The 124,122-nt window shown below is 46.3% G+C and overlaps 1 protein-coding gene across 2 annotated transcripts; it reads right to left on the minus strand.

Moving 5' to 3' along the window:
* Nucleotides 1–735: 735 nt before the first annotated feature.
* LACTB (lactamase beta) lies at nucleotides 736–97,840 on the minus strand. Of its 2 annotated transcripts, XM_030188273.1 has the most exons (6): nucleotides 97,552–97,840; nucleotides 76,184–76,250; nucleotides 47,865–48,055; nucleotides 46,728–47,094; nucleotides 37,241–37,406; nucleotides 736–3,101 (listed from the first exon to the last, which is right to left on the minus strand). In XM_030188273.1, exons 1-6 carry the CDS (start codon nucleotides 97,819–97,821, stop codon nucleotides 2,570–2,572), a joined length of 1,593 nt encoding a protein of 530 aa, XP_030044133.1. In that variant the 5' UTR covers nucleotides 97,822–97,840; the 3' UTR covers nucleotides 736–2,569. The 2 variants fall into 2 exon arrangements, with proteins under 2 accessions (XP_030044133.1, XP_030044141.1); XM_030188281.1 differs by lacking the exons at nucleotides 47,865–48,055; nucleotides 76,184–76,250.
* Between the last annotated feature and the right edge of the window lie 26,282 nt (nucleotides 97,841–124,122).

Here is a 124,122-nt window from a genome sequence, read left to right on the forward strand (position 1 = left end):
TGGCTTGCAGAAAAACTACTTCCAATCTGCATGACTAACTCAAAGGTCCAGCTCATCTAGAACTGTTATTAGTAAGCAGGTCTAAAGTACATTCAAGACAAGGATAAACAAGTAAATGTGAGTTACATAATCTGAAGGTACTATTATTGATCTAAAATGATACATTTGTATAACTAGGAATTAATACTATTGCATCTCATGGCGACCCCACCTGGTTGTACTTTTACCCCCTGAAAGAACACAACTCCAATGGCAAGGCCTGTGGGCCAATGGCGGCCCCCACTGTTTTTCTAGTGTTCAGGACAGAAAGGGGAAAGTGGATTAGGGGGGTGGGGGAAGAGCCACATGCTCAACTAGCCCCCCCCAAATGAAGTTTGAGGATGGGCTGGTTGAGTAAATTCCACTGACACACACTGGTCAGCAGTGTTGTGACCCCACATGGGAATATATTTGATGGCTCTTCTTCAGCTCATTAAAACCCAAAGTGGCCCAGCTTAAAAATTAAAGAAGACCATTGCTTTACGCTATGACAAGCACTCCATGTAGGAGATTCACTACATTTCCTCTTTGCATATTGTTTTGCCAGACTCAAAATGGCAAGGGCAACAAAGGTTGTACCTTGAGAGGTAAAGAAAACATTACTAGCAAAGTTAAATAGATGCAGGATGTTACCATTAAACCAATTCACTGGTTACATGAATGTGAATGCTTACTTCTAATGTAAGAAGAATCAAGTTCTTTGCTATAAAGCGCTTTATTCCAGAACGGCAGTATAATTCTATGTCCATACCTGAGCATACCAATCTGTGCATACTTAAAAAAAAGGGTTCCTTGGACAGTATAATAACCATTTTTGACAGAAAAAAAAATAATTTCTTCAGAGGTTACTAGGCTTTCGAAACCAAAATATCCTACCACCAATCTTTGTCCTATACAAATCCATGGAGAAAACCTCAAGAAAGCTTTACTCTTGTGCTTGCAAGGTCAGTATCCAAAATAAATTTTGAAAAGAAGTTATCTATTTCTGTCTCACAGAATATTGATTCAATGAATCTTTTGTGCAGCAGTTTGAAGGACATTACTTTTTTATACTCAGTTTCTGAGCAGTATTGCCTGTTGTGAGGGAGGGGGTTTGGAGAAGCCAAGTACTGTTTGCTGTTGAAAATTTGATAAAAACCAGTGTACAAAAGGATGTTAATACAGTTTGCTACTGTGCAGTTTCCTCATATTGCTAAAAACAAAACCCAAACGCCTGCTGTTAAATAATTATTAGACCACACTCTCCTTGTGCTTAACCATCAAGAGAAATGGCTTACGGCAGAGTGCGCCAAGGCATCCCACGATAATTTGGGATGTGTGTGCACTACCCCTACGCTAATAAAGAAAACTAATTTTTTTAGCGCTAGGGGTGGGGCTGGGGGCAGAGTGGGCATGCTCTGCACTAATTGATTAGCAGGTGGGCATTGCTGCATGCTAACAAATTAGCACAGATTTAGTGCATGAGTCCCTACTGCCTATGAAACTGGTGGCAGTAGGGGCTCATGCACTAATGGGAAAATTTAAAAAATTGGTCGTTTTTCCCCCAGTGGTAAAACTGGTCTTAGCGAGTGGGAATGACCTAAGGATGCACTAAGGCCACGTTTTACCACAGTTTGGTAAAAGGGGCCCTTAATCTGTAAAGTTTTTATATGTAAAACTGTAAAGTACTGTGTAGTCCAAATGGTGCTACAGAAATGAAACTTAGTAGCATCAGCAATATAAAAATATTTGATAAAAATTCATTTTGCATTGATATCTGCTTAGATGAATCTTGTTTATAAGTACAATAAAATCTATTCAATATAAAATAAAATGCCTCCAAGTGTGTCTCCTCAGAGTTTCTCCTGTGTGGTATCTGCATAATGCAGAACTTTAAAACTGGCTCAGGTTTAATAGAGCTCATAGCTTTAAACGTTAAGAGAAGGTGGTCTAGGAGTTCAGTTCCTGGGATTTGGGCCAAAGGTTACATGTAGCTGATCCAGAATCAGCTTTATTTCCACCATATGCTTTGACCAGAACCCACCTCTTGCAGGGAAGGCCATTATTTACACTTAATTCAGCTTTTCAAATGACAGCCCCAGCAAAAGACAAAATACTGAACATATAGAAAAATTCTCTCACATTCTATTTTTCAGATACATGGTTTTGCACCATGTTTGACACGAGTACTTGCTGAGTTAATTTACCTTTGTGTTTCATTATATGAATGCACATACAATTCATCCTCAGCTAAGGGGAAACTATTACTTGCAGATTGAAGGAACAGCGGTTGTTGGGACTCTTCACAACATTAGTTCTACATCCCAGGTAAAATCCCTTTAAAAAGGTGTGTGCATTACATGTTTATAAACATGAGTCTGCATTCCCTGAGTCTAAAAGCACTAGATACATCAAAACAAGGTACTGCTGGCAAAACCCAAATGATAAATGCTGGCAAAAGGATCTTGCCATTCTTACAGGATTATCTTCCTAAAAAGGCTACATTGCATGTAGCTGCTGCTGTCACTCCCTTCCACGCCTGGACAACAGGTCACATCGCTTTGTCCTTCGCAAACTCCAGAGCAATGTTTCGGGCAGTGCTGTTGAGGCTAGTAGACTGCATATTGCAAATGATAGAAACCACCACACCCCTTGGTGGAAAGACAACTCCACTACTCGTATCCACAGATTCCAAGTCCTCAGGAAGAATAAGTAAGACACTGCTTGCACCCACTGCAGCCCCAGAATGGGACACATAATGTTGTTGAAGTCTGCACTGACCATATTCCTGCTTCTTTTCCACAATGCCCCATCCCATCCCATACTTGCCATCTTTGTTCGATGACATTTCAGTATTTGGAACTGGAAGCCACATCATCGTTGTCGTTTCTGGCTTGAGGTAACCTGGTAAGAGCTTGCCGTTTGAGTTTGAAAACTGCTGCAATTGGTAACTGTATAGTAAGGCATTTCCAAAGATAAGCAGGTCGCTCACTGTAGACAGGAAGCCTCCACCAGCCAACTTGTAGGAGTTATCCACATATGGTACATTTGCCAGGTGGCCTTTTTTATTGTAAACATAAAACCTGAAATCAAAGAAGGCAGAAGAAAAAACCTGATGAGAACTATCCTTAAAAACGCATTTAAAAAAAACACAACTCCACTTCTGATTTTTTGCAGCACAAGTTAAAACTGCAAGCACAGTACTTCAACATCCATTTTAAGAAATAGGATTTGCAAATGGTTAGCTGCCACCAGGTATTACAATTGTTAGGTTCCAACCACTCAAACCAAACTATGCACAACAGGAGTCTGAGAACTCACTAGAACCATCTATGATCTTGGATGCTGTGATTGACTGTTGTAATATTATCTCAAACACTCTCTCATATTAATTTCATAGATAGTCAATGCTACTGCGTTTCTACCTAAAGTATTCATTCATTACTGAGCCTTATTTGATAAATGGGGATCTTCAGAATTTTTGACAACCTCCACCATCCGGGAACTTTGTTCCAATATATTAATGGTGCTGTTCACATCATCAATGATCCACCCGTATAATTTTTTCCTATAATGATCTATTTTTTTCAACAATTTATAATTTACTTCTTCATAAAGTTCTCTTTGTGTGTCAACATCTTCCAAAAAATCTGTTACAAATTTAACACCAATTGTAATGGTATCACTTAGCTTTGAGCGGCTGTAAGCAGTGATTTTTCTCCCAATTCAAACCTCTGCCAACATGGCCAGGTTTCGAAATTCTTCATCAGGGAAGAGGTTTGCATCTATATACTTGCTTCCGCATATAGAAGAAAATGGCTGTGATTGACTGTTGTACTTGCTCATTCAGATATGTCATCCCACAGAGAGCAGAGATGCAAATTACTTACAACTCTCATGTCCAACAAGTGTTGCAGTTCTGTAACACTGTGTGTGTATTTGTACAGAAGTCAAATAGGCTGTCTACAGGGCTGACCCCCCCCCCCCCCCCATTTTATAAAATTTCCTTTAATATTAAAAAAAAAGTATAAATTATCACTATATTAAAAAAGTATAAATTATCACTGAGATTCATCAATATAAGTACAAACTCTGGGCAGACTTTTCAACAATGGTAGAGGGACAACCAGGCAGTGAACGAAGGGCCTGGTATTCTACAGCTTTTCTCCCATTCTGGTTTATAGGAGGACACCTATTAAAGCAGAACCTAAACCAGGTCACTGCATCAGACCACAAACTGATCCAGAAAGGAAACCCAAGATAGCAACATGCCCTCCAGGACATCAGCTGAGAAGGATCAGATCTATAGGTAAAATGACTTTGTGCCTTGATCTGCCTCCATGCTTATACCCATCATTTAAAACAGGAGGCCCCAGCCTTTTCAATCTGACACGCACTGAGCTATCTTTCTGATGATTAAGCGAATACCACTATATGTTTACAAATATTAGGAATAATCAAACTAATGATCTTAAGCATTGTACAGGAGCACTATCAGTCTGCCAAGTTATCACAGCAGTGATCGCAAGATATCTGCCTCTGTAGGGGTATCATGAAGTAGAAAGGACTAGTACCTAATGTATAGATATTCTTTTAGTGCCACATGAACTCGTGGCATAAATCTTTTCCCTAGCTTTTATGAATTCTTAGCTCTCCAGGGTATAATGACTAAAACATGACTCAATTATTTGTGACTGTTGGTTTCATCTGCATTATTTGTCATTTTTCGCTAGGGAGAATGCTATTTTTTTATTGTTAAATCTTAGTAGATGGATTGTTAGTTCAATTTTTGGATCTGAACGACTGTAAACTGTTTTGATTGGTCTGCTAGACTAGAAGGATAGTATATCAAAAACTGTAAGTAAATTAATTAATTAATTGTATTATTCAGTCAGCGTAATGGATTGGACCTAGTCAGTGCGGGAGCCTATAAAATCATGATATAGTCACAGACAAATCTCCAACAGAGCTTGGTAGAGTGGAAGAATAGCCTAATTGTTACAGCAGGTACCTACAAAGAGGATTTTAGGGAGGAAGGACAGAGGATAGATGAGGGGATCAGGAATGGGAGGAACAGCACAAAGGAAAAAAGGGACAGGGGAGAAGAGGGATTCATATATCTTTCCTATCAATGCCAAATTTCTTCACTTACAAACATACATCCCTTTAATTCCTTCACGTTCCCCTGTGCCCCAGCAGGATAATTACTTACATAGATAAGGAAAAATCATGTTTGTACAGTGCAAAGTAGCACTCAAAGGCCAGCTATACTAACCTATGTGTGAAGACCACCAGAGTACAGCACTGTTCGTTTATAAGAAAATCATTTTCAAATGAAAATATACAGAAGAGGGCAGCAGTGTTACAGCATTGGTTAAACCAAAGGCTGAACTCCCAACACATCCAAAGAACTCTGTCAAGCCCCTTTAGAGTAGAGAATGTTACTGTTACCATGGATTTATCATGGTAAACCATGGTAATGGTAACACTGCTTGAATTACCGCAGATGTGGAAACAACACTTTTTACTGCCCCATGGGAATGGCAAAAAGCCTTGCTCCTGATGGAAAAAAAAATTAATGGAAAATTTGCCCACTTTCAACCAGCCACCCATGATTTGGTGTCCTATGTTCCCTTCCCGTTCTCCTGACCGCAGGTCAGACATTTCCTTCTTTCCCAAATTAAAGAGATCGGGATGCAGCAGCAGGAAGGCCCCAGAGCTGGCCTGTGTGAATCGCTGCCGGGCCACAGGAAAGTTTAAGCTACAAGCAGCGGGGTAGGAGATGCCAGACCCACGGGCAAAAGGATGAGAAGGGAGAAAGGTGCTGGATCCACGGGGGAGACCTATGTCTAATTAGGTGTCACTATTCAGGGATGGACAAGCCTTCCTCCCCATTCCTCAGGGCTGCAATGCTACCTGGTTGTCCACAGGACTATGGCTTGCAACTGAGCCTCCTGGCTGGCCCCATGAATATTTTTTGTTATTTAAAGAAACAAAATAGTTTCCAGTAGGCAAGTCTTCAATCAATTTCACTTTACATTTTTCCCCCCTGGGCTATTTTCACTCCAGAGAAAAACAAAAGCACAATCAAAGAACACTATCCTAACAAAAACCAAATGCACAACATGCTTCTAAGCAGTTAGCAAAGAAAATGGTGCTTAACCTAAAGGAGAACCAAAAATCTTTCACTACCACATATCATCAAATTTCCAGCCCGAACTTCTTTCGGTACAAGAACTGCATGACTGGTTTCATAGAGGAAATATGCAGGCTTGGCCAAGCTTCACTAAACGATGGCATTCAAAAAGCAGAACAGTAAAATCATCAGACTCTCACCACCCTCTACAGCACTTTGTGTACAGGCAGCAAAATAACTTTCTTGCTATGGTTAATCTTTCACTATTGCTGCCTTTATTTTGGCTGGGCTCCAAAATTCATCCGCTCTTCTGACTGTCTGATTGAGGAGTAGCCTAGTGGTTAGTGCAGTGGACTTTGATCCTGGGGAACTGAGATTGATTCCCACTGCAGCTCCTTGTCACTTAACCCTCCATTGCCCCTGGTACAAAATAAGTACCTGAATATATGTAAACCGCTTTGAATGTAGTTGCAAAAACTTCAGGCAGTATATCAAGTCCCATTTCCCTTTCCATGCACAGTACAAAGAACTTTTTAAGGAGTGTTCCTGGCTTACAATAAAAAATCATTTTCATAATACTGCAGAGACAGAAAGAGCCAAATTATAGTAAAGCGAAAATACTTACTTGTAGCAGGTATTCTCCAAGGACAGCAGGCCTTATATTCTCACAAGTGGGTGACAACGACCCGTGTCACCTACTACTACTACTACTACTATTTAACACTTCTAAAGCGCTACTAGGGTTACGCAGCGCTGTACAATTTAACATAAAGGACAGTCCCTGCTCAAAGAGCTTACAATCTAAAGACAGTCAGTCCGATACGGGTATTCAAATTGGGGCAGTCTGGATTTCCTGAGAGGTGAGAGTTAGGTGCCGAAGGCAGCATTGAAGAGGTCGGCTTTGAGCAAAGACTTGAAGATGGGCAGGGAGGGGGCTTGGCGTAAGGACTCAGGAAGGTTGTTCCAGGCACAGGGTGAGGCGAGGCAGAATGAGCGAAGCCTGGAGTTGGCGGTGGTGGAGAAGGGTACCAAGAGGAGGGACTTGTCCTGTGAACGGAGGTTTCGGGCTGGAACGTAAGGGGAGATGAGGGTAGAGAGGTAGTGAGGTGCAGCAGACTGAGTGCATTTGTAGGTAAGGAGGAGAAGCTTGAACTGTATGCGGTATCTGATTGGAAGCCAGTGAAGTGACCTGAGGAGAGGGGTGATATGAGTAGATCGGTTCTGGCGGAATATAAGATGTGCAGCAGAGTTCTGGACAGATTGAAGGGGGGATAGATGGCTAAGTGGGAGGCCGGTGAGGAGTAGGTTGCAGTAGTCAAGGCGCGAGGTAATGAGAGCGTGGACGAGGGTTCGGGTGGTGTGTTCAGAGAGGAAAGGGCGAATTTTGCTGATGTTGAAGAGGAAGAAACGACAGGTCTTGGCTATCTGCTGGATATGCGTGGAAAAGGAGAGGGAGGAGTCGAAGATGACTCCGAGGTTGCGGGCAGATGAGACGGGGAGGATGAGGGTGTTATCAACTGAGATGGAAAGTGGAGGAAGAGGAGAAGTGGATTTTGGTGGAAAGACGATGAGCTCGGTCTTGGACATGTTCAGTTTCAGGTGGCGGTTGGACATCCAGGCAGCACTGTCGGATAGGCAGGCCGATATCTTTGCCTGGGTCTCCGCGGTGATGTTTGGTGTGGAGAGATACAGCTGGGTGTCATCAGCATAGAGGTGATACTGGAAGCCATGAGATGAGATCAGGGAGCCCAGGGAAGAGGTATAGATTGAGAAGAGAAGGGGTCCAAGGACAGATCCCTGGGGAACACCAACAGATAGCGGAATGGGGGTGGAGGAAGATCCATGAGAGTGAACTCTGAAGGTGCGGTGGGAGAGATAGGAGGAGAACCAGGAGAGGACAGAGCCTCGGAACCCAATTGAGGACAGTGTGGCAAGGAGTAAATCATGATTGACAGTGTCAAAAGCAGCGGATAGATCGAGGAGGATGAGGATGGAGTAGTGGCTTCTGGATTTGGCAAGGAATAGGTCATTACAGACTTTAGAGAGTGCTGTTTCTGTCGCGTGAAGGAGGCGAAAACCGGATTGAAGTGGATCGAGGATGACATGAGAGGAGAGAAAATCAATGCTGCGGCTGTGAACGGCACGCTCAAGTATTTTGGAGAGGAAGGGTAGGAGGGAGATGGGGCAATAGTTGGAGGGACAGGTAGGGTCAAGTGATGGTTTTTTGAGGAGGGGTGTGACTACGGTGTGCTTGAAGGTGTCAGGGACAGTTGCCGTGGAGAGAGAGAGAGGTTGAGGATATGACAGATGGAGGGGGTGACAGTATGAGAGATGGTGGTAAGTAAGTTGGTGGGGATGGGATCAGAGGAACAGGTGGTGCATTTTGAGGAGGAAAGAAGGCGAGCGGTTTCCTCCTCGGTGATGTCACGAAAAGAGGAGAAAGAGGTCTGGGATGGCTGGTTGAGGGAGAGGGTTGAAGGGTGAAGAGGCGGAGATGGCTTGCTAGTGAACTCAAGGTTGATCTTTTGCACCTTGTCGCGGAAGTAATCCAGTGATTGAGGAGAGAGCGGGGGGGGGGGGGGGGGAGGAGCGGGGGCACTTTGAGGAGGGAGTTAAGGGTGGCGAACAGACGACGGGGGTTGGAGCTGAGAGAGTTGGTCAATTGGGTGTAATAGTCCTGTTTGGCAAGGAATAGGGAGGAGTGGAAGGAGGATAGCATGAATTTGTAGTGAAGGAAATCTGAATGGGTGCGAGATTTCCTCCAGAGGCGTTCGGCAGATCGGGTGCAGGAACGAAGGTAGCGGATGCAAGGGGTCAGCCAAGGCTGAGGAATAGTTCGCTTTGTGGGACGGGAGGTGGATGGTGCGAGGGTGTCCAGAGCAGAGGAGAGAGTGGTATTGTAAGCAGAGACGGCCTTGTCGACAGACTCGGAGGACATGATGGAGGGGAGGAGATTAGAAATACTAGAGGATAAGGTGGGAGGGTCGATAGCCTGCAGATTCCTGGAGGTCGTGGTAATAGTTGGACGGGGCTGAGGGGGGGGGGGGGGTGAAGAAGGTGATCAGATGATGATCGGAGAGAGGAACAGCTGAAGCGTTGAAGTTGGAGGGAGAGCCGGAAGAGGAGAGGACGAGGTCAAGACAATGGCCGTCTCGGTGAGTAGGGGTGGTGGAGCATAGTTGGAGGTTGAAGGAGGATATTAGAGTGAGGAACTGGGAAGCGTGAGGGTCGGATAGGTCATCAACGTGTATGTTAAAGTCTCCGAGAATGAGGGACGGAGATGAGGGTTCAAGAAAAGCGGAAAGCCAGGCATCAAAGTCGGTGAGGAAGGAGGAGAGGGATTTATTAGGGGGGCGGTAAATGACTGCCACTCTGAGTGGCAATGGGTGGAATAGCCGGATGGAGTGTGCTTCAAAGGATGAGAAGCAGTGAGACTGCGATAGGAGGAGGGGTTGGAAACTACAGGAGGGCGAGAGTAGTAGCCCGACGCCTCCACCGCGGCCAACTGTGCGGGGAGTGTGGGAGAAGAGATAGCCTCCATGGCAAAGGGCCACGACTGAGGCAGAGTCGTCAGGGGAGAGCCAGGTTTCGGTTAGGGCGAGCAGTTGAAGGGAGCGAGAGATGAAGAGATCATGGGTGAGGGGCAGTTTGTTGCAGACTGAGTGGGCATTCCACAGGGCACATGAGAAGGGGAGAGAAGAGGGGGGAAGGAGGGGAATAGAGACGAGATTGGAGACCTCACAGAATCGTTTGCATGGATAGGAGGCCAGGTAAGGGGGGCCTGGATTAGGATTAATGTCTCCCACAGATAGCAAGAGGAGGAGTAAGAGAGTGCGAAGGAGGGTGGGGAAGGTCGGGCGACGAAGACGGGATGCACTTAGTAAGAACGGTGATGGGTTAATGGCAGGAAGGAAGTGTTGAAGGTTGAGAGCTAGGAAGGAGGAGGGGGACAAGAGAAATGGTGAGGTGGTGAGGGATGGGGTGAATAGGGTATTGCCGTAGCGAGCAAGACGGGAGGGGACATGGGTGGGCAATGAATTCCAGCGGTAGACAGCGGTGGGGGGAGGGGAAAAAAGATTAGGAAGGGACAGGGCAAGGAAGAGAATGTGGACAGGGGCCATAAATAGTGATTGAGGTGTAGCAGGTGTGTATGTAGTGACTGAGGTGTGAAACAGAGAGAAAGAGCTGGATTGGAGGTTTGGAATTGAAGGGATTGAGGGCTGGAGAGCAGGTAAGTCAATGGCTGACAAGTTAGCAGGCAGGCAAGTAAGTCAATGGCAGACAAGCTAGCAAGCAAGCAGGCAGGTTGGTTGATGGGTTAAACAGGCAGGCAGGACTTATGACTAGAATAAGTAGAGCTTGTGGAGACACGCTCCACTGCACATGCATGAGTGCCTTCCCGCCGGTCACGAGAGCAGAGTCTCCTCAGTTATATACTAGAAGCAAAAAAGTAAAAATAAGAAAGGAGACACCAGCAAGGGGAGGTGGGAGGGATTGTGAGAATATAAGGCCTCCTGTCCTCAGAGAATACTTGCTACAGGTAAATATCTTCGCTTTCTCAGAGGACAAGCAGGCCTATTTATTTTCACAAGTGGGGAATCCCTAGCATCCAGGCTCACTAAAAACAGCAAACACTGGTCAACTGGGCCTCGCAATGGCAAGGACATAACTCAGATTAATCTGAAACTATATACAAAACTGAGTTAGAGTGCAGCCTGGAACAGAATAAAATGGGCCTAGGGGGTTGGGGTTGGATTCTAGACCCCAAACAGATTTGGCAACACTGTCTGCCTGAACCGACTGTTGCGTCGGGTATCCTGCTCCAAGCAGTAATGAGATGTGAATGTGTGGACTGAAGACCAAGTCGCAGCCTTGCAAATGTCTTTAATGGAGGCTGACCACATGTGGACTTCCGATGGAGCCATGGCTCTGACATTATGAGCCGTGACATGGGTCAGCCCAGCCTGGGCATAAGTGAAGGAAATGAAATCTGCCAGCCAATTAGAGATGGTGCTTTTCCCAATGATGACCCCTATCCTGTTGGGATGAAAAGAAACAAAAAGCTGGGCGGACTCTCCATGGAGCCTGGTCCTCTCCATGTAATAGGACAATGCTCTCTTGCATTCCAAAGTGTGCAAGACGCTCTTGTCAAGATGGGCACAAGGTTGGGGAAAGAATGTTGGCAAGACAATCGACTGGTTCAGATGGAACTCCGACACCTAGTGCAGAGGACTACTCTGTTGTGATGGAACTTGGTATAGGTATAAAGTGCATCCACTACTAAGGCCTGAAGCTCACTGACTCTATGAGCTGAAGTAACAGCCACCAAGAAAATGACCTTCCAGGTCAAGTACTTCACATGGAAGGATTCCAGTGGCTTGAAAGGAGTTTTCATCAGCTGGGTGATAATGACATTGAGGTCCCATGACACAGGTGGAGGTTTGACAGGGGGCTCTGACAAAAGTAAACCTCTCATAAATCAAACTAGAGGCTGTCCAGAGATGGGCTTACCTTCTACAAGATAATGATAAGCATTAATTGCACTGAGGTGAACCCTTACAGAGTTGGTCTTAAGACCAGACTCAAATAAGTGTAGAAGGTATTCAAGCAGGGACTATGTAGGGCAAGCAAGGGGATCTAGGGCCTTCCTCTCACACCAGACGGCAAACCTCCTCCATTTGAAAGAATAACACCTTTTAATGGAATCTTTCCTGGAAGCCAGCAAGACCCGAGAGACACCCTTCAAAAGACCCAAGGAAGCAAATTCTATGCTCTCAACATCCAGGCTGTGAGAGCCAGAGATTGAAGTTTGGGATGTAGAAGGGATCCCTTGTTCTGAGTTAGGAGGATCAGAAAACACTCCAATCTCCATAGTTCTTTGGAGGATAACTCCAGAAGAAGAGGTAACCAGATCAGCCGAGGCCAGTACGGTGCGATCAGAATCATGGTTCCTTGGTCTTGCTTGAGTTTCAGCAAAGTCTTCCCCACAAGGAGGATATGTATACAGCAGACCTGTCCCCCAAAGGAGAAGGAAGGCATCTGATGCTAGTCTGCTATAGGCCTGAAGCCTGAAACAGAACTGAGGGACTTTGTGATTGATTTGAGTGGCAAAGAGATCCACCTAGGGGGTGCCCCACGATTGGAAAATCTTGCGGACAACAGTCATGCTGAGAGATCACTTGTGCAGTTGCATAACCCTGTTCAATTTGTCGGCCAGGCTGTTTTTGCCTGCCAGGTAAGTGGCTCATAGGTACATGCTATGATGGTGAGCCTGATGCCACATCCGGATAGCCTCCTGACACGGAGGGCGTGATCTGGTGCCCCCCTGCTTGTTGGTGTAGTACATAGCAATCTGGTTGTCTGTTTGAATGAGCACAATTTGATGAGACAGCCAATCTCTGAAAGCCTGTAGAGTGTTCCAGATCACCCAAAGCTCCAGGAGATTGATCTGAAGATTTGTTTCCTGGGAGGACCAAATACCTTGAGTGTGGAGCCCATTCTCATGTGCTCCCCAAACCAGGAGGGATGCATCCGTCGTCAGAACACTTTGCAGCTGAGGCATTTGGAATGGAAGTCCCAGAGTCAAATTGGATCAAATGGTCCACCAGTGAAGTGAGCGAACAAGTTCTGGGGACACACATGACTCCTCGTGGCTCCTCGTGGCTTGATACCACTGAGAAGCTAGGGTCCATTAGGTAGATCTTATGTGGAGGCATTTCATGAGAGTCATGTAAACTGTGGAAGCCACTGGGCTCATTTTCGAAAGAGGACGTCCAAATCGGCATAATGGAAACCCGATTTTGGACGTCTCCAACTGCAGTTTGTCGCAAGGACGTCCAAAGTTCAAGGGGGCATGTTGGAGGCATAGCGAAGGCGGGACTTTGGCATGCCTAACACTTGGACATCTTTGACCCATAATCGAAAAAAACAAGGACGCCCCTGATGAACACTTGGACGTTTTCACCCGGACGTGTTTTTTTTTAACGAATAAAGCACAAAAAGGTGCCAGAAATGACCAGATGACCACCGGAGAGAATTGGAAATGACCTCCCCTTACTCCCCCAGTGGTCACTAACCCCCTCCCACCCTCAAAAAACATCCTTAAAATATGTCGTGCCAGCCTCTATGTCAGCCTCAGATGTCATACTCAGGTCCATGACAGTGCATGAAAGTCCCTGGAGCAGTTTTAGTGGGTACTGCAGTGCACTTCAGACAGACGGACCCAGGCCCATACCTGTTACATTTGTGGAGGAAACAGCGAGCTCTCCAAAACCCACCACAAACCCACTGTACCCATACACAGGTGCCCTCCTTCACCCGTAAGGGCTATGGTAGTGGTGTACAGTCGTGGGTCTTGGGGGGCTCAGCACACAAGGTAAGGGAGCTATGTTCCTGGGAGAATTTTATGAAGTCCACTGCAGTACCCCCTAGGGTGCCCGGTTGGTGTCCTGGCATGTCAGGGAGACCAGTGAACTACAAATGTTGGCTCCTCCCACATGGACGTCTTTGGTTTCGAAAATCGCCGAAAGTCAGAAACGCCCAAATCCAAGGATGTCCAAATTTAAGGATTTGGACGTCTCTGACGGTATTTTCGAAACGAAAGATGGATGTCCATCTTTTTCCAAAAATACGGGTTTCCCCACCCCTGGATGTCAACGTTTTGCAAAGATGTCCAAATCGCAACTTGGACGTTTCTTTCGAAAATGTCCCTCCATGTGGCCCAACAGCCTCAACGTCTGTCAAGCCGTGACCTGCTGAGAGGCTCGAACCTGAGACACCAGAGCGATGAGAGCGTCCGCTCTTAGCCCCGGAAGGTACGCTCAAACTGTCTGTGTGTCAAGCAGGGCTCCTATGAACCCCAACTGTTGGGTAGGGCGAAGGTGGGGTAGTTTAAAACGAATCTCAGTATCTCTAGCACTCGAATAGGCCTCGCAATAGTCGAGATTGGGAAACACATGGACTCCCAGCTCTGCGTAGCGATGCTACAACTACCGCTAGACATTTGGTGATACCCTGGGAGCTGATGCGAGCACACGGTACTAGTAGTGATGTGTTTTTAGTGAAAATCGTAGATACTTCCGGTAGGCTGGAAATATTGGGTGTGAGTATATGCATCCTTTAAGTCCAGAAAGCATAGCCAATCGTTTTCCTGGATCATGGGGAGAAGGGTGCCCAGGGAAACCATCCTGAACTTTTTTTGAACTAGGAATTTGTTCAGGGCCCTTAGGCCTAGGATGGGATGCATCCCCCCTGTTTTCTTTTGTACAAGGAAGTACTTGGAATAGAATCCCAGCCCTTCTTCCTCTGGTGGAACAGGTTCGACCGCATGGGCCTTTACAAGGGCGGAGAGTTCCTCTGCAAGTACCTACTTGTGCTGGGAGCTGTAAGAATGAACTCCCAGTGGGCAATTTGGAGGTTTGAATTCCAGATTGAGGGTGTATCCTAACCGGACTATTTGAAGAACCCACCGATCGGAGGTTATGAGAGGCCACCTTTGGTGAAAAAACATTAACCTCCCTCCAACCGGCAAGTCGTCCGGTAAGGACAGTTTTACTGCAGTTATGCTTAATTGGAGCCAGTCAAAAGCTCGTCCCTTGCTTTTGCTGGGGAGTAGCACGGGCCTTAGGCACACACTGTTGACAAAAACGAGCACGCTGGGGCTGAGCCTGAGTAGGCTGACGGGAAGCCGGAGTGTACCTACGCCTAGCATAGGAATAGGGAGCAATCCTCTTCCCCCCAAAAAAACCTCCTAGTTGAAGAGGTTGTAGCAGAAGACGCCCAGCGGGAGAGAGAATCCATAGCATCATTATGCTTCTTGATCACCAGATGGGAAAATTAGGTTCTTACCTTGGTAATTTTCTTTCCTTTAGTCATAGCAGATGAATCCATTACGAGTGGGTTGTGTCCATCAACCAACAGGGGGAGATAGAGAGCACTGAAAAACCATAGTGCCTCATGGCCAGCTAGCTCCACCTGCCTCTTCAGTATTTGAAGCTTCCAAAGCAGTGATACCGCAAAGCATAATAACGAACTTTCCTTACAGTGGATGAATGCCCCAGAACAGGAGCAACAATTCAAAGGAGGGATGAACTCAACCTCCTGTAACAGAACAGAAATCCAGAAGACTGTTTTCCAACTTCTTCCAATGAAGAAACATATCTCCAGGAAAAGCTGAACATAAAATTAATATAATGAACTACTGAGGGAGGGCTCATGGATTCATCTGCTATGACTAAAGGAAAGAAAATTACCAAGGTAAGAACCTAATTTTCCCTTCCTTGTCATCAAGCAGATGAATCCAAAGCAATCCCTAGATAGGGTGGGAACAAGCCACACCACGCGGCAGCACTTGTGCTCCAAAATGCACATCTCTCCTGGCAGCCACATCCAGCCTGTAATGTCGGGCAAAAGAGAGCTTAGAAGCCCATGTCGCTGCACTGCATATCTCTTGAAGAGAGAGTGCTCCAGTTTCAGCCCAGGAAGAGGAAATCGCTCTTGTGGAATGTGCCTTAAAGGCTTCAGGCGGAGGCCGGCCAGACAGCAAATATGCTGAAAAAATAGCTTCTTTGAGCCAATGGGCTATAGTGGCCTTAGACGCTGGAGACCCTCTGCGCGGACCTGACAATAGAACAAAAAGATGGTCAGAGGTCCTGAAGGCATTTGACATGCGCAGATATTGCAACAGAGCCCTTCACACATCCAGAAGGTGCAACTGCCCAAATGATTCTGGAAATTCCTCTTTAGAAAAGGAAGGCAGGAAAATAGGCTGGTTTAGGTGAAACGCTGAAACCACCTTAGGCATGAAGGAAGGCACCATACGTACCATAACTCCGGACTCTGACAATTGCAGAAATGGGTCTCAACAGGACAGTGCCTGGAGTTCAGATACCCTGTAATGGCCACCAAAAAGACCGTTTTTAAGGTCACATCCTTCTCCGAAGCTCACCTAAGCGGCTCGAAGGGTGAACACTGAAGGACCTTTAAAACTAACCCCAGGTTCCAGGCCGGCCAGGGAGCCCGCACGGGAGGACGGAGCCGAAGCACCCCTCTGAGAAACCATGCCACATCCGGGCAAGCAGCCAGAGAGAGGCCAGCGACCTTCCCTCGAAAACATGCTAAGGCTGCCACTTGAACACGCAGGGAATTATAGGCCAAGCCTTTTTGTAAACTATCCTGCAAAAAGTCAAGTATCGGTGAGACAGAAGCCCGCATGGATGTGATCGTTTTAGAAGCACACCAAGCCTCAAACTGGCGCCAAATCCTGGCATAAGCCACGGAAGTGGAACGCTTGCGGGCCTGTAGGAGAATGGAAATGACTTTACTGGAATAGCCCTTGTCTCTCAATTGCGCCCTCTCAATAGCTATGCCGTAAGACCAAAGCAGCAGGCGTCCTCCATGGTTACCGGTCCCTGTGACAACAGATTTGGTACCAGAGGTAACGGCCAGGGAGCCTCCACCAGCATCCGCCGGAGGTCTGCATACCACGGCCTCCTGGGCCAATCTAGGGCAATGAGAACCACCTCTCCTTGATGTAGCCAAATCTGCAAGAGAACTTGCCCTATCAAGGGCCACGGAGGGAACACATACAGGAGGCCCTGAGGCCAGGGTTGAGCCAGGGCATCCAACCCCGCCGAGCGAGGATCTCTCTGTCTGCTGTAAAAGCACGGGACTTGGCATTTGCACTTGAGGCCATAAGATCCGCTACGGGCGTCCCCCATTTGGCACAGATCTGCAGGAGTACTTCGTCTGCAAGTTCCCACTCCACTGGGTCAATTTGATTCCTGCTTGCACGTTGCTCTGACCTGCAATGTGAGCTCTTGACAGAAACTGCAGATGTAGCTCGGCCCAGTGGCATATCTGGGCGGCCTCTGCGGCCAGTGCTTGACACTGTGTGCCGCCTTGTCGATTTATGTAGGCCACTGCTTTTGTGTTGTCCGATAGAACTGTGACAGCCAATCCTTCCAGGGTCAATTGAAAGGCCAGAAGAGCCTGAAATATCGCTTTCAACTCCAAGCGATTGATGGACCACGCCGACTCCTCGGGTGTCCAGAGACCCTGGGCATGCCTTCCCTGGCAATGTGCACCCCAGTCCTTCAGGCTGGCATCCGTTACCACCAGGCACCAATCGGGGAGCGCTAGCAGCATTCCTCGCCGCAGCATGCTGTCTGAGAGCCACCACTCTATACTGAGTCGGGCCGCAGGGAGCCACGTGAGTCTGCATTGATAATCCTGGGATACTGGAGACCATCGTTGAAGCAGGGAACACTGCAGAGGTCTCAGGTGCGCTCTCGCCCATGGCACCACTTCCATGGTGGCCGTCATCGACCCCAACAGCTGGACAATGTCCCAAGCTCGCGGGCGAGGCATCCTCAGGAGCAGACAGACCTGGTTCTGAAGCTTGCACCACCTTTGCTCGGGTAGGTATACATACCCCGAGGCTGTGTCGAACCGGACCCCCAAATATTCTAGAGATTGAGAGGGGGTCAGGTGACTTTTGGCTATATTGACGACCCAGCCCAGAGATTGCAGTACTGAGACCACTCTGGATGAAACATGATGACTCTCTTCTGCAGAGTCCGCTCTAATAAGCCAGTCGTCTAGGTACGGGTGAACCCGGATACCCTCTCACCTGAGAAAGGCAGCTACTACCACCATTACCTTTGAAAAGGTTCGGGGAGCTGTGGCGAGGCCAAAAGGCAAGGCCCGAAACTGGAAATGTTTTCCCAAACAAGGCAGGCTCGGGCAGCGTAACAGCTGAATGCAGACGCCCGTAAGGATAGGCCTGAAATCTCAAAGGACCGCTTTATAGCTGATTCAAGGCGTCGGTCCTGCATGTCCTTCAGGGCAACTCCTCCTTCAACCGGGAAGGTAGCTCTCTTTGTCATAGCTGTGACTAGGGCATCCACTTTAGACCCTGCTAGGCGCGCCAAATTCTCCTGACTTAGAGGGTATAATTGCCCCATAGCTCTGGCAACTTTCAAAGGCCCCTCGGGGTCAGCCCATTGAGCTGAAATAAGCTCTTGGATGGAGTCATGCAAAGGAAAGGCTCGAGCAGGCTTCTTAGTACTTGTTATCCTCAGATTAGCAGAGGAGAGGTCAGCACTCTCAGGATCTTCAATAGAGAGGGCCTGCAGTGCATTAGAAATCAGCGCTGGCAGCTCATCGCGGAGGAAAAGCCTCACCGCGGAAGGATCATCCAGATCCAGTGGCAATCCTGCACCTTACTCTGGCTCTCCAGACCACGAAGGCCTGCCAGACCCCTCAGACTCCTCACATCCCGACCACTGGGGGGGGGGGGGGGGGGGGGGGGGGAACTGGGGTGCGCCACTCTCTGAAGGGGAATCCACCCTTCTGCGCTTGTCCTGCAGCCATCTGTCAGGGGAAACGCACCTGACGGTAATTCAAGGCCGGGCTCTACTGGAGGGAACACAGGAAGCCGGGCCGATTGAGACCCCTGCGGGAGAGCTCTTTTTTTAACATAAATGCTTTATGCAGCAGTAAAACAAATTCAGGAGAGAATGGCTCACCCTGGCCTCTTGGTTCCAGTCCGGGGGAAATGGCTCTCATATGAGCCTCCATTCAAGGCTCCCCTCCTCCAGGCTCACACCCCTCCGCCTCAGCGGGGATCGCGCCTTCGCGCCATGCTGTTCCAAAATGGTGCCCACTGCCAGCTCCACAGAGCGGGAAGAAACCTCGCTCGCCATGCTCGGGCCGGCTCTCACGTCAGAAGAGCACGATTTGCTGATCTGCGCTTGCCACAACGGGAACAGCGCTTTACAACCTCCGCAGCCATCGCCGAAAACTGTGGGAAATTCAAAATAGCGGATTCGCGCCAAAATCGCCCCGAACGCGGGCCCACCCTGGAGGAGCTTCCAAATGCTCTTATCTCTCCAGATCGAGTCGACAGAGCTCCGATCTGCTGCACAAACTGAAGGAAAGCCTCTTTTCTTGGATCGCAGCGCTACAGCGCAAAGCAACTTTTTTTTTTTGTTGTTCATGCTGTGAGGAAAGTTGGAGGCAACAGCGCAAGAGGCAACTTTTTCCACTCCGGAGGATCAGTAGTGTGGGAAAGGCAGTGAAAGGGCGAACCTATGTGCCTGCATCCACAGCGTGGGCAAAGACAGGGACAGGGCGTGCCTATGTGTCTACATCCACATCGGGGGCTGGGTAAGGCAGGGAAAGGGCGTACCTATGTGCCTTTAAAGTGGGCACCATCAGCCACAACACCCCTGCTACAACTGGCAACAGCACAGGAGCCACCCCAGGCAGATTTCTGAAGGAGCTTGAACAAGCTGCGTCCATCCTGCTGGGGAGATAGAGAATACTGAAGAGGCAGATGGAGCTAGCTGGCCATGAGGCACTATGGTTTTTCAGTGCTCTCTATCTCCCCCTGCTGGTTGATGGACACAACCCACTCGTAATGGATTCATCTGCTTGGATGACAAGGAACCTCTACTTTTTCACCAAAAAGGTTGTCCCCCCGGCAAGGTACATCCGCCATCGGCTGCTGGACCGAACGATCCAGGCCAGAAACACACAGCCACAAGAGTCCGCGCATCATTATACCCTGAGCAGCAATTCTGGATGCCACATCAAAAGAGTCGTAAGAGCCCCTGGCCAGGAATTTATGACGCGCCTTCTTTCTGACCACATGGCGAAAAGGTACGGCCTGCTCTGGAGGGAGGGCATCAAACAAGCTAGACAGTTGCCTCACCGAGTTTCACAAGTGGACGCTCGTGAAGCGCTGGTAAGACTGGATGCGGGCAGTGAGCATAGCGGCCTGATATGTCTTCCTCCCAAAAGAGTTCAAGGTCCTAGCTTCTCTGCCTGGGGGCGCCAAGGCATAATCTCTAGTACTCTTGGCCCTTTTGAGGGCGGAGTCCACCACCATGGAATTGTGGGGTAACTGAGTCCTCATCAATCCAGGTTCACTGTGGATCCGATACTGGGAATCAGCTTTCTTCGGGATCACAGGGCCAGACAGAGGGTACGACCTGTTCTGCATAAGGACTTCTTTCAGTACCTTATGTAAAGGAGCCATCATAGCCGTCTCTAGGTGGAGAAGGATAGTCCAGGACCTCGAGCACCTCAGCCCTGGGCTCATCCTCAACCTCCACAGGAAAAGGAATAGCCTTAGCCATTTCCCGAACAAAAGATGTAAAGGACAGACTCTCCAGAGGAGATAGTCTCATTTCTGGTGGAGGGAAAGGTTCAGAGGGAATCCCAAGTCTCATTTCTGGTGGAGGGAAAGGTTCAGAGGGAATCCCACAGGACTCGTCAGAAGTAAAGTACCTGGGATCTTCCTCTGACTCCCACGAACGCTCCTCTTCAGTACCGGATAAGACCTCTCTCAGAGCACTCCGAGACTGTGCATGCCTCAACACCGAGGATCGATGTCCTCGATAACGATGTCGAAAGGCCGAAGCCCGCCTGGACTGCGGTGAAGCTTCCTCCACCCACATCGAAGGGGAGTCGACCTGGGTGGCAGCAGACATTGCTGCTGCAAGCGGCACAGAGGACAAGGACTTCACCGCAGGTGGCCAGATGCCGCTGCAGCACACGGTACGGAAGGCACAAGCACCCCCAACACTGAAGCAGACTGGTGCAGCAGTCCTTCCAGAAGCTCTGGAAGCAGGGCCCAGATGTGCTCGTTGAGAGCCACCATTGGAGAAGGCTGTGGGATCGGTGGAACCGGTGGCAGAATCTGCCGAGGTTTGGGAGCAGGTACCGGGCTGCCAGGAGGCCGACGCATCGGCACCTCCTGTTTAGAGGGGGAGCGGTCCTCTCAGCGCCGATGCTTCTCAGGTGCCAAGTCCCTCGGTGTCCCGGCGCTCCCGGCACCGTGTGTAGAAAGAGATCGATGATGGTGCTTCTCCGCCTTCACTCGATGCCTGTCATCGAGACTCCTGGTACCAATGAGGACAACGTGGAATCCTCACGCCTCCTTAGGGTCGGGTCCGATGATGGTCGGTCCTGGGGGGCCTGCATAACAGGATGACTCGAGACAGGTCGAGACCCACTCGATGCCTCACAGCTCCCAGCGCGACTTGGTCTCTCAGCAGCCATTACCTCTGCTCCCGACGTCGATGCCTCCCTGGATGTCGAAGGACCCAGCCGAGCCCCAAAATGTTTCTTTCGCTGGGCTTCTCGAGACACTTGAGTCTGTTTCTTCAAACGAAGACACAGACTACAAGCGGCTGGGCTATGGTCGGGTCCAAGGCACTGGATAAACCAAGATTGAGTATCTGTACCTGAGATGGTCCGGTTGCACCGAGTACAACATTTGAAGCCGCTGGGTGTCTTCGATGACATGGGAGGAAAAACGGCTTAGACGAAATCAAATGACGCAATTGTGCCAAAAAGAAAAGGGAACAAAAAAGGGAAGAAACCCGACGGCGCATCGAAAAAGAAAGAAAACAAAATTGAAGAAAATAAAGATACTAAAAGAAAATAAAAGGAGAATCTCTCTCTCTCTCTTTTTTTTTTTTAACAATGAAGTGAAAAAAACAGCGAAAACTCATGAAAAAAACGAAGATTGTCTTCCCAGGCCTCAACAAGGAGCACAGGAGGAACCTGCCACACCTTGTCGCGGAAAAAGAAAAACAGAGATGTGTATGCGTGGTGCGTGCAGCATGCGCACCAGACGACTCTGTCAAAAATGTGTTTATTTTTGCTCTTGCAAAACGCCAGTTCCTGGGCCGATGCGGATGTCGACCCACATGTGAGAACAAGCAGCCTGCTTGTCCTTGGAGAAAGCCAGATACATCAAGTGTCTCTTCAATTTACACATGTCAGCAAATGGGTCTCATGCGTCAGTCCAGCTGGCAAGCAATTCCATTCAAAAGGCCCAGCAATCGAAAAAGACCCTTTTCCTTGTCACATCTAGACGAAATTGATTCATAGCAGGTACAGTTAGATTTCCAGCACTCATTCATCGCAACTGTCTTTGTGGAATATAACGCTGACCAGCACTCTTCAAATACACAGTAGTAGCATGGAACAAAACATGACGAACGAACATCAGCAATTTAAATTTCACCCTAAATGCTACCGGGTAACTATTCCAACCGCTTTAAGTGAGCTGAAACATGATCATATGTCAACAAACCAAAAGCAAGGTGTACTGCCGAGTTCTGCACAATTTGCAATGACTGAATACAAGTTGCAGATAACCCTAGATATACAATATTACAGTAATCTAGGCCACTTAACACCATAGCCTCCATTACTCGCACAAAATCAACTGTTGGAAGCAAACAACACAATCTACTTACAAGATGTAATTTAAAGAATGAAGTTCGAATCAGGTGCTGAATCTGTGGCCGAAGTCAGGTGCAGCAATATGATCTCCTATGGATTACTCTGGACCTTCTTAGTTGTTTGCATTGTAAAACAATGATTTGGAACCAACTATTCATCAGAAATAATTTGTAAAACTCATGCTATGGTGTCCTGACAAAGTTCTATTCCTAGACACAGTATTTTTGTCAGCAACTATTTCTTACCCACTCTTCTAATAAATAAGTGCACAAGGCAAGATTACTACAAGGTCAGTACAATATTCAAGAGTGTATTCAAGCTATTGGTCAACCATAGACTCTTACTGAACATATTCAGCTTCTTCCATTAATTAGTGTCTCTAGTTGGCTTCCAATTACACCACCATACCAACCAGTCAACTGGGTCTACCCACTGACTTCTGCTGCCAGTAACAAAGCATGACATTTCTAAGATCTTGCCTTATCCAAAACAGTCTCTCTCATTTATACTCTATTACCTTTAAATACAAAATCTCTTACTAAGTTCATACCCAACCCCCTCCCCCTCCACAGCTTCCCAGGCCTAACCTCAAAGCTTTATATCACTGCCAATACTAGTTTGGCCACCTGGCCTCCTATGTCCCCTGTGTAGACTGCTAGACAGACCTGGCTGCATGAGTACCTGTACTCTGCTAAGACTACTAGTTATTTCTGTACTTGAAGTCTTCTGGATTGATCCAGCTGTTAATTAATTATATCATCGTATCACATCAAAAAGGAAATGGACAAAGTAGAAAAGAATCTATCTACTATAATAAAACTCACCCTCAACGTTCTGAGGACACTTCAAAAAGGTTCGAAGGTTCGTGGTGGTGAAGCCACCAAAATTGCTCCGGGCCCTGCCCTCGAGGGTGGAGCAATGGCAGAACAACAAAAGGGGTTGGCAGGGAGGGCGGCAGGGAGGAAATCGCTCCGGGCCCCGCCCTCGCGTCAAACGTCATGACGTTGGGGGCGGAGCAATGGCAGAACAACGAAGGGGTTTGGCCAGGGAGGGAGGGGGTGGCGACGAAAACCTTGCTAGCGCCCGTTTCATTTGCTCTGAAACGGGCCTCTTTTGCTAGTATTATAATAAAGGCTGAGAGCTTCTAGCCAAGTAATAGCCTTTTCAGATTCAAGGAGGGATGTTTTGTTTCTGGAGTGACTTTACAATCCTTGGTTTTAACTATACCACCACATGAAAGCAACCAATATCTGCATTTACTGCTCTTGCCATTACTACTTTTAGTTCTTTGGTTTCAACCTCAGTGCTAGCCTTACAAAGCAATGGATATACATATAACTTGGAAAATATGTAACAAGAACAAAAAAACAAGATAAAGGACAAACTCATTATAACTAGAAACGTCTATACTATGTAGAGTTCAATTCAAACTGAGGAAATGTGTCAGCTGAATTCTTTACCTCAGCCAACCCTGGCAGTGGAACAAGTTGAATCATTATTTCTCAGCAGTCTTTGATACAGTGGATCATAATTTCATGCATACAAAGCTGGCAGAAAAAGGTATCAGTGTTAATAGTATTTACCTTTAGATTGTAAGCTCCTTTGAGCAGGAACCGTCCTTCTTTGTTAATTTGTACAGCGCTGCGTAACCCTAGTAGCGCTCTAGAAATGTTAAGTAGTAGTAGTAGTAATAGTATTTACACAATTCAAATCCTATTTATCAGGCAGCCAACAATCAGTTCTCTTCAGCAACAGCACATTACCTTGGGCACTGACCTGTGGGGTAGCACAAGGATCCATACGGACAGATATTTTATTTAATATCTCCCTTAAACCTTTAGCATCTATATCTATGCTGACAACATGCAACTACTCATACCCACTGAATTAGATCTACTATAGAAGCTAGCTCTGTGGGTGCTTAAGCACCCCCAATATTGAACAAACTCCTTGATTGTGTCCAAGGAGAGGTAATTTCCATTGGATTTAGCACCCCCAATAATTTTGAAAAGGTGGCTCCTATAAGACATATCCATATCTCTGAGTAAACTGACAGCCTAACAGCAACTCAGGAATGGGCAAAACAACAAACTCTGTCTCCGCCCAAGTAAAACAGAGATTCTTTGGGTTCCTAACACAAGTAGACAGGTACCCAACTTAAAAATATTATTTCGAGGCAATAACCTACGTTTTACAAATTTTCCTTTTCATGTGCTGATTTCCCCCAGGGAAATGCTGAAACTTTATTGCAAAGAAATTCTAAATATAAATGAAGATCTTATTCCTCCAATGACACAGGCTTTCTATATTCCTATAAAGTCTGAAAAGAACCCACAGGTACAAGGAAACAATCAGCCCCTAGATGTTTCGGCGTTCTTAGAAACATCTGATTCAGAACAAGTAACACCATCTACCCTAATAGTGACTTTTGTATTACTTACAGATAAGGTCTGGATACTAAAAAATTTTTTTCAAGTTAGAGAAAAATTGTTTAAAGGATTATTAGTGCGGGTATTTCCAGACCTGGCACGAGAGACACAAAAGCGTAGACAGAAATTCCTACAAATGAAACAGGAAACACTTCAACTTGGGGCAACTTTTTATTTAAAATATCCCTGCAAGTGTTTGGTTGTATATCAATCTGTAAAATATGTATATTTTGATCCTTCGCAACTGTCCCTATTTATAACATCTCAAAATAAGAAAAATGCCTCTTAAGGATATAATATAACTAGCTTGTAACATTTACGTCTAGATCTATTGAATAGATTGTGTTTTCTTCTTTTCCTTTTGATCTCCATTGTTGGATTTTTGGACTCCTAAATTGTGGACTTTAATGATACTAATAAGGAATTTTACTTTATATGTGTTAAATTTCCTAAGAGACATTGTTTGTATTAGCATTATTTTCTTGTCAAGTGATTTAACTTGTAACTATATAAATATAATTATAAAAAAAATATATATATACAGTGGGGGAAATAAGTATTTGATCCCTTGCTGATTTTGTAAGTTTGCCCACTGACAAAGACATGAGCAGCCCATAATTGAAGGGTAGGTTATTGGTAACAGTGAGAGATAGCACATCACAAATTAAATCCGGAAAATCACATTGTGGAAAGTATATGAATTTATTTGCATTCTGCAGAGGGAAATAAGTATTTGATCCCCCACCAACCAGTAAGAGATCTGGCCCCTACAGACCAGGTAGATGCTCCAAATCAACTCGTTACCTGCATGACAGACAGCTGTCGGCAATGGTCACCTGTATGAAAGACACCTGTCCACAGACTCAGTGAATCAGTCAGACTCTAACCTCTACAAAATGGCCAAGAGCAAGGAGCTGTCTAAGGATGTCAGGGACAAGATCATACACCTGCACAAGGCTGGAATGGGCTACAAAACCATCAGTAAGACGCTGGGCGAGAAGGAGACAACTGTTGGTGCCATAGTAAGAAAATGGAAGAAGTACAAAATGACTGTCAATCGACAAAGATCTGGGGCTCCACGCAAAATCTCACCTCGTGGGGTATCCTTGATCATGAGGAAGGTTAGAAATCAGCCTACAACTACAAGGGGGGAACTTGTCAATGATCTCAAGGCAGCTGGGACCACTGTCACCACGAAAACCATTGGTAACACATTACGACATAACGGATTGCAATCCTGCAGTGCCCGCAAGGTCCCCCTGCTCCGGAAGGCACATGTGACGGCCCGTCTGAAGTTTGCCAGTGAACACCTAGATGATGCCGAGAGTGATTGGGAGAAGGTGCTGTGGTCAGATGAGACAAAAATTGAGCTCTTTGGCATGAACTCAACTCGCCGTGTTTGGAGGAAGAGAAATGCTGCCTATGACCCAAAGAACACCGTCCCCACTGTCAAGCATGGAGGTGGAAATGTTATGTTTTGGGGGTGTTTCTCTGCTAAGGGCACAGGACTACTTCACCGCATCAATGGGAGAATGGATGGGGCCATGTACCGTACAATTCTGAGTGACAACCTCCTTCCCTCCGCCAGGGCCTTAAAAATGGGTCGTGGCTGGGTCTTCCAGCACGACAATGACCCAAAACATACAGCCAAGGCAACAAAGGAGTGGCTCAGGAAGAAGCACATTAGGGTCATGGAGTGGCCTAGCCAGTCACCAGACCTTAATCCCATTGAAAACTTATGGAGGGAGCTGAAGCTGCGAGTTGCCAAGCTACAGCCCAGAACTCTTAATGATTTAGAGATGATCTGCAAAGAGGAGTGGACCAAAATTCCTCCTGACATGTGTGCAAACCTCATCATCAACTACAGAAGACGTCTGACCGCTGTGCTTGCCAACAAGGGTTTTGCCACCAAGTATTAGGTCTTGTTTGCCAGAGGGATTAAATACTTATTTCCCTCTGCAGAATGCAAATAAATTCATATACTTTCCACAATGTGATTTTCCGGATTTAATTTGTGATGTGCTATCTCTCACTGTTACCAATAACCTACCCTTCAATTATGGGCTGCTCATGTCTTTGTCAGTGGGCAAACTTACAAAATCAGCAAGGGATCAAATACTTATTTCCCCCACTGTATATATTATTTCGGAAGTATGACCCCCCCCCCCCCCTTAAAATCACAGGGATGCTGCTAGACTTATCACTTACTTTGAATCTGCAAATTCAAAACAACCTTTAAAAATGATTTCTATCTGGAATCGGGTGATCCTTGTTAACCGGGAGATATCTAATGTAATGTTATCTAATATTGGTATTTATATTCCGCTTTACCAAAAGAGGCTCCAGGCAGATTCCATCGGAAGAGAGAAGATCAAGACAATTCTTCTTGAAAAACAAGGAGTTCTGCCAAAGGAAATATGAATCCTTGAAGCTGGATACTGATCAGCTGGGAGATAGAGTGCCAGACTAAAGGAGTAGCTGGTGAGACGGATTCTGAATTATTGCAGAGGTGGAAGTTAAACTTCAGTTGAAAAGGGATGTCTGCTTCTTGGCTGGATAGACACAGGGATCAATGTAGGAAGGATCTTGGCCTTTTAGTGAAAAAGATGCTTTCTCAGGGGAAAGTAAGCTGAGGAAATCTGTTCTTAAGCCCTAAAATAGGGGTCCTCAAATCCAGTCCTCAAGGTCTACAACCTAGCCTGATTTTCAGGATTTCCACAATTAATAAGTATGAGGTCTATCTGCATGCAACGGAAGCAGTAATGTGAATAGATCTCATACATATTCACTGTAGAAATCCTGAAAACCAGGCAGGGGTGTGGACCTGAAGGAAAGGATATGAGGACACCTACCCTAGAAAAATTCTACTTTGAAGGGAGAGATGCAGAGAATACCCATAAGACTATGAGCTGAGGAAAATGACCAATAGGTTCAGAACACATACCTGGGGAGGGGAGGGGGGGGGGGGGGGATGAAGCATGAACTTGGCAAGCTTTTCAATGACTGGAGGAAATGGGTCACCTGCAAGGGTGACTTATGAAAACAGGGATTACAAGTCCTACCACAAGTTGATGCTAGCAAATACAATAAATGTAAACATGCACAAACAACTGCCTAACACACTTTTAGAAAGAAGGTGAGGCTTAACAGTTAGTGCATTGGACTATGATTCAGGAGAATCATTTACATGAACTAGAAGTCCAACTGAATGCTTAGTAGTTAACCTTTAATGCAAATAAGCACCAAATGATACATGCAGAGTACAGAAGTCCAAAGGAACTATATGCAGTGGGAGGGAAGAAACTGATGTGCATGACGAAGAGAAAGCTCAGAGATGACAGTATCTGAGGATCTCAAGACAGTGAAACAATGTGACAAGGTACAGGCTAAACCCAGAAGGCTGCTAGACTGCAGAGAGGCATAAGCAACAGGAAAAAAAAATAAAAAAGATGATAATGCCAACAGGTCCATCAATGAGAACTCATTTGGAATATTGTGTTCAATTTTGGAGGCCATAACTTAGTAATGATATTATGAGGCTATAGGTGGTCTAGAGGAAAACAATCAACCAAAATAGTGTGGAGCCTGCAGCAGAAGACATATGAGAAGAAACATGAAAACCTAAATATTTATATACTACAAAAGAGAAGGGACAGAGGAGATAACCTGGGAGTAACTGACAAAGGTAGAAATGAAAGCTGAGGGAGGAGATCAGAACCCCCAAGGGCATGACTGTTAACACAGAAGAACTATGTATGAAAGTTCAGATCCTCTGTGATTCTATACAACAGCTAGACAAGTCTGTTAACTTTCCCATGCTGTAATTAGGGAACATTAACTTTTCACGTAGGCCAGCCCAGTGACAGTGCACAAAGGCTTAGATTTAATTTCTGATTCTGGTTTCCACTTCTCATGCTAGCCAGGGCTGGGCATGTTATACAGGCCCCAACGAAAGAAGTTATAGTCATTGTATAACAGTGATACATAGTGGCCAGACTCAGCAAGCATTATGTACCAGCTTCCATAAGGAGCTATAACTTATGGTCTTTGGCTGGGTTCCCAATAATTGTGAAAATCCCCAAGTAGCTGCAAATGAAAGGCTCATGGCACCATATTTTAGTAGCAACCAATTCCAACTGAAATGGAAGACCTACAAAGCAAGAGGAAACTGCTGGCTACCCTCCTCCCCTGTTTAAAAAAACAAAACCCTTTTTGAAAGCCTTTATAGAGACAAGGAGCCCAATCCTCCATCCCAAAGATGAATGCTTTTACAGATAGCAGTCCTGACTTGGGGTATGCTATCTTTGCGATATTCCCAGTTTTAGTTCTGAAAAATACATTTATCATGGGATTCATAACCTGCGCTACTAAGGTACTGCAGGTTAGTAAATACAGCAGTAAATTTCCTTGTGATAAAGGCACACAAAATGCTAAATTTAATTGAGAACAATAAACATGCTTGAGGTGATGGAGGGTTAAGTGGAGGAGAAGCTTAATGGCCAGTGCACTGGGCTGAGAACCTGGGGAACTGGGTTCAATTCCCACTGCAGCCCCTTGTGACTCTGGCCCCAAGTACAAAAATTAGATTGTGAGTCCACTACGGTCAGAAAAAGTACCCGCATATAAAGCGAATGCTACATACCTGTAGAAGGTATTCTCCGAGGACAGCAGGCTGATTGTTCTCACTGATGGGTGACGTCCACGGCAGCCCCTCCAATCGGAAACTTCACTAGCAAAGGCCTTTGCTAGTCCTCGCGCGCCCATGCGCACCGCGCATGCGCGGCCGTCTTCCCGCCCGAACCGGCTCATGTTCGTCAGTCCCATATGTAGCAAGACAAAGACAAGGGAAGACACAACTCCAAAGGGGAGGCGGGCGGGTTTGTGAGAACAATCAGCCTGCTGTCCTCGGAGAATACCTTCTACAGGTATGTAGCATTCGCTTTCTCCGAGGACAAGCAGGCTGCTTGTTCTCACTGATGGGGATCCCTAGCCCCCAGGCTCACTCAAAACAACAAACATGGTCAACTGGGCCTCGCAACGGCGAGGACATAACTGAGATTGACCTAACAACTTATCCAACTAACTGAGAGTGTAGCCTGGAACAGAATAAACATGGGCCTAGGGGGGGTGGAGTTGGATTCTAAACCCCGAACAGATTCTGAAGCACTGACTGCCCGAACCGACTGTCGCGTCGGGTATCCTGCTGCAGGCAGTAATGAGATGTGAATGTGTGGACAGATGACCACGTCGCAGCTTTGCAGATCTCTTCAATAGTGGCTGACTTCAAGTGGGCCACTGACGCAGCCATGGCTCTAACATTGTGAGCCGTGACATGACCCTCAAGAGCCAGCCCAGCCTGGGCGTAAGTGAAGGAAATGCAATCTGCTAGCCAATTGGAGATGGTGCGTTTCCCCACAGCCACTCCCCTCCTGTTGGGATCAAAAGAAACAAACAATTGGGCGGACTGTCTGTTGGGCTGTGTCCGCTCCAGATAGAAGGCCAATGCTCTTTTGCAGTCCAATGTGTGCAGCTGATGTTCAGCAGGGCAGGAATGAGGACGGGGAAAAAATGTTGGCAAGACAATTGACTGGTTCAGATGGAACTCCGACACTACCTTCGGCAAGAACTTAGGGTGAGTGCGGAGGACTACTCTGTTATGATGAAATTTGGTGTAAGGGGCCTGGGCTACCAGGGCCTGAAGCTCACTGACTCTACGAGCTGAAGTAACTGCCACCAAGAAAATGACCTTCCAAGTCAAGTACTTCAGATGGCAGGAGTTCAGTGGCTCAAAAGGAGGTTTCATCAGCTGGGTGAGAACGACATTGAGATCCCATGACACTGTAGGAGGTTTGACGGGGGGCTTTGACAAAAGCAAACCTCTCATGAAGCGAACAACTACAGGCTGTCCTGAGATTGGCTTACCTTCCACACGGTAATGGTATGCACTGATTGCACTAAGGCGAACCCTTACAGAGTTGGTCTTGAGACCAGACTCAGACAAGTGCAGAAGGTAGTCAAGCAGGGTCTGTGTAGGAAAAGAGCGAGGATCTAGGGCCTTGCTGTCACACCAGACGGCAAACCTCCTCCATAAAAAGAAGTAACTCCTCTTAGTGAGGTTGCATGATCCTGCTCAACCTGTCGGCCAGACTGTTGTTTACGCCTGCCAGATATGTGGCTTGGAGCAACATGCCGTGACGACGAGCCCAGAGCCACCTGCTGACGGCTTCCTGACACAGGGGGCGAGATCCGGTGCCCCCCTGCTTGTTGATGTAATACATGGCAACCTGGTTGTCTGTCTGAATTTGGATAATTTGGTGGGACAGCCGATCTCTGAAAGCCTTCAGAGCGTTCCAGACCGCTCGTAACTCCAGGAGATTGATCTGCAGATCGCGTTCCTGGAGGGACCAGCTTCCCTGGGTGTAAAGCCCATCAACATGAGCTCCCCACTCCAGGAGAGACGCATCCGTAGTCAGCACTTTTTGTGGCTGAGGAATTTGGAAAGGACGTCCCAGAGTCAAATTGGACCAAATCGTCCACCAATACAGGGATTTGAGAAAACTCGTGGACAGGTGGATCACGTCTTCTAGAACCCCAGCAGCCTGAAACCACTGGGAAGCTAGGGTCCATTGAGCAGATCGCATGTGAAGTCGGGCCATGGGAGTCACATGAACTGTGGAGGCCATGTGGCCCAACAATCTCAACATCTGCCGAGCTGTGATCTGCTGGGACGCTCGCACCCGAGAGACGAGGGACAACAAGTTGGTGGCTCTCGTCTCTGGGAGATAGGCACGAGCCGTCCGAGAATCCAGCAGAGCTCCTATGAATTAGAGTCTCTGTACTGGGAGAAGATGGGACTTTGGATAATTTATCACAAACCCCAGTAGCTCCAGGAGGCGAATAGTCATCTGCATGGACTGTAGAGCTCCTGCCTCGGATGTGTTCTTCACCAGCCAATCGTCGAGATAGGGGAACACGTGTACTCCCAGCCTGCGAAGCGCCGCTGCTACTACAGCCAGGCACTTCGTGAACACTCTGGGCGCAGAGGCGAGCCCAAAGGGTAGCACACAGTACTGGAAGTGACGTGTGCCCAGCTGAAATCGCAGATACTGCCTGTGAGCTGGCAGTATTGGGATGTGCGTGTAGGCGTCCTTCAAGTCCAGAGAGCATAGCCAGTCGTTTTCCTGAATCATGGGAAGAAGGGTGCCCAGGGAAAGCATCCTGAACTTTTCCTTGACCAGATATTTGTTCAGGGCCCTTAGATCTAGGATGGGACGCATCCCCCCTGTTTTCTTTTCCACAAGGAAGTACCTGGAACAGAATCCCAGCCCTTCCTGCCCGGATGGCACGGGCTCGACCGCATTGGCGCTGAGAAGGGCGGAGAGTTCCTCTGCAAGTACCTGCTTGTGCTGGAAGCTGTAGGATTGAGCTCCCGGTGGGCAATTTGGAGGTTTGGAAACCAAATTGAGGGTGTATCCTTGCCAGACTATTCGGAGAACCCACTGGTCGGAGGTTATTAGAGGCCACCTTTGGTGAAAAACTTTCAACCTCCCCCCGACCGGTAGATCGCCCGGCACTGACACGTTGATGTCGGCTATGCTCTGCTGGAGCCAGTCAAAACCTCGCTCCTTGCTTTTGCTGGAGAGCCGAGGGGCCTTGCTGAGGCGCACGCTGCTGACGAGAGCGAGCGCGCTGGGGCTTAGCCTGGGCCGCAGGCTGTCGAGAAGGAGGTTGTACCTACGCTTACCAGAAGAGTAGGGAACAGTGTTCCTTCCCCCATAAAAACGTCTACCTGAGGAGGTAGATGCTGAAGGCTGCCGGCGGGAGAACTTGTCGAAAGCGGTATCCCGCTGGTGGAGCTGCTCTACCACCTGTTCGACTTTTTCTCCAAAAATATTGTCCGCTCGGCAAGGGGAGTCCGCAATCCGCTGCTGGATCCTATTCTCCAGGTCGGAGGCACGCAGCCATGAGAGTCTGCGCATCACCACACCTTGAGCAGCGGCCCTGGACGCGACATCAAAGGTATCATATACCCCTCTGGCCAGGAATTTTCTGCACGCCTTCAGCTGCCTGACCACCTCCTGAAATGGCTTGGCTTGCTCAGGAGGGAGCTTGTCCACCAAGCCCGCCAACTGCCGCACATTGTTCCGCATATGTATGCTCGTGTAGAGCTGGTAAGACTGGATTTTGGCCACGAGCATAGAAGAATGGTAGGCCTTCCTCCCAAAGGAGTCTAAGGTTCTAGAGTCCTTGCCCAGGGGCGCCGAAGCATGCTCCCTAGAACTCTTAGCCTTCTTTAGGGCCAGATCCACCACACCAGAGTCGTGAGGCAACTGAGTGCGCATCAGCTCTGGGTCCCCATGGATCCAGTACTGGGACTCGATCTTCTTGGGAATGTGGGGATTAGTTAGAGGTTTGGGCGCGCAAGGACTAGCAAAGGCCTAAAAGTGAAGTTTCCGATTGGAGGGGCTGCCGTGGACGTCACCAATCAGTGAGAACAAGCAGCCTGCTTGTCCTCGGAGAATATAAGAAAACTGCTTTGGTTGTACCCCAGAAAGGTGGTATATCAAATCTATGACCCTTTACCCAAAGTTTACAAGGAGTATCAGTGTGAGATATAAAATCTGAACCCTAGTACTCAAGTTCTCTAATCACTAAGCAACTCCACCCCTTTTGTTTTGCAGGCCTTTTTTCTATGGTTTATGAAAAGTCTACAAACGCCGGCAACTCATCACTGGCAGGAACCACAACTGTAGCGACTTGCAGTGATGGCAGTAAGTAAGAATCACAACGGCCATAACCCCTTTTTAGGCCTGTCATTTCTCCACCATATGGCATAGCACTGTACAATCAATAGAAACCCATTATTGAGGGAAGGGGGAGGACACTGAAAAAGTAGAGGGACGTGGATATTCACTTCACGAAGGCAGACACAAAATCCACTAGGCAAATTCTTCATATTACTGATTATTATGAACATTTTTGTTTTACCACAAGTCACCATCTTCAGTTGCTCAGTTGGTTCATCCAGTCTTTGCAATTTTACAGCTAACTTCTGATAACAGCAGCATTTTCCATAAGCCTGCCTTATGCAGAGTATATCAGAAAGAACAAGTAAATTGTATTTACCTCTATACTAAGGATTAATGATTCATATAGAAGGATTAATTTAGTCAATGGTATTTCCTAGTTTTACAAATCATGATCCTTGAGAAAAATACACATGTAGAGGTTGGTTAAAGCGAAAGCTACATACAGTCAGGCCTTGGATGTCAGGGAAGGAGGACATGGCCCGATGTGCAACTGTTTACCTCCTCCCCTTGTTGCTGTGAAAAGGGTAGGGAGGAAAGACCAGCAGACTGAGGAGGGAGGGGAAAAGGGGCAGTTGGAGCAAACTGAGGGGGATGTATGTCCTGGGGGTAGGGGTAACTGGAGAAAGCTTTGGGGGGGGGGGGGGGGTATAAATCATGGGGGGAGGGGTTGCTGGAGAAAGCCAACTGTAAAAGTCACTGGAGCCAGGTGGGGTATGCATATGCCATAAGGGTAGGGGGTTTCTGGGGTGTGTGCCATACAGATGATTTCTGAAGCAAGCTAGATTGGGGGGGGGGGGGGGGGGAGAGATTGGGATATGTGTACGAAGGGAAAGAGTTAAAAGAAGGTGAGGCGGGAGTATGTGCTGGAAAGAAAAAAAAAAAAGACAGAGATGGGATATATGCTTTGGAGCAAGAGAGAGATGAGGGTGGGAGTAATGTCACATCTTATGATGGGGGAATTCTGCACAAGAAAGTTTACAAATAAAAGTATACAGAATTTTGTTGAATTTTACAATATTGTACATATATTTGAAAGATATTAATCCGCAAATGAACCTTTTCTGGAGATGGGAAGGCGGTAGAACGAGAGGACATGAAATGAGATTGAAGTGGGGCAGACTCAAGAAAAATGTCAGGAAGTATTTTTTCACAGAGAGAGTGGTGGATGCTTGGAATGCCCTCCCGCGGGAGGTGGTGGAGATGAAAACGGTAACGGAATTCAAACATGCGTGGGATAAACATAAAGGAATCCTGTGCAGAAGGAATGGATCCTCAGAAGCTTAGCCGAAATTGGGTGGCGGGGCTGGTGGGGGGAGGAAGGGTTGGTGGTTGGGAGGCGGGGCTAGTGCTGGGCAGACTTCTACGGTCTGTGCCCTGAAAATGACAGATACAAATCAAGGTAAGGTATACACCAAACGTAGCACATATGATTTTATCTTGTCGGGCAGACTGGATGGACCGTGCAGGTCTTTTTCTGCCTTCTTCTACTATGTTACTATAAAACTTTCACAAATTTTGTGCAGAATTCTTTCAGGAGTTTCACCAATAGTCTAACCCTGCCAACACAGGATGGCAATTTTTTTCCTGCAGGTACTCAGGACCTTCAGCATTAAGAGCCAAACACTAAGGGCCCTATTTACTAAGGTGCATGTTATTATCGCTCGCTAAACACTACAGACACCCATATCTATATTAATAATTCTCACCTCAAACATTCTGAAGCTCACTCTGTGGCAGGGAAACTCTGGAGCCCTGCACTTAGGCTGTCACCACTCACTGTCACTCATGCACCACTCACTCTCACTGATAGACCCGCCCACAGCCACGCCCCTCAGCACATAATTTCCTACCTCAACGTTCTAATGAAGCTGCAACTTCCGGTTTGTGAGGTGCCAGAGATTGGAATTTAGCCCCATTGCTGTTTGCCCCGCCCTCGCATCAAACGTGATGACGTCGAGGGCGGAGCTATGACACTTGACCAATCCCATCGATCCGCCCTCAACGTCATCACGTTTGATGCGAGGGCGGGGCATACATCGATCTACTACGCGACAACAAACGGAGGGAGTGAGCCAGGCAGGTTGTAGGTCACAGGCAGCGAGGGAGCCAGCCAGCCACGCTCTACGTCGCGGGGCGGGGCGCCCACGACCACCCTGAAGCACGGAGGGTAAGTCTAGCAACAAGGGAAGGGGGATGGGAACGAAAGCACCTTGCTAGCGCCCGTTTCATTGGGCTCAGAAACGGGCCTTTCTTATTAGTTTTCCATATATGCCATTACAGAATACTAGCATAAACCTGGATTAGTGTGCCTGGTATGCCCATTTATGCCAGGTCAATGGTAGGCATAAGTGGATGAACATAATTTACAGTATTCAATAAGTTAGATGAATATGTTGGAGACATGCCCATGCTCTATCCATGTGTATGCCCCCCCTTGCAGTAACGAACTAAGGGGCGAGTTAACAGCAGGCACCCAGTTATACAACTGCCCTTTAAATTCTTTAAGGAGATTTCTTCTTCCTTTATTACATTGTCCTATTTAGACTCGATCCCTTTGTCTTAAACATGCTGTCCTTTCTTGTTCTCTCTGGTCATCTAACCATACTCAGGGCTGCCAAGAGACTAAGCCAGGCCTGCTCCCCCCCACCCATAGTCCCAAGTCTCCTCCACCCACCCACCCCCATCAACAGCCCACTCCGTCCGCCACCGGGCCCCCTGCATTCAAATCGGCAGTGCCTCACCTCTGTGTGAAAGCAGCAGATCGCCTCCCTTCGGGCCTTCCCTCACTGTGTCCCACCCTCGTCTGATGTAACTTCCAGTTTCCGTGATGGCAGGACACAGGGAAGGCCCGAAGGGAGGCGATCTGCAGCTTCCACACAGACTGGTGAGGCACTGCCAATTTGAATGCAGGGGGCCCGGTAGCGGACGGAGGGGGGCTGTCGACGGAGCCAAGGGCAGGCAGGTGAGACCGGGAATTTTGTCCCCCCTGCCCCCCCTCTTGGCGGCCCTGACCATACTTAGTAGTTGAAATTTCATTATGGCTACAACATCTGATTTATTTAGTTTTAATTTATCATAAAAACTATTTACTTTCCTCTTCAAGACCTTGCTACCTACTTTTTCCGCTGGGCCAACCAACAGAGAACCATCAAACAATGCATCTAATACATTATTGCTTTTTGCCCCATCAAAACCACTTTTACACAAGAGCCCAAAAGTGCAGCAACTCCTACTACCAAAGCAATAGGATACAGTTTCTATGTGCATTGTTTGCAATGATGCTCTTAAAATGGCTATGTAGTATCATTGTAAGTGCATTGTCTGTCTATTTTCCTTCTGTGAGCTATGCAAATTCTATAGCACCTCTATTCCAAATCAACCTTGAGAACAGGAATCTGAGCAAAGAACTCAACCAAAGTCTAAAGCCTGGTACAGCAGAAGGTTAACGGCTAGGCTATTAGGTTGGTGTTCTAGAGTATTGTCTATCCAGCTCATGCAAATAAAGGTGACTCCTCTCCAGAGGCAACACACGGGGTTAGGGATGTGAATCTGATGCCTATCTTTCACATGCTTGTATTCCCACTTACCTTGCTCTATTGTAAATTAAGGGCTCATGTTCTTCTTGAATAGTGGCGTCCATTCCCAGGTCATGGAACATTTCCTTCATGTAATCTACGAATTTCCGTTCAGATGCTCTCTCTACGACAGCACTCACCAGGGTCCAGGCATGAGTAGAGTATAAAAACTGACTTCCTTAAGAAGATATGAGGGTTACTTTGTTAGGAGAGGAATGAGAGAAGAATATAAGGGAAACAAAAAGAAATCCTACAGATATGCACTGTGGCTAGCAGTTGGAATATAACATCACTAACATGGACAAAATACTGGAACAGATAGATAGTAGATGATGGCAGAAAAAGACTATCTATGAAAGATTTACCAAGTCAAAGATCTAACATGCAGAAAGTCCTATGCTATCACGAAATCTCCTTTTCAAGAATAAAAAATCTGAAGTGTAAAAAATCCCCAAAATGTTTTTATTTATTTATGAATTTAAAGGAAGTTAAAGTAAGCGATGCTGAGTTTGAACAAGGTCCAGGTTTATAATACTGGGCAGATCCCACAACGTAGCTCTAGGGGTCTGTTTACTAAGCCACGCTAGTGGCTTCTGCACGACATTGCCATCACAGCCCACCACAGCAATAGCGTATAGCCAGATGCTACTGCTTAGTAAACCCCACGCAGTCTTTTCATAGCTATTTGCAATGGACTAAGCAATGACTACTTGGCTAATGATTTTTCATAATACATCCTCTAGCAACAGATTCCACACCTTAATTACGCATTATGGGTAGGTTCAATAAATGGCGCCCAAAATAGGCACTGTTAAAATCTGTACTAAAATAGTATTCTGTAAAGGGTGTGCTGCTCACAGCGCATGTCCCCTTTCCACACCTAACTTTGGGCGTGAGGGCTTATGCCTAACAAAAGCTGGTGTAAATACTGGCACCCAACTGATGGGAGTTGGGCATACAAATCTAAGTATTCTATATCATCTTGCCTAATTTCTGGGAATGCCCTTGACCCACTCATGCCCCTCCCATGGCTCCCCCCCCCCCCCCATTTGAGTTGTGTGCTATGAAATTTATGTGCCCATGTTAAAGAATAGAGCATAGGGCAGATGCATACGTAAACCCTAATTAATGCCAATTAACTCCAATAACTGATTGTTAGCACCTAATTAATGAGTTTCCACATGCATTCGGGATCCTTGCCCACATTTGGGTGACCGATACAGAAGCCAGAGGTATGTAATAAAATACCTTCTATGATCTGTTTTAAATCAGCTGGTTGTTAGTTTGATGGAGTGTCCTGTTTTAGTGTTTGAAAGGTTAAACAAAGATTACTTTGAAAAATAAAGCTTTTCCCACAAAACCAAGAAAATATATTCAAACCTTGTAGTGTAGAACTTGTTAAAGTGCTTTTGACTTAATACTATTAACTATATAGCATATATAATAATAACATGGAGGGAAAGACCTCAAAGCAACCTGGAGTACTTAGTGATAGTATCACAAAATTCTTAGTATTGACCAGAATAGTTGCATTATTACTAGCCAAAAACCTCCATGTAAATATTTTTAATCCAGTTTTATTTCTTCCTATATTTCTTCCTTCTTTTAAAATCTAGTACTCAAAATGCATCTTGCACCATGTCTTTAAACTTTTATAGCAAAGTCCACTGAAGATATTATATGGAACTTATCTCTAAGTTTTCCCAGCTTTCACCACCACCTGATGGGGGCTCATTTCGCCCACCAGCTTTTTCAAAGGGAGCTGGTTACTTCTGTGCCGTTCCAATATCATCATATATGTGTGGCCCTTCTTGTAGACATACCAAGAAATCTTCAATATCATAAGGGCCAAAGTCAGCTATTCACTTGTCCAGTACTGACGATAAGTAGGTATTTCTCAATGGTTTCTGGAAACTATTACAGTAACTTTCCAGCAAACGCTTGTGAGTTGCCATCTGGGACCAATGCTCATTAAAGACAGATTCCTCAAAGTCTATTTGTGAAATGCGAAACAGAGAATGAACATAGTGATGCAATTGTCTATAAGCATACCAATCCCAAGGCAAAAAAGATCATATTGTTGCTGAAGCAACTCAAATGATATTATCACTGCTTCATCCTCCTCAAGGACACGATGAAGTAACCTAATTCCCTTGTCTCCCCATCTCTGAAAACCACTGCCTAATAAGCCCAGGGGAAAGGATGCATTACACACAATGGGCAGGAACCGAGAGCAATGGGTATGCAGATGGAAACATCTTCGAATCTGACTTCATGCCTATTGCGACAGTCACAGTAACGAATGCTTCCGCAGCCAAGGAAATAAATGCCTGCCCAACACATATAATAGATATCCCAATGGCCAATCAGTATGAATATCCCGTTCAAATGCCAAGAAAAAAAAATCAAACAAAATCACTAACTACCGCCCAGTAGCATCAATCCCACTGGTGGTCAAACTGATGGAAAGCATGGTAACCAAACAACTTACTGATTATATAAACAAATTCACAATATTACATGAATCACAATCTGGATTTCGCCCCTCCATAGCACTGAAACAGTACTAATTACCCTCCTAGCCAAATTCAAGCAGGAAATAGCAACAGGCAAAAGCATACTTCTCCTCCAATTCGACATGTCCAGTGCGTTCGACATGGTAAACCTTAAAATACTACTAAGACTCCTAGATTACTTCGGGATTGGCAGACACATACTTAGTTGGATCAAGGGTTTCCTAACCACTAGAACATATCAAGTGAAATCAAGCTCAAACATATCACCACCATGGAAAGCAGAATACGGAGTACCTCAAGGATCACCGCTATCATCGATCCTTTTCAACCTAATGATGACCCCACTAGCCAAATCCTTATCCAATCAAGGCTTTAACCCTTTCATCTATGCAGACGATGTCACAATATACATTCCTTACAAACGTGATCTGTCGGAAATCAACAACGAAATCAAGCTCAGCTTGAATATCATGGACTCATGGGAAAATGCATTTCAACTAAAACTCAACACAGAAAAAACACACTGTCTCATCATCTCATCCCAATACAATACGAACAAACCCACAAACAAACACCCCAGATTATACCCTCCCTATCTCAGACAGCCTGAAAATTCTCAATGTTACAAATCGACCATAACCTCACACTAGAGAACCATGTGAAATCTACAACAAAGAAAATGTTCCACTCAATGTGGAAACTGAAATGCATGAAACCATTCTTCTCGAGGGAAACATTTTGCAACTTGATACAATCAATGGTACTAAGCCATGTAGATTACTGCAACGGAATTTATGCGGGATGCAAAGAACAAATTATAAGAAACTTCAGACTGTTCAAAACATGGCAGCCGGGCTTATATTTGGAAAAACGTGATTCAAAAGCGCCAAACCCCTCCGAGAAAAACTGCACTGGCTCCCAGTCAAAGAACGTATTGCTTTCAAAATCTGCACCCTGGTTCATAAAATTATCTACGGCGAAGCTCCGGGATACAGGTCAGACATCTTAGACCTACCAACCAGAAACACAACAGGATCAACACGAACATACCTAAATCTCCACTACCCAAGCTGCAAAGGACTCAAATACAAATCAACCTATGCATCCAGCTTTTCCTACATAAGCACACAACTATGGAATGCATTACCAAAAGCCGTGAAAACAACTTCTGATCACCTAAACTTCCTGAAATCATTAAAAACTAACCTGTTCAAAAAGGCATACCCTACCGACCCAACTTAAATGCCTGTACCCTGCAATACAACGAAACCAAAGCTCGTAATGGACATATAATAACTCTTCCTCTCTACGATTCCCTAATGTGTCTGTACACACGAACCTTATTCTACCAGAACATTACTGTATTTGTTCATACCGGAATTGGCGAACGCCTTTACGGTACTATGTAAGCCACATTGAGCCTGCAAATAGGTGGGAAAATGTGGGCTACAAATGTAACAAATAAATAAATAAATAGACTCTGAGGTGCTATATATCCAATCTCTAATCTGTCGCATATGGAATGCTATAAGTTTTCAAGTCTTGGCAAACTTATGCCCCAATCTCTGCAATGGAGTAGAAGATGATGCAAAGGCATACGAGACTTTTTATCCTCCCCCTCCACATCAATTGTCTTAAAATTGCATTCCACTTGCGTAAATCAGCTGGTTTCAAAATAAGTGGTAAATGCTGTAGAGTATATAGCTATTGGGTAGAAGAACCATCTTAATGAGATGGATCCTCCCCCACAGGGACAAGGGCAGAGGGGTCCAGCCAGAACACAAAGTCTTCATTATCTGCAACAGAGCTGGTACACTGGCCTCAGAGACGGGCCGAGTTACGAGGGATATACAGTCCCAAATACTTCAATGTAGATTTCACTCAGTGCAAGGGGAAGGTAACCAACCTTTCCCGCTCCTGCTTCACCCTAAGTACCTCTGAAGTATCAGTATAATAGATACATACCTGTAGCAGGTATTCTCCGAGGACAGCAGGCTGAACATTATCACTGATGGGTCGTCCTCCGTGACGGCTCAGGAGCCCAGAAATTAGAAAAAAGAACTTTCAAGAACACAGCGTTGCGAGAGACAGGAGACACTGTGCATGCGCGAGGTTCCCGCCCGCGGCGCGAGTGTGTCACCTTTAGTTTAATAAAGAGCAAAAAAACACAAAAGGAACAACTCCAAAAGGGGAGGAGGGTGGGTTGTGATAATATTTAGCCTGCTGTCCTCGGAGAATACCTGCTATAGGTATGTATCTCTATTTTCTCCGAGGACAAGCAGGCTGAAGATTATCACTGATAGGGTATCCCTAGCCCCCAGGCTCACTCAAAACAATGAACATTGGTCAATTGGGCCTCGCAACGGCGAGGACATAACAGAGATTGACCTGAAAATAAATTCAACTAAGTGAGCGTGCAGCCTGACCCTGGGCGCAGATGCTAGGCCAAAGGGCAGTACACAATACTGAAAGTGCTGAGTTCCCAACCGAAATCAAAGATACCTCCTGTGAGCCGGCAGTACTGAGATGTGAGTATAGGCATCCTTCAAGTCCAGAGAGCATAGCCAATCGTTTTCCTGAATCATGGGAAGAAGGGTGCCCAGGGAAACCATCCTGAACTTTTCTTGGACTAGGAATTTGTTCAGGGCCCTTAGGTCTAGGATGGGACGCATCCCCCCTGTTTTCTTTTGCGGAACGGCTTCGACCGCATTGGCCTTTAGAAGGGCGGAGAGTTCCTTTGCAAGTACCTGCTTGTGCTGGGAGCTGAAGGATTGAGCATCCGGTGGGCAATTTTTTTTTGTTACATTTGTACCCCGCGCTTTTCCACTCATGGCAGGCTCAATGCAGCTTACATATTGTATACAGGTACTTATTTGTACCTGGGGCAATGGAGGGTTAAGTGACTTGCCCAGAGTCACAAGGAGCTGCCTGTGCCTGAAGTGGGAATCAAACTCATATCCTTAGTTCCCCAGGACCAAAGTTGGATGCCAGATTGAGTGTGTATCCTAACTGGACTATTTGAAGAACCCACCGATTGGAGGTTATAAGAGGCCACCTTTGGTGAAAAAATATCAACCTCCCCCTGACAGGCAAGCCACCCGGTACGGACACTTTCACTGCGGCCTGTCTCTTGCTTTTGCTGGGGAGCCCTAGGGGCCTTAGGCGCACGGCGGTGACGAGAATGCGCATGCTGGGGCTAAGTCTGAACCGGCTGCCTGGAAGCAGGAGTGTACCTACGCCTGTTATAGGAATAGGGGGCACTCCTCCTCCCTCCATAAAACCTCCTAGAAGAGGAGGCAGTAGCAGAAGACGTCCGGCGGGAGAGAGAATCCATTGCATCCTGATGCTTTTTCATCTGATCGACCATGTCCTCTACTTTTTCTCTAAAGAAATTATCCCCCTGGCAAGGAACACCTGCTATTCGCTGCTGGGTCTTATGATCCAGGTCAGAGACACGCAGCCATGAGAGTCTGTGCATCACTATATCTTGAGCAGCTACTCGGGATGCTACATCAAAAGTGTCGTAAGACCCCCTGGCCAGGAATTTGCGACACGCCTTCTGCTGCCTGACCACCTGGTGAAAAGGTTCAGCAAGCTCCGGAGGAAGTGCTTCAACTAAACTGGAAAGTTGCCTCACCGAGTTCCGTAAGTGAATGCTCGTGTAGAGCTGGTAAGTCGATCTTGGCGGCGAGCATAGCGGCTTGATACATACATCTCCCAAAAGAACCCAAGGTCCTAGACTCTCTGCCTGGGGGCGCCGAGGCATAGTCTCTAGTACTCTTGGCTCTTCTGAGAGCAGAGTCCACCACCATGGAATCATGAGGAAGTTGACCCTTCACCATTACAGGCTCTCCATGGACTCTGTACTGGGACTTGGACTTCTTGGGGACCACTGGATTAAAAAGAGGGCAAGACCAATTCCGCATGAGCACTTCCCTGAGTGTATTATGCAGAGGAGCCGTTGCAACCTCAGCAGGTGGAGAAGGATAATCCAGGACCTCGAGCATCTCAGCCCTGGGCTCATCCACAACCTCCATAGGGAATGGAATGTCCTTAGACATCTCCCGTACAAAGGATGAGAAAGTAAGACTCTCAGGTGGAGACATCCTTGCTTCAATCGGTGGAGTAGGATCAGAGGGAAGCCCATAGGACTCTTCCTCCGAAAAGTACCTGGGGTCTTCCTCTTCTTCCCACGAGCGCTCATCTTCGATATCAGACAGAAGCTCCCTAAGAGCAGCCCGAACCTGAGCTTGCCTCGACGTCGAGGATCGACGACCTCGTGGGGGGTGTCGAGAAGAAGTCAACCCCTGCCTGGACTCCGGTGAAGCTTCCTCCGCCGGCGTCGAAGGGGAGTCGACCCGGGTGGCAGCTGCCGCCGGCACCGCAAGCAGTACCGAGGACGGGGACCTCCTCACAGGCGATGGCCCAGATGCTGCCTCAGCAGTCGATGCGGAAGGCGTAAGCACCCCCAACATCAAGGCCGACTGGCGAAGCAAGCCTTCCAGCAGCTCCGGAAGAAAGGCCCTGATACGCTCGTCGAGAGCTTCCATCGGTAAAGGCTGGGGGGCTGGTACAGGAGTTTGTTGCAGAGTCTGAAGGGGCTTGGGAGCCGGTACCAGGCTGCAGATGACCGACGCATCGGCACCTCCTGAATGGAGGGTGAGCGATCCTCCCGGCGCCGACGCTTCTCGGGTGCCAAATCCCTCGGCTCTCCGGAGCTCTCGGTACCGTGTCTGGAAGGAGAACGATGAGGGTGCTTCTTAGCCTTCGCTCGATGTCCGTCATCGAGACTCCTCGGTACCGAGGAGGACGTGGAACCCTCACGCCTCCTCGGGGCCGGATCCAAAGCAGGTCAGTCCCAGGGGGCCTGCATAGCAGTAGGCCTTGAGATAGGTGGAGACCCACTCGATGCCTCGCTGCTCCCAGCTCGATGTGGTCTTTTGGCAGCCATTACCTGGACTCCCGATGTCGATGCCTCCCTCGACGTCGATGCAGCCGCCGACCTCGATACCGAGGTCGACGTTGAAGGACCGGACCGATCTGAAAAAAGTCTCTCACGCTGAGCCTCTCGAGCTACACGTGGGGGTCGGTACTGGAGATGGTCTGGTTGCACCGAGTACAACGTTTGAAGCCGCTGGGTGTCCTCGATGACATGGAGGGGAAAACGGCGGTCGCAAAATCAAAAGACTCGATGGTGCCAGAAAAAAGGGGCACAAAAAGAGGATAAAGAGCCCGACCCAGCAGCCTAAGGACGGCCGCGTTGAAAAAGAAAGAAAACTTAAAGAGAGGAGAAAAAACCTAAGAAATAAAGGAAACTACTTTTTTTTTTTTAATATATTTAGTCAGAAGAAGTAGTTAGAAGAAGAGCTTTAAAGCGCAAAAAACGCGAACCAGGGTCTCCTGAGCCGATTTTTGAAGAGCAGCAAACAAGATGTGTCTCTTCAGGACGCGGATCGAAAAAAACTAAAGGTGACATGCTCGCGTTGCGGGCGGGAACCTGCTCGCGCATGCGCAGTGTCTCCTTTCTCACGCGACACCGCATTCTAGAAAGTTCTTGGGGTTTTTTCTAATTTCCGGGCTCTTGGCCCGTCGCGGAGGATGACCCATCACTGATAATCTTCAGCCTGCTTGTCCTCGGATAATAATCCATAAACCAGAGATAGATCCAAACAAATGCAGGAAATCTAACGTTTTTGCTAAAGTAATTACTGGGTTAACAATTGCAATAATTAAATCATCAGTATAGAGGACTACTTTAAAGTGTTGGGCACCTATCAGTATGCCCTGTATTTGGGGATCCTGCAAGAACTTTTGCACTAATGGTTCCATACAGAGGATCAACAACAGGGGAGAAAAGGGGCAACCCTGCCTTGTGCCTCTCTGAATAGAAATTGGGTCAGACAATACCCCAATTCATCAATACCCAGAGTCTACATACAAAGTCTGAAACATATTCATAATTGGACCCTGAAAACCAAATCTCTGGAACACCGCCCATAAATAGGACCAGGAAAGTGTCAAAAGCCTTTTCAATATCAAAGCTAACCAACACTGTGTCCAGGTCCATCCTATGCAACACCTCTATATTGCTCCAAGCACACTATGTACGTTGGCCACTGCATTTCTCCCTTTCACAAACCCCACTTGATGTGGTGGGGCTATTAAACGCGGTAAAATTGCCTGCGATCTAGTTGCGACCAGCTTGGCAAAGAGTTTTATATCCACATTAAGGATTGGTCAATACGAGCTAGTGAGCAATGGGTCTCTCCCTGGTTTCAATATGAGTAATTGAATCGTTTTCTTCATAGTGTCCTGGAAACGCCCCATATTTAGTGCTTCATCATACATCATCTGCAGCACCGGGGCTATCTGGCTGCCTAATATCTTACAATATTCTAAAGGGAGGCCATCTGGCCCTGGAATCTTACATCCAGCCAGCTCCCTAATTTCTACTTGAATTTCTGAAGTATTGAGGCATTAAGTAAATTTAACTCCTACTACTACTACTATTTAGCATTTCTATAGCGCTACAAGGTGTATGCAGCGCTGCACAAACATAGAAGAAAGACAGTCTCTGCTCAAAGAGCTTACAACTCCTCAGACAACAGTGTCATGAAAAATATCTTTAATAAATCAGGCCTATTTAGATATCACACATTATTAAATATTTTTGCAATTTATACTTACTATGGTCCATATAACTACCAATAGCTATCATCATTCTTTAATTATACCATGAACTGGCAAGATCAGTTGTTTCCAGACTATTTAAATGCACTAACATGGGTGTTGAACTACAATCCTGGAGTGATGCAAACCAGTCTGGTTTTCAGGACATTCCTAAATGAAAGATACAGATCTCCCTCATTCAAATTCATTAGGGATCCCTGAAAACCTGACACTGCTGCATTAAAATGTTCCCTGTAAAGGAATAATGCTTAAATAATTCATCATTTTGGTTGCTCAGAGAATCTGTAACTTACCTGGTTTAAAGACCAGTGGATCATTCTTAAATAGCTCCAGAGAATCAATTACAGTTTTAAATTTTTCTTTCAAGTAGTACTCTTCTTTGTCAAATTCTCTTTTTCTCCTAGCCAATCTGGAATTGAATTCTTTGCTTTCGCTGTCTTCTTCTGGCTTAGCTTCAGCAGCATCAGTTTTAGCAATGTTTTTCACCACTTTGTTAGATTCTTTCTCCATGTTAACATTCTCTCCTGTTCTCACATTAGGTGCACTGCTGATCCGTTTTGAAGCCTTGCTAGCCTTTTCATCTCGTACTGCCTGGACATCTTTCTCGTAATGACGTATTCCGCTTAAGTGCGAAACTAACATCCTTGTCGTAATGGTAACCTATTAAAAAAAAAATCAAAAGCATAATTACACTTAGTAAAACAGAGCAATTCTGTCCAACAAGTCTTGAATAATACTGCTCAGAGGCCTTTAAGGTTGGGAATGCTAATATTTAAAATGCATTAAGAATAGTTTATTAACTCTATGCTTAGCACTATCCATGAAATATTAAAAATAAATATAGCAATGGAGTACCAGGCCCAGGTGTAGGATGGTACTTCTGTTTTCCGTTCCCTCCAGTGCTCAACTTTCCAGTACCAGAGAAGGTGGGAAATACAGCACTATGCAGCTGGACAAGAACAAACTTTCAAAGTGCCTTTTTAAAAAATGTCTCTGGAGCAGGCTTACAGGAACAGAAGAGAAATGCTCCACTCAGCAGCACAAAACACAAAAAACAGTGGAGACTGAAAAACCACCAAACAACCAGTGCAGACAGTCTAATCTTTATTTAATTATTCCAAACTGGATAACTTCAAATAGACTAGACAAGGGCTGTGTTACGCCTGTATAGCCTTCACCAGGAGTTTGAAGGCATTCAAAATATCTGCTCAAACAGCAGAAACAATCTTCAAAAAGCACACTCCAGAAAAGCCCTTAAAGAAAATGCAGGGCGAACTATATTGACATCCACCTACATACTCGGCACACAGCAGCAGTAACTGTTATTTGTGTGTCAAGCTACCACCACTGTGTTGTTAATATAGTTTTATCAAGGGTCAGAGAGAACTGCAAAATTGATTTTACAGTGAAAACAAGTAGTTCAGCTGCACCTTTTCCCCTTCAAACTCTTTTTCTGGAAATTCAGGAACGTATTTCTGCACTGGTGCATCCAAGTCCAACTTTCCTTCTTGCCACAGCCTGGCGACAGCCATCATAGTCAGAGATTTGCTGATGCTGGCAATTCGCATGACTGTTGCTGGCTTGCAAGGTACACGGTTCTCTACATCAGCAAAACCCAAACCTTGAACAAAGAGAAAAAAAAGCCCTATTTAAGGTCAGCATTATATGGTCTGATGGTAGTGCTGTATGGGAGACCAGTGCTCGGGTTTTATGTTCCCCAGGATACCAGTCAGATAATTAGGTTAAGAGGTAAATGAGGAAAATGTTCATGGGGCAACTCTGGGAATTAAAGGCCCCTATTCTGCAAAATCCTTGAATTGCATTAATAGATGCATATCAGATACCAAACTAACCACAGGCTGGGTTAATTAAGAGTATTCAGCTCTTTCCTTCAGAGATCTACTGTTATAGACAGCATTTTGAAAACCTCTGAGTAACATAGAAGACAATCACTTACAATGATCATTCTAAGGGGGTCTATTACTAAGGTTCGCTAGCGTTTTTAGCTCATGCTAATTCTTAGCACAAGCTAGAAACACTAGTGCACCTTAGTAAGAAGCCCCCTAAGTGACTTAGGACTGTCTTCTGTGTTATTCAGAAGCTTACAAGAGGAAACAAGGGTGATAATTGAAGGGAACTACAAATTATTATTATTTACTTATTTATTAGGATTTATTTATCGCCTTTTTGAAGGAATTCACACCATCCGCATAGATGTAGAACTGAGTGTTCATTGACTGAATCAGTTCAGCTAGTAAAATTAAAATGTAAAAGAATTTTACTCAGAAATTTTTACAAGTTATCAGCGATTTAGAGGATTGTGGTTTTTTTTCTCTAATTATGAGATTTAATTCACAACGTTATGTCAAATTTATTTATTTATTTATTTATTGCATTTGTATCCCACATTTTCCCACCTATTTGCGGGTTCAGTGTGGCTTACAATACATTGTATTGATGGAAATACAATTTGTTACAACTCGATTATGGGTTACATTGTGAGGAGTTAGGTTAGGACAAAGTCAAGGTAAAATTATGTATAATCATACCTGATAATTTTCTTTCCATTAATCATAGCTGATCAATCCATAGACTGGTGGGTTGTGTCCATCTACCAGCAGGTGGAGATAGAGAGCAAACTTTTGCCTCCCTATATGTGGTCATGTGCTGCCGGAAACTCCTCAGTATGTCGATATCAAAGCTCCATCCGCAGGACTCAGCACTTAGAGAATTACACCCACGAAGGGACACTCTGCCCAGCTCACCACCGCCGAAACGGGGGAGGGGAATCCGTCCAGCTCATCCCCGCGGAGCGGGGGAGGGACACCACACCCGCCGATGCGGGGGGATCTGGCTTATCCTGCAACCGCAACCGCGGGAGGAGCTGACTGACCCTAACACCGCCGAAGCGGGAGGGGTACAAAACTGCCCTACAGCCGCACGAAGCGGGAGGGAGTGCCGGCAGAATTTTAAGTCTCAATCCAGCCCCGTAAAACGGAGGGGAGAGGAATGCAGCAGCTCACTGTAACACAAACTCGTCTTAACTCTTGAAGAATCCAAGTGAAAAAACTTGAACACGAAGTCTTTCTGAAGTAACTGAAGACTAAACTTGAACCTGAAATGCAGATATCTGGGAGGGGCTATGGATTGATCAGCTATGATTAATGGAAAGAAAATTATCAGGTATGATTATACATAATTTTACCTTCCATATCATCAAGCTGATCAATCCATAGACTGGTGGGATGTACCGAAGCAGTACTCACCCAGGGCGGGACATAGAAATCCCTGACCGCAACACTGAAGCTCCAAACCGGGCCTCCGCCCGAGCAGCCACAGTCAAGCGGTAATGCTTGGAGAATGTATGGGCCGAAGCCCAAGTTGCCGCCTTGCATATCTCTTCCAAGGAGACGGAACCGGCCTCTACCATCGAGGCCGCCTGAGCTCTTGTAGAGTGAGCCTTCAGCTGGATAGGCGGCACCTTCCCCGCGGCCACATAAGCCGCTGCAATGGCTTCCTTGACCCATCTTGCCACTGTAGGCTTAGCAGCCTGCAGACCCCTACGAGGACCTGTATACAGGACAAACAGATGATCCGATTTCCGGAAATCATTGGTCACTTCCAAGTATCTGATGATGACTCGTCTCACATCCAGATATTTAAGAGCAGAGTACTCCTCTGGGTAGTCCTCCCTACGAAAGGAAGGGAGACATAGCTGCTGATTCACATGGAAGCGAGAAACAATCTTGGGCAGGAAGGAAGGCACTGTGCGAATAGTCACTCCTGCCTCAGTGAACTGTAGAAAAGGCTCTCGACACGAGAGCGCCTGGAGCTCGGAAACTCTTCTGGCTGAAGTGATAGCCACCAAAAAGACTGCTTTCAACGTCAGGTCTTTCAGAGATGCCCTTGACAAGGGTTCAAACGGCGGCTTCTGCAATGCTCTTAGCACCAGGATGAGATTCCACGCAGGCACCACTGAGTGCAGAGGAGGGCGCAGGTGATTAACCCCCTTGAGAAAGCGCACCACATCTGGCTGCGAAGCCAGGGAAGCACCCTTCAGGCGGCCCCTGAAGCAAGCCAGAGCCGCTACCTGGACCTTAAGGGAACTGAGCGACAGGCCTTTGTCCAGACCTTCTTGCAGGAACGTCAACACTGAAGAAATTGGAGCAGTGAAAGGAGAAAGAGAGCCTGCTTCACACCACGCTGCAAAGATACGCCAAACCCTGGCGTAAGCAGTAGAAGTAGAGCGTTTCCTCGCTCTCAGCATAGTGGCGATGACCTTGTCTGAGAAGCCCTTCTTCCTCAGACGCTGCCGCTCAATAGCCAGGCCGTAAGACCAAAGGGAGAGGGATCCTCCATCACCACGGGACCCTGATGTAACAGGCCCTGCTCCACTGACAGCCGCAGAGGATCGTCGACTGAGAGCCTGAACAAGTCCGCATACCAGGGACGTCTGGGCCAATCCGGACCCACCAGGATTACCCTGCCGGGATGCTTTGCCACCCGGTCTAGCACCCTGCCCAACATGGGCCAGGGCGGGAACACACAGAGGAGCTCTTGTGTCGGCCACTGTTGGAGAAGAGCATCTACTCCCAGGGATCGAGGGTCCCGTCCTCTGCTGAAAAAGCGCGGCACTTGGCCATTGGCCGATGACGCCATCAGATCTAGGCTCGGCTGGCCCCAGCGCTTCGTGATGTCCAAGAACGCCTGAGCAGATAGTTGCCACTCTCCGGGCTCCAAGGTATGGCGACTGAGAAAGTCCGCCTTGACATTCATGACTCCGGCAATGTGGGCCGCTGAAAGCTGCTCCAGGTTCGCTTCCGCCCACTGGCAAAGACTCATAGCCTCCTTGGCTAGAGGGGCGCTCTTGGTACCTCCCTGGCGGTTGTTATAGGCCACAGCCGTGGCATTGTCCGACAGGACCCGTACAGGCTTCAACACCAGTACCGGGATGAACTCCAATAACACCAACCGAATGGCTCTGAGTTCCAGGAGGTTGATAGACCACTTGCCTCTGCAGGAGACTAGAGCCCCTGCGCTGTCCTTCCCAAGCAGTGGGCTCCCCAGCCCATCAAAGAGGCGTCTGTCGTGACGACAATCCACTCCGGGGTCACCAGAGGCAATCCTGCAGACAACTTGTCTGTCTGCGTCCACCAGCTCAGCGCCTTGCGCACTGCTGGGTCCACGGGAAGGCGCACAGCATAATCCTCCGACATCGGAGTCCAGCGCAGCAGCAGAGATAGCTGTAGTGGTCTCATATGAGCCCTGGCCCAGGGCACTACTTCCATCGTGGCCGTCATAGAGCCCAACAGCTGCACGTAGTCCCAAGCCCGAATAGGAGAGGCTACTAGGAACTAGTCCACCTGAGCCTGAAGCTTGACAATCCGATTGTCTGGCAGGAACACTCTGCTCACTTGAGTGTCGCATCGAACTTCCAGATACACCAGGGACTGAGTCGGGCGCAGCTGGCTCTTCTTCCAGTTGATGATCCATCCCAGGGAGCTCAAAAGAGCAATTACCCGGTCCATAGCTTTGCCGCACTCTGCATAAGAGGGGGCTCGGATCAACCAGTCGTCCAGATAAGGATGGACTTGTACTCCTTCCTTTAGCAGGAAGGCCGCTATGACCCCCATTACTTTGGAAAAGGTCCGCGGAGCAGTAGCCAACCCGAAAGGGAGGGCTCTGAACTGGAAGTGTCGTCTCAGGACTGTAAAACGCAGAAAGCGTTGGAGAGGAGGCCAGATGGGAATATGCAGGTACGCTTCCTTGATGTCCAAGGAAGCCAAGAACTCTCCTGCCTTCACAGCCGCTATAACAGAGCGGAGAGTCTCCATGCGAAAGTGCCTCACTTTCCCGGCCCGATTGACCCCTTTGAGGTCGAGGATAGGCCGGACAGAACCTCCTTTCTTTGGAACCACAAAGTAAATGGAGTAACGTCCCTTGCCAATCTGATTTTTTGGCACCGGAACGACCGCACCCAGGCGGATCAGGTTGTCCAAGGTCTGCTGCACTACCACAGCTTGACCGGAGACTTGCAGGGAGAGAGTACAAACCCGTCTCTTAAGGGTTGGCAGAACTCTAGCTTGTAGCCGTCTCTGATGACTTCCAGCACCCACGCGTCTGAAGTTATAGTGGTCCACTCGCCCAGAAACGAGGACAGCCGTCCTCCAATCTGCACTGGGGCGTGGACCAAGGCCCCGTCATTGGGTACGAGACCCTGGGGGAGGACCGGAGGGAGCACCTCCGGGACGGCGGTCTCTGCGAAAGGAATGCTGCTTGGGGGAGAAATTCCTCTTGAAGGAAGAGGGGGCAGAGGAACCCGACTTGCCCGGGCGGTACCGATGGGCTTCCTGCAACCGTCCTCTGGAGGTATCGGGACGAGTACTAACCCGAGCCCTGACCTCTGGTAATTTCTTGCCCTCAGACGTGCCGAGATCGGTCACGATTTTGTCCAGCTCGACCCCAAAGAGCAGCTTGCCTTTAAAAGGCAATCTAGCCAGGCGGGATTTAGAGGCGTGGTCAGCAGACCATGTTTCAGCCAAAGCCACCGCCGCGCAGAGACTGTCTGAGCCATGCCTTTAGCTGAGGCTCTCCAGACATCATACAGCAAGTCTGCCAAATAGGCTAAGCCCGATTCCAGGGCCGGCCAATCAGCCCTCAAGGAATGATCCGAGGGGGAAGCCCGCTGCACCATAGTCCGGCACGCCCTGGCCACATAGGAGCCGCAAACTGAGGCCTGCAAACTTAAAGCAGCTGCCTCAAAGGACGACCTTAAGGCCGCCTCCAATCTTCTGTCTTGGGCGTCCTTTAGGGCCGTGCCACCTTCCACCGGCAACGCCGTTTTCTTAGTCACCGCAGTGATTAAAGAATCCACGGTAGGCCACAGATAGGCCTCACGTTCACTCACAGCCAAAGGATAGAGGCGGGACATAGCCCTAGCCACTTTAAGGCTCGTTTCCGGGACATCCCATTGAGCCGCAATTAAGGTGTGCATGGCATCATGCACGTGGAAGGTTCTAGGCGGGCGCTTCGTCCCCAGCATAATGGCAGAGCCAACAGGGGCTGAGGGAGAGACGTCCTCCGGAGAGGAAATCTTCAAAGTGTCCATGGCCTGTAACAACAGGTTGGCCAAATCCTCTGGGCTAAAAAGCCGCGCTGCAGAGGGGTCATCCGCTCCAGCCGAGCGGGGATCTATCTCCTCCAAGGAATCCGCAAAGGATCGTTGGGAGACCTCAGACACGCTGCCCTCATCTACATCGGAGGAGACAAAAGTCCTCCAAGGCCTGGAAATCAACCCGAGGGCGTTTACCTCTGGGAACCTCAACCTCTTTATCAGAAGAGGGAGCAGGGGCAGCGTTTTGCATGAGGAAAGCCTGATGCAGCAGCAAAACAAACTCGGGGGAGAAACCCCCCAGACTGTGCACTTCCGCAGCCTGGGCAACAGCCCTAGACGCACTCTCAACCGGCGCTCGCAATAGCGGGGGAGAGACATGCTGCGCATCCAAAATGGCGTCCGGCGCGAAACTCCGTGAAGGAGCCGCGCGGGAAGAACGGCGCTTAACTTTAGCCGCTTTTGTGCCGTCGCCCAAATTAAGGGCGTTCATGGCATTAATGTCTCCAACCTCAAGGGCGGCCCCGAAGAAGCCGTCCGAGCCGCGTGGCCGGCCAAGATGGCGGAGGCGAGGAGCGGGGGATGGGCGTTTATGGCGGGAAAAAACCGCCACGCCGGAGGAACGACCGGGACATTCATCGGTCACTAAACTATCACCCATCAAGGGCGAATCAGGTTGTAAAACCCCCGCATCCCCTCTAGAAGCGCTCCAGCGATCCGGGGAGCGACCCTTTGCGCCCTCGCCCTCCGACGCCATTGCCACGAGGAGAAGAATCGGGGAACCCCCTGCCCGCTATAAAAAGGTAAAATTACCTGCTTGCCGCTCCGAGCTGTAACGAACTGGTGTCCCAGTGAGTAGCTGCAATGAACGTTTAAAGAAACGTCGAATTAAACGCCTTTAAAGACGTTTAAAAATATTTTTTTTTTTTTTTTTAAACGGAGCCAGCGGGAGGGGGGAGAAAAGGAGGGACCTGGCACCACCAGGTTTGCACTTGCTCAAAAGAGCCCTCAACCCCAGGCCTCAACAAAACCTAAGGATTAGGCTTGGAGGCCTAGCCAGAGCTGCTGCTGTGTGTGACCACCACCTGCTGAGATAGAGAACATACTGAGGAGTTTCCGGCAGCACATGACCACATATAGGGAGGCAAAAGTTTGCTCTCTATCTCCACCTGCTGGTAGATGGACACAACCCACCAGTCTATGGATTGATCAGCTTGATGATATGGAATGTATCATTAAGGGTATAAACAAGGAAAAGAACGATGGAACAGTGGAAGCACAACGGATGCTGATAAGGCAACAGAACAATAGCAAAAGAACATTCGGGTATAACATTTTATCTGTAAATTGAGGTTTAAATGTGATAAAATTACTGGGGATAAGAATATAGAAGAGAGTGTATTGATGCATTGCTAACTGTGTGTGTGTAATTCATTTGTTTTGATCCTTTCAATAGATTTTTTCAAAGAGATGAGTCTTTAAAAAAAATCTATTGAAAGGATCAAAACAAATGAATTACACACACACAGTTAGCAATGCATCAATACACTCTCTGTGTAATCTGGGCTGTCTACAAAGTCTTGCCAAATGGTACAACCAGAGGAAAGTGAATTTCCCCCCTCAACCCCCCCCCCCCACAAAAAAAACAAACAAACAAAAACCTCCTACAACTGTCTACCCTGAAAAGGAACAAAAGCTACTTGAATATCAAAATATTTTGGGATTAATGGAACTGATTGCCAAACAGCAAGAATGAGATTTAATAACGTTTCAAAAGTCCTCAAGACATGGAGGTCCGTTTAACTAAGGTGCAACAATGTATTTACTGCACGCTAAATAAGACATCCATTATATTCCTACGGGCATCTTATCATTTAGGGCACACTAATTGTTAGCACGTCTTAGTAAAATGACCCCTTGTTTTTTTGACATAAAACCGTTAATGTCAGTTGAAAGTAACTGCTGCATTTTGCTATTGTATAGTTGATTACTGTACACTAATTTGCAATTAGAAAAATGGTATAAAATAAAATTATATTTACAAATTTTCATTTATTTAAAAAAATAAATTAGGAATCATGTTTTAGTCTCTGTTTTGTAAAAATACAGACAAAATACATTTTGACATTGCTGAAAGAATGGAGTACATCGTGATGGCTGTAGCAGTAGGAAATGGACTACCTCCATAATTGCTCCAGCCACATATACTAACATATAATATATACCTACATTTTAGAACTCCTGTGAAATGTTTGTTTTTCCTCACGCCAAAGAAATTTCAGACTCCTCTCATGATTATTTTCACTTTTCCAAAGGTCAGCAATACTAATATTACTAGGTATTTTTACCAACAGAATTGCAATCTGCAGATTTTACTTTTTGATGTATTAACTCTTGAACCAATGAATTAGTGTGGTTTCCACATCAGTCTAGCCAAACGGCATAGTAACATAGTAGATGACGGCAGAAAAAGACCTGCACGGTCCCATCCAGTCTGCCCAACAAGATACACTCATATGTGCTACTTTTTGTGTATACCTTACCTTGACTTGTATCTGCCATTTTCAGGGCACAGACCGTAGAAGTCTTGCCCAGCACTAGCCCCGCCTCCCACCACCGGCTCTGCCACCAAATCTCCGCTACGCTTCTGAGGATCTATTCCTTCTGAACAGAATTACTTAGGTTATCCCACGAATGTTTGAATTCCGTTACCATTTTCATCTCCACCACCTCCCGCGGGAGGGCATTCCAAATATCCACCACTCTCTCCGTGAAAAAAATACTTCCTGACATTTTTCTTGAGTCTGCCCCCCTTCAATCTCATTTCTTGTCCTCTAGTTCTACCGCCTTCCCATCTACGGAACAGGTCCATTTGCAGATTAATACCTTTCAAATATCTGAACGTCTGTTATCATATCACCCCTGTTTCTCCTTTCCTCCAGGGTATACATGTTCAGGTCAGTAAGTCTCTCCTCATACATCTTGTAACGCAAATCCCATACCATTCTCATAGCTTTTCTTTGCACCGCTTCAATTCTTTTTACATCCTTAACAAGATACGGCCTCCAAAACTGAACACAACACTCCAGGTGGGGCCTCACCAACGACTTATGCAGGGGCATTAAAACCTCTTTTCTTCTGCCGGTCACACCTCTCTCTATACAGCCTAGCAACCTTCTAGCTAGGGCCATCGCCATCGCCTTCAGATCAATTCCTAATATTCGAAAACTGAGAGATTTAGGTGTGATGCTTGATGATGGTTTGACAATAGAAGAACATTTACTTGAGATTATCAGAGATGTGTATTTTAAATTGTGATTAGAGAGAAGGTTGAAGAATTTGTTGAAACCACAAAATTTCAGAATGGCTGCACAGAGTCTAATTATTCCATGTTTTGATTATGCAAATGGATTGTTATTGGGGCTTCAGAGGACTCAAATCAAAGCTCTACAGACAGGGTTTTAACTGATGTTGCTAGATTTGAGCATATCACACCAGTACTGAAAAGCTTGCATTGGCTGTCTATTGACTGTAGGGTCCACCTTAAAGTCGGTGTAGCAGAGGAGCAGGGCATTAAGAAAGGAGGAATATAAGAGGTAATGAATGGATCAAGTCAAGCAGTGCTACGGGAGGGTGAGGGGAGAGCTTGGGGAGTGAGAGAGGGGATGAAAAGGGCAGGCTGAGGAGGGAGTGCCGCAGGAATGGTGTAGACACGGAAAGTGTGGATGAGGGAGAAGGAGGGAATACTGGGAGTGGCAAGGGTTAAACATGTGAGTGAGGTACCATGGCTGAAATTGGGGGATTTTGTGGAGGTGGGGGTGAGGAGATGGGTGTGGGTGAATATATGTAATGAGGGAGGGAGACAGAGAGCTGGGGAGATGTATTGGCAGTGTTCAGAAAGAGCTGTGCATTAGGGTGGGTTTGGGACAGCTATGATACTGTGAGTGCTGGGGAGGTTGAGAGATCTGTGGTGAGGTGTGTGGTGGGGGCTGTGTGGGGTAGGGGGTATTCTGAGAGAGCTGTGGAAGTATGTGTGCTGGAATAGATAATGAGAGAGCGCTCTGAGTGTCTTTACTGGGGGGCAAGTTTGAGAAAGAGTCATGGGATGTGTGCACACTGGGCGGAATGGAGAACAAACTGGCAGAGGTTGTGGGGATGCTGGAATGAGAAAATAATAAGGCTGGGGTGCTTATCCTTCTTAGGGGAGGGGTTTATACTAATTGGAGACTGAGAATGCTGGGGAGGGGGGGAGGAATCAAGCCTGAGCTGGGAGACAGCTTAGGTGGAATCAGTTCTGGAGCACAGAAGAGCAGAGTGTTTATGTCGGAGGAATTCTACACAAAACATACAGAAAGCTGATTTTTTTTTTTTAACGTGCACAGAACAAAGGCATGAGGGAGGTAATATATCTGGAACTGAAATCTAATGCATTCTGAGCATCTCTCTGGATCCCCGTGTTTCTGGTTTCTGTTTCAGATGTGGGTCCCTGTCTCTTTCTCCCAGGAAGAGTGGGAGTATTTAGATGAAGGGCAGAAGAAGCTTCACAGGGAGGTAATGAAAGAGAATTATGAGACCCTTATGACAGAGGAGAAATGGAAAAAGTTTATGTCCTGAGCAATAAACATGTCTCTCATTTCAAACTTTCTGTCACTATCCACAGTCAAGACAATTCTGTATATAAGAACATAAGAGTAGCCATATAAGAACATAAGAGTAGCCATACTGGGTCAGACCAGTGGTCCACCTAGCTCAGTATCCTGTTTTCCAAACAGTGGCCAAACCAGGTCACAAGTACCTGGCAGAAACCCAGATCCTGGCAACACTCCATACATACAAAACATAAGAGGGAGAGAGAGAAAGGAGAATGTAGTCAGGAAGCAGAAAGTGACAGAGGAGAGAGAGAGGAAGAAAGTGACAGATGAGCGAGCGAGAGAAAGAGAGAGAGAGAGGAAGAGTAACAGTCAGAGGGAGAAGGAGAGAGGAAGGGGAATTAGAAGAGATGTCAAGAAGCAGAAAGTGACAGTCAGAGGGAGAGAGGAAGGAGAATGTAAAGAGATGCCAGGAATGAGAAAGTGACAGTCAGGTAAAGCAGGAGCAGCAGCTGCTGTGTGAGGGGAGGAGAATGAGGAAGAAGAGCCTGAGGGGCTACAGCAGGGAATGGATTGAGCAGTGCCAGGCTCATTTCTTCTTCTCTGTGTGTGACAGTGCCTGGCACTGCATCCCCTGCTGCCCACCTCCTACCTGCTCAGCACAAACCCCAAGAGCCATTCTCCTGACCTTCTCCACACCTCCAGCTCCAGAAAGGAAGGGGAGAGGGAGAGAGGAAGGAGAATGTAAAGAGATGCCAGGAAGCAGAAAGTAAGAGTCTGGTAAAGCAGGAGGAGAATGAGGAAAAAGCCTGAGGGGCTACAGCAGGGAATGGATTGAGCAGTACCAGGCTCATTTCTTCTTCTGTGTGTGTGGTATTGCCTGGCACTGCATCCCCTGCTGCCCACCTCCTGCCAGTCTCCTACCTGCTCAGCATAAACCCCAAGAGCCATTCTGCCTTTCTCTACTAGATACTGAATACTGAAAACTATATAATTATGACTTCTCCCCTCACCCCTCCTCTAGAAACATTCTGACCAATCCCTAGGTGGAATGTGACGAACGTGCATCACAGCCTCGATGACAGCGGCAGGATCTAGTCTTTCTCTACCCACCTTCACGATTATTGCGGCCAATCAGTATAAAGAGGCGTTGTCTGAAAACTGTCTCCCCAATTATTAACGGTTTCCTACAAGACTGATAAGGGAGGAGACAGGAGGCCAAGACACCCCATGACACTGATTGGCCGCAAGACTCCCCTTTTCTACTGTTTCCTTGGGTTTTCCACATATTCCACCTAGGGATTGGTCAGAATGTCATCAGAAGAAATTGGGAAATTGTACAAATGCATTATTTATTTCAGCAACGAGAATTACAGGCATCATTTTCTAGAGGACAGAATTTGAAAGAGATATTAAGCCCAGCTCAGCTACCTAAAGAATCTGTACATAGGTCTACAATATTGAACTCTAGGCATTCTAAGGGGGTCTTTTACAAAGGCCTGCTATTGTTTTTAGCATGCTAGACCTATGGGTGTCTCTAGCATTTAGCACATCTTAGTAAAAGGACCTCTAAATGTGGTAGCTGCAATACGTGTAGCATTACTAGAAAGTGTAATGAGTTCATTAATCTGGCAGATGGAAGAAGATATGAGATTAAATCTAAGACCACTTGTACATCAGAGTACATGACGTGCACTCTGCAATGTCCCTGCAACAGAATTTATGTGGGGAAGACTATACGGAAGCTGCATACCCGAATGGTGGAACATAAATCCTGTTTTGCCAGATTAACGATGGGTGCTCCATTGGTAGCACATTGCAAATCCACAAAGCATATTTTTCTCACTTTTGTTGCTTTGCGACAGAACAAGTGGATATGAATCTAAGAAGAAATGACAGGGATCTTTGTTTTTTAACAGCTTGAACAACGTTGGATTTTTAGCCCTGGAACCAGTGGGTTTGAACACAGCAATGCAATGGACGGCATTTCTTTGAATAGAGGAGATCCTGGAATTGTTCCTTGTTTTTTGAGTTAAGCAGTATTTTGGCACATGGTACGCACCGTAGAAGGGTGATGTCACATGTAATGACAGCATTTTTTTTTTTTTTTTACAGAACGAGCATCATGTTCAGTGTTGTGCTGGTGGTTTTTGCAGTGAAGAAGAATGCTGCACCATAAGCAGTAAGTTGTTTTTGCAAGATTATACTAGGAGGAATTTTGTGGATGATATCCATTATCAATGTAACTGGGTACAATTCATAAGCTGTGGGAACATAAAGCTCATTTTAAGCCATCTACAGCATGTGTTATAACTTAATTTGCTTGACTTTGCAGACATACAACTTTGAAACACAGAAATATAGAAACATGACTGCAGATAAAGGACAAATGGCCCATCCAGTCTGTCCATCCTCAGTAACCACTAACTCCTCCTTTTCCTAAGGGATCCCACATGCCTGTCCCACGCTTTTTTAAAATTCTGACAGAGTCTGTCTCCTCGACCTCCACCGGGAGGCCATTCCATGCATCCACCACCCTTTCTGTGAAATAGTATTTTCTTAGATTCCTCCTAAGCCTATTTCCTCTTAACTTCATCCTATGCCCTCTCTTTCCAGAGTTTTCCTTCATTTGAAAAAGGCTCTCTTCCTGTACATTAACGCCACCGAGGTATGTAAAAATCTCTATCATATCCCTTCTCTCCAGTCTCTCTCCAGCTTTTAAGTACATAAGTGTTGCCATACTGGGACAGACTGGAGGTCCATCAAGCCCAGTATCTTTTTCCCAACAGTGGCCAATCCAGGTTAAAAGTACCTGGCAAGATCCCAAAACAGTACAATACATTTTGTGCTGTTTATCCTAGAAATAAGCAATGGATTTTTCCCAAGTCCATCTTAATAATGGCTTATGGACTTTTCTTTTAGGAAGCTATCCAAACCTTATTTAAACCCTGCTAACTGCTTTTACCACATTCTTTGGCAATGAATTCCATTGAGCACACTTGTTCCACTGAAAAAGCCTTGAAGAGTAATAGGCAATGGATTTTGAGATGTAATGTCATAGTCATGCAAGCAGCGGAAGTTTTATTTAAATCATAAAATAATAAAAATTATGAAGATAATCTTTATGTATCAAGAATAAAGAGCAGTTAATAGACAAAAAGAGTGGACGGTGGTTTTTTGAACCAATGATTAATTGAAGTTCTGCTGGTTACTGTGCTGAAAAGAAATAAGTACTGCAGATTTGCAGAGGCTTTTTTCTCCACTCTACCATTTTCTTTTGTTTTCTTTGTAACACAGGGTGTTTGTACCATAATATAAGTTCAATGAAAAGATTTTTCAGTTGGTTTGTTGAGAATTCTTGGGTTTGTAAGTTTCTATATTGGTCCATTTAGGTACATAGAAATAAAGCATAAGTTAAACTGATTCCATTTTTACTGGACTTAATTTAGTTAATCCTGTGAATATCCTCTGGGTTTTCCAAAATTTCATAGCAAGGGTGACATTGACCCTTGCTATAGAACTGCTCAGTCCCCGTGCAATGGTGGGAAACCAGAAGCAGGACAGGGAACAATGCTCTCCCTGCCCAGTTAGCTGATGGTAACAGCAGAGTGGCAATGGCTAAGTGTGCATTCCAGAGAGACAGGGGATTGGTGGTGGTGGTGGGGGGGGGGGGTTCCCCCATTTTACTACCGCACCAGGTTCCAAAGTTCCATTCCAGCTTGTGGCTGGCATTATAAGCTTTCCCATGTAAAATGATATTTATCCAAACAGTCAGCGGCTATACAAGGTCACTCACAGTCTGTTCCCAATGTAGTCACAAAAGACTATCACATAATTTGATAGCTCTTTAGTCAGTTTATCAGAACACTTAACATATGCTATTTAATCAAGTAAGGATGAAAAGAATTTGAAGTGGAGAAGTAGCCTAATGGCTAATGATTATTTACTGCAGGCCCTATTTCATGTAATGGGATCTATATAACATATGTTAATGGCATTAAAGTGTGTTACTGCATTAGTGTGCACTAAAGTACAGGAGCCCATGGACCCAACAGATCTCACTAACCTCTAACTGAAATTTAGCTGCTTACTGAATAATAAATGTAGGCAACAAAGTCGTTTCCAGCCTCTAGACTCCAAAAATATTAACTTCAATAAATCTCAGCTTCAATAAATCTCATTATCTAAAATTACTATACCTAAAAAAAAAAAAAAAGAAGCAAAAGCAGATTATAGGTCCTGTTTACTAAGCTGCACAAGAGGCGCACTATCGTTTTTAGTGCATGCTAAGTGTGTGGATGCCCATTCCTATGGGCGTCTACACGGTTAGCGAACACTAATTTTTAGCATGTGAAAAAAAACACTAGCGCACCTTAGTAAAAAGGGCCCTATGTTTGGCTGTGTGCAGTACGTGTTTCTCTGAAAGTGTACAACTGATAATGGTCAACACACATTTCTTATTAATATTTCAATAACTATATTTGAACATAATTGGTTTTCTTCATAATAAAATCTAGATTTATATATTGTATTTTATGCATTTTAAATACTTTTTTATGAGAAGGGGTCCATATGTTTCACCGGACTCTCAAAGGGATCCATAGCACAAAAAAGTTAAGAATCCCTGCTTTAGTAAATCTAGCCCTTATATTGTAAGCTCTTTGGGGTCAAGGAAATACTTATTATGCCTGAATGTAAATTCACTTTGAATTACTACTGAAAATGTGGGAATTAAATCTTTAAAAAAAATGAGAAATAAATGAAATAATTGTATCTTGGTACCCTTAACAATTTATCTGATCTACATAAACTTGTCTCTCCTGAAATGAATCTATGCTTGAATTGTACAGACCACAGCAGGACTCCTAGAGGCCTTAAAAGATGAAGCCATAGTTTACTTTCAGGTCCAATCAATCTTTGCCCTCTCTACTCATTTATGTATTGGGATTAATTAATGGCCTTTATGAAGATGGTGTGCAGTAAGTACAGTATAGTGAATGATACATACCTGTAGCAGGTGTTCTCCGAGGACAGCAGGCTGATTGTTCTCACGACTGGGGTGACGTCCGCGGCAGCCCCCACCAACCGGAAAAAAGCTTCGCGGGACGGTCGGCACGCAGGGCACGCCCACCGCGCATGCGCGGCCGTCTTCCCGCCCGTGCGCGACCGCTCCCGCCAGTTGAATGACTAGCAAAAGATGAAACACACAACTCCAAAGGGGAGGAGGGAGGGTAGGTGAGAACAATCAGCCTGCTGTCCTCGGAGAACACCTGCTACAGGTATGTATCATTCACTTTCTCCGAGGACAAGCAGGCTGCTTGTTCTCACGACTGGGGTATCCCTAGCTCTCAGGCTCACTCAAAACAAGAACCCAGGTCAATTGAACCTCGCAACGGCGAGGGTACAACAGAAATTGACCTACGAAGAACAACTAACTGAGAGTGCAGCCTGACCAGAATAAATTCGAGTCCTGGAGGGTGGAGTTGGATTTACACCCCAAACAGATTCTGCAGCACCGACTGCCCGAACCGACTGTCGCGTCGGGTATCCTGCTGGAGGCAGTAATGAGATGTGAATGTGTGGACAGATGACCACGTCGCAGCCTTGCAGATCTCTTCAATAGTGGCTGACTTCAAGTGGGCCACCGACGCTGCCATGGCTCTGACACTATGAGCCGTGACATGACCCTCAAGAGTCAGCCCAGCCTGGGCGTAAGTGAAGGAAATGCAATCTGCTAGCCAATTGGAGATGGTGCGTTTCCCGACAGCGACCCCTAGCCTGTTAGGGTCGAAAGAAATAAACAATTGGGCGGACTGTCTGTTGGGCTGTGTCCGCTCCAAGGAGAAGGCCAATGCTCTCTTGCAGTCCAATGTGTGCAACTGACGTTCAGCAGGGCGGGTATGCGGCCTGGGAAAGAATGGTGGCAAGACAATTGACTGGTTAAGATGGAACTCCGACACCACCTTCGGCAGGAACTTTGGGTGGGTACGGAGCACTACTCTGTTGTGATGAAATTTGGTATATGGAGCATGAGCTACTAGGGCTTGAAGCTCACTGACCCTACGAGCGGAAGTAACTGCCACCAAGAAAATGACCTTCCAGGTCAAGTACTTCAGATGGCAGGTATTCAGTGGCTCAAAAGGAGGTTTCATCAGCTGGGTGAGGACGACGTTGAGATCCCATGACACAGTAGGAGACTTGATAGGGGGCTTTGACAAAAGCAAGCCTCTCATGAATCGAACGACTAAAGGCTCTCCAGAGATGGCTTTACCTTCCACACGATAATGGTAAGCACTAATCGCACTAAGGTGATTCCTTACTGAGTTGGTCTTGAGGCCAGACTCTGATAAGTGCAGAAGGTATTCAAGCAGGTTCTGTGCAGGGCAAGAACGAGGTTCTAGGGCCTTGCTCTCACACCACACGACAAACCTCCTCCACTTGAAAAAGTAACTCTTTTTAGTGGAATCCTTCCTAGAGGCAAGCAAGACCCGGGAGACACCCTCCGACAGACCCAACGCAGTGAAGTCTACGCCCTCAACATCCAGGCCGTGAGAGCCAGGGACTGAAGGTTGGGGTGCAGCAACGCTCCGTCGTTCTGCGAGATGAGAGTCGGAAAACACTCCAATCTCCACGGTTCCCCGGAGGACAACTCCAGAAGAAGAGGGAACCAGATCTGACGGGGCCAAAAGGGCGCTATCAGAATCATGGTGCCGCGGTCTTGCTTGAGCTTCAGTAAGGTCTTCCCCACCAAAGGTATGGGAGGATAAGCATACAGGAGGCCGGTCCCCCAATGGAGGAGAAAAGCGTCCGACGCTAGCCTGCTGTGTGCCTGAAGTCTGGAACAGAACAGAGGCAGCTTGTGGTTGGTCTGAGAGGCGAAAAGGTCCACCGAGGGGGTGCCCCACTCTCGGAAGATCTTGCGTACCACTCTGGCGTGGAGCGACCACTCGTGCGGTTGCATGACTCTGCTCAGTCTGTCGGCCAGACTGTTGTTTACGCCTGCCAGGTACGTGGCTTGGAGGAGCATGCCGAACCGACACGCCCAACGCCACATCCCGACGGCCTCCTGACACAGGGGGCGAGATCCGGTGCCCCCCTGCTTGTTGACGTAATACATTGCAACCTGATTGTCTGTCCGAATTTGGATAATTTGGCAGGACAGCCGATCTCTGAAAGCCTTCAGTGCGTTCCAGATCGCTCGGAGCTCCAGGAGGTTGATCTGCAGATCCTTTTCCTGGAGGGACCACAGACCCTGGGTGTGAAGCCCATCGACATGAGCTCCCCACCCCAGGCGAGATGCATCCGTCGTCAACACTTTCGTGGGCTGTGGAATTTGAAATGGACGTCCCAGTGTCAAATTGGTCCGGATGGTCCACCAGAGCAGTGAAGTGCGGCAACTGGTGGAGAGGCGGATGACATCTTCTAGATTCCCGGTGGCTTGGAACCACTGGGAAGCTAGGGTCCATTGAGCAGATCTCATGTGAAGACGAGCCATGGGAGTCACATGAACTGTGGAGGCCATATGACCCAGAAGTCTCAACATCTGCCGAGCTGTGATCTGCTGAGACGCTCTGGTCTGCGAAGCCAGGGCCAGGAGATTGGTGGCCCTCGCTTCGGGAAGGTAGGCCTGAGCCGTCTGGGTATTCAGCAGAGCTCCTATGAATTCCAGAGACTGGGTTGGCTGGAGATGGGACTTTGGGTAATTTATCACAAACCCCAGCAGCTCCAGAAGCTGAATAGTGCACTGCATGGACCGGAGGGCTCCTGCCTCCGAGGTGTTCTTGACCAGCCAATCGTCGAGATATGGGAACACGTGCACTCCCAGCTTGCATAGGTAGGCCGCTACCACCACGAGGCACTTGGTAAACACTCGTGGGGCAGAGGCGAGCCCAAAGGGCAGCACACAATACTGAAAGTGCCGTGCGCCCAGGCGGAATCTGAGATACTGTCTGTGAGCTGGCAGTATCGGTATGAGTATATGCGTCCTTTAAATCCAGGGAACATAGCCAATCGTTTTTCTGAATCATTGGCAGAAGGGTGCCCAAGGAAAGCATCCTGAACTTTTCTTTGACCAGGAATTTGTTCAGGCCTCTCAGGTCTAGGATGGGACGCATCCCCCCTGTTTTCTTTTCCACAAGGAAGTACCTGGAATAGAATCCCTGCCCTTCCTGCCCGGGTGGTACGGGCTCGACCGCATTGGCGCTGAGAAGGGCGGAGAGTTCCTCTGCAAGTACCTGCTTGTGATGGGAGCTGAAAGACTGAGCTCCCGGAGGACAATTTGGAGGCAGGGAGGCCAAATTCAGGGCGTATCCGCACCGCACTATTTGGAGAACCCACTGGTCGGAGGTTATGAGAGGCCACCTTTGGTGAAAAAATTTTAACCTCCCTCCGACCGGCAGATCGTCCGGTACGGACACTTGTAGGGCGGCTATGTTCCCGTGGATCCAGTCAAAAGCCCGTCCCCGGCTTTTGCTGTGGAGGCGCAGGGGGCTGCTTAGGCGCACGCTGTTGACGAGAACGAGCGCGCTGGGGCTGTCCCTGTGCCTGACGAGGCCTTCGGGCCGGCTGGTTGTACCTACGCTTCGCAAAAGAATAGGGTGCAGCCTGCCGGGCCCGGGAAAAACGTCCACCTGTGGAGGTGGATGCTGAAGGCGCCCGGTGGGAGAGCTTGTCGAGAGCGGTTTCCCGCTGATGCAGTTGGTCCACCATCTGCTCAACCTTCTCACCAAAAATGTTATCCCCCCGGCAAGGGACGTCGGCCAGTCTCTGCTGGGTGCGGTTGTCCAGGTCAGAGGCACGCAGCCATGAGAGCCTGCGCATCACTATACCTTGGGCCGCAGCACGAGATGCCACGTCACAGGTGTCATAGATACCCCTGGACAGGAACTTTCTGCACGCCTTCAGCTGCCTGACCACCTCCTGATAAGGCCTGGACTGCTCCGGCGGGAGCTTCTCGACCAGGTCCGCCAGTTGCTGCACATAGGTCCGCATGTGAATGCTCATATAGAGCAGGTATGATTGGATGCGGGTCACGAGCATGGAGGATTGGTAGGCCTTCCTCCCAAACGAGTCCAGAGTGCGAGACTCCCGCCCCGGGGGCGCCGAGGCGGTATCCCTCGAACTCCGTGCCCTCTTGAGAGCAGAATCCACGACCGCTGAGTCATGGGGCAATTGTGGCCGCATTAGCTCTGGGTCGGAGTGGATCCTGTACTGGGACTCTGCTTTCTTGGGAATGGTGGGGTTAGTTAATGGTCGCACCCAGTTCCGAAGCAGCGTCTCCTTAAGGACATTGTGCAGCGGCACCGTGGAGGACTCTCTAGGTGGTGATGGATAGTCGAGGACCTCGAGCATCTCGGCCCTCGGCTCTTCCACAGAGACCACGGGGAAGGGAATGCTAATAGACATATCCCGCACAAAGGAGGCAAAGGAGAGACTCTCAGGAGGTGAGAGTTTCCTCTCCGGTGAAGGCGTGGGGTCCGAGGGAAGGCCCGTAGACTCCTCTGAGGAGAAATATCTAGGGTCCTCCTCTTCCCCCCACGAGTCCTCATCCTCGGTGTCGGACATAAGCTCATGTAGCTGAGTCCTGAACCGGGCCCGGCTCGATGTCGAGGCACCAAGGTCTCGGTGTCGTCGAGCGGTGGACTCCCGCGCCGGCGGGGACGGAGCTCCCTCCATCGACGTCGACGGGGACTCCACCTGCGTGGCGGTCGAGACCGGCGCCGGGCTAGAGCTCGCCGGCGCCACAGTCATCGGCGCCGAGGGCGCAAGCACCCCCGGCGCCGGCACAGCCTGGCGCATCAGCCCTTCCAGGATCCCCGGAAGGATGGCTCTGAGACACTCGTCCAGGCCCGCTGCCGGGAAAGGCGGTGGGGCCGGTAGGGGTGTCGGCGCCAGACGCTGCTGGGGGCCAGGAGACGGCACCGAGGTGCCGGAACCCCGACGCGTCGGTACCTCCACAACCGACGGAGACCTCTCCTCTCGACGATGACGCTTCGACGTCGCCTCCTCTCCGATATCCGGATGCACCGAGGGCGACCGGTGACGACGCTTCTTATCTTTCTTACGATGCCCGTCACCGGAAGGCATGGAGGAGGAGGAGGTCGATCCCCCTCGGTCTCGAGGTACCGGGTCAGACAGGGTTCGGTCCCGTGGCCCACGAGTTGAGGGAGTGACCGGGGCCGACTGCCCACGCGGCCTCTCACCCCCACTCTCACCGGAGGACCGGCGGGCCGACGGGACCTGTTCTCCTGGGGTCGCTGCCATCGGTGCCGATGTCTCGGGCATCGATACCGGTACCGAAGGGCCGGGCGTCGATACCAATGCCTTCGAGGTCGACGTCGAGGGGCCGGCGCAAGTTCCAAAAAGACGGTCCCGCAGAACTTGCCTCGCAACCTGAGTCCGTTTCCGGAGACCGAGACACAGAGAACACGACTTGATATTGTGCTCCGGCCCGAGGCACTGGAGGCACCAAGCGTGGGTGTCGGTCTGCGAGATCGGCCGGCCGCAGCGACCACACTTTTTAAATCCACTCGGGACCTTCGAGGACATCGACGGAAAAATCGCGTCGGCGAAGTCAAAGTCGTCAATGGTGGCTGAAATCCACCACGAAAAGGAAAACGACCGTGCGGCCACTAGGCCGCAATGCAGCGTCCCCGCTGGAAGCGAGGGAAAAAAGGGAGCGCGTGCTCCACACGCGCAGGGTTTCTTTTTTTTTTTTTTTTTTTCAAAAAGAAACCGGACGGTAACTAAACCGAAATAAACTAAGAAAAAGCACGATCGGTGTAAACGCGATCGAAAATCCGGCGGCTGAATCAGAGAGAGTGGCGGGGCACGACTCTCTCCAGACGCGGAAAAAAAGGAACTGGCGGGAGCGGTCGCGCACGGGCGGGAAGACGGCCGCGCATGCGCGGTGGGCGTGCCCTGCGTGCCGACCGTCCCGCGAAGCTTTTTTCCGGTTGGTGGGGGCTGCCGCGGACGTCACCCCAGTCGTGAGAACAAACAGCCTGCTTGTCCTCGGAGAATACATAACACTATTTTAACAGCATAACAATAGTAAAATGACCAAACATAAGCATAAATCCAATCAACAAGGTAACCTTGGAGATGGCAAACTGAAACCTAGTAATAGGACTAACATGATATACAATTTAACAGAACTATACAACAATCATATAACAAAAATGTGATAAATGTCAGCAGAATACAAATGATACCAATCACATGAAAGAACATTCAAAAGACACAGATATGATTCTCATCACAATACATATATTTAGTTGCCAAATAACTCACCAGCTTTGATGATTTTAGTACTGTGCACACCTAACCACTGCAAACAATTAATTTATATCAGGGATGGGAAAACTATGGCTTGGGGGCCATTTACAGCCTATGGGACTTTTTTAAAAAAATCTAGCCTGCAGAGAGGTATAATTACTAGCTCACTAATGCTGTCCCTGTCACTATCACCAGTCCCTCTGGGCATCATAAGATGATGATGTCAGGCCTTTACTGATGACAGAGACAGATCGTTCCCTGCTTTCTCAGCTCATCTTTTGCATATATTCCCCTTGCCCCTCACCGCTTTCCTTGCCTTTTGTCTTTACAGACTCAATGCCACTGACAGCAGGATTCTAACTCTGGATCCCATCCCGAAGGGCATACCAGCTCTTCCAAATGGCCTTCTGCATTCCCTGCTGCTTCCCTGAACAGCTGATCATGGCAGGGAGAGAAGAAGGAAAAGGCTCCTGCCTTCCTGGGGAATGAAACTGACCTCCCCTTTCTTTAAACCAGTCAGGCCATATGCTGATTTTTGGCTTGGCAGGGGAAACAGGTAGTTTAATTCACTGTCTGACCTTAAAAGGGATATCACCCCCTCAAAACAGATTTAAAAAATGCAATTTAAATGGTTATTACCTAGCTCTATGAGTATATAAAAACTATTATATTTGGAGCTTACTTTTCTGTGGCTAGCATTATTGAGGGTTTGTGCCAGTGTCTTGTGCCATCATGAACTATTTGCAATATTTGTTTTGCTTTATTGAAGTGAATGAGTTGACAAACTGACAAAAATGGTAGGGGGAAGAGGAGTTGAGGTGATTGTGATGCAGGGTTAAAAAGGAGGTGCTATGGTTGTGAAATGATGGGTAAAGGGTTTGACTATAGAAATTTACATGATATGATATCAGTAATATTTTTGTGTCAATAATACATGTACATAGAGAGCAATTCTATTAAGGGTGCTCAAATCTGGGTGCCAAAATGCTGAGCGCAAATTCTATAACAGCATTAGGGTGCCCAGATTCCATTATAGAATCTAAAATAATAATTTGCTCCTTCAACGTTCGAATGTGTCTCACTGGGATCATAACCTCTCCTGACGTCACTGGCCCGCACTAGAACCCTGCTTGCCTGACGTTAGAAGATGTTACTACTCCTAGCAGGGAGGTGGGAAGTGCGCGATGACGAGAGGGCAGAGACGTTGCTCTCGAGGAGTCGCTCCTCCAAAGTTCTGTGGCTGCCTGGGTTCGCAACATGCCACGCCCTCTCGTCAAAACGTCATGTCAGAGGGCGGGGCCAGTAACGAACCCTCTCTCTCTCTCTAAGCCAAACGAAACCACCTTCCCACGAGGTCGCCGCCCCCGCAACCCCCCCTCTCGGTCGCAGGCACTCCACATACAGAGCCCCCCCCTGCAGCCACCCATGTCCAGCGACCCTCCTCTCCCCTGCCCCCCTCCACCTATGTCCAGCGACCTTCCTCTCCCCCTGCTGCAGCCACCCATGTCCAGCGACCCTCCTCTCCCCCTGCCCTGGCCACTGCTGGCCCTCCCCCGCTGCTGGATCGCTGTTCAAAATGGCCACCGAGACTTCAGCAGAAGTCTCGCGAGTCCACCGCTGGAAGTCTCGGTGGCCATTTTGAAGACCGATCCGGCAGCGGGGGAGGGTCAGTGTCAGCAGCGGCCAGGCAAGACCAGGGCAGGGGGAGAGGAGGGTCGCTGGACATGGGTGGCTGGAGGGGGGGCAGGGGAGAGAGGAGGGTCGCTGGACATGGGTAGCTGGAGGGGGGGCAGGGGAGAGAGGAGGGTCGCTAGACATGGGTGGCTGGAGGTGGGGCAGGGGAGAGAGGAGGGTCGCTGGACATGGGTAGCTGGAGGGGGGGCAGGGGGAGAGGAGGGTCGCTGGATATGGGTGGCTGGAGAGGGGCAGGGGAGAGGGAGGGGGTCCTGAGACCAGAGAGGTGGGGCTGGAAGGGGGTCCTCAGACCATAAAGGGGGGGAAGGGGGTCCTGAGAGAGGGGGGTGGGGGCACACACTCACTCTCTGTCTCACACACACTCTCACACAAACACACACACACTCTGTCTCTGTCTGTCTCTCTCATTAGCTCTCTGTCACACACTCCATCTCTCACACACACTCTCTCTCACATACACTCCGAGGGTGTAATTGCCTCATAGCCCTGGCGACTTTCAAAGGCCCCTCGGGGTCAGCCCATTGAGCCGTGATAAGCTCTTGGATGGAGTCATGCAAAGGAAAGGCTCGAGCAGGCTTCTTAGTACTTGCCATTACCGGAGGTCTCAGTACTCCCAGGGTCTTCTATAGAGAGGACCTGCAAGGCATCAGTAATAAGCGTTGGCAGCTCATCGCGGTGGAAAATCCTCACCGCGGAAGGATCATCTGGATCCGGTGGCAATCCTGCACCTCCTTCTGGCTCTCCAGACCACGAAGGCCTGCCAGACCCCTCAGAGTCCTCACCTCCCGACCGGGGGGGGGGGGGGGGGGGGGGGTGCGCCACTCTCTGAAGGGGAAGCCACCCTTCTGCGCTTGTCTTGCGGCCATCTGTTAGGGGAAAACGCGCCTGACAGTAATCCAAGGCCAGACTCCACTGGAGGGGATACAGAAAGCAGGGCCGCAGGGGACCCCTGAGGGAGAGCTCTTTTTAACAGATATGCATTATGCAGCAATAAAACAAATTCAGGGGAAAATGGCTCACCCTGGCCTCCCGGTTCCAGTCTGGGGGAAACAGCTCTTTTATCAGCCTCCACACGAGGTGCCCCTCCAGGCTCAAACCCCTCTGCCTCAGCAGGGGTCGCACCATGCTGTTCCAAAATGGCACCCGCTGCCAGCTTCACAGAGGGGGAAGGAACATCGCTCGCCATGCTTGGGCTGGCTCTACCGTCTGAAAAGCACGCCTTACAGAGCCCCGCTGCAGATTTGCGCTTGCCACAAACGGAACAGCGCTTTACTTTCTCAGCAGCCATCGTGGAAAACGGCGGAAATTCAAAATGGCGGATTCACACCAAAATCGTCCCGAATGCGGGCCCTCCCCGGAGGGGCTACAAAATGCTCTTACCTCATCAGACCGAGTCTCCGAGCTCCGGTCAAGCTGCACAATCAGAAGAAAACCTCTTTTCTGGGATCACATCGCCAAAGCGCGACACAACTTTTTTCTTTTTCTTTTTGTAACACTGTGAGGAAAGTTTGAGGCAACAGCGAAAGAGGCAAATTTCCAACTCCGGAGAATCAGTAGCATGGAAAAGGCAGCGAAACGGCGAACCTATGTGCCTGCAACCACAGCGTGGGCAAAGACAGGGACAGGGCGTGCCTATTTGTCTACTTCCACATCGGGGGCCGGGTAAGGCAGGGAAAGGGCTAACCTATTTGCCTTTAAAGTGGGCACCATCAGCCACAACACCCCTGCTACAACTGGCAAAAGCACAGGAGCCACCCCAGGCAGATTTTCTGAAGGAGCTTGAACAAGCTGCAACCACCCTGCTGGGGCGATAGAGAATACTGAAGAGGCAGATGGAGCTAGCTGGCCATGAGGCACTATGGTTTTTCAGTGCTCTCTATCTCCCCCTGCTGGTTGATGGACACATCTGCTTGATGACAAGGAATCATCCATGTGTGTATGTTTCCATAGCAACCAGCAGGCTCTCCTATGTTTGCACACATTTTTGCATGCAAAATATCTGCAGATGATTTTGTTACAGCATTGGGTACAAATAAATTTATTTTCTTGCGTGCATTTTAAATATGCAACAAACTACAGTGCAGGCTTATTACATCAGCCTTTTAGAGTGCCAAATGCTTATGCCCCACAATTCAGAGCTTGAAAGGGATTGGCTCAGGTGTAAGCACCATACTATAATGTGGCAGGCAGATAAACAGTCTGCCCACTCTTTAGATATTGATATATCATATAACAATTCCCTTAACAGTTGTCCACTAGCAACAATTTTGGGTCAGTACAACACTTTCTAATATCAGGCTAATTTTCATTGGGAGATGGGTGAAATCTACTTATTTACTGTATTCAAATGATAAAAATACAAGTTGTATTTTATAAACCATCTGCAAGAGGAAGAGAAAATACTGGAGTTTTCCAATGAGCACCAGGAGGTTATACAGGTGAGTTCACTGGAACATACCAGTTCTTCTCTACATCTACACACTGCCAAGGACACTAAGGTCCTCTCAAGGACTATCACTAACCACACCCTCTCCAAAAGACATTACACGATGTGATACCCACAAGCGAGCCTTCTTTGGAGTAGCCCCCGGCCCACACTCTGGAATGCATTGCCTGAAAGGCTCCACTTAACACAAGACTAATAGGCATATTTTCGAAAGAGATGGACGTCCATCTTTTGACATAAATCGGCACTTGGACGTCCATCTCTTAGAAACGTCCAAATCGGTATAATCAAAACCCGATTTTGGACGTCTCTAACTGAAGTCTGTTGCAAGGATGTCCAAATTTCAAGGGGGCATATCGGAGGTGTGGTGAAGGCGGGACTTGGGCGTTCCTAAGATTGAGCCATAATGGAAAAAAGCAGAGACCGTCCACGACTAACACTTGGACGTTTTCACCCGGACGTATTTTTATTACGAATAAGGCATAAAAAGGTGCCTGAAATGACCAGATGACCCCTGGAGGGAATCGGGGATGACCTCCCGTTACTCCCCCAGTGGTCACTAACCTCCTCCCACCCTCAAAAAACATCATTAAAAATATTACGTGTCAGCCTCTATGCCAGCCTCAGATGTCATACTCAGGTCCATGACAGCGCATACAGGTCCCTGGAGCAGTTTTAGTGGGTGAAATGCACTTCAGACAGGCGGGCCCAGGCCCATACCCCCCCACCTGTTACATTTGTGAGGGAAACAGCGAGCCCCTCCAAAACCCACCAGAAACCCTCTGTAGCCACATATAGGTGCCCCCCTCTTCAACCGTAAGGGCTACGATAGCGGTGTCCAGTTGGGGGTAATGGGTTTGGGGAGGGGGGGTTAGGAGGCTCAGCACACAAGGTAAGGGAGCTATTTACCTTGGAGCATTTTATGAAGTCCACTACAGTGCCCCCTAGGGTGCCCAATTACTGTCCTGGCATGTCAGGGGGACCAGAGCACTAGAAATGCTGGCTCCTCCTATGTCCAAATGGCTTGCATTTGGGCATTTTAGACATGGACTCTTTGGTTTCGAAAATCGCCAAAAGTCAGAGACATCCAAATCCAAGGATGTCCTTGGTATTTTCGAAAATGAGCTTTTCCTCACCTCTGGATTTTGACGTTTTACAAAGGCGCCCAAATCCAAACTTAGACGATTCTTTCAAAAATGCCCCTCCTGGTTTAAGTTTTGGATCCCTTTGTTGTTGGACTTGAGTGAATTTTGAAATATTATGAATATAATATGTGAGTCATTCCCTTTATATTATGCAATATTTCACTTTCTGTCAGGATGTTATGCCTGGAAATATATTGTAAAATAATAAAATTTAAATTAAAAAAAATGCCCCTCCACCTCTACTTCAGGAAGCAGGTGAAAGCTTGGCTCTTCAATAAGGCCTTTAATGGAAGAAGTAACTAACTTGTTAGTCTCACAAACACACACACAAAGAATGACACAGCCTGCACATACTGCAGCAGGACATGTTTATCCACTCCTGCCCTAGCTGACATAATATTTAACCATCTCTCTGACCTCATGTGCAATTTTCTTTAAATTAGTCACCTTACTTTCTAACTCTTCTTACTCTCTTACCTATCTATATGTTCCATCTTTGCTTATACCCTTCACTATCAATTAAAATGTTCTATTACGTATTGTATTGACATCGTTAGTATACTATGCCATAGTGTTATTTGAATATTTTTATTGCTGTAATTGCCCATTGCTCTTGTTTGATCTGTTCTTACTGTACACAGACTTGAGTGAATTCCTTCAAAAGCCAGTAACGAAATCCTAATAAATAAATAAATAAATAACTTCCATCTGCTGGTGAAGGGGTGGGGTGGGAATAGCGCCCACTCGTTCGGGACGGCCACAAACAACAACGAAGTGAGTTTTTATGTGGATATGATTTTTAAAAATACAGAAAGAATATGCTGCTACCAAATTGAAACTTTTGTCAAATTTTAAACAGAAATGTTTACAATTACAAAAGCTTCAGTGTAAGGGATGAATCACGAAATGAAATGACTCAGGGAGTGCCTATCAACTCCTTCAACAAATGAAGGCCTCCAGGATCATATGAAATTGGAGCACAATTTTCATATACTTGCGAGCTTTCTGCTAATTTTTAAAATAAAACTAAACTACACGTGTACTTTTACTTTACAATTGGGTACAAGTGTATGCAGGTATTCTTCTTTCTTAAGCAATTTTTAATTTATGCAGTTACTTTTTCCAACTTACAAAAAGTGTATAGTTTTGAAAAGACAAAATAAGTACTTTGTTTCAGTCCTAGAAAACTTCTCCCACATCTTGGTAAAACTATCCATGTGGTCGTGTTATGTGCACACTTTTACCTGCGTACAAGATGGCAATTTTCATAGAATTAATTTCCATGGGTAAAGCACTATTTCATACATGGAAATAATTCTGAAATTTCCTCCCTATGAAGTACAATAAAAGCTATAATTAAAAGACAGGTACAGAGAAATACCTAAGATTCATCTTAGGAAGGAAAAACATATCTTTGCAGAAGTCAGAATTTAAAAGTGAATAAACACTTTACAATAGTAACTAACAATAAAATGTCAGTCTCTACCTTTTGACCACACTTCTTTTCCATCAACAGAGACTCCCACAACTATTCCAGGAGCTCCTGATTCATCCTGCAAAGAAAAGGATAATTTCCTCTGTTATTAGAGCCACACATTCCTCCAGGGTTCTTGCTTACACAGCTCCTAGGTTGTCTCTTCATTTGTTGAAGAACTGTATTTCTGCACTTTCATAAGAAGAGTTTACTTATGACAAGTAGGGAGCAAATCAGGACTGGAAGGTTAAAGGTAATCACAAACACTTCACCAATTCAGAGACTTAAAAGTGGCCTATATAAGATGAGTTGGTGGCCACAGTTCTGGGGACCACAGCAGAAGCATTCCAGTAGCACGGATGTCAGATTCCTATGGATCTATGCAAACTGTTGCAGGCCCTTTGTGCAGAGGAGGAGCAGCATACAGAAGATGACTACAATTTCCCAGACAAGATTTTTTTTAAATCTGCGTGACCAAGTGGGTGAAATGTATTATTTCATAGAGAAAGCTCTAGAGCCATAAACTGGTTATGCTGTCCAAATAGTTATTACCTATGTGGACTTTCCATATACCACTGAAAAAAAAAGATGATTATATTCATTTCAGTGTGTCACTCCAGAAGATATTTAATCTCTATTCTCTACAGCTAGTGTGCACTAGATGGTACCCGAAACTGTCATTCCCTTTCTGTTCAAATGGCACTGCTTAGCCACAAAACACTATATCAAAAGGCATTTACTTCTCTCTCGGTGTACAAATTAGAACCAGAATTTGTTCCTCAGAGATAAACCAGAACTTATTCAAATAATATCCTCAGGTTGCAGAAGAGCTCTAAAAATAGACACAACACTTTTCTAATGGATAAGTAGTTCAGAATGTGCTTTAGAGTTTAAGTCCTGGGGTCATCACCAGCAAAATCCTATCTACACAGGAAAATACAAATTGGCATATTAGGTCAGAGCAAAGTTCCATCAAGTCCAGTGTCCTGTTTCCAACAGTGTGCCGTCCAGGTCACAAGTAACTGACAGAATCCCCAAACGTATAATTATTCCATGCTGCATACCTCCAATAATAAGCAGTGGCTTTTCCCCAACTCTATCTTAGTAATAGTTTATGGATTCTTCCTCCATGTGATTTCATTTATCAAACATTATTTGTTGAAAAGATCATGATGTGTGCTACTATTAGAATTGATGGCCTTAAACAAACCAAAAACTGAACTACATAAAAGCTGAACACAAAGAATAACTCCTAACTCGTGCCTATGTCTTGCACTGAGCAAAAATAAACAGAAGTTGTTGGCAGTTTGGTCTACGTTCTTTGTAAAGGTAAAACCATGCATAACAAGGAACATGGTCCAGAGAGTAGAGAGGAAAGTGGAGAGAATCTAAACCTTTTTAGTGAAAAAAGTTTCAGCTCCAGTCTTTAAAGAAGTTGAACCATCTTCCTGCTGTAGCTTAAGTGGTGGCTGGGCCACACATCTTTAAATAGTCCCGTTATGATAGAGCTTGGGTGGAATTAAATCAGCGTTTTTCAACCAGTGTGCCAAGAGAATCCCCTTGAGATACCAAGTCATACACATACGGCTGTCCTCACACGCCAGGCACCCCTCTTCTTGTACATTCAAGGACCAGTCCCCTCCCCATGGTCTGCCATTTCTCCCACTCTCTCTGGTCCAGCATACACCGCTGTTTTCTCCATCCACAATCTGGCACCTCTCCCCTCAATCTCAAACCGCCCCCCCCCCATCCTACCTTCAAACTCATATACAAAGTCCCCCGTAGTTTTCCTTCTCTAGCACCCACCCTCTCTAATACAACTTCTCTCCCTTAACTGCATCCCACCTTGCCAGAAAAAGCAGGAAATTGCATCATAAGAGAGGTAGGATGCTGGAGAAGAGAAGAGAAGCTGCGGGGTCTGTTGTGGGTGACCTGAAAGACAAGATGGAAAGTGGGATACGGGGGAGGGTGAGAATGAGGGAGAGATACTGGACAGGGGCTGGGGAACTGTTAGAATGAGGGAGAGCAGTTCTGCATGGGGCAAGGAGGGAGAACGGTATGCATCGGGGGAGGGGCAAGAAGGGAGAGTGGTGCTGTTATGAAGTGGTCAAGGTCAGGGAGAGCGGTTCTGCATGAGGGGCAAGGAGGGAGAGAGGTGCTGGACAGGGAGGTCAGGTTAGGGAAGAAAGAGATCCAATGAGGTGGGTGAGGAAGCGAGGGGGTACGGAGAGGGAATGAAATGCTGGACTTGGGGGGGGGGGGGGAGGAGAAAGGTGCCAGAACAAGGAGGAGAGACAATACCACAGAGGAAAATGAGTAAAATCTTGCAACATAAAAGGAAGGGAACGAAAGAGGGAAGACATTCATGCTGCACATAAAAAGAAAACACGATAGATATGAGAAGGCAGAGAAATTGAAGACAGCTGAATGTGAAAGATCACTGTCAAACAGACATAGGGCTGGTGAGAAAAAAATAGCACATAGAAAGGAGGCCCTGGAAACAGAGCACAGATAGAGGAAAGCAGAACCAAAGATTGGATAAGATCACTGGACTACAAAGGTAGGAAAAATGATTTTATTTTCAGTTTAGTGATTGAATTTTGTCGGTGTTGAGAATTTACATCTGTCGGCTTTATTTTGCACTGTACAGGAGGACATGCGTTGCTTTCTATTTCTCTGGTGTTGCACAACATGCAGAGTCCAGTATCTCTGCTTTCAGTTTTTTTTGTCTGCATGGTTTTTTTTGCAATTCCTTATTTTGCATCAGGTAAAAGTCATGTTCTGCATCTGCAACTGAGGTGAAGGATTCTGCTGGCATGTAGTGTGTGTAGGAATCTGTAACACTCCATCTTGTTCCAATTTCCAAGTAGTAGGTATATTGGTGCGATAATGTAACATAGTAACATAGTAGATGACGGCAGAAAAAGACCTGCATGGTCCATCCAGTCTGCCCAAGACAAACTCATATGTGTATACCTTACCTTGAATTTGTACCTGTCCTTTTCAGGGCACAGACCATATAAGTCTGCCCAGCAGTATTTCCCGCCTCCCAACCACCAGTCCCGCCTCCCATCACCGGCTCTGGTACAGACCGTATAAGTCTGCCCTCCCCTATCCTCGCCTCCCAACCACCACCCCCTCTTCCCCCCAACTGTTCCGCACCCCAATTTCAGCTAAGCTTCTGAGGATCCATTCCTTCTGCACAGGATTCCTCTATGCATATCCCACGCATGTTTGAACTCCGTTACCGTTTTCATCTCCACCACCTCCTGCGGGAGGGCATTCCAAGCGTCCACCACCCTCTCCGTGAAAAAATACTTCCTGATATCTTTCCTGAGTCTGCCCCCCTTCAATCTCATTTCATGTCCTCTCGTTCTACCGCCTTCCCATCTCCGGAAAAGATTCGTTTGCGGATTAATACCTTTCAAATATTTGAACGTCTGTATCATATCACCCCTGTTCCTCCTTTCCTCCAGGGTGTACATGTTCAGGTCAGCAAGCCTCTCTTCGTACGTCTTGGAACGTAAATCCCATACCATCCTCGTAGCTTTTCTTTGCACCGCTTCCATTTTTTTTAACATCCTTCGCAAGATACGGCCTCCAAAACTGAACACAATACTCCAGGTGGGGCCTCACCAACGTCTTATACAGGGGCATTAAAACCTCCTTTCTTCTGGTGGTCACTCCTCTCTCTATACAGCCTAGCAATCTTCTAGCTACTGCCACCGCCTTGTCGCCTTCAGGTCCTCAGATACTATCACCCCAAGATCCCTCTCCCCGTCCGTGCCTATCAGACTCTCCCCGCCTAACACATACGTCTCCCTTGGATTTCTACTCCCTAAGTGCATAACTTTGCATTTCTTCGCATTGAATTTTAATTGCCAAACGTTAGACCATTTTTCTAGCTTCTTCAGATCTTTTTTCATGTTTTCCACACCCTCCGGGGTGTCCACTCTGTTGGAAATCTTGGTGTCATCCGCAAAAAGGCAAACTTTACCTTGTAACCCTTCGGCAATGTCACTCACAAATATATTGAACAGAATGGGCCCCAGCACCGATCCCTGAGGCACTCCACTACTCACCTTTCCCTCCTCCGAGCGAACTCAATTTACCACCACCCTCTGGCGTCTGTCCGTCAACCAGTTCCTAATCCAGTTCACCACTTCGGGTCCTATCTTCAGGCCGTCTAGTTTATTTAAGAGCCTCCTGTGGGGAACCGTGTCGAAAGCCTTGCTGAAATCTAAGTAGATGACGTCCATAGCACGTCCTTGATTTAATTCTCCTGTCACCCAGTCAAAGAATTCAATGAGATTCGTTTGGCACGATTTCCCTTTGGTGAAACCATGTTGTCTCGGATCTTGCAACTTATTGGCTTCCAGGAAATTCACTATCCTTTCCTTCAGCATGGCTTCCATTACTTTTCCAATAACCAAAGTGAGGCTTACCGGCCTGTAGTTTCCAGCTTCTTCCCTATCCCCACTTTTGTGAAGAGGGACCACCTCCGCCGTTCTCCAATCCCTCGGAACCTCTCCCGTCTCCAAGGATTTATTAAACAAATCTTTAAGGGGACCCGCCAGGACCTCTCTGAGCTCCCTCAATATTCTGGGGTGGATCCCGTCCAGTCCCATGGCTTTGTCCACCTTTAGCTTTCCAAGTTGTTGATACACACTCTCTTCCATGAACGGTGCTATATCCATTCCATTCTCAGGTGTACTTTTGCCAGTCCCTCGTGGTCCTTCTCCAGGATTTTCTTCAGTGAAAACCGAACAAAAGTAGCTATTTAGTAAATTGGCTTTTTCTTCATCATTATCTACATAGCGGTTCGCTGTATCTTTTAGTCTCACAATTCCCTTTTTAGTCCTTCTTCTTTCACTAATATACCTGAAGAAATTTTTGTCGCCCCTCCTTACATTTCTAGCCATTTGTTCTTCCGCTTGCGCCTTCGCCAGACGTACCTCTCTCTTGGCTTCTTTCAGTTTCATCCGGTATTCCTCCCCATGTTCCTCTTCTTGAGATTTTCTATATTTCTGGAACGCCAACTCTTTAGCCTTTATTTTCTCAGCCACTTGCTTGGAGAACCATATCGGTTTCCTTTTCCTCTTGCTTTTATTTACTCTCCTTACATAAAGGTCTGTGGCCCTATTTATTGCTTCTTTCAGCCTGGACCACTGCCCTTCCACTTCCTGTTCGTCCTCCCAGCCCATCATCTCCTTCCTCAGGTATTCCCCCAGTAGCATAATTAAATTACTACTTCTAAAGGTTACAGGTACGGGTGGGGATAGAGGAGATTACTTGTGGGGATGGGTACAGATGGAATGGATCTTAGCTGGGATGGGTGGGTATGAGTTAGATGTGCCTTGACAATTTTTGCACCTTGTAAGTATGCCGTGAGATGAAAAAGGTTGAAAATCACTGAATTAAATAATAAAAGATTACTATTAAAAATAAGTTAGCCAGGTTAGGACACTTTGGTCTGATCTTCTACACTAGGCCTAAAAGGGAAATATTAAAAAGGACTTTTTGAAGTTCTTCCATCAAACTTCTACAAGAAAAAACAACTGATGTCAAAAGCCAGAAGTGGCATCTATAATAATCTTCTATAAGCCTAGGATATTAATTGGCAAAGTGGCAATGGTCACAAAACGATCAGGGATATGCATGCAAGAACCCTGTTACCAAGCACTTTTCCAATGTGAGGTCCCTCTCCCCCCCATTGGCATATACTTCACAGTAAATGATAATAAATGTGTTAGTCTATGGGCCATAACCCTATACAATAAATACATTTCTGAGACCTGGCTATACATGTTAGGGGTTGAAGGGTTTTTTAATTGGGGGGGGGGGGGGGGGAAGCTGGTGCTTATGTTAGGCGTTATGATTGGGGGTTTTTTAAACTAAAGACCAGGCTGAATATAAAGATATCATAAGCCTAAAAGTGAATTCATAGTAATAATTAGCTTGTGTATTAGACTTTACAAAGTATATCATTTAAATATTTTTTTGAAAACCTCAGCAAGATGGAAAATTTCTTTTACTCCATCTATGATCACTCTCCAAAATCGTCACTGGTATTCTATGTTGTCTTAGATGCTTGTTTTTTCCTCTGTTTTTGTGTATACAGGGCCAGATTCTATATATGGCACCTAAAAAAATCCACATGATAAACATTTCCACCTAAGCGTATTCTACAAGCCACGTCTAGATTCAGGCATGGTATATAGAATATGCTTAGTTGGTATTCCAGCTCCTAAAATTACATGCATCCATTTACACCAACGAAAATGTGGCATAAATCCCTGTGCATACATTTATGAACACTAGGTCATATTCTATAACTAGGAATGTAAATTTTGGAATTCCCATGAAATGCCTGCTGTACACTGCTTTGGGTGAATCTCTTCATACAGGCGGTTAATAAATCCCAATAAAATAAAATAAAATAAATAAATAAAATTTTAGAACAGCACATTAGTTTCAAACTTCTCATGATCACGTTCAAGGCTTTTAGGACTGGCCTGCCAGTTTCTCTCTCCTCTCTCACTATTCCGTACTTCACTCACTAAATCACCATAGACTTGTCCTTCCAGACCCTAAATATGCCACTCTCACATCTACCAGACATCAAGCATTCTTTTTGCAGCCTCAGCTTTGTGGAACTCTTTACCCCTCTCTATTCACTGTGAACGATCCCTGAAGAAATTCAAGACTTTGGTTAAAACATGACTCTTCCAACAAGTCTTTCCTTCTACTACTACTACTACTATTTAACACTCCATTAGACTAGGTGTAGTGTCAGTCTTCGCAGTTTGAGTAGCCCTACCCCTTTTGGTTCCCATTTTTTTCTCTTCTTCCACTTGTCATTGTAATGTTGGTTCCTATTTGTAACATGTGCATGGTCTCTCTTGCTCTTTCCTATCCACCATTGTAGTTCCTTTCCTTACTTTGATTACTGTTGTTTTTTATGAGTATTGTACACCGCTTTGAACTGCTCATTAGCAAAAGCAGTATAGCAAGTATAAATAAATTTTAAAAAATAAATAAGGGAAACCAAGCATATATCAATAATTGAACTGTTTGTAAGAACAGGTCAATAGCCGTCCAAAGTTGTTTTAAAGCAATTAAATTGGAATGCTTTTCAGAAGCATGGGAGTTCGTAATGCTTATAGAGGCACACTATATTCCACCAAAAGATATAGTTCAAAAATCTGGCTCACTTCCAATTTTTAAGAACATTTGGATGCTGGTGGCTAGCAGAATACCTATTAGTTTTGGTTTGAAGTCAAAGGAGTCAACCCAGAGGTGCTGACAGTGAAGCACTATAATGTCATAGAGGGGCATGTAGAGGTGTCAGTATCAGAACAAGAAGACTGGAGGCAGAATGCTCCATATTTAGTTAGTGAGGCCAGGTGATAGAGTAATGATCAGGTATATAAAGGCCTCTAGAACAAATGGTGATTTGTTCTAGAGGCCTTTAATTTACATAAAGCAATACAAGATTTGTTTTATTTTGCCAAATGAATTCAGTGAATTTTCCATCAATCCATTTGTAAACGGATTTAGGGCACAAAGATGGCAACATAGACAACATGGCAGGTAGTTAGCATGCAAATTAGTGTGTGCTGTTAGCATAGTAACTATTATATGCTGGTATGACAGCATATGCTAATTCTCAAGCTAACTACATGCTAAATTCAATGCTGAGAATGAAACTGCACAACAACATCTTAATTTCCCAGTGAACAACAATTAGAGGAATGATTCAGACCTAACTTGCCCGGGTACAATTTTCTATGCTACAGTCAGTCTTGTAAAGCAACACTGACTGCGGAATTTAAATATCAGGGGGATAGTGTCCAATTATGCATTTTTGCAGGATTTTCTAGGAAGGATGCTCTTAGGAGGGAGCCTAGGGGGTCAGAGAGTTAAGAGGGGCATAAAGGTGAATGTTTGTATATTTTTGATACAGTTTCACGATAGTTCTATTATTAGGCTTCAATGTACTTTTTTCAAGTTTACCTCATTTATTGTATTTAGTTTATTCTTGGTTATTTTACTATTGTTATGCTGTTAACAAAATTGTAAGTTTTATGTTAAACTGTACCTGCTGTACACTGCCTTGGGTGAATCTCTTCATAAAGGTGGTTAATAAATCCCAATAAATTAAATAAATAAATAAAAATATAAGTAATTCTAGGTATGTGTCATTTTGATGGTGGAAATCCTTCCCCACAAAGTTTAAAGGTGACCATTTCGTTAGATCTCAGGTAATTATGTCTTTAATTCTGGATATATTGAGGATCTGCTCAGGGTCTTTATAGATGAGAATACCTAAATATTAGAAAACATGGTGAGCCCATGTAAACTTCATGTGTTGGAAATCAGGAAGAGAGAAAGAGTTGTTTAGGAGAATGATCTCCGATTTATCCCAGTTTACTTTACAACCAGAAAATTGAGTATATGGAGCCCAATTCAAAGAAAGCAGGAAGGGATACTTGTGGGTTTGTGACAAATAAAAGAACATCTGCATAAGCAGCTAATTTAATTTGACACATTTTGGTTTGAATACCATGTATTGAAGGAGACTGATGGATAGCAGAAAGGTAAAATTATGTATAATCATACCTGATAATTTTCTTTCCATTAATCATAGCTGATCAATCCATAGACTGGTGGGTTGTGTCCATCTACCAGCAGGTGGAGATAGAGAGCAAACTTTTGCCTCCCTATATGTGGTCATGTGCTGCCGGAAACTCCTCAGTATGTCGATATCAAAGCTCCATCCGCAGGACTCAGCACTTAGAGAATTACACCCACGAAGGGACACTCTGCCCAGCTCACCACCGCCGAAACGGGGGAGGGGAATTAACCCAGCTCATCCCCACACAAGTGGGGGAGGGGAATCCGTCCAGCTCATCCCCGCGGAGCGGGGGAGGGACACCACACCCGCCGATGCGGGGGGATCTGGCTTATCCTGCAACCGCAACCGCGGGAGGAGCTGACTGACCCTAACACCGCCGAAGCGGGAGGGGTACAAAGCTGCCCTACAGCCGCACGAAGCGGGAGGGAGTGCCGGCAGAATTTTAAGTCTCAATCCAGCCCCGTATAACGGAGGGGAGAGGAATGCAGCAGCTCACTGTAACACAAACTCGTCTTAACTCTTGAAGAATCCAAGTGAAAAAACTTGAACACGAAGTCTTTCTGAAGTAACTGAAGACTAAACTTGAACCTGAAATGCAACCAGAATAAAAAACAGTACAGATATCTGGGAGGGGCTATGGATTGATCAGCTATGATTAATGGAAAGAAAATTATCAGGTATGATTATACATAATTTTACCTTCCATATCATCAAGCTGATCAATCCATAGACTGGTGGGATGTACCGAAGCAGTACTCACCCAGGGCGGGACATAGAAATCCCTGACCTCAACACTGAAGCTCCAAACCGGGCCTCCGCCCGTGCAGCCACAGTCAAACGGTAATGCTTGGAGAATGTATGAGCCGAAGCCCAAGTTGCCGCCTTGCATATCTCTTCCAAGGAGACGGATCCGGCCTCTGCCATCGAGGTCGCCTGAGCTCTCGTGGAGTGAGCCTTCAGCTGGATAGGCGGCACCTTCCCTGCGGCCACATAAGCCGCTGCAATGGCTTCCTTGACCCATCTTGCCACTGTAGGCTTAGCAGCCTGCAGACCCTTACGAGGACCTGCAAACAGGACAAACAGATGATCCGATTTCCGGAAATCATTGGTTACTTCCAAGTATCTGATGATGACTCGTCTCACATCCAGATATTTAAGAGCAGAGTACTCCTCTGGGTAGTCCTCCCTACGAAAGGAAGGGAGACATAGCTGCTGATTCACATGGAAGCGAGAAACAATCTTGGGCAGGAAGGAAGGCACTGTGCGAATAGTCACTCCTGCCTCAGTGAACTGTAGAAAAGGCTCTCGACATGAGAGCGCCTGGAGCTCGGAAACTCTTCTGGCTGAAGTGATAGCCACCAAAAAGACTGCTTTCAACGTCAGGTCTTTCAGAGATGCCCTTGACAAGGGTTCAAACGGCGGCTTTTGCAATGCTCTTAGCACCAGGTTGAGATTCCACGCAGGCACCACTGAGTGCAGAGGAGGGCGCAGGTGATTAACCCCCTTGAGAAAGCGCACCACATCTGGCTGCGAAGCCAGGGAAGCACCCTTCAGGCGGCCCCTGAAGCAAGCCAGAGCCGCTACCTGGACCTTAAGGGAACTGAGCGACAGGCCTTTGTCCAGACCTTCTTGCAGGAACGCCAACACTGAAGAAATTGGAGCAGTGAAAGGAGAAAGAGAGCCTGCTTCACACCACGCTGCAAAGATACGCCAAACCCTGGCGTAAGCAGTAGAAGTAGAGCGTTTCCTCGCTCTCAGCATAGTGGCGATGACCTTGTCCGAGAAGCCCTTCTTCCTCAGACGCTGCCGCTCAATAGCCAAGCCGTAAGACCAAAGGGGGAGGGATCCTCCATCACCACGGGACCCTGATGTAACAGGCCCCGCTCCACTGGCAACCGCAGAGGATCGTCGACTGAGAGCCTGATCAAGTCCGCATACCAGGGACGCCTGGGCCAATCCGGACCCACCAGGATTATCCTGCCGGGATGCTTTGCCACCCGGTCTAGTACCCTGCCCAACATGGGCCAGGGCGGGAACACATAGAGAAGCTCTTGTGTCGGCCATTGTTGGAGAAGAGCATCTACTCCCAGGGATCGAGGGTCCCGTCCTCTGCTGAAGAAGCGCGGCACTTGGCAATTGGCCGATGACGCCATCAGATCTAGGCTCGGCTGGCCCCAGCGCTTCGTGATGTCCAAGAACGCCTGAGCAGATAGCTGCCACTCTCCGGGCTCCAAGGTATGGCGACTGAGAAAGTCCGCCTTGACATTCATGACTCCGGCAATGTGGGCCGCTGACAGCTGTTCCAGGTTCGCTTCCGCCCACTGGCATAGACTCATAGCTTCCTTGGCTAGAGGGGCGCTCTTGGTACCTCCCTGGCGGTTGACATAGGCCACAGCCGTGGCATTGTCCGACAGGACCCGTACAGGCTTCAACACCAGTACCGGGATGAACTCCAAAAGCGCCAACCGAATGGCTCTGAGTTCCAGGAGGTTGATAGACCACTTTGCCTCTGCAGGAGACCAGAGCCCCTGCGCTGTCCTTCCCAAGCAGTGGGCTCCCCAGCCCGATAACGAGGCGTCCGTCGTGACGACAATCCACTCTGGGGACACCAGAGGCATTCCCGCAGACAACTTGTCTGTCTGCATCCACCAGCTCAGCGCCTTGCGCACTGCTGGATCCAAGGGAAGACGCACCGCATAATCCTCCGACATCGGAGTCCAGCGCTGCAGCAGAGAGTGTTGTAGTGGTCTCATATGAGCCCTGGCCCAGGGCACTACTTCCATCGTGGCCGTCATAGAGCCCAACAGCTGCACATAGTCCCAAGCCCGAAGAGGAGAGGCTACTAGGAACTGGTCCACCTGAGCCTGAAGCTTGACAATCCGATTGTCTGGCAGGAACACTCTGCCCACTTGGGTGTCGAATCGAACTCCCAGATACTCCAGGGACTGAGTCGGGCGCAGCTGGCTCTTCTCCCAGTTGATGATCCATCCCAGGGAGCTCAAAAGAGCAACTACCCGGTCCACAGCTTTGCCGCACTCTGCATAAGAGGGGGCTCGGATCAACCAGTCGTCCAGATAAGGATGGACTTGTACTCCTTCCTTTCGCAGGAAGGCCGCTATGACCACCATTACCTTGGAAAAGGTCCGCGGAGCAGTAGCCAACCCGAACGGGAGGGCTCTGAACTGGAAGTGTCGGCCCAGGACTGCAAAACGCAGAAAGCGTTGATGAGGAGGCCAGATGGGAATATGCAGGTACGCTTCCTTGATGTCCAAGGATGCCAGGTACTCCCCTGCCTTCACTGCCGCTATAACAGAGCGGAGAGTCTCCATGCGAAAGTGCCGCACTTTCAAGGCCCGATTGACCCCTTTGAGGTCGAGGATAGGCCGGACAGAACCTCCTTTCTTTGGTACCACAAAGTAAATGGAGTAACGCCCCTTGCCAAGCTGACTTTCTGGCACCGGAACGACCGCACCCAGGCGGATCAGATTGTCCAAAGTCTGCTGCACTGCCACAGCTTTGACCGGAGACTTGCAGGGAGAGAGTACAAACCCGTCTCTTAAGGGTCGGCAGAACTCTAGCTTGTAGCCGTCTCTGATGACTTCCAGCACCCAAGCGTCTGAAGTTATTGTGGTCCACTCGCCCAGAAACGAGGACAGCCGTCCTCCAATCTGCACTGGGGCGTGGACCAATACCCCGTCATTGGGTACGAGACCCTGGGGGAGGACCGGAGGGAGCACCTCCGGGACGGCGGTCTCTGCGAAAGGAATGCTGCTTGGGGGAGAAATTCCTCTTAAAGGAAGAGGGGGCAGAAGCACCCGACCTGCCCGGGCGGTACCGACGGGCTTCCTGAAACCGTCCTCTGGAGGTACCGGGACGAGCACTAGCCCGAGCCCTGACCTCCGGTAACTTCTTGCCCTTAGACGTGCCGAGATCAGACACGATTTTGTCCAGCTCGACCCCAAAGAGCAGCTTGCCTTTAAAAGGCAATCTAGCCAGGCGGGATTTTGAGGCGTGGTCAGCAGACCAATGTTTCAGCCAAAGCCACCGCCGCGCAGAGACAGTCTGAGCCATGCCTTTAGCTGAGGCTCTCAAGACATCATACAGCAAGTCTGCCAAATAGGCTAAGCCCGATTCCAGGGCTGGCCAATCATTCCTCAAGAAATGATCCGAGGGGGAAGCCCGCTGCACCATAGTCAGGCACGCCCTGGCCACATAGGAGCCGCAAACTGAGGCCTGCAAATGTAACGACCTGGTGTCTCAGTGAGTAGCTGCAATAGACGCTTAAATAAACGTCGAAATAAACGCCTTTAAGGCCGTTCAAAATTTTTTTTTTTTTTTTTTAACGGAGCCAGCGGGAGGGGGGAGAAAAGGAGGGACCTGGCACCACCAGGTTTGCACTTGCTCAAAAGAGCCCTCAACCCCAGGCACTCAACAAAACCTAAAAATTAGGCTTGGAGGCCTAGCCAGAGCTGCTGCTGTGTGTGACCACCACCTGCTGAGATAGAGAACATACTGGGGAGTTTCCGGCAGCACATGACCACATATAGGGAGGCAAAAGTTTGCTCTCTATCTCCACCTGCTGGTAGATGGACACAACCCACCAGTCTATGGATTGATCAGCTTGATGATATGGAAGTAGGGGTTCTAAGGCTAGGCTCAACAAAAAGGGTGAAAGAGGGCAACCTTGACAGGTGCCACATTGTAAAGGAATATCGTTTGAGAGAATTTCATTAACAGGAACTTTAGAAATCAGGTTCCAATACAAACATGATCAAAGCCAAACCATTCCTGAGCCTGCAGTAGGAAGGGCCATTCAACACAATCAAAAGCTTTTTCTGCAACTAAAGTTAGTCCCACTACAGACTGAAATGCCCCAAAGGATACTGTGAAATTGTCTAAAATTGTCTCTGATGTATCTGTTTTTCATGAATCCTACTTGGTCAGTGAGTATTAGTTGAGAAATAATTAATTTGGTTTAGTCTTTCAGTTAAAAGTTTTGCTAAAATTTTGTAATCTAAATTTAAGAGCGAGATGGGTCTATAATTTTGAACTTTGTAAGGGTCTCTGCCCAGTTTAGGAATAATTATGATAGAAGCTTAATGAACAGGATGGGTTCTAACATAATTAAAATAAGTTAGCAAGTATGGAGCCAATAATGAACTAAACCTTTTAGCCATTGGGACTAGGTGCTTTATTGTATGCCAAACAGGAAATGTCAGACAGCAACTCTTGAATAGAAGTCTAAGGTTTGGGTTTTTTTTGCGCAGTGGGGGAAAGAGTTTAAAAAGCTGGAGATATCCTCAACGAATCTGTGAGACTGTAGTTCCAGAGAGTCTAGGCAGGCTTGAACATCAATAAATTGTGCCTTTTCAGATTCAATCTCGTTGCAGAACGCTTTAGTGGCTTCAACTTGCTCCGTCATTATCTGTTTAAATGAGTGCATTTCTTTAAGAAGTAAATCAAATTGCAACTCAGATATTTTTGTTGCCATTTTCTCTGGCGTGGATGGCTATGGTTTAGGCCACTTCCCACTTGGAGAGGGTAAAGTAGCCAGATCTTGCTTGCTGTTATTACCAGAAGCCATCAAGATAGTTAGAAAACAATGAGCCAAAAGTTGTTGTGACATTAATCAAGAAAAGAAACAATTTTCTGTTATAAAATGGCTCTGTTGATCACAGCCTACTCCTTGATACGCTGTCCTCACTTGGATTTCAGGGCTCTGTTCTTTCCTGGTTTTCTTCTTATCTCTCCCAGCGTAACTTTAGTGTATACTCTAGTGGATCCTCCTCTACTTCTCTCCCACTGTCAGTTGGTGTACCTCAGGGATCTGTCCTGGTACCTCTTCTTTTCTCCATCTATACTTCTTCCCTTGGTACTCTGATCTCATCCCATGGTTTTCAGTATCATCTTTATTTTTGAATCACAGCATCGAGCACTTTCAATAATATAAAATGTTCCTGTCCACGAGGTCCCTCAGGCGTATCAAACAGTACCTACCATTTGCCCTATTCAGGACACTAATCCATTCCCTCGTCTTGAGCCATTTTGACTACTGCAATGGAATTTACACCGGTTGTAAGGAGCATGCCCTCAAGAAACTTCAGACAACGATTTGCGGCAGCAACGCCCCTTCCTGAAAAGCTCCACTGGCTCCCGATCAAAGAGCGGATTGAATTCAAAGTCTGTGCTCTTACTCACAAGATTATTTATGGGGACGCTCCAGCCTACATGTTCAGCCTGGTCGACCTCCCACCCAGAAATTCTGTGCAGTCGTCCCACACCTATCTCAATCTCCACTTTCCTAACTGCAGAAACTTAAGATACAAGTTGCTCTTTGCTCTTCATTTTGCTTCCAGTGTCCCCGTTATTGGAATGCTCTGCCATCAGCGTTAAAAGAGACTACTGATCACAGTCTATTCAAGAAATCCCTGAAGACCTACCTATGTGCTCAATCATTCTCCTCAGCTGCTTGATCTTCTGCATCTCCGCCTTCCTTTCCCCTGCTATTTTCCCTCCCTTCCCCTCATCTACTTTATCCTCTGCTTTGCACTACTGCTATTATGTTGTACTTTTCTCCTAACATTGTACGCCACATAGAGCCTGCCTTGGTGGGAATATGCGGGATATAAATGTTCACAATAAATAAATAAATAAATAAAAGAAGGAGAGTTAAGTGAATCCCCATGATAGAAGCTTAGCAACGGTTTTAATTATATCCGTTGCAAGCCTGGGACTTTCAGTCCGTCAGGTTTCTGAGAGATTCTCTCCTTTCTAAAAATACATTAGTGATCTAGCCTGAACTAGTAGTATATATTTGATTTGTATTTGATTTACCTTAATAATACACTAGTTATACTGCACTCCTTTTTTGTAATGCTTCTCATCTTTCCCCCTAAACCAATCTCTCCTCCTCCCCCATTCTCTATTTCTGTGGATAACACTCTCATCCTTCCTGTCTCATCAGCTCGTAACCTTGGGGTCATCTTCGACTCCTCCCTCTCCTTCTCTGCACATATTCAACAGACTGCTAAAACCTGTCGTTTCTTTCTCTATAATATCAGCAAAATTCGCCCTTTCCTTTCTGAGCACACTACCAGAACCCTAATCCACACTTTTATCACCTCTCGCTTAAAGTACTGCAACTTGCTTCTCACAGGTCTCCCACTTAGCCATCTCTCTCCTCTTCAAGCTGTTCAAAATTCTGCTGCACGACTAATATTCCGCCAGTGTCGTTATGCTCATATTAGCCCTCTCCTCAAGTCACACTGGCTGCCTATCCGTTTCCACATACAGTTCAAACTCCTCTTATTGACCTATAAGTGCATTCACTCTGCAGCTCCTCAGTACCTCTCCAGTCTCATCTCTCCCTACATTCCTCCCCGGGAACTCCGTTGACCAGGCAAATCTCTCTTATCTGCACCCTTCTCCTCCACTGCTAATTCCAGACTCCATTCCTTTTATCTTGCTGCACCATATGCCTGGAATAGACTTTCTGAGCTGGTACGTCAAGCTCCATCTCTGGCCGTCTTCAAATATGCTAAAAGCCCACCTTTTTGATGCTGCTTTTAACGCCTAACCCTTATTCACTTGTTCAGAACCCTTATTTTATCATCCTCACTTTAATATTCTCTTATCTCTTGTTTGTCTGTCCTAATTAGATTGTAAGCTCTGTCGAGCAGAGACTGTCTCTTCATGGTCAAGTGTACAGCGCTGCGTACTTCTAGTAGCGCTTTAGAAATGATAAGCAGTAGTAGTAGTAGAGCGAGGGTGTTTAGTGGAGTGCCTTCAAGGCTCAGGATTCCTTCCTGCTCCTTGGAAGCGCTTACCTATCCCACCCTCCCCTCTTGTTCTTCTAATTGGCTTGTGGTTCATTTTGGTTCTCAGTTTATGCAGAGGTTGCTTTCTTGCAGCTTGGGGAGAGGGACACCCGAGCTAGGTGTATTTAAAAGGAGGTCCTTTTGGACAGGACCTTTAATATTCACCAGGAAGTGACTATTAGGCCTAAGCTCCTGAATGAAGGCCTGGATGTCCAGACTTGTTTTTAACTCTAGCTGTTATGGTGGAGTATTGGCTTTCTGATGCTATTTTGATTGTTTGTTCATGGGCACCTAGCTGCTGATGGCATGCAGTCCATTCTTGGTTTTGTTAAATAAATTGTTTTTCATTGTTTGCTTTAGTTATATATGTTCCTCACCAATCAACAAAGCTGTGGCCTGCTTTGGTTGTTTTATAAAATATATAAAGTTATTCAGGTTTTGTGCTAAGTTTGTTTTTACATTATGGGCAAGGGACCTGAGGGGGGATAAAGTGTCTACCATCCTCCATTAAAAACTATACTAAAACAAACAGCCTTCATGTGTTTACAAAATGAGTTAATGTGCATTATTAGATGCAAATGCCTTTTATTAAATCTAGCCCCAAGTCGGTAGAAAAATTATATGAACCACCTGCTTCAAATACTTTTTTAGGTTATACAGTCCACTGTGCCACTCTGAGACAAAATGACCACTTGTAACTGGGGGGGGGGGGGGGGGGGGGGGGAAGAGGGAGGGTGTGCTACTGTGTCCAGAGTTTATTCTGCAAGTCTGCAATCAGCTATTGTGGTTAAACAAATCCTGGGTCCAATGTATTAAAGCATGCTAGGTTTTGTGTACCTGACAGCTTGGTTTTAGTGCACAATTTTATGGGCACCCTATGCAAAAACAGGTTCTATGCACAAGCTGCCCATGTCATACATTTAAATCCACGCTAACAAAGCTATTAGTTGTTCAGCAGAAATGCAGAGAAGTGCACATAAGACCAAATGGCTGAGCACAAGATCCGAGGAGGCATAAAAGGTTAGGTGTGGAGGAGTAGCCTAGTGGTTAGTGCAGTGGACTTTGATCCTGAGGAACTGAGTTCGATTCCCATTGCAGCTCCTTGTGACTCTGGGCAAGTTACTTAACCCTCCACTGCCCCTGGTACAAAATAAGTACCTGAATATATGTAAACCGCATTGAATGTAGTTGCAAAAACCTCAGAAAGGCGGTATATCAAGTCCCATTTCCCTACTACAGCCAGTGTTGCAGGAGTAGCCTAACGGTTAGTGTAGTAGGCTGATATCCTAGGGAGCTGGGTTCAACTCCCAGTGCAGCCCCCTGAGCAAAAGTCACTTAACCCTCTATAGCTCCAGGTACAAAAAAACACCTTACACTGTGAGCCCACTAGGGACAGCTAAGTACCTGCATATAAGGCTCAATGCTGTTCTATAGAAAAGTGTTGAGCACCGAATTCAGTATGAGCATGACTTATGCCTGCTGAAACCTGGTGTAAATCCTGGCATACAAACTGGGCACAGATCCCCGCTATTCTGTAACACTGCATACATTTTTTTGTGAACACCCCTGACCTGCCCATGCTCCTCCCATGGCCTTGCCCCCTTCTGAGTTGCACGCAAGGGGCTTATAGGAAAGGGACTAAGGGGTAAATTCTTCTGTTTAGGAAGCTGCCTCTCATTCTCCGCAAATGTATTTTATAGTACTGGACCTCAGTAGATGCTCCCTCAGTGTGGCACTGGCGGAATCAAATCCATTTATTAGCCACTTGGGAGACAAGGGCAGCATGTGGCTCCCTGAAGAAAAAAACTGTTTCTTTCTGTATGACCTGTTTATTTACATACACTGAGTTTTAGGGGACAAAGCTTACTGTTAAGTTTGTTATAGCCTAGGGGACGGTGTTGGGGGAATTGTGTAATACTAAGAAGCATGAGTCTTTGGGGGGGGGGGGGGGTAACCATGTGAGGTATTGCTTTTATTCTCCTCCTATGGGGGGACTAGATGTATCAAGAGTACAGGCCTCGGCACTGGAGGACTTGGGATTTTGGGATAGGGGGTTGTTGGTGGGGGGGGGGGGGGGGGCTTTGATGGCTGGTTTGATTTACTGGGAGTATACCAACTTGGATTGTTTTTTCTTTGGTTTTCTATGGTTGATGTATTTACATGTTTTGTGTTACCTTTCAAGAAGTCATCAATAAAAATTGTTAAACACTTAAAAAAAAAAAAAATAGCCATGCCGCAACATGCATCAGCCCCTTACCCCCACTTGCTACCTCTTTCCCTCCCCTAAACATTTCCCTCCTATCTAGCGGCACTCACACCCCCGCTTATCCTCAAACATTAAAAAAAATAAATAAATGGTCCAGTAAGCCCCCTCCCGTCCTTTCCCCCATTTACAAACAATGTCCTGGTGGTCCAGCAGTTCACCCACCCGATACCTACTAACTGCCATCTGCAAAATGGTGGGGCCCGGTCTATCATATATGGTAGATAGGTCCCACCTAGGATGCACTGTGTAGGGCACCACCATTTTGCAGATGACCATGACTGAAGGCAGGAGCAAGTGGGCATTGCTCCTGCCTTGTATTGTTGGGGAGAGGGCTTCTGCTAGGCCACCAGGGCATATTTTTGCACATGTGCAGAGGAAGGGAAGCCCACTAGACCACCATGGCATTGGGAGAAGAGGAATAGGAGGTCATGTCAGCCATTACACCACATGAGCTGGAACCATTTGACGCACAATAACGTGCATGCAAACTCAGGGTTTGCTATTCTGTGCAAAAATATTTATATCACAAAAAAATGTGTTCACAGAATAGCATTTCAGCAGATGTGCCTGTCAATACAATTTTTTTGCAGGCAAGATAGAGCTGCCATTAGCACAGACCAGGGCTTAATTTGTAGACAAAAAAGGAAGTGGAACTGTATGGAGCAGCAACACAAAAAGAGGAACCGATAGGCCGATAATCAGAAGCAAACGCTAGAGGCTGTTAGCGCCATACTAGCACCTGTGTTTGCTACCGCCCCATGCTCAGAGCGCGGGCTCTGAACGCAATTAGCATGCAAATGCATGCTAAACCTATTCATCCCCAATGATCAGCAACCAGCGCACCAAATTATTGGCTCGCTGGCTGCGGCAAACCCTACGCCAGCTCGGAGTTGGCGTTAAGGTTTGTAGACCATTGGGGAGGAATGGGAAGCCCTGTCCAGCATGCATTTGCAAGCTAGCAGGCCCCCATTCCCCCCCCCCAATGCAGCAGCCCCCCCATAGGAACCCTGTCCTGACCCCCCCCCCCCCAGCGACAGGGGGCTGGAGGTCTGGTAGACCTCCAGTCCCCCTGACCCCCCCCCCCCCCCCGACACAGGTTTGGGGGGCTGGAGATCCGGTAGAAGCCCTTATATGGTGTGGAGCCCCACCCAGCACATCCCAGGATGCATTGAGCAGGGCACCGCCATTTTCGAGGCACCGCCGATGGAAAACGAGGGAGGCCACCTCCCTCCTCCAACTAAAGGTAGGGGGGTGGGGAAGGGCCGCTAGACCACCAGGTGGGGATTGACCCGCGGCCCACTGGGGATGCTGGGGTTAGGAGGGCTGGGGACCTCCGGATCTTGTCCCCCTGAACTTGTGTCAGGGGGGCTGGAGGCCCCCCCCCCGGATCTCCAGCCCTCCTGAGGTTGTGTCGGGGGCAAGGGTAGTTGAAGTCTGGTGGTCCCATGGACCTCCAGCCCCTGTGTTTTACAGGTCTGGGCTTTTGACAGCCCAGAAGTGCGAGAGGATTGTGCATGCTTGGGCCCAATCCTCCCGCACTTCTACTCTAATCTCAGAGAGAATAGCGTGCTTAAATTTGCATGCAGTTATCTCTGATCATAGGGTTGGTAAAGCCCTGCGCTGTTCTAGCGCTCTTTTTAGAGCGCTGTTTGGAACACTGCAGGGCTTTTGATTATCTGCCCAAGAATTAGGGAGTAAAGAGACTATCCTCTCCTGCTCCCTGCAGGCTTCCTGTCAGGTTGATACTGAAGCAGAACACCCCTGCTACGATGGAGTCTGAAAAGAAGTGGTGGACCCAGAGGCGTAGCCAGACATGATATTTTGGGTGGGCATTGGCTCTAAGTGGATGGGCACACAATTTCCCCTTACCTTGCGCTTTCTGCCTCCACCCCTGCCTCTCCACCAGCAACCCACAACAAATAAAATACCAGAGCTAGCAAGGAACCCCAAGCCCCACTGGCTGGAAGAGTTCCTCCAGCTGCCAGAACACTCAATCTCCTAGTTGCTGCAGTTGGTGACACTAAGCTGCACTGGCCTCTTCCCTCCTGCACATGCTCAGTTTTCACACATACACAAAAACTAAACTGAGTATGCACGGGTGCGCAGCTGCAATGCATGGACAGTCTGCAGCAAGTAAGGGAATGCCCTGTTCTTGCCTCTGAAAGCCCTCTTCCAGCTGGCAGGGCTTGGGGATCCCTGCCAGCCATAACAATGATGTCAGAATTTTGGGTGGGCCTGAGCCCACACTGGATGGGCCCATGCCCACTCCACTGGGTGGAACTGTGTTCCAGGCTGATCCCCCTGAAATTAAGACAAACCAACATGCTCTCCCATATTAGCGGATAATTTTTTTGCGCTGGACCTAATGTGCACAGTTGGGTTACTGCATTGGACAGTAAAACTTTTAGGGAAGCGCAGAGCTGTAACACTACTTTTCGCGGCCCTGCTGTCGTTTAATTTTTATTTATTGAAGTTTTTCTTTCATAGACAACCATCGTTTACAAAGGAAACTAGAAAACCCCAACTTCTTCTTTAGAAAAGCATTTCTTTCTGCGAGTTACATAGGGTTACAGGATGTACGGCGAGCCTCTCGCAAGTAGCACCCCCCCCCCCTCCCCCAAGCAACCTTCCGGTCTCAGTCGTTAATATCTGCCCTCACCTTAATCTTTTGCAGCAGGTCTCGGCTCTGAGCGATGGCTCTGGCGAAGGGTTGGCGTCTCTTTTCCGCCTTCTCTTCGCTCTCACATTCAGGCGTCCTGACACTAACAACCAGCCCTAGTCCTAGGCCCAGGCCAAGCAGCCACCCCCAGCGCCGCCGCTCGGAGTTCAGCGGGCCAGAGCTGCAGTGCTGGAGCCGTTCGGCCCCCCTCGGCCACCCACGGAGTGTGAGCCAGACGCGGTCCAGCCCCGGTCTCAGCAGGTGGGACATGACGCGACCGGTTACAAAGTGAGAGAGCGCGAGACTGAAGGGTTGTTGCTGGCCAACGGCAGGAATCACGAGCGCACGGGGAGCCTCAGCTCCGCCTCCTCCAAGCCCGCCACCCCTGCAGCAGGGAATGGTGGTTACTCTAAAGCACACAGGGCAGACTCAGGAAGACAATGAGCACCTGTACGTCTACGTCCTGTCACAGGTACCCGAGACCCAGGACAAGCAGCCTTCCACCCTGCTACAGGCATCTAGGGAGAACAGAGTGCAACCTTTCACCCTGCCACAGGCACTCATGACCCAGGACAAGCAGCCTTCCACCCTGCTACAGGCATCCAGGGAGAACAGAGTGCAACCTTTCACCCTGACACAGGCACCCGAGACCCAGGAAAAGCAGCCTTCCATCACCCTGCTACTACAGGCATCTAGGGAGAACAGAGTGCAACCTTTTAACCCTGCCACAGGCACTCGTGATCCAGGAAAAGCAGCCTTCCACCCTGCTACAGGCATCCAGGGAGAACAGAGTGCAACCTTTCACCCTGACACAGGCACCCGAGACCCAGGAAAAGCAGCCTTCCACCCTGCTACTACAGGCATCTAGGGAGAACAGAGTGCAACCTTTCACCCTGCCACAGGCACTCATGACCCTGGAAAAGCAGCCTTCCACCCTGCTACAGGCATCCAGGGAGAACAGAGTGCAACCTTTTAACCCTGCCACAGGCACTCGTGATCCAGGTAAAGCAGCCTTCCACCCTGCTACTGGCATCTAGGGAGAAGAGAGTGCAACCTTTCACCCTGCCACAGGCACCCGTGACCCAGTAAAAGCAGCCTTCCTTCCACCCTGCTACTACAGGCATCTAGGGAGAACAAAGTGCAACCTTTCACCCTGCCATAGGCACCGTGACCCAGGAAAAGCAGCCTTCCACCCTGCTACTACAGGCATCTAGGGAGAACAGAGTGCAACCTTTCACCCTGCCACAGGCACCGTGATCCAGGAAAAGCAGCCTTCCACCCTTCTACTACAGGCATCTAGGGAGAACAGAGTGCAACCTTTCACCCTGCCACAGGCACTGTGACCCAGGAAAAGCAGCCTTCCATCCTGCTACTACAGGCATCTAGAGAGAACAGAGTGCAACCTTTCACCCTGCCACAGGCACCGTGACCCAGGGAAAGCAGCCTTCCACCCTGCTACTACAGGCATCTAGGGAGAACAGAGTGCAACCTTTCACCCTGCCACAGGCACCCGTGACCCAGGGAAAGCAGCCTAAGCTCCACCCTGCAACAGCCAACTAGGGAGACCGGAGTGCAGCCTTTCACCCTGCCACAGGTACCTAGGGAGACCAGCCTTTCATCCTGCCACAAGCACCCAGGGAGAGCACCTTTGTCCCCTTGCCACAGGTACCTAGGGAGAGCAGCCTTACTACACCTGCCACAGGTACCTAGGGAGAACACCTTTACACACTGCCACAGGTACCCAGGGAGACCAGCCTTTCACCCTGCCACAAGCACCCAGGGAGAGCACCTTTGTCCCCTTGTCACAGGTACCTAAGGAGAGCACCTTCACCTCCCCCCCCCCCCTGCCACAGGTACCCTGAGAGAATAGTGAAACCCACCAGAAGCACCCTCTCACAGGGACAGAGAGCAAAAAAGCAGCCTTACAGAGACAGCAACCATATATCCTGTCACAGACACTGGGTCCGATGCAGAAGGCAACCAGGGACTAAGCTGCAGGGTTACCGGTGATGTTTGAATGCTGGTTCTACGCACCCAGCAATGCAGAGAGGACTTGTGTATGGGTGTTAATTTGCACAGAAAACACAGCTGCAAATTGTATTAAAATGTATGCTGATGAGCTACTTTAGGCAGTCTGTGATATGCCGAGAGTACATTACCCACTTTTGACACGTGCACAACATGAGAAATTAGCCTGTTACTAATGCTTGCCCTTGGTGTATATGGCCTCAGAGACTTCTTTAGTAACTGAAGGCTTGATGGTAAATGGATGCTACTGATGTACCACTTGTCCTTAATAGCTTATGATGTATTAGGTGGAAGAGTATATGTACATAGCACCCCTTCTTGGAATGCCATGGAAGAGATATGGAGATTATAGGGATGGTTCAAAGCAATTTGCTTCTTGAGGTGAAGGATGTTTTGATCAGGGCTTTTAATGAGGATTAAAGACATTTTGAAATTTAAACTGTTAACAAACCGTTTTTTGCAGTTTCATTTGTTAATTTACTCACCTTTTCTATGTCTAAATACTGTGACAGAAATTGTCGAGTGAGATTGCTTTTTTTCCCAATATTCAGCTTTGTAAAATCGCTGCTCCTGCTTGACATGCCAGCAAAAATATATACATTCCCGCACGTCCTTAAACATATTTTACAAAAGGCTCCCTGTACCATCAGAACCGATCATATTCTGATCTACCTATCAGATTGCAACATTCTACGTAAAATGGGACTTTATGTACATGCTCAAATTGTACAAGTACAATCAATCTTGGATTTCAATTATTAATTTTCTTATGGATCCTGATGCAAGAGGGGGCCCTGCTTAGTGTGAAGAACACAGAGTAGTGTGTATAAATTTGAAACTATGTGTTTAAGCTGTTGGTTACATTTAAAGAGCCACTGTTGAACCATATATATCATGCTTTAGCATCCTTGACGAACCTGCAACTAATATTGCCTTTTTGTAGAGTGACACTAGCATATACTTTTTAGTATGCTGCGTGTAACAAAACTTTGTCAATACCTACATCTATAACCAAAAATTCTGTTTCATGAAGGCACATATATACGCATAAACCCCCTAATTCTATATATGGTGCTCAAAATTGCACACATAAATTTAGGCACATGCAATTTAATTGCATAACAAGCTAATTAGCACTAGTAATTGGACACTAAATTATTGGCACTAATTGGCAATAATTTGAATTTGTGTGCGCATCTTTATAGTCACTATTCCATTGGTTCCCAAACCTGGTCCTGGAGGCACCCCAGCCAGTCTCTCTCATGAATATTCATTGTGGATGTATTGAAAATCTGACTGGCTGGGGTGCCTCCAGGACCAGGTTTCGGAACTACTGCACTATTCTATAAATATATGTGCATAAATTTTTACACACGGATCTACAAAGGAGCATGGCCATAGGAGGGGCATGGGTGGGTCAGGAGCATTCCTGGCATTTGTACGCAGTGTTACAGAATAAGGCAGGTTTCAGTTGGTGTAAAACCTCTCATCCAAAATTTGGCATGGATTCTGGTACCAAACGCTATTCTATAAATGGCACCAACTCAGAGTACTGTTTATAGAATAGCACTTAGCAGTTTGGCACCAGTTTTGCAGCACCTTATACAGAATCTTGATTCACATAGGTTCCCTCTTATACATTATCCCCCTGTTTTTAAATTATACTCTTTGAATAGAATACTATCAATAGTAGTTAAACAGAAACACAGTGGATAAAGTCGCTGTTGGTAGCAAAAACCACCAGCACTGGTACATTGTGACCTAACCAAGTCAGTTCCCAAACGGACATTGCTGTACAGAGGAAAGTTAAGCTGAGGGATCCTGCACCAGTACTTCTCATCACTTCATAACTAGAAGAGGATGTTATTCTTAAGTAAACTAAGGGGTCCTTTTACTAAACTAATTGTGTACTGGTCATACTACAAAGAGTTTGCACCAGGTTCAACAAGTTCACATTGCTACAGCACAACAAAGGGTTGCAAGCACTGTGACCACATCACACTTTTTCTATAAAAACTGCACTGGCCACCAGTACCTACAGGGCCAAACTTTCTGATTGATTTTCATGGCCCTCAGACAAAATGGACCAGAGTACTTAAAGAATAAGGTAGCCTTTTATACATCTTTGAGGCCTCTAATATCCTCTCAAGGAGCCTTAGTATCCGTACACTCATTAGAAGAAAGTGCATGAAGTGATACCTGCTAGCACTTTTCATGAGTAGCCCTCACACTCTGGAACTCACTCCCAGAGGGGCTACACTGAACTCAATTACCTCTACTTAAGGAAGCAGGTAAAAGCCTGGTTCTTTTCCTAAGCCACACACCCTGTAACCAAGACGAGTTACACATACCTTATTTAACTGTACATATAGTTTGCCTTCAATCTAGTCACCCACTTATTTATCCCAGTCGCTTGATCCTTTATCCATCTTGTCTGTCTATTAAGATGTACTGTTACATGAATTTTCTACTGTGCTGCTTATTATGCTGTATCATACAAACATAGAAAATGATGGCAGATAAAGGCCATAGGGCATATCCAATCTGCTTATCCATTATCTACAATCACTTCCTCACTATGAGATCCTGTGTGCTTGTCCCATGCTTTCTTATATTGAGATAGACTTCCACCACCACTACCAGGAATCTGTTCCATGGAGTAGAGGAGTGCCCTAGTGGTTAGAGCACCAGTCTTGCAATCCAGGGGTGGCCAGTTCAAATCCCACTGCAGCTCCTTGTGATCTTGGGCAAGTCACCTAACCCTCCATTGCCTCAGCTACAAGCTTAGATTGTGAGCCCTCCTGGGACAGAGAAATATCCAGTGTACCTGAATGTAACTCACCTTGAGCTACTACTGAAAAAGGTTTGAGCAAAATCCAAATAAATAATAATAATCCCAATAAATAAATAAATAAATCTACCATCCTTTCTATAAGGAAGTGTTTGCTTACTTTACTCCCAAGTCTGTCCCCTTTAAATCTTCATCCTATGCCCCTCTCATAATCCTTGGAGCCGGTACCCCTGATTCAGGCTAATTGACTCCCCCCCCCCCCCCCCCCACTGTACTCCTTATTTCTCAATAACATGCCACACGTGTGGGATAACACAGGCCGAGCTTGCTTTATTAACATTACTTAAATAACAATAACATAACAACCCCCTTTTGCCCGAGCTACAATTTTTACAGACACACCGCAGCAACCGCTGCCCCCCAGCGCCACTTGCCCTGACAGCAAGTGGCCTCTTCCTCCAGCCGGCCTCTTCCAACTCCGCCACTTCAGCAAGAGCCAAGGCCTGTGTGGACCTCCACACATTTCACTGCGTCACCCGACCCACTTCTGCACCGGCTCACCCCTGAGCCTAGTCCCTGTAGCTCAGGTTTTTGCTTCCGTTGCGACAAATTCCTCCTGAAACAAATTAGACAAACAACAGCAACAACTCTTTGCACTTGACTAACCCTTAAGAAAAAACAAAGAAGGGTAGGAGGGCGGGTAACCACCTCCGAGGATCAGGGAAAAACAACGCCCTGATCCACGAGCGACCCCCCCTCCTTCACCTTCGCCCTTGGCCCGCCTCTTTTTCCCCCTGCCTATCGGGTGTCTCCAAGCCCGCTGTGCCCCGCCCCCTTTCCCCTCCCATCCAATCACCTGCCTCCCTTGACATCTAAGCGCCCTATGGGGCGTCGTGCTCACACAGCCCGCCCCCCCCCCCCCGTCGTCCCAAACCTTCTCGATGGGGCCCGGCCCTCAATTAACAGGGCCCGTTGAGACAAGCTCTCGGCCCCTTCATTCTAGAACGTCAAACTCACTCCTGGGCATTTCATTTAGATTCTGCTGATATTTATCATATTCCTGTATATGAATACTGTGATGTTTTAATGTGCATATTTCTGCCACCATAGGTTGTTGCTAATACAAAAATGTCTTTTGTAGGAGGAAAAGGCAGTGGTATAACAAAGGAAGGAATTCATATACACCACAAGTATAAGTGGCCAGTCTACCAAAGAGTTCAGAAGCAGATGGAGATCATTTGTACCAACCACAAGTCTTCAACCATTATAGCCTTCAAAAATAAAACAGTTGAAAAGCCATCTGGAATCCTTCCAATACATCTGTAGTAGCATTCCACCCCTAAAAAAAAAAATATCTCTCTTCATCTTCTGGCTTGTCTATCTCCAATTTTACTTCAATATTTTGTCTTTTACACTAAAACTTGGTCATTTAACTAGTGTTATGCTGTTAAATAAATGACAGTTATTATCAAGCTATACCTGTTGTACAGCTCCTTGGGTGAATGTATTCATAAAAGTGGTTAATAAATCCTATATATCACTTTAGATGTACTTACGATGCAGGAAGGCAGTTAATAAAGTTGTAAATATATAATGCATGGATCATTAATTTGTATTTTCTCTATCAAGTTTCACTATCAATAATCTGTAATCCCTATTACTATGTAAGCCGCATTGAACCTGCTTTGAGTGGGAAAGTGCGGGGTACAAATGTAATAATAAATAAATAAATAATAAGTTATGGGCCCCTTTAACCAAGCTGTAGCAAAAGGGGGCCAGCACTGGCATTGGCACGTGTTTTACACATGCGCAGAGGCCCCCTTTTACCGCAGCTGGTAAAAGTGAAGTCTTGCCTTCCTGCAGGAAATGGCTGGGTGGCAAGTAAAGCACTTGCCATGTGGCCATTTCGGTGGAAAGCCCTTACTGCCATCCATTGAGGTGGCGGTCAAGGCTCCTGCGTTAACCCGGTGGTAACTGGGCAGTTTGTGGCACTGCCCAATTACTGCCGGGTACACTCCGGAAATGATGGCATGATAAGGGTGGGAAGTACCGCTGGGCTGCTGCAGTAGCCTGGTGATACTTCCTGTATAGCGAGTGGTAAGCCCACATTGGGCTTACTGCCGCTTAATATAAGGAGCCTTATGTTAGCTATACCTGTTGCACAGCTCCGTGGGTTAATTTCTTCATAAAAGTGGTTAATAAATCCTAATAAATTATGGGCCCCTTTTACCAAGCTGCAGCAAAAGGAGGCCAGCTTTGGCATCTGTGCATGTTTTACACTCACTGAGGCCCCCTTTTACTGCAGCTGGTAAAAGGGAAGTCTCACCTTCATGTAGGAAATGGCCATGCGGTCATTTCGGTAGGGAGCCCTTACCGCCACCCATTGAGGTGGTGGTCAGGGCTCCTGCTTTAACCCAGCAGTAACTGGGCAGCTTGCGGGTACACTCCAACATTACAAAAGAAAATAAATTTTTGTAGCACCGGAAATGACAGCACGCTAGGGGTGGGAAGTATTGCCGGGCTGCTGCAGTAGCTCGGTTGCACTTCCTGTATAGTGAGCGGTAAGCCCATATTAGGCTTACTGCTGCTTTGTAAAAGGAGCCCTATGTTAACTACACCTGTTGTACAGCTCCTTGGGTTAATTTCTTCATAAAAGTGGCTAATAAATCCTAATAAGTTATGTTAAGCAGTTAGAATGTGAACAGGGTAAGCATTACAACATTAGTATGACTGTGCACTAATTAAAGAGTAAAGGGTCATGATTTGATATACTGCCTTTCTTTGGTACAACCAAAGCGATTTACATATTCTATGCAGGCACTTTCTCTGTCCCTACTGTTATGAAGACAGATCCAAGCAGCTTATTTTTATATGTAATTATTCTTTTACAATCCTTTTTTTCATGTGGTGATTTGTTTATTTTTTTTAAAGTATATTTACACCCCTGTTTACTAAGCTGCACTAGAGGCTGCTGTGCACTAATGCTGACACAGCCCATTCAAAGAATGGGCTGTGTCGGCATTGCCGTGCGACTTAATATACAGGGGGATTAGTTTTGGAAAATATTTATTTCATCTGTTACATTTAATTTTCTTATAGAAACAAATGCTTTGTATGTTCTTCGAGAGCCCCAGCACAGACAGTTTGCCAAAACACAGCGCATGTCAGGTCTTCCAATAAAATTTGTTCCTCACTTCAATCCTTGGGGGCTATTTTTTTTTTTTTTTTTGCTACGCTATGAGGTGGGAAATGGGCAGGCATAGACTGTGCATTGCAGTTAGCACAGGGTACTACTATCACTGTTGCAGCTAGTAAGTGCAACTGTACTACCTCCTAAATGTGAATATACTTATGATGTGGTAAAGAACTTTTCTTGGAACACCCTGGGAATGCTCCCAACAGCTAGCACTCAGGCTTTGCACTTGCCACCTATTACTGTTTGCATTTAACACACAGTAAATGCAAAACTTTTACTGCACTTTAACAAAAAGCCCCTAAGCTCAGTACCAAAAGTGTTGAGCTGTCAGCCATACTGTATATCTTAGGATATTAGAGGATTCTCTCACCTCAGAATTGTACACACCATTACAAGGTTCTTTTTATAGCTGCAGCTAAGGATGCAAGTGCTACATTCAACCTGAAACTCAGTGATGCCCAATTCATAAAAAGTTGCAAGCCAACCATATCAGTGAAAGTCTTCAGTCAGGTAAAAAACTAGGAGTAGGCAGGCAGTGGGTTTTAGGAAAATCTGAGTAAAGAGGTGTGGTAGCCGTGTTAGTCTACTTTTAAAGGTAATTAATAGAAATAAAATAAAACATGGAAAAGAAAATAAGATACCTTTTTTATTGGACATAACTTATTTACTGTGTGTTACATGCAAACTTCATGGTAAGAATCTTAAAAGGGAACTTTAAAACAATACAGGAACATTAAGACCTTTGAAGTCAGAATGATTAAATATTTTGACACCCACCAGACAGGACTTTACAAAGATCTGGGTTTTCTAGCCCATTATAAACCATAAAATTGTACTGCTTTGAAAATTGTACTGCTGTCACCCTCCTGTCTCCATGCATATCTCACCTGTCCCTCTTTCTGTCTCTCACCCATCCACCCCCATCATGTTAGACTGGCACTGGAATGCTTTGATGTTTCACTTATATATACTTTTGAATCTCCCAACTTTCTCTAGATACTAGTTACATTCATAGGGAGATCACCTCTACTTGTTTATAGCTCTGAATTCACTTATATATACTGTCATCTACCAACATTTGCTTATTTCCGATCTGACGAAGAAGGGCAACCTTCGAAAGCTAATCAAGAAATGTATTATGTCCAATAACAAAAGTATCATCTTATTTTCTTTTCCATGTTTTATTTCTATTGATTACCTAGGAAAATCTGAAAACCAGTGACAGTTGGCTTACCAGTACTATTAAATTTCCTTCTGCATGATGCAGAAGACACTGGCTGCCTCTCCTCTCCCAAGTTTAATTTTGGGGTCAGAGACACTTGGCACAATGTATGCACAGTATGTTGTTTGAAGGATTATCTTTGCTTCTCTGTAGTGCTCAGCACACATGGTCCTGGTGAGAACTGAACTACTGCAGCCCTTCTGTTCCCTGTGACAAATACAGTGTATGTGGGTTTGATACATTCTTAAAGAGACTTGGTGCAAGTCAGCACACACTTGTGTGCTCAGGGGCGGAGTTGCAGTTTAAGCTCCTATTTTATAAAATATGCAGGTGTTGTGTCCATGCCTTCAGTCTAGGCATAATTTCTCCAGGATTTGCACTATTTTATAAAAATAAACCTAGGTAGCTTGCTATGAGGAGTGGCCTAGTGGTTAGGGTGGTGGACTTTAGTCCTGAGGAACTGAGTTTGATTCCCGGTACTGTCACTTAACCCTCCATTGCCCACCGCATTGAGTCTGCCATGAGGTGGAAAGCGTGGGGTACAAATGTAACTAAAAAAAAATAATGTTAATCTTCTTGGGCAAGGAAATATCTAGTGGAATTTACCTTGAACTTCACTTTGGAAATTTTCCTTGCATCTGCTGTTTGACTTATCAGAATAATTCTTATGTTGCTTTAGCGAACCCAAACAATTGTTACAACTTGTGGTTTCAAAAGAAGAATTGAAAGTGCGGACATGACAACCTATAAAAAATCTAGGGGACACTGCTACAGCCGACTGCGGTGTTTGCTTGTTTTAGGCATTTTCTCTTGATATGGATATGTCCTTTAATATTTACTATAGATCTTGGCTACCTTATTATGGACATAAATTTAAGATAAATTTCTAGGTATTTAGTTCTTCTTTTTTTGTTATCATATTTTGTGTAATTTCCTCAGTTGCATTCATTGTAATGTAATTGTATAATTCGTAATACTCAAAATGAAATAATAATAACTTCACTTTGGAAAGGTGCACAATTAAATCTAAAGCCCAAATCCACATCGTACCCCAAATCACTGGTATTTGGATAACACTAATCGCTTGAATTTACGGTTATGTTACTAGCCAATAGGTCTGCGCATCCACATTTTGAAAATGAACAGCCTATTGCACAGCAGATTTACAAGCTGTCTCTAATGCTACCACTAAAAGAACAGAGCAGCTAACGCTGATAAGACTGTTGCACAAATGCCTGGCCTGGTTTGGCTTCCCTTCCATTGTATCATTCTTGTTCACATTAGAACTAACAGATCTGATTTATGTATTCTTGTTTCATGGGCTACAGCCCTTTCAAGCCCAAACATTTTAAAGAGGTTGAAGTTTAAATTGGCCAAGAGATTGGGTTATCTTGGTGTGGAAAAGGAATCCAGACAAGGTCAGTATCTTGATTGATTGATTACTAAATTAAACTAGACCATTTTGAATTCTTACTGCAAAGGAGGTCATGGTTTCAGTTTATTCCCAGTTAACAGCCCTCCCATAAATCAAATGATTTCGACATCCCCATTTCTTAGTGGAATACGTCATTCTGCAAATGAATAAACTGCACATTCCTCTGTATTATTTTACAAAAAGAGAGACACTGAACTCTAGTAGGAATCCTCTCAATGAAAGAAAGAGGGCTACTGCTTAACGGGAACTTAAAATATCTAAAGATGAAAGTTGAAGGCCAGAGACAACCTCTGAAATGAAAAGGAAAAATTTAAATGTCAATGAACTTCCTTTTTTGTTAAAACTGATCATTTTTCAAAGAAACCCGTACTTATAGAAACATAGGGCTTGCTATTCAAACTTCTATGGTTAGCAGCGATGGCACTCAGAAAGTCTGTGTCTTGTTTGATTTGTTTTCAAAACAAATGTTAATAGTGTGCAGTATTTGCTCATAGCCCCCCGGATTCTATATCTACCACTCAAAATTACACACAATTTGAGTAAGAAGCTCTTCCCTCCCCTTTCTTTTTACCTAGTTCTCTTTTCCTTTAACCTTCCTGGCCCCAGTCTATCCTTAGTAAGAGTGTGACAGAAGGCATGGATATCCTTTCCTATTCCTAGTGTAGTTCCTTTCTCTCTAAGATGGTATTGTAATTTTTTAGACTCGTAAACCTCCTAGATCTGCTAGTTAGTTAAGGCAGTATAGCAAGTCAAATAAATAAATAACGAGTATCGAGTGGTGCGTTGTTGCAGAAGCGGCCTTTGAGGAACGTCATGGCCTCACTAAGGCAGAGACCTCAGGCGGCACTGTCAGCCTTCAGCTCCCGACTGCATTCATAGTAACATAGTAGATGACGGCAGAAAAAGACCTGCACGGTCCATCCAGTCTGCCCAAGAAGATAAATTCATATGTGCTACTTTTTTTATTTGTACTGTCCTCTTCAGTGCACAGACCGTATAAGTCTGGCCAGCCCTATCCCCGCCTCCCAACCACCAACCCCGCCTCCCAACCACCAGCTCTGGCACAGACCGTATAAGTCTGCCCAGCACTATCCCCGCCGCCCAACCACCAGCCCCGGCACAGACAGTATAAGTCTGCCCAGCACTAGTCCCCCCTCCCAACCACCAGCCCCAGCACAGACCGTATATGTCTGCCCACACTAGCTCCGCCTCCCAACCACCAGCTCTGCCACCCATTCTAGGCTAAGTTCCTGAGGATCCCTTTCTTCTGCACAGGATTCCTTTATGTTTATCCCACGCATGTTTGAATTCCGTTACCGTTTTCATTTCCACCACCTCCCACGGGAGGGCATTCCAAGCATCCACCACCCTCTCCGTGAAAAAATACTTCCTGACATTCTTCTTGAGTCTGCCCCCCTTCAATCTCATTTCATGCCCTCTCGTTCTACCGCCTTCCCATCTCTGGAAAAGGTTCGTTTGCGGATTAATACCTTTCAAATATTTGAACGTCTGTATCATATCACCCCTGTTCCTCCTTTCCTCCAGGGTATACATGTTCAGGTCCGCAAGTCTCTCCTCGTACGTCTTGTAACGCAAATCCCATACCATCCTCGTAGCTTTTCTTTGCACCGCTTCAATTCTTTTTACATCCTTAGCAAGATACAGCCTCCAAACCTGAACACAATACTCCAGGTGGGGCCTCACCAACGACTTGTACAAGGGCATCAACACCTCTTTTCTTCTGCTGGTCACACCTCTCTCTATACAGCCTAGTAACCTTCTAGCTACGGCCACCGTCTTGTCACACTGTTTCATCGCCTTCAGATCCTCAGATACTATCACCCCAAGATCCCTCTCCCCATCCGTACCTAGCAGACTCTCACCGCCTAACACATACGCCTCTCTTGGATTTCTACTCCCTAAGTGCATCACTTTGCATTTCTTCGCATTGAATTTTAATTGCCAAACCTTAGACCATTCTTCTAGCTTTTTCAGATCCTTTTTCATGTTTTCCACTCCCTCCGGGGTGTCCACTGTGTTACAAATCTTAGTATCATCCGCAAATAGGCAAACTTTACCTTCTAACCCTTCGGCAATGTCACTCACAAATATATTGAACAGAATCGGCCCCAGCACCGATCCCTGAGGCACTCCACTACTCACCTTTCCCTCCTCCGAGCGAACTCCATTCACCACCACCCTCTGGCGCCTGTCCGTCAACCAGTTCCTAATCCAGTTCACCACTTTGGGTCCTATCTTCAGCCCATCCAGTTTATTTAAGAGCCTCCTGTGGGGAACCGTGTCAAAAGCCTTGCTGAAATCTAAGTAGATTACGTCTATAGCACGTCCACGGTTCAATTCTCCGGTCACCCAATCAAAGAATTCAATGAGATTCATTTGGCACGATTTCCCTTTGGTAAAACCATGTTGTCTCGGATCTTGCAACTCATTTTCTTCCAGGAAATTCACTATCCTTTCCTTCAGCATCGCTTCCATTACTTTTCCAATAATCGAAGTGAGGCTTACTGGCCTGTAGTTTCCAGCTTCTTCCCTATCACCACTTTTGTGAAGAGGGACCACCTCCGCCGTTCTCCAATCCCTCGGAACCTCTCCCATTTCTAAGGATTTATTAAACAAATCTTTAAGAGGACCCGCCAGAACCTCTCTGAGCTCCCTCAATATCCTGGGATGGATCCCGTCCGGTCCCATGGCTTTGTCCACCTTTAGTTTTTCTAGTTGTTGATACACACTCTTTTCCGTGAAAGGTGCTATATCCACTCCATTCTCAAATGAACTTTTGCCAGTCCATCGTGGTCCTTCTCCAGGATTTTCTTTAGTAAAAACAGAACAAAAGTATCTATTTAGCAAATTTGCCTTTTCTTCATCATTATCTACATAGCGGTTTGCAGTACCTTTTAGTCTCACAATTCCCTTTTTCATCATTCTCCTTTCACTAACTTCTGTATATGGCAGCATTTTCATCTTACAGCTCTCTGCGGCTTTAGCTACCATAGGGCCATTCTGGCATGGGTGATTGCACTATTGGGCTTCAGGCTACTGTAGCCTTCAGGCTTGGAGAAGGTGGCTGGTGAAATACCCCCAGGCACCTGACAAGGTTGCAGCTGTTCTTTTTTTGCTGCTGAGTGGCAGAAGACAGTTTATGGTGCCTTCACTGTTTTGGGACTGTCCTGTTGGGAGCTACGAAGGCTGCCTGGCCTCACTGTCCACTGCATACTGTCATGCTCTTGCCGTCTTGAGTGCCCTCTCTGCTGGGCAGGTGGTGTGCTCGTGTCTTTTTGCTTCTACAGGCAATCTTTCACTGTTAGCAGCTGCAGCTGTGTCAGCCTCTTCCAGGTCCTGTGGCCATTGTCAGCCTTTGCCTCACAGTGACAGCTTCAGGTCAGTGCCTGGCTACGGCTGCTTGGCTAGCTCACAGCTCCATGGTATCAGCAGAACTTGGCTTTCGTGGTTGTTGCATTGGTACATGTGAAGTTTGGCTCCATCGCTATCTGTAAAGCACAGTTTCCCCTTTTCCATGTGCTGCGCTGCTCTGGATTTGGCTGTGGAGCACAGTTTTGGCTACACCTGGTGGCTACATTACCATATCTTGCATGGTGCACTCATGCTTTGCTGATCCTAGTCTCAGTTCAGTTCCATCTTGGAATGCCATTCCTAGTTTCCTCTCTGTAGATTGGAATGGCTCCATATCTGAATGGGGAGCAAATCCCTCCTCTTTTTCTGTGTGGAATGCAGCCCTAGTCCTGACTCTGAACACAACTGCCTGTGCCTGGTGGCTGCAGCACCTTTGGGGGTTACAGTTCCATGTCTGATGGCTGGACGCAGCTTCATTGCTGCCCATTGAGCCCGGCTCCATCTTTATGTACTGAACCTTCTGACTGTTGACCTCAGCTCCATAGATGCTGGTTGGGCATGGATCCATGTTTGCCTGGTGAGCACACCGCAGCTCCATCACTGAATAAAGACTACCACTCTATCTCTGAATGTCTCTATATGATCTCTGTATGTCTAGCAAAGTTCTCAGTCTTGGATCAACAAGGCTTCATTTATGAATATGGATCATAGCATTGGGGTGCAGAGCATAGCTTCATCTCTGCTTCTTCAGTATCACTCTCCAGGACAGCTGGCTCCATCTCCATCTCTGGGACACGGCTTTTTCCTGGGGTTTGGGGCATGGCTCCCTCTCTGCTTGTATGCCCAACTCCACTTCTAAACATGAAGCGAGGTTTCATGCAGGATATGGATTGCCTTCTTCCTCTAGTTATGCCTCATAGCTTCATCCTTTGAGTTGGCCAAAGCTCCTTCTCTGGATGAGTAGTTCAGTTCCATCTCCAATTACAGAACACTACTACTTATCTGGCTCTTGGGTGCAGTTCTGTCTCTGAATCTGGGCACAGTTGCATCTTTGGATGAAAAGTACTGCACAGTTCATGGAGGTGTTAGTGCACCTGTCTCTGAATGTGCACAACAGCTTCAATGCAGTTCCATATCTGACTGGTCTCGTCCTTTCCCACTTTGTTGGGGAATCTGTTCTAGCTCAGGAATGCACCTCTGGTGTTCTGTAGTGCTCAGTTCAGCCCTTGCCTGGTGTGCAATCTTACCCTATCCTGGGCCTCAGCCCTATCAAGCAACAGGATCCTCCCCATCTTACATTAGAGTTCTCGTGTGCCTTCATGCTCGTTCTGGGTCCCTCTCTGCATGGTCAACGTGACTCCAGTTCACCATTTTTTTTTTTGCACGGTTTCATCGCTAATTTGAGATCCTGACAGCATGCTGTGCAGATTTATTTGTCCAGAAGAGATGCTGCGATGACTTACAGAGAAGAACAAATGTTCATTGGTAAGTTATTTGCTGGGAAATTGCTTTTAAACTTGAGAAAGGTAGATTTAGAGTTAAATGGGTTATTTCAGTGTCTTTATTTTTAGTTACTCTTATTTAGAGAAGGCAGTTTAAGGAATAGGGTTTTCTTTAGTATTTAAAAGTCTCTAATACACTTCCATAGACAAAACAGTAAAAGACTAGTCTAGAGTTTACCACAGCAGCAGCTGATAAACACAGTATATACGTATTGCCATACTGGGACAGACCGAAGGTCCATCAAGCCCAGCATCCTGTTTCCAACAGTGGCCAATCCAGGTCACAAGTGATCCCAAAACAATACATTTTATGCTGCTTATTCTAGAACTAAGCAGTGGATTTTGCCCCAGTCCATTTTAATAATGGTCTATGGACTTTTCCTTTAGGAAGCCATCCAAACCTTTTTTTAAAACCCACTAAGCTAACCCACTTTTACTACATTCTCTGGCAACGAATTCCAGAGTTTAATTACACGTTGAGTGAAGAAATATTTTCTCCAATTCATTTTAAATTTACTATATTGTAGCTTCATTGTGTGCCCCCTAGTCCTAGTATTTTTGGAAAGAGTAAATAAGCGATTCACACCTACCTGTTCCACTCCACTGTTATTTTATAGACCTCTATCATCTCTCCCCTCAGCTGTCTTTTCTCCAAGTTGAGGAAACCCCAGTTTAGAGTTTTATGTTTAGTTTGCAGCACAGCTTCCCTCCTCCCATAGTATAAAGCCCTTTTCTTTATAGTTTTAAAACTTGAACTTTCTGCCACAGCATACATTAACAGATACGCCCTGCTGTGTCTTCTAGAGGTAGAGGCTAATTCAGTCTTTCCACCCACCTCTAGTACAATTCTTCATTTATAGTCTTAACTTATAGTCAATTATTCTAATTAGGATAACAAGAGTTTTAATTATATTTTATTACTTTCTAAGAAGCAAACATTAAATAAATCACACAATAAACCATATAATCCAAAAGCTCTTTAGATTAGTCTAATAACCTTAGCAACTTGTAAATGATTAAACAACGCAATAATAAGATGTAGACAGCAGTCCACAGTGAAAGAGGTGTGATCCAGTCTTTTACATTGACTGTCACATGTATGATTGCCTCCTAGTTGGTGAGAAGGTTACGTATATACATGTGCCCAATGCAAAGAACTCCTAGCTCTCAGAGAATGAGTCCGTTCCCTTGAGGCTAGAGTAGCAGACTTGGAGGAGTTGAGGGAGACAAGAGGTACTTAGAGGGAACCCCTAAAGGGATGCTGTAGAAAAGTCTCACCTCCACTCTGGTAGCCTGTGTGCTGCCTTGGAGGAAGAAGGTCTCCTATAAGGAGAGCATCATGTTGGTGAAGTAAAAGTACTCCTGTAGCCAGGTTCTGCCCATCAGAGGATGCACTATCCTCTCGCACCGAGGATACATCTCAAAGAACTTCTGTCCAGGCAGGAATAGTTAGATCTGTTGTAGTTGGTGATGCGATCATTAGCCATGTAGATAGCTGGTGGCCACGAGGAGCACCTGGTCACTTGCCTGCCAGATCTCACACATCACCTAGCTAGGATTTTAGATAGTGCTGGAGAGGAGCCAGCTGTCTTGGTACATGTGGGTACCAATGACATAGGAAAATATGGGAGGGATGTTCTAGAAGCTAAATGTAGGTACTAGAGTCAAAAGAATGGAAAAAGGATCCAAATGAAGAAAATAAGAAGTAACAAAACACTGCTAAGTTAAATGCAAAGCATCGATAAAGAAGGCTAAAAGAATATGAAGAAAAACTTGTCATGGAGTCAAAAACTTATAGTAACACCTTTTTCAGGTACATCAGAATCAGAAAGCCTGTGAGGGAATCTATAGGACCATTAGATCATGAAGGAGCAAAAGGGGCACTCAGAGGACAAGGCCATAGCAAAGAATGAATGAATTATTTGCTTTGATCATTACGGAAGATAATGTAAGAGATCTACCTGTACCAGAAATGGTTTTCAAGGGTGATCATGCAGAGAACTGAAAGAAATCTGCGAATCTGGAAGATGTACTAAGCCGAGTAGTAAATCACCTGGCCTGGGTGGCATGCATCCAAGGGTATTGAAGGAACTCAAACATGAAGTTGCTGATATGCTGTTAGTAATCTGTAACCTGTCATTAAAGTTATCCATAGTACCTGAAGACTGAAGGGTGGCCAATGTGACACCCAGTTTTAAAAAGGGATCCAGGGGTAATCCAGGAAATTAGACTGGTAAGCCTGACGTCAGTGCATAGTAAAATAGTGGAAAGTATTATAAAGAATACAATTACAGAATACATAAATAAACATGGTTTAATGGGACAGACTCAGCATGATTTCAGCAAAGGGAAGTCTTGCTTCACCAATTTGCTTTATTTCTTTGAAGGTGTGGATAAAGGTGAGCATTTTGATGTAGTGTATCTAGATTTTCAGAAAGCTTTTGACTCCTAAGAAAATTAAAGAGTCATGGGATAGGAGGCAATGTTCTGTGGTGGATTAGGAATTGGTTATTGCACAGAAAACACAGGGTAGGGTTAAATGGCCATTTCTATCAATGGAGGAGGATGAATAGTGGAGTGTCACAGGGATCTGTACTGGGACCGGTACTATTTAACATATTTATATGTGATTTGGAAAACAGAACAATGACCAAGGCGATTAAATTTGCAGATGACACAGAACTATTCAAGGTTGTTAGAACACGTGTGGACAGTAAAAAAAAAACTGCAGGAAAACCTTAGAAAACTGGAAGACTAGGCATCCAAACGGCAGATGAAAGTTAATGTGAACAAATGCATAGTGATGCACATTGGGAAGAATAATCCGAATCATAGATACCTGATGCTAGGATCCAGCTTGGGGGGGGGGGGGGGGGTCAGCACCCAAGAAAAGATCTAGGTGTTGTACACAACACACTAGCAGCAGCAGCAGCCAAGAAAGCAAACAGGATGCTAGGAATTATTAGGAAAGGGATGGTAAAAAAGACCAAGAATACTATAATGCCTCTGTATCGCTCCTTGGTGGGACCTCACCTTGAGTATTGCATTCAGCTCTGATCGCAGTATCTCAAAAAGGATATAGTAGAAATTACAAAAGGTTCAAAGAGTGACTAAAATGATAAAGGGGATGGAACTCCATTATATATCTCCATAATGTATCTTTATTTCTTTTGGTTAATGTTATGTACTATTTACATTGTACTAAAATCAATAAAAAAAATCTTGAAAAAAAAAGGAACTCCCTTCATATGAGGAGAGGCTAAAGAGGTTAGTGCTCTTCAGCTTGGAAAAAAAGTCAGCTGAAGGGAAATATGATTAAGGTCTATAAAATCCTGAGCAGTGTAGAATGAGTAGAAGTGGATCAATTTTGTACTCTTTCAAAAAGTACAAAGACTAGGAGATACTCAAGGAGTTACATGGAAATACTTTTAAAACAAATAACAAATAATTAAGCTCTGGAACTATTTGCCAGAGGATGTGGTAACAGCACTTATCTAGGTTTAGAAAAGGTTTGGACAAGTTCCTGGAGGAAAAGCCCATAGTCTGCCATGGAGACAGACATGGGAAAACCACTGCTGGGATTGGTAGCATGAAATGTTTCTAATATTGGGGTTTCTGCCAGGTACTTGTAACTTGGATTGGTGACTGTTGGAAACAGGATACTGGGTTAGATGGACCATTGGTCTGACCCCGTATGGTTACTCTTGTGTGTCTCAGAGTGAAAGAGTGATTTTCAGCATGGTCCCACTATTGTTGCCTATGGTGGTATGCACATTTTCATCAACTGTTGCTTCCTTCATTCTTCTAGAAGAAAAATCATCCTAGGAGTTTCCATCTCTGCTTTATTTCACAGTCGCTACCTTTCTGGTACCTTCAGGTCTGGGTATATTCTCCTTTCCAGCTACTGGTTTGCCCCAGTTGAGTCAATGCAGCCATAGCTCACTGGAGTCAGGTGCCTATTACTTGGGCTTATGTCCTCTAGGTGCATCTCCTTTTCATTCTTTTCTATGAAGGTCCCCTAGGTGGTCCTCGTCAGTGACATACCTACCTTGGTCGCCACCTGGGAAAGAGCACCCCCTCCTCCTCCAAGTGCATCTCCCACTCTCCCTCCTCTGAGCGAGTGCATTGAGCAGTCACGCAACTGTTGGCTCTGCTGGGCCCGTGCCCCAGAACAGTGACCCTTTGCTGTATGCACCAGAAGTGAAACACCCACTCCGTCCCACACTTGGTACAATAGAGGTCCTTGTGGCATACATTTTCCAGACCTTGTCCGGTTGATGGTTTTGGCTAGGTCTAAAGCATCCTTTGGGGTGTCCATTCTTTCCTTGGCTGTGTCTCCCACTTTATTTACGGGCTGCTTTGCTACATTCCACAAGTTTCTAGATTAATCTGCTGCGATAAAGAAGGAAAAATGATGATGTACCTGATAAATTTTTATTTTATTTTTGTTACATTTGTACCCCGCGCTTTCCCACTCATGGCAGGCTCAATGTGGCGGGCAATGGAGGGTTAAGTGACTTGCCCAGAGTCACAAGGAGCTGCCTGTGCCGGGAATCGAACTCAGTTCCTCAGTTCCCCAGGACCAAAGTCCACCACCCTAACCACTATGAATTTTTCCTTCTTTATTAGCCACAGATGAATCCATAGTCCCACCCTTTCACAAGGTTTGACTATCAGTTTAGTCTGTTGCTTTGCTTAGGTTTCTTACTGTGGTTGCCTGTGCATAGTTCTAGACAGGTTTAATGTCTCATTTCTGTCAAAAGGCAGAAATGTTTGTATTATTCCTTCTACTTTGTTGCGAGAAATGCAACAATATAAAGAAAACAGACATGACCATGCATTTCTGTACATTGGCTCCAAATTTAGGATTTTTTTTTTTCAGAATTCATTTAGCATTTCTCTATTGTACCAGATCTATACACTGAAATGGCATTTCATTGGAACCAAAAACAGAGTTGTTCAAATTGTGTCTGTTGCATGTGTTCTGGGTACCTTTTCCCTCCTTCTGAGTAATTTCTATATAGTTGACCTTCCTTATCTTATCCTTGACCTTTCCTTACCATTTATGTATTAAGATATGTAACCTAAGCCTACTATGTGTTTCCATTACTTACCTCTTCGATATTATTTTTGTACATACTTCTCTTAGGGGGTCTTTTACTAAGCTACTGTAGCATTTTTAGCTCATAGAAATCAGCTGGCGGTAAACACAGAGACGCCCATAATATTCCCATGGGCACCTCAGCGTTTACTGCCAGCTGATTTCTACCATGAACTAAAAACACTACAGTGGCTTTGTAAAAGACCCACTTATTTTTTAAAAATGTAAACCGTCTAGATATGGACTAAATGATTGACAGTATATCAAACAAAAAGAACCATGAACTATAATCAACAGTTGCCAAACAACTGCACATGAGACCTATTTGCAGTTGTATGGATAAGAACCACAACTTCCTGTGCAGCAACACAAAGTGTACAATTTTTCTTTCTACCAAAATGTAGTAGCAAAACTCAAAATGTCAAACCACAGCTTTAATCTTCCTTTGTAGGAGCAAAAGGCGTAGTATAGCAAAGGAAGCAAATCATACAAGTGGTCAGTGAACCAGAGTTCAGAAACAGATGGAGATCACCTCAACCACAAGTCTCCAACCATATGAAATCCTTCCCAATACATCAAAAAAGAATACTGCAGTAGCATTTCATCTCTTTAAAAATCAAAAACCAAACAAACAACCATTTCCTCTTTTGGCTTGTGCTCTTCTGCATGTTTCCAGTCCACTCAAATTATGTTCTAAATATGCCTGCCTTTTATGATATGACAAGGCCCAAAGCCCTGTATCTCAGCTTGCAGGTTTCCCTCTAATCCCTAACTTGGTCACAGCTGCCTTCCAGCCATCACAGCATTAGTACTGTGCAGGGGAAACCTACATGTCCTAAATTCCATCCTCCCTTTCCTAGAACCATGTGTCTCCACAGCATCTCCCTACTGTGATGGCCTGATATAGGGGAGCAATTTTTTTTTTTTAGCACTTGAACACAATATTTTTTTTAATTAAAGAAATTAAAAAAAAAAAAAAAAAATTAAATGCCATTCATGGGCCAATTACATTTAAGGAAATTGTGTATAACCTTTATGAGGTATTTTCTAATATTTTACAACTTCTGTAGTCTTTAGTTAATTGTTTTCAAAATCAGATCATCCATGATCCATGCCTGCAGACATAATGCAATATCAAGACAATGACTAGTAATGTTTCTCTTCATTAACAGTAATCTAGAACCAGAGAGAAAAAAAAGGCAGTTCATAAACAGATAAAACATCCTTTTGTTTGCTTTGTTATCCTACCCTCTTTTTTTTTTTTTTGTGGACACTACATAATTAAGGGGCCCTTTTAATAAAGCCTAGTGCAAGCAAAATGCTGCGTGTCCTATTTTATATCTATGGGCCACATGGCACTTAGCACACACTAATATCAATTAGCGCAGACTAAGCTTTAGTACAAGGGCACCTAATGTTAGAGGAGTAGCCTAGTGGTTAGTGCAGTGGACTTTGATCCTGGGGAACTGAGTTCGATTCCCACTGCAGCTCCTTGTGACTCTGGGCAAGTCACTTAACCCTCCATTGCCCCAGATACAAAATAAGTACCTGAATATATGTAAACCGCTTTGAATGTAGTTGCAAAAACCTCAGAAAGGCAGTATATCAAGTCCCATTTCCCCTTATGTTTTGTTTTAGTTAATTTGCACACTATTGTAATCGACTTCCTGTTGCCTTCTCCTTGTGGTCTTTGCCAATTTTTATATGCATTTTTTAATGCATTCTTGTATCCCACTATTATCCAAAAACAAGTTTCTGTTCAAAGTGGCTTACAAATTTACAGTTTAGTGAAATTACAATAGCAATTTACAGTTAAGATATAGAAGGCACATTTGTAGCTTATGCAGTTAACTATAGAATTTTTTTTTAAGAGGTCTGTTTTCTGCTCTTTTCTGAACTGAAGACAGTTAGTGATGCTTCTTGTGGCTTTTGGTTTTGAGTTCCACCATTTGGGGATCAGGTAGCTAAAGCCTACTGTGTAGATGGTTTGTAGGTTATGTTTCTGTAGTTGGGTAGATTTATTTATTTGTTGCATTTGTATCCCACATTTTCCCACCTATTTGCAGGCTCAATGTGGCTTACATTATGCCGTGATTGCAATCGCCATTTCCGGATTGAGAAATACAAAGTGGTCTTGCATTAAAGTTCATAGGTGACAGATTAGATTAAACAGTCAGGTATAGAGAGTTTATTTCCGAATGAAAAATAAAGTGGAATTGCGTTATTCATTAGAGATAGAGTAGAAAATTCAATGTTAAGCACAAGATGAAGTAATAAGTAGCCCCTCGTAGCCGGGCTTGCATTTCTTGGGGATAGTTCTATCAAATCTAGCAAATATTCCGGTGCCATTCCAAATAGTACCTTGAAAATGAGTGTGCAAGCTTTGAAAAGTAGACATGCCTTGATTGGCAACCACTGCAGTGTTGGGTACAGTGAGGTAGCTCTTTCGTATTTCGACTTCCTGAATATCTTGGGATGGTTTGCAATGGTTTTAGTGTGCTTTCCTTGCACCCTACCTATGCTGCATTAGTCTAGTTGTGATAATATTGTCAATTGTACCCTTATCCAGAATGATTGTCTGGAAAAATAATCTCTTATCCTTCTGTTTCCATAGTGCTCTGAAGTATTTTGACATTACTGCTGATATCTGTCCATAGATTAATGTTTGTCAAAAATAATTCCCAGTATTTTTAGTTTTGTTTCAATTTTATGTTTAATTGTGAAATTTCGGTGAGATGTGGGGATTTGCAGGCTGGATAAAACCAGGAATTTGGTTTTGTCTCTGTTTAGTTTGAAAGTGGTTGCCTATTCTTCCATAATGTGCAGTCTTTTTTTTTTTTTTTTTTAAACTTTGTCCAGTATTTCTGTGATAGTGTTGTTAAAAGGTATGTCGATTGTGACATTGTCTGTGTATATGAATGGGTTGAGACCCATTAGTTCATTTTTTTTGTAAGCAATTATACAACGTATACAATTATTCATTGTATACAGTTATATGCCGCTTAGACATGTTACTGATGGGTGGTATGTCAAATCTGAATATTAAATTACTAGTCCAACAACTAGATTGTATTAGCACACAGCTCTGCACAATTACAATACTTACACAATATTAGCCCATTACATCATAAAGCTATTTGAACAAATAATTTATGCAAGCAGAAGTCACACACCACCATCCTTGCCAGCACATTTTTCAAAATTTCTATGCCTGGGATAGATGTCCAATATAGCATATATTCAATGGTATATTATATATTGGACATCTATCCCAGGCATACAAATTTTGAAAAATGTGCTGGCAAGGATGGTGGTGTTTGAACAAATTTATGCAAGCAGATGTCAAACAACTTTATGATGTACTAGTAAAAAAAGGCCCGTTTCTGACAGAAATGTTTTTTTATTTGTTGCATTTGTACCCCGCGCTTTCCCACTCATGGCAGGCTCAATGCAGCTTACATGGGGCAATGGAGGGTTAAGTGACTTGCCCAGAGTCACAAGGAGCTGCCTGTGCCTGAAGTGGGAATTGAACTCAGTTCCCCAGGACCAAAGTCCACCACCCTAACCACTAGGCCACTCCTCCACTCCTAGCAAACGGGCGCTAGCAAGGTTTTCCTCAGAGTGTGTATGTTTGAGAGAGAGAGTGTGTGTGTCAGACAGACTGAGAGACAGAGTATGTGTGTGTTTGTGTGAGAGACAGAGTGTCTGTGTGTGTGAGACTGTGTGTGTGTGACAGAGTATGTGTGTGTTTGTGTGAGAGACAGAGTGTCTGTGTGTGTGAGACTGTGTGTGTGTGACAGAGTATGTGTGTGTTTGTGTGAGAGACAGAGTGTCTGTGTGTGTGAGACTGTGTGTGTGTGACAGAGTATGTGTGTGTTTGTGTGAGAGACAGAGTGTCTGTGTGTGTGAGACTGTGTGTGTGTGACAGAGAGATAGAGTGTGATAGAGAGTGTGTCAGAGTGTATGTGAGAGACAGTGAGTGTGTGCCCCCCCTCTCGCAGGGCCCCCACACCTATCTGGTGTCAGGACCCCCTCCCCACCTCCCTCTCCCCTGCCCCCTCTCCAGCCTTCCATGTCCAGCGACCCTCCCCTCCCCAGCCACCCATATCCAGCGACCCTCCCCTCCCCCTTCCCGCGCATCAAACCCCCTCGCCACCCGCAGCTGCCACTAGTAACACTGTCCGGCTGCTGCTGCTTCTCCTGTTGAGCAGCAGCGGCCACTACAACAAGAAAAAAAGCAGTAAATGTTTTTAAACATCAAGCACGGCACCGCAGACAGCCATCAGGCATTGGCTGTTGGATCTGCAGCCGCTCCTCCTCTCACGTCGCTGCGCTCCTCCGAGGTCTTACTTCAGGGGCAGTGCCGTGGAGGCGAGAGGAGGAGTGGCTGCAGAGCCAACAGCCAATGCCTGAAGGCTGTCTGGGGTTGCCTACTCCTCCCCTTGCCTGCCCGTAACCTGTAAGGAATGAAACGGGCGCTAGAAGTATGGAGGGAGAGCAGTCGGACAGTCTCCGCCAGTCCACTGAAACGTTTCTTGTACCTCAGCGGGGAAGGGCTGCGAAAATGGCTGTCCTGTTACCTATAAAAAATGAAACTGGCGCTAGCAGTACGAAGGGAGAGTGGGTGGACGGTCTCCGCCAGTCCAGCAGGGAAGGGCTGTGAAAATGCTTGTCCTGTTATCCGTGTCTCTGGTTCGTAGCGCGTGCAGGTTTGACAGTTAGGGTGTCAGCTGATGGGCGCGAGTCTGGTTTTCGTGTTGCTGTGTGGTTTAATTTGCGCGTGCCAGTGTTGGGGGGGGGGGGGGATCAGCTGTCAGTGACGTCAAGCTAGCTCAGCAACTCCAAAGGAGCCACGGACACAGGCAAATACTTTAGAACGTTGGAGGTGAGAATTATTATATAGGAATGGGCTAATATTGTGGAAGTATTGTAAAATACTTTACAAGTATTATAAAAACTATTATTTCATGGCATATCTGATATGACTCACATTTGTTGTGGGATAATACTCAACCAGCAACTGTGGCCAATTGTCCTTTTTCAAGGAATACAAATTGGCAGGGTTATTATCTATTTGAGGCTATAACAGTTTTTGGTTGTTTCCACTGGTATTTGAGAAACAGCAGTGCTAGCTCACATTAAAACTATTTACATGTGTTTCATATTCAGTTTTGACAAACATCTTCATTTATGAAACCATGAGTAAAATTGCAACCTCTTACATTTGTTGAACAGAACAAGAGAGCTAGCATTAATGTATTCTGGTGAACGTTTTGGCCTGATACAAAGCTAGTCCAGATCTGAGAAGCACAACACCAGAACTTTCCCAGCAAATATTTACATATAATATACTGGGTTTAAAAAAAAAAAAAAAAAAAAAGGTTTGGTCAAATTCCTGGAGGAAAAGTCCATAAACAAGGTAGACCTGGGGAAAGCCACTGCTTACACCTTTGTGATTAAGTAGAGTGGAATCTTATCACTTTCTAGGACTCTGCCAGGTTCTTGTGACCTGAACAGGCCACTGTTGGAAACAGGATACTGGACTAGATGGACCCTGTTCCTATATAGATATTTCATATTCACATTAACATGCTATGTTTTCAAGAATTATACACAGAATACAGAGTAATTAAGGATATTAGTCCAACTATTAAGTAGTGGACTGGAGGAGTGGCCTAGTGGTTAGAGCACCAGTCTTGATATCCAGAGGTGCCCGGTTCAAATCCCACTGCTGCTCCTTATTATCTTGGGCAAGACAGGCAACCCTCCATTGCCTCAGGTACAAACTAGATTGTCCAGAAACAGGCAAATACCTAGTGTACCTGAATGTAACCCCACCTTGAGCTACTACTGAAAAAGGTGTGAACAAAATCCAAAATAAATATATGGAAATGTAAAATTTTGCAAGATTCAAAATATGGAAT

This window comes from Microcaecilia unicolor, chromosome 1 (genome assembly GCF_901765095.1).
Source record: "Microcaecilia unicolor chromosome 1, aMicUni1.1, whole genome shotgun sequence".
In the NCBI taxonomy this organism is placed as follows: Eukaryota; Metazoa; Chordata; class Amphibia; order Gymnophiona; family Siphonopidae; genus Microcaecilia; species Microcaecilia unicolor.

Bases quoted from the DNA above. Each gene is read 5' to 3' on its own strand.
- LACTB (XM_030188273.1), bottom strand. From the start codon at position 97,821: ATGTCCCACCTGCTGAGACCGGGGCTGGACCGCGTCTGGCTCACACTC. The intron at 76,251-97,551 runs GTGAGGGCAGAT...TTTTCTTTGCAG, and splicing joins ACCTGCTGCAAAAGATTAAG to GATGAATCAGGAGCTCCTGG. The intron at 47,095-47,864 runs GTGCAGCTGAAC...TTTTTTTAATAG, and splicing joins AAGAGTTTGAAGGGGAAAAG to GTTACCATTACGACAAGGAT.